Source organism: Phocoena phocoena, chromosome 12 (assembly GCF_963924675.1).
Source record: "Phocoena phocoena chromosome 12, mPhoPho1.1, whole genome shotgun sequence".
In the NCBI taxonomy this organism is placed as follows: domain Eukaryota; kingdom Metazoa; phylum Chordata; class Mammalia; order Artiodactyla; family Phocoenidae; genus Phocoena; species Phocoena phocoena.
Window position 1 is genome coordinate 34381410 of NC_089230.1, and position 107017 is coordinate 34488426.

At 36.6% G+C, this 107017-nt stretch overlaps 1 protein-coding gene and 1 pseudogene across 1 annotated transcript; one reads left to right on the forward strand and one right to left on the reverse strand.

The window, feature by feature from the left end:
• Window positions 1-40280: 40280 nt before the first annotated feature.
• On the forward strand, window positions 40281-51183 carry LOC136131850 (protein LEG1 homolog; annotated as a pseudogene).
• A 5301-nt stretch (window positions 51184-56484) lies between these two features.
• On the reverse strand, window positions 56485-73282 carry LOC136132283 (protein LEG1 homolog). The gene is made up of 6 exons (XM_065889177.1): window positions 72982-73282; window positions 71055-71141; window positions 69418-69602; window positions 68383-68483; window positions 64455-64693; window positions 56485-56675 (listed from the first exon to the last, which is right to left on the reverse strand). Exons 1-6 carry the CDS (start codon window positions 73280-73282, stop codon window positions 56542-56544), a joined length of 1047 nt encoding a protein of 348 aa, XP_065745249.1. The 3' UTR covers window positions 56485-56541.
• Between the last annotated feature and the right edge of the window lie 33735 nt (window positions 73283-107017).

Here is a 107017-nt window from a genome sequence, read left to right on the forward strand (position 1 = left end):
TATACATGAGAAAAAGAAGGCAGGGACTGTTCACACTATTTCTGATGTGTTTTACAAAGAAACATGACACTTCAATTCTCAATGTTGCCATTTTAAATTATAGTGTACTAGATAAATATTAGTTTTACTATTCTTTTTTATTTGCTTGTACATTTATAAATGACAATATGATTATTTAACGTCTAGACAAAATTTTTAAAGGTCATGGAACAATTTTAATTGTTCTCATTGACTATTAAGAGCACTTTGCACAGTTTCAGTTTGCACAGTCATTTTTATGGTCCCTTACTACCATGTAAAGCAAGGAGTGAGGGCTAAATTATAGAAGTATATAGTTGGACATTTTGGCAATAAATGTATTACAGTTTTTAAAATAACTAAGAGAAAATGTTACAACTATATTATATAGTAAGTGATACCAAAATAGGAAATGAATAATTAGTGACTGTTGTCAGGGCATCACACCAGGCTCTCCTGCATGCTGGTGATGATGTATATTTCCCATTATTCTAAGACCATGGGGAGTCATTATCCTTGATGTATTATTACTTTCTAAATGTGTCTCACATCCATCTACTTCTCTCCATCTCTTTCTTGCCTTTACATGGACTCCTTTTTCTAACTGGCATGATCTTCTATCCCACCTCAATCAGGCTAGTGAACTGCAGCGTTCAAACATCTCCTCTGTGAATTCTGCAAGATTCATTCAAGCAGACACTATCATCCCCACTTCTCCTCTACCACTACAGTACATAGCATACAACAACATATGTTCAATGTTGTGAATACTTGTTTGAATATATTTTCACTGAGTTCCTGGTATTCAGGCGGTTTGTGTCATTTGTCTTTGTATTTGCAGTGACACATTGTAGGTATATAATACATGATTTTTAAATGAATAAATTTTTAATGTTGTGTAAATTTAATTTACTGTGCTGCCTTCAACATAGATTGTTATTTTAAGCTTTCTCTAGTATCATGAATGCATAATAGTTAAATGAAAGCATGAAATGAAAGACTTTGTTCAATGATGAATAAAAGAGAGACTTGACCAGTGGGGTATCTTTCAAGACAACATGTGTGACCCTGGAGCCATTTCTCTCCTGGACTTGCAAAACATTTAGAAAACTAAAAAATAAATGCTGATATCATATGTAAAACTTTGAGAGCACTGATTTTGGAGTCAGGTTGACCTGAATTCAAACCTAGATTCGTCACTTACTGGTTGAATGATCACAGAAGTGGAACTTTGTTTCTTTATTTATATAATAAGGTGGAGGGGGGCAGCCAATAACATCTGTCTCCAGAATTACCATGGAGATGAATTACGATGACAGATGCACATGAAGTACTACCCAGTGTCTGGCACTTGCAATGTGCATAAATAAACATTAATCTCTTTCCTCCATTTCTTCCCTCTCTTTTTAGATTGCAATCCTGTTTATGTTTTCAGTATCCATACTATATGTTATATTATCAATTTTTGAAATAATCTTTTTGAGAATTTGAATTATGTTAATAGGAATTGTCTATTTTCTTTTTTTAAATTGAAGTATAGTTGGTTTACAATGTGTTAGTTTCTGGTGTACACCAAAGTGATTCAGATATATATATGTATGTGTGTATATATATATATATATATATATATATATATATATGCTTTTTCAGATTCTTTTCAATTATAGGTTATTACAAGATGTTGAATATAGTTCCCAGTGCTATGCAGCAGGACCTTGTTGTTTATATATTTTATTTATAGTAGTGTGTATCTGTTAATTCCAAGCTCCTAATTTATCCCTCCCCCCATTTCCCCTTTGGTAACCATAAGTTTGTTTTCTATGTCTGTGAGTCTATTTCTGTTTTGTAAATAAGTTCATTCGTATCATTTTTTAGATTCATGTAAGTGATATCATATGATACTTGTCTTTGTCTGACATACTTCACTTAGTATGATAATCTCTAGGTCCATCCATGTTGCTGCAAATGACATTATTTCATTCTCTTTTATGACTGAGTAATATTCCATTGTATATATGTACCACTCTTCTTTATCCATTCATCTGTTGATGGACACTTAGGTTGCTTTCATATCTTGGTTATTGTAAATGGTGCTTCCATGAACATTGGGGTGCATATATCTTTTCGAATTACTGTTTTCTCTGGATATACGCCCAGGAATGGGATTGCTGGATCATGTGGTAACTCTATTTCTAGTTTTTAAGGAACCTCCATACTGTTCTCCATAGTGGCTGCACCAATTTACATCCCCACCAACAGTGTAAGAGGGTTCCCTTTTCTCCACACCCTCTCCAGCATTTATTATTTGTAGACTTTTTGATGATGGCAATTCTGACTGGTGTGAAATGACATGTCATTGTAATTTTGATTTGCATTTCGCAAATAGTTAGTGATGTTGAGCATTTTTCATGTGCCTCTTGGTCATCTGTATGTCTTCTTTGGAGAAATGTTTATTTAGGTCTGCTGCCTGATTTTGATTTTTTTTTTTTTGGATATTGAGCTGCATGACCTGTTTGTATATTTTGGAAATTAAGCCCCTGTCAGCTGCATCATTTGTAAATATTTTCTCCCAAGGAATCATAGATTTTCTGAGAGTTTTTAACCTGTATTCAACTCTTACTTATTTATTTATAGCCTGGCCGTGAAAAATATGAAAACCCCAAGAAGCTTTCTTTTGACCCAAGTAACTATTAGCTATTATTTCTTTACATGTGTATGAGCCCTCACTATCACTGTGTGTATATTCAAGGATTAAAACCTGTTGTTCTTATTGTCTTATTTCAAACTGTTGAGTAAAATAAATAATGGTTCAAAATCCATGCCAGTTCTATCAGTTAAAATAATAGTTATCTATAACAGGAGTTTTTAAATATTAATTTAACTTTTAGGGTTAAAGTTGGTAAAATTAAGTCCTGTCTGCTTTTTATAGCAAAATTTTAGCCCTTCTTATGACAAGTAAAGCAGCTGAACACTGTTTAATGCTCAATGTATTAAATCCTATTGCTCATACACCAAACAGTTGTGAATAATAATATGTGTATTGTATTTTTATATTATATATACATTAGAACTAATGCTTAGATTTCAGATTATATTGTTTTCTTATTTTATTTCTGTTTTTTTATTTTATTTTAACCTAATTCAAAATCCCTACCAAGAATTTTGGCATGTGACTGAATTCTAAGCAACAATGGAAATGAAGAGAAGGGTTGATCATACGGATGACCACTAGATGTTGCTAGTTGTCTAGTTTATAAATCTAAGCAGCCATTTTCTCAAAAGTTTTGCTTCTCCCTTATCTTCACCAATGTTTTCCAAACACAATATCTAATCCCATGCTGACTGTCAGTAAAATCGGAGTTTATCAAAAGCTAAAATTTGTGACATCCAAGTTTTTAAAAAAATGCTTCTAACTCTCCACTCAATCTTTTTTTCTTTATATTCTAAAAGGTAAGAGATAGTTATACCTTCCAAACTAGAATTTAGCTATAATATCTAAAAAGTTATTCTTAATATAATTAAAAATGCATAAGCTGCCTCCTTCCATGCCCATATTAATTTAGATATTTTTACTGTAACGACTACAAATGATTCAGTTATGGTAGAATTTGGTCCAACAAGGCACACTTATTCTGGAGCTAGACTGAAAGAGTAACTGTCAAATTTTCAATTATGGACTGTTTCTTTTGCGATATAACCTAGGAGTTGGGGAAGGGCTGGAGCAGAACACTAGGATTCGGGGAAAGAATTTTCGGTTTTGTCTGAAAACTGCAGAACTGGATAGGCAAAATTCTGGTAAGGCAGTTTTAATTATTGTTTCCATTAGTTGGGCAGGTTTTCACGTTTAATGTTTTTTGTTGTTGTTGTAGTTTTGTTTTTATTTTTTTTTCTGTTCAAGAGCACTGAAGGAAGCAAAAGTAGTGAGACCCGGGAAAGGAACAGAGAGACTTCACATTGCCTCCAGGTCAGTCAAAGGGCACGTTGCAAAGGATCTCTTATCTGAGGACCCCATGGAGAGGGCAGGCCAACAGTGGGAGAGCCATAAAGGTGCCCAGCAAATGTTGCAAAAACATTGGATGATATCTAGAAGTCACACTTCGTTTTTTGATCATGCATTGTAATGACACATCTATGATTGAACTTCTAATTCTTTTCCTATCCGTGCCATACAATGTAAGATATATCAAAGAATTTGTAGAACCTGTAGAATAAGGTGCTTTGTGGAGAAAACTTAAATCAGGCAACACTGTCCTATAAGTTAGCAAAGTCACTATGAAGGGCTGTTAATCTCCAGTAATAAGAATCCACTGTGAAAAATCCTTTCGAAAAAGATTTCTTATCAAGATTGTAGGAATGAGGGCTACACTCCACAAAGGAAACCCAGCTTTTTGCAAATTTTGCTTCATAATATTCAAATCTTTAAAAAAAAATTGTAGAAGTAAATGCAGACTTATTGAGTTTTCTTTGAGTCTCACCTTCCCTAATTGTCAAGGAGACGATTCGATAGTATCTGCCACTGAACCAAGTGCAGGCAAACTTCTTATCAGGCAAGAATGTAGGGATACACTATTTCCAACACACATCGATCTCACTCTGGATAGTTGATGGCTTTAGATTATGTCACTTATTAACACCCAGTTTTGATAGCACACACATTTCTGGTGTTATATGTTAACAGGCAGCTTTATGTTTTGTTTATATACTGAATGTTAGGGGGTGATCTTCTAGTTAACCTTGTTTCACTCTTGTGCATTGCCTCATTTGTCATATCATACTGCTAGTTGTTTTTATTCAAGGGTGCTGTGATCATGTATAGTTCTGTGATCTAAATATTCAGATATGAAAGTATTTACTCCCCATTACATAGCTGGTTCACTTCATTGTATAGCAGAAACTAAAACAACATTGTAAAGCAACTATACCCCAATTAAAGAAAAAAAAAGAGTTATAAGCAGAAATTGGTAATAAGTGAACTTTTAGAAAATGTCCTTGTAATTTTTTGCTTTGGGAGGGAGGGTACATGACTGCTTTTTCACACAGTATTTTCTGCCTATTTTAATTTATAAACACAATATAATATTTTCTGGGTTTTGCTTCCTCAACAATTGTTATATTAATAAATTTAAAAATTTAATGATATATCTGGAGGAAAAATATGAGACCGAAAATGTGTTTTTACATCAAGAAGAAATGATGATTTGAAGTAATAAGAATCTAACGTTACTCATCATTTAAAATGTTGTCAGTAACTGTCAGGGACAAGCTATACGCAGCCCATCAGTTCTTCAATAGGCCAAAAAAATTACTGGAAGATGCCTGTGAATGCTAGCCTAAGGGGGAGGATCTTATTAATATTTAGGCAACAGTAAAATCACTCTAACTGAAAATCAATTTTATTTATGCATGTAATTTTACAGTCTTATAAATGAGGGAGGAACACCATTTGTGGTTATTATATATATGTAAAGCCTTTTATGCTTAAAACACAGGAAAAAGCTTACGTAGTATTAGATATGCATCTGGAATGATCTGAAATGCTTTCAAAGTGTATCATATTCATAATGGCTAGAATCAGATTTGGGGTATATGCTTATGTGTTTTCCTGTTAGAATGTTAACAATTGTGAGAACTGAGGAAAAAATACAACATTTAATCTAATAGCATCTTTAAAAACCTGGTTTTATAAAAGTGTAGTAAACCTATGTTTTCCATAATCAAACTTAGACCATGTCTGCTTTCTACAATAAGCCTTACTTTTGGCCAACAAATGTTCAGTTTTAAGCACAAAATTGTTCCTGATCAACTCTGTAAAGACCATTTCCACAATTATATCCATACAAAGAGTTAGTTTTGGTAGATTTGAAATTTCAGTTAACTAAACCCCTCCTTCTCCATCCTTCAAGATGTTGTGACTATATCTTTAATTTTGTTTGTAAAGAAAGGAATAGATGAGTACCTGTCAATACTTTGTTGAAGAGAATTGATAAAGATACATCATACTACAGTAACATTACTACTACAATAATAACTTACATTTTCATTATAAGAATCTCAATTCTTAGAAAAATGTAAAGTCCAACGCACCAAATACTTTACCTATTTTTAAATACAAAAAATTGTCCTTTTATACCCCAAAATAGTTAAAATGCATTTTGATTTTTCACTGCTGTTAGGAAAGATGAATGGCAGCTAATTTTTGTTATAATTTTGTTATATACATATAATTTTGTTTTGTTATACACACTAAAATTTAGCTGATCCCTTGATCAAAATTGCCCATTGGTCTGAGAATATCTCTTTATGTCAGAATCAACTGAAACAAGGAAGGGTAATTCAAATAGATAAGAATTCATAATTGTAAAAGCAATGACAGCCATTACTATAATTTATACTTTTCTATGTAAAACTGAGGATTTTTTGAAGGATGGTGCTTTGTTTAGTTAAATTTAATCTATCAACATGGTAAAACAGTTTCTTCATATTTTATGCTTAATTTTGTATGATAAAATTACTGTCAATAATTTGTGAATAATTGAACTTGATATTCACAAAATTTAATTTTTAAAATATCCACTTAAAGATAGCCCAGTTTAGAACATCCATTATTTGGGGTAAGTTGGGTATTATGTTTCTATTGATTTTCATAGGTATTTCAGAATATTTTTTACTATAGATACACATAGCTGACTTTATCATTTCTGAGTGTATTTCCATGACTAAAGATAGGGACCTAAGGATCTGAAATAGTTCATAAAAATCAAGCTAATCTGAAAATTGGTCTTCATTCTAGATATGGGCTAACTAATAATTTTCTCCTCATTCCATATAATTCTTTATCTAAGAGGTTCCATATACCTTGTGTTTCAAAGCACCTTTCTGGCAGTTCTGCAGAGTCCTGTTATCTTGTGCAGTTTCACAGACCACTTTTAAGGAAAACTAGGAAATATCCTAAAGGAAAACTTGATTTGTGGTGTTGTTAAGTCCTAAGATATAAAGACCACAGGGTGGTGATATGACATAGGAATAAGCTATATGGCAGTTTGGTTTTTAGAAAGTGTTGTATTTGTTTGTTTTCTTTTGTTTTTTAACAGTTTTCTCAGTTGAACAGAGTCTTTGTAATAGGATTTTAGTTGGGTATTTTATTATTCAAATGAATCTAAGAATACATCAACTGTCAGCTGATAAGCACAAGCTATCTCCAGATTCATGGAGAAGGAAGAGCTCAGAAAGGCCATCCACAAATTAAGAACTTCTGAGCTTACTTCGACTTGCATATGCATAGATCTATTTCAAATTAGCATAAGATTTTGAGAACTGAGCTAATAAGTACATCGAATTTCCCAGATCCCAGACTGACCGCTAAATAGGGCACATATCCAGTAGTGCTGTGGCATTTCAAGGCTTCAAAAACCGAGCTGACATTGAAACCATAGCCTACAAAAGATGGGTAGAAATTCACAGTGTGAAATTTACTGGGTAGATTATCTGCTAAAATAAAAATGTCACCATTCTCCAGGAGATTTAAACAATGCCAGAGTCTCGTAATGAAACAGTCAAGATGTCCAGGACACAATCCAAAATTACTTGGCTTATGAAGAGAGATGAAAATGTCAATTTTCATGGAAAAAGACAATTTACAGAAGCTTAGGATGAGATGATGTACATGTTGGAGTTGTTTGACAGAAACTTTAAAGCAGCTATCATAAAATTGCTCAAACATGTAATCATGAACATTCTTGAAACAAATGGAAAATTTTTTTAAGTACTAAAGCAATAGAAGATATGTATAAATAGAAATTTTAACACAGAAATATATAATAATAAAAATAAAATACATGGTAGATGAACTCAGTAGCTGAATGGAATTGAGAGAAGAAAGGTAGAGCAATGGAAATTAACCATATGAATAATAGAAAAGAGATTGAAAATTCTGTATATCTCTTCCAGAAAATAGAAGAGAGGTAAACACTTTCCAACCCATTTTATAAGTTTATTATTACCCCGATAGTAAAACAAACACAGAGACCAATATTTCTCATGAATTTTGATAGAAAAATCATCAATAAAATATTGACAAATCAAGTTCAGCAATATATAAAATGAGTAATGCACCTCTACAAAGCGGAGTTTATCCTAATCATACAAAACTGATTTAAAAATCAGTGGATGTAGTCTGCATTTTTAACAATATAAAAAATAAAATCTGTAAGATTATATCAATGCAAAATAAGCACTTGACAAAATACAAATTCTATTCATGGTTAAAAACTCTGAGAAAACTAGGAAGAGCTTGGAATTTCCTCAATCTGACTAAAAGACATTACAGAAGCCCTACAGTTAATGTCATACTTAATGATGAAAGATTGAAAGATTTCCTCCTATGACTGGGGACAAGGTAAGGAAGTTCACTCTCACCACTCCCATTCAAAATTGTACAGAATGCTTAGTGCAATAGAGCAAGAAAAAGAAACAAAAGGCATACTTTTCAGAAAAAGAAATGAAATATTTCTCTTCACAGACAACATGCTTGTCTACATAGAAAATTTCAGAGAATCTACAAACAAATCTAAGAATTAAGTCAGCTTAGTAAGATTGCAGTATACAAGTTTACAAATCAAAATTAATCTTATGTCTATATATTAGCAAAGTACAATTGGAAACAAAAATTAGAAAAAAATTAATATGACTGAAAATATTTTATCCCAGATAAAATATTAAGATACAATTCTAACAAACATGTATAGGTCTTCATACTGAAAATTTTAAATTCTAACCAAAAAAAAATCAAAAGATTAGAAACCATAGAGTCATGCTGTGTTTATTGTTGAAAGACTCATTTTTGTAAGCACTTAAATTCTCCCCAACTTATATAAAAATTTAACACAATGCAATTGAAATCTCAGCAGGATTTTTAATATGTAGACAAGTTGATTCACAAATTTACATGGAATAGCAAAGAGAATGTCAAGGGAAGTTGAATAACTAAACAATTTTGTAAAAGAAGAATATATGTAAAGGAATAACATTACCTAGTTTTAAGACTTAGTATTACAAAGTTACAGTTATTAGGACAGTGTGATATAGGTGAAAGGGTAGACAGTGGATGGAACAGAGATTCCAGAAACAGACCCACTGACTCTAGAATAGACCCAATAAAGCCAGCTGACTTTTGACAAAAGAGCCAAAGAAATACTGTGGTCAAAGGATAGTCTTTTAAACAAATGTGTTGGGAAAATTGAACATCTGTATGTTAAAAATCAAACCTTGACATGACAATTTATATAAATATTAACTCAAAGAAAACCATAGACTTAAAAGTAAAATGTAAAATTATAAAACTTTCAAAAGAAAAAATGTAGGAGAAAATCTTTGTAACCTGGAGGTAGACAACAATATTAGACTTGACACCAAAATCATAATTCATAAAAGAAAATAATAATAAATTGGATCTCATCAAAATTAAAAAGGTTTACCTTCCAAAAGATGGAATTAAGAAAATGAAAAGGAAGACTAGGAAGAAATGTTGGCAAATCATGTATCTAAAATGTACTTGTACCCATCATATATAATAAACTCTCTAAGCTCAACATTTAGAAAACAAACAACCCAATTGAAAATGGGTAAAGAACTTGAGACAGTTCCATCCAAAGAGGGATATAAGGATGGGAAATAAGCACATAAAAAGATATTCAATACAATTTTCCATTAAGAAAATGAAAATAAAAACTATGGTAAATACCACTATACACTTATTAGGATGGCTAAATTACTGACAATATCAAGTGTGGATGAGGATGTAGAGGAACTGGAATTCTGTGGTGAGGATACCAAATAACATAGCTACTGCTATGGGTTGAATTGTGTCTTAACCCTCAGTACCTCTGAAGTTGACCTTATTTGAAATAGGGTTATTGCAAATGTAATTAGTTAAAATGATGTCTTACTGGACTAGGGTGAGCCCTTAACCCAATATGGCTGGTATCGGTATAAGAAGAAGAAATTTGGACACAGTTATGCGCACATGGAGAACATCAAGTGAACATGAGAGATGAGGTGATGCATCTATAAGCCAAGGAACACAAAAGATTGCCAGCAAACCTCCAGAAGCTAGGAGAGAGAGGCACAAAACAGATTTTTCTTCACAGCTTCAGAAGGAACCAACCCTATTGACACCTTGATTGTGAACTTCCAGCCTTCAGAATTGTGAGACAATTATTTCTGTTGTTTAAGCCACCCAGTTGGTGCCACTTTGTTACAACAGCCCTAGTAAACTGAAACAGCCACTCTAAAAAACACCTGGACAATTTCTTATAAAATTACACAGATACTTGCCATTGATATTACAATCCCACTCCTGGGCATCTACCCTAGAGAAATGAAAATGAAATGTATGTTTACACATACGTTATGATTGTTTATAACAATCATGCAATGGTTGATTATTTATAACAATTCAATCTATAATTGCCAAAACCTGGAAAGAACCCAAATATCTTTCAGTGGGTGAGTGGATAAACAAACTGGCACATCCATACAATGGAATACTACTCAGCAAGAAAATAATAAAACACAAGCAGAACAAAAAAACTCAACAACAACAAAACTCCTCAAAGAATTTAGTGAACTACAAAGCCTGAGTGAAAGAGCCAGTATCAAAATATCATGCTGTATGATACTGTCTGTTGGATTTTCTCAGAAAAATAAAACTATAGTCATGAAGTACAGATCTGTGGTTGCCAGAGATAGAGATGGGGGATGTGGTCATTATAAAGGGATATCATGAAAGAGTCCTGGGATTGATGAAACTCTTTTGTGTCTTGACTATAGTTCATGTTTATATTACTCTATACAAGTCTCAAAATTTATAGAACTGTGTACCAAAAGGAAAAAAAGTCAATTTTACTGTATTGTAATTTGAAGATAAAATAGTCTGAGCTGATCTGTATGATTTACAGTAGCATTTAAAAAGGACACATCAAGTCCTCTTGGATTAAAAGAAAAATAGCATAGTGGTGTTGAAGCAAATAAACAATCTATAATAAGAAATAGAAGAGAGTTTTATGTGAGCCAAACTGAGCACCACAACCTCGGAAATACAGATTCAAGAAGCACCTAAATTGTGCTCCAAGGGACCACAAAATGGGGAGGCTTATAAAGGCAAAAATGCAAAGTTACATAAATTGTTAAGAATTAGGATTAGAAGTAAGGGTACTTGTTAAGCAAGGATTGGTTGGGGTCCAAAATTGTTACATAAATGCAACGGGAGACTTTGGGACCATAAGGTTGCAGCTGGCAGCTGCTAGCAGATGTTGTTTTGAAAACAGCTGGTGGTGTCCATGAGTTTGACAGAGTTCAGGAAATTTAAGTTCTCAGTGATGCAAGAACATGTCTGAAACCATATCCACAATGGCAAGCTGCCTCCATTTTGAAGGCCTGGACCACTCTTACTCCATTTTGATTTTTAAATGCATTCTTTTCTTTAATGGCTAAAGCAGATGTACAATGCATGTTTGACAGGCCATACAACAGGCTGCCTATCTAACATAAAGTTCAAGCCAAATCATGTGTAAGCCAGAATGACTTCCCCATACCTCAATACATGAAAATTTCTTCCATCAGTGTTATGGACTTGATTTAAAATGAAAGAGGATGTAATCACCAGAACATGTTGGTTGAAAATGCATACAATTTGTATTCATAGACCCCTCATAGATTAAATTATTTTTTAAAAAGTATATTTCCCAGTTATTAGTATAAAATAAAAAGCTTATTTTTTCTCTTAGCTAAATTTTTTAAAGTGTGTTTTTTCTTTATTTTTTAATAAATATAGTGATATTAATATCTTGGATCAAACTGTAAAGAACATGATTTAATCGATTAAAAGACCATGTGGTGAAAAATAAGAGTAAAATGATCAGAATACAACTTATGTGAATCTGCATAAAATTGATGTGGGAGAGAATTTTGAAATCAAGGATGTATATTCAGATTTCACAAACTGAAAAATGGGTAAGTGCATGGCAAAAGTCACTATTTCATTTGCATCAACATGAATAGACTTTGGAGGGCATTATGCTAGGTGAAATAAGTCAGACAACGAAAGACAAATACTGTATAATATCACTTATATGTGGAATCTAAAAAATACAGCAAACTAGTGAATAAAATAAAAAAGAAGCAGACTAACAGACATGGAGAACAAACTGGTGGTTACCAGTGGGGATAGGGAAGGGGAAGGGGCAATATAGAGGTAGGGGATTAAAAACAGGGTCATTACAGAATTATATGAAATAATGTGTGTGAAATTTTTGAAAATTGTAAAACACTATAGAACTTGAAGTATCTTTAATTCAATTTTTTAAAAAGTTAAAAAAACTAAAGTGAAAGAAATTTGCTTTTAAAAGTCACTATTTCAAAAGTCAAAAAGAAAGAGAAAAAATTAAAAATTCTTTGTCACATAGAAAATGAAGTTTGTATAGAAAATGCAAAGTGACATTATAACTTGAGGAGAAAATGAAAATTGGCAAAAACAGTCAAATCACAGCAAATGAGATAAAATATGTCAATAAACACATGAAAATTTATTCAACCTCACTTGTAGTCAGGGAAATGTAAATTATAAGTAAACAAGCAATGGGGTGACATTTTTTCACCAATCAGATATCCCAAATTGTTAAATAATACAAACAGTAAATTCATAGATGATGATACCCAAATTTTAGTACATATAAATAAGTACATATATGAAAACATGTCCAACCACACCAATGTAAAATGCAAATTTAAGAAACCCAATGAAATACCATTAATTTACTCACCAGAAAAAATAAAGTTAAAAGAAATAACTAGTTGGGGAAAAAATTATGCATTACACTCATCTATTCAGGTAATATGTAGATAATATTAAGAAACAAACATAAACTATTTTAGCTAGGAATGCTGAAGTGAAGCTCATTCTAAAATATCCAAAGCTAGAGCTGTAAGACAAAGGATATTTATTACAGACCTGTGGTGCCAAAAAGCGGATACAACATTATTAATTGTTCATTACAGTCACAAAAATATTTTTAAAATATGTATTTCATGGCCTATTTCCCTGCAATATATGCATACACACACACACACACACACACACACACACACACACACACACCATATGTATTTTCATTTGAGAAGCAGGTCACTAATACCTTTATAGATTTACTAAAGTTGAACCTTTTTTAAGTAGTCTTCTACAGAATTCAAAGTTAAAGTAGACTGAAAACAAGAGGGAAACTTGGTTTGAATTATACATTATAAAGATCACTGTGGGTGCTCATAGTGAGGTAATATTACTACTTCTTTTCAACCCAACCTTGGCTAGAACAAATAAATAAGGTACATCTACATGAGCCATGACGCTGTCCTGTCAAGTATGAATTAACGGAGGTGGCTGTTTATGAGATGGGCAATAAATAGACAAATATTTCTTATCCTTGTGCTAAAAAACTCATCAAATGTGTACCTCTTGTTGACAAATGTTCTTGGGTTACCCTTGCAATAACTTTTGTTGTAAGTAGTATTTTTATTTTCTCTGAAAGCTGTTTAATCATACTGGTAACAACTCTTGGAAGTAGTAATTAGAAACACCTAATTATACTGCACTGCTAGCTCTTCTTCCATCATCGCTTATGGCTTCAAGGGGTTTCCTATTTCAGATTGGTAGATCAAGAAAAATGGGCTGAGTTAATTGACCTTTCTGCAAGATATGATGATAACAGTCAAAAGTGGACTTCTGCAGCAACTCAATACATGCAGGGCTATTATAGGCTTAGACACTTCAGGATTAAAGTCTTGGTTCATTCCACAAGGACAAGAATTTTGATTAGGTTTAGAAGAGGTAAGTCACAATTTTCCCCCAACCAGTTCCAATAATGGCTACTATTGAGGATAGGTTTATTTTCTTCCTTGTTTGATTATTTATATATTTGTATCTTTTAAGTGACTTCTTTTCCATTCCCTATACTTTAATATAAATTTGACCCTAAAATTTTACTGTTGGGTTACAGAATGTCCAAGGGAAATTTGATTGAACCTAGAAGGGAAGGGAAATGATCATGATGGATACAGAGAGTAAATGACAAAACTTGTGTTCCCCACTTTCTGGATAGAGGAAGAACCTGTATTCATTTGTAGGAAGGATGGTGCCGTCACGTTTGATGGAACATGAGGTTGATTTTATTGTTGGCATTTGAAAATTAAATAAGGCTAGAAGGATGTTTACATATGCTGAGTTAACAGAAGTGTGGACTGTGACAATTTGCCTATTGTTAGTTCATCATAATCTTTAATCCGTTGGACTGACGGGGAAGACATTTCCTTGATTTACGTGTGAAGGAAAGTTCTGGATACAATTGCAGGATTTGTAAGGTGGAAGAGAAGAAGAAGCAGCCCTAGTTCTTCTCTGACAGACGTGGGCAGATATCCGGGCAGGTTGCAGATGAGGTCTGCATCAGACTCTGGGAATTATCCTATGAAAAATCTGCTTCAAAAAAAAATAAATTAAATTAATAAAAAAAAGAAGTATCTGAGAGTACTAAAAATATAGAAAAATACTCTATATTTCAGTCTCCTTATCTGCTGGATTCAGTGGCAGCTTTCCTTGAGCTTTGTTCCTCCAGCCCTGACAATAATTCTGCAATCAACTAATTTTTAGTGTTAATATTTCTGCCTGCAACATCTAGAGTGATTACTGTTTTGCTGACCAATTTATGATTGACAGACACACGTTCCAGATTATATTCTGCCACAAGCATGCAGCCCACATTTTTAGAGAACAGTACTCACTTGTATATGTATGTATAACTTTATGTTATATAAAAATATATATTTATGCTATTTAAAGTGTTAATTGTTTTTATTCAGCACAGTTTTCGTCTCAGTTAAATGTTGAGATAATCAGTTTTAAATCATAAATCTTAACTTTAATGTCAGTTATGTTTGTGTTTTAACAAAATCCCCTGTTAGAAACAAATAGTGATCAAATTAATACTATTTTATGATAAGATAATAAATAGATGTTAAGTGAAGTGTTATTCAAAATTATTCTTATACAGAATGATTTCAATATAAGTATGAAAGAAATAAGACAGAACAATTGGTATTGTTGTGTAACTCTGGTGTAAGACAGCCCTCATAGTTTTTCAAGTGTTGGGGCACAGTACACAGTATGTAAGATTTGCAATAAAAATAAGGTTTCTTATATCTTGCTGCTCTTCATCCCTCCAGTCTAGCACTCATCCACATGATACAAGATGACTTTCACTCATCCAACATTTACATTTACATTCCAGTTGACAGGAATGAAGGAGTGGTCCCTAAAATTCCACGTTTGGAAATTCTACACGTGACTCTGCTCATGTCCCACTCCACATGTCACAGGGCCATATCTACCTGAAAGGGATGCTGGAAAATGTAATCTTTGTTCAAGGTGTGTGTATGGAGGGGAAAACGACGCAGTGGGTATTATGTGTAAAACTTTATTGAGTTATATTGCTGTGAGATAATGGGGAAGTGAACATGGAGGACAGCTAGAGGTCTTTGCCACCGACTGTACTCCTATCCACTCAAATATTTGTGTCTATCCTTTCCCCACCAGTCTAACACTCTTGCCATTTCCCTCTCCAAGGAAGTCAACATCAAAATCCTTCTAAAACCTGGTTAACCCGTGTTCACAATTTTTGAGTGCTGTGTGGTCCTGCCAATATGATCCAGGTGAACTCCTCATAGTAGAATTGATGATAAATTTAAAAAAATTTTTTTCTGTTCCTACTATGTAATACAACATATACAATAGAAAAAGCATAACTAATTTAAAACTTTCCTTCTGAAAATGAAAGCATGGAAAGGTCCCAAATTACCTGAGTTTTGGTCACTTTCTATTATAAATTCAAGGCAGAGAGTGCTTCCTATAGCAGAGTTGTAGTGTCTTATACCTCTTCTTACAGGTTGGCTACATTCAGTTTAAATTCCTGTCTCTCTTAGGAATTTGAATCGAAAAAAATACCAAAATTCTGAATATTTCAGTCATGTCTTCTAATGGTGCAACTTTTCTTTGAACAAGGTTTTTAGTCTATTGTATACCTGGCAATAGTTTATACAAATATTTTGCCAGTGCAGAGCACAGATCACTAGGTTTCCAGCCTGAAACACCTCAATCTTTCTCACCTTCCCACAAATGCTTACACAAAGTAAAAGCCACAAATTTTGGACTCTCCTTCCTTCCTTATTTTTCCTTTTTTTTTTTAAGAATCATATCAAGCATGACCCTCCTTTAACATTAAATACTTGATGATACCTACTTTATAAATAGAAATTGAAAATCACAGAAAATATAAACTACCTACATACAAATTTAAAAACAACAGGATGCTCCAATTGAAACACGAAAGAGAAATGGAAGTAAATGAGTATTAATGAAATACGTGTTTTAATATATAAATGGTCAACTGCACTATTCCTATAAGTGGAATAATCTAAATAAGGCAGCTACAAGTGTAGACTCACTTGTATGTTTTTAAAGCAGGAAAGAAAAATGAATGGTTTTCCCATTAATGATGTCATTCTCCAACATGATAAACTATTAATCACCTAACAAAATATCACAGCAGTCTTCCCTGGAGTTACCTCATAGTGATATTTCTAGAAATTCAGTGAATATTAAAAATGCAAAAATATTCTGATTAGAAATAAAATGGAATTAATATCTAGGCTCAGATAATTATAAACAGATTTCTCAACCACATAAGTTGTCAACAGGACATAGATATATGACTTTTTTTGTTTGTGGTTAACATTCCTCTAATTTGTCTGGAAGACTTTCACATTGGTCTCCCCCACCCCTCAACACACACACACTAAATGTTATTAGTGCCCTGTCCTAGGGAAGATTAGCATCTAAGTGAGGAATGAAGTCCTTTCAAAACTATGTGGCTCTAATGTGAGTACTGCCTGACTCTCCTTTCCTGCTGTGTTTTTCCTCTGTGTTCCCATAGTACTCTGTGCTGATGATAGCATTCATTGTATAAGCCATGTTCACTTATCAACTTATCAGTATTTCTACACAGAATGAGCTCCAGGTAGCAGGAACGTCTTTTTCAATTTTACAGTCCTAGTGTCTAGCACAATGCCTAGCTCTTAATAGCACTCAGAAAGTGTCAGCTGACTTATTGGAAAACATAATGAATAAGAAGAATTTACAACATACTGTGTTAGAAGTGAAGTTGGTCAAGTCCTCATGTGGGTGTTCCTCAACTAACTCATCCTGTCCAGGTTCTGGTGTTCATCTTTGTAGACACAGAAAGTTAATTTTGTTTCTGTGCACCACATTGGCAGAACTCCAGCAGTTCACTTAACGTTAACCAAGTCAAAGAGAAATTCATTTAAAAGAAGGAAGAGTTTTCGTTAAATAGATAACATGGCTGTATACATGAAGCTATTCAGTTTTTCAAACACCATTTTTTGAAGAGGCTGTCTTTTCCCCATTGTGTAATCTTGCCTCTTTTATCATAGATTAAGTGACATATGAGTGTGGGTTTATTTGTGGGTTCTCTAGTTTGTTACATTGATCTTGGTATCAGTTTTTGGGTCAGTACCATACAGTTTTGATGATTGTAGCTTTGTGGTATAGTTTGAAAACAGGGAGCACCTTTGTTCTTCTTTCTCAAGGTTGCTTTGTCTATCTGGGGTCTTTTTTGGTTCCATACAAATTTTAGGATTATTTATTGTAGTTCTGTGAAAAATGCCTTGGGTATTTTAATAGGGACTGCATTGAATCTGTAGATTGCTTAGGGTAGTATAGTCGTTTTGACAATATGGATTCTTCCAATCTCAGAACACCATATATCTTTCCATCTGTTTGTGTCATCTTCAATTTCATCAGCATCTTATAGTTTTCAGAGCACAGGTCTTGTTGCCTCCTTAGGTAGGCTTATGCCTAGGTATTTTATTCTTTTTGATGTGATGGTAAATGGGATTGTTTCCTTAATTTCTCTCTCTTATCTTTTGTTGTTAGAGTATAGAAATGCAACATGAAAGATGATGTTTTTTGCAACACTTTGTGTAGGAAAAACTGTTATATGGTATTATTGAATATCATAAAGAGCAGCATAAATCTTGGCATATATTAAAGAATGCTGACAATCTAGGAAGTTGTACTGTGTATATCTGATATCATTTATTTACCTGCAAGATATATATATAATATATATATAGCATCTATGTTTTATATATATATATCTCACATACATATACAAGAAAGAACTACAAACTGATATATATATGTGTATATATATATATATACTAAAATATTTATATATTAAAAGATTCCTCTGGGCGAGCATAGTAGAGTAATACTACAATAACTTTTAATTCAATCCTTGTTGAAACAATAAGGCCATCTGAATGAGGCCCACTACTGTAGTATTGAGAATGAATTAGTGGAGATGGCTATTTATGAGGTGAGAATATCTGGGAAAATCTTTCCTATGAAATTGAATGTGGACATCTTCTTGACCAATATACCTGGGTTTCCCTAGTGATAACTCTAATTTGTATTTTTTTTTTCCTCTAAAGTCATTTAGTCATAGTGGAAACCACCATGGGAAAGAAGAAGTTCGAACCACCTATTCCTGCTGCATGACTACTTCTCCTCCAGCCCATACCCCTGACCTCATGGAGAGTCTCCCATTTCAGACTGATGTAGAAAGAGGGGAAAACATCTTTCTACATTGACTGAATACCTGATAGTTTTGCATGTTGTGCTGACAAAAAACAGAAACAGACCTCTGTAATCCTCAGGTGCGGGCCTGATGGAAAATAGGGGTGGAAAATATTCCAGTGGGAAGAACTTTAAATAATGCATCTGCTTCTTCACTTTGCTTGGAGGGAGAGATGGCCAGAGCACTAGTTCCTTGTCAGTGGTCAGACACTTAAAAAGGGCAGTGGTGGTGAAGGTGGCTTGGGGGAAATCATGCAAAGATTTCAACAATTTAAGTTTCCTCTAAACAAAGCTAATTTGAATATTACTCCGGTTGAAAGATCAAACAGCAAAAAGCAGACATTTCTAAGCCCCCAACAGGGTAATACTCCCTCAGAGTATCACCAGCCTTCCTGGTAGCAAGTGATTTGTAGTACTTTCCTTCCAACATGGAAGGTGCAGGAGTTACTACTGATTGAAATAGAACCATATTCTGTAAGTGCATTTGCTTTCCCCAATTAAAATCTTCTGCCATACCAACTTTGTAGACTTGCTGAATGCCCTAATTATTGTTATAACTTTTCACATTGCATTGTTTCTGATCAAGGTGTTCGTTTCACCAGTACATATCCAGGGGATTCACTGTCTTTACTACACACCCATCACTGGAAGTAACAGACATGATATAAGAGTGAAAGAACTTATATCCCATTTAAACCTTATCTCATACAGTTAGGGTGATATCCGAGGAGGTTCGGTATATAACATGAACCAATTTTAATACGTGGTGACTTTTCTCCCATCAGAATTCTCAACTTGTGAACCAAGCAATGGAGAATGAAAGTGACTCACTTTTAAATTAACCACTTAACTTTCCCTCTAATGGGCCACACACACATTCTCCTGTTCTCATGCCTTCAATTTTGTGCTCTACTGATTTAAATGTCTTCGGTCTTTTAAAACTATATTGAACCAGAAGAAGTATTGCTACCCAGTCATTTTGGGCTCCTATATTTTTTAATCACCAAAAAAAACCAGATTTTGTATTTCTTAGGTGACTGATGTTCATTATCCAAGGGAATTAGGATTGCTGGTATACACAGGGAATGAGGAGAAATCAGTCTGTTTTCCAGGTTACTGTCTAGTTAACTTTTTAGTACTTCTATAACTAGTGATAAAAATTAATAGGAGAGTTCTGAAAACCAAACTGAGCAGGACTACTATATTTCAGAGACTTCAAGAATACAGGTTTGAGTTATTCCACAAGCTAAACAACCAAGACCAGAACTTTGAATGATTATGGAAAAATCAAATTTTAACTTTCCCATGACCACTTGTAATAATGGCTACTATAGAAACCAGGCATCTTTTTTTCTTTCTTGATTATTTATATATTTATATATTTTAACTGGCTTCTTCCCTATTCCCTCTCGTATTATTTTGTGCAAGTTTGATCTAAAATACTAGTGGTTGTGTTATAGAATGTCGAAGGAGGAGTTTGATTGAACTAGAAGGGGAAGGATCATTAATCAGAAATGGGTACAGAGATTGAATGACAAAACTTGGGTTCCCTACCTTCTGGAGAGAGGAAGAACCTATATTCTTTTGTAAGAAGGTTGGCGCCGTCATGTTTGATGGAACATGATGTTTTTATGGGAATTTGAAAGGATAGGATTATGCTTACATATGCTGAGTTGACAAATGTATGGACTGTACAAGTATGTTCCCTGTTGTTAGTTCATCATCATCTTTAATCCCTTCGACTGAAAGGGGAAGACATTTCCTTGATTCATGTGTGAAGGAAGTTCTGGATACAGTTACCTCATGAAGAGGTACTCGTGCAGGATTTGTAAGGTGGAAGAGAAGAAGCAGCAGCCTTCATTCTACTCTTACAGATGTGGGCAGATATTCGGGCAGGTTGCTGATGAGATCTGCATCAGACTCTGGGAATTCTCCGATGAAAAACTTATTTCAATATCAAAAGTTACCTTAGGTCATAGGGGGCATTTTTATATTTGCATCCTCCTGATCATTGGACCTTAAGGTTGTGCTTCCTGGACCCTGAATAATGGCCCCCAAAGATGTCCACACCCTAATCCATGAAACCTGTGAATATATTACCTCGTATGCCATAAAAATTAAGATTGCAGATGGAAGTAAGGGGACAGATCTCCAGATGGGGATATTATTCTGAATTATCCCAGTGGGTCCAATCTAACCACATGAGGTTTTAAAATCAGAGAACCTTTCCTGGCTGGGTTAGAGAGAGATGTGAGGACAGAGGAAGGATCAGAGGGATGCACAATGAAAAGAACTCCACCTGCCATTGCTGGATTTAAAAATGCTGGACACAACTATTAAAGAAATTATATTGAAATAGTTAGATATTTGCACTTGTATGACAAATCACACGACTGTGAAAACTACTAATGAAACCTGATAAGTGAGTATTTTCCTAAAAACTGAAATATCATGGGAAGCATTGCCTTTGGTGACATCATTTTCCAAAATGATAAAAATACACAATTCTGAACAAAAGTATACACATTTTTCCTTTGAAATGTGTGGTCATTATACTTTTGGAAAATTAAGCACATTTTTAAAGTACAAAAATATTTTATATATATAGACAATTACTCTTTAAACTCAGGAAACATGAAAAGGAAATCAAAAGAAATATAAAATAAATAAATGTATTTTAATATGTCAGTGCTGAAGCACAATCACACCACTTGCTTTAAATAAAATCATCTTAATATGACAGCTATAAATGCAGACCCATATACCCATATATATGTTTGTACTAGAAGTAAAAATGCCATCAATGGCTTTTCTATCAGCGACTTCTTTTTTCCAACATTATAAAAACTCATCACTCAACACCATACTGTAACAACCTTCTCTTGAATTACCTCATAGTGGCACTTGTAGAAAACAAAATGAATATTTAATGTACAACAGATCATTTCTATTTAATGGAATTAAGATCTAGGCCCATCCACTCTGGAAAACAGTATGGAAGTTTCCCAGAAAACTAAAACTAGAATTACTATATGATCTAACAATCCCACTTCTGGACATATATCCAGACAAAGCTGTAATTCAAAATGATATATACACCCCTATGTTCATAGCAGCACTATTCACAATAGCCAAGATATGGAAACAACTTAAATGTCCATTGTCAGAGCAATGGATAAAGAAGATGTGGTACATATATATACAATGGAGTACTACTCAGCCATAAAAAAGAACAAAATGATGCCATTTGCAGCAACATGGGTGCAACTAGAGTTTATCATACTAAGTGAAGTAAGTCAGAAAGAGAAAGACAAATACCATATGATATCACTTATATGTAGAATCTAAAATATGACACAGATGAACCTACCTATGAAACAGAAATAGAATCATAGACATAGAGAACAGACTAGTGGTTGCCAAGAAGGACGCGTTTGGTGGAGGGATGGAGTGGGAGTTTGGGGTTAGCAGATGTAAGCTTTTATATATATAATGGATAAAAAACAAGGTCCTACTGTATAGCACAGAGAACCATATCCAATATCTTATGATAAGCCATAATAAAAAAGAATATGTAAAAAAATGGTATATATATGTATAACTGAATCACTTTGCTGTACAGCAGTAATTAACACAACATTGTAAATCAATTATACTTCAATTTTTTAAAAAAAAGAGCTAGGCTCAGAATTGCCTATTTTCAGCTACCTGAGTACTTAGCTGAGTATGGATGTAGGATAATTTTTGTGTGTGTGTGATTTCCCTCTGTGTGTCTGGAAGTCTTTCACCCTTCCCTCCATACTAAATGACATTAGCATCCCACCCTAGGGAAGAGAAGCACCCTCAGCAAGGACCCCTTCCTTTCAAGCCTATGTAGATATAAATTGGGAATTACTATTGACTTCCCTCTCCTACTAAGATGCTTTTACTCTGTATTATCAGAAGACTCCGAACTCACATGTATGTAAGCACTTATAACATGAGCCTTGTTCATTTATCTACTTTCCTAAACTGGACAAAGTTCCACCATAGTAGGAACTATGCCTTTTTCAATTTTTTGTTCCCAGTCACGTACACCGTACCTAGCTCATATTAAACACTCAATAAATTTTTGCTTAATTACTGGAAATTGAACAGATGGAAACATTTAAAAACCAATGGATGGAAGTGATCTTGGCTGGTTCCTCAGGCAAAGACTCCTTAATCCTTGCCCAGGATTTGCTGTTCCTGTTTATGGACACAAAGTTTACTCTGTTTTTATGCCCAGCATTGATTGAACTTAGGCACTTGGTTCACATTAATCAAACCAAACAAAACAAAACTTTATTTTAAACACAGGATTGATTTATATATTTACAACAGATAAGCCAGCATGGCTGTGTATTCATGCTCTTTAGGCATGACCTTTTGTCCCTGCAGTGAACTCTCCAGAGGAAGTCAAACTCCTTCACGGACAGAGAACCTGGACAAATAAATGGCTTGAACCCACAGGTTTGTATGATTAAACTAGGGTATTCTGATGCATTCTCATTTCCTTAATGATCAGTTAATAAGAAGACTATGACATTTCCCTCTGGCCTTTTTAGAACAGGAGACATACTGATTTCTTTTTTCAAAATTATTCTAAATACAGCTTCTTCTGTTAACACAATTCTTCAAAGTGTCATAAGCTTTCTTTTTATTTCTGGCATGTCTTAATTAATTATATATTGTACACTTTTTGAGGTGGTAGGACTTTCCAAAATTTTAGGGTGACCTCCCCAAATAGAGATCTGATGTATATAAGTTATTTATCATTGGAGGGGGACCTTCAAGATGGTGAGGAGTAAGATGAGGAGATCACCTTCCTCCCCATAAATACATCAGTAATACATCTACACGTGGAACAACTCCTACAGAGCACCTACTGAACGCTGGCAGAAGACCTCAGACTTCCCAAAAGGCAAGAAACTCCCCACGTACCTGGGGAGGGCAAAAGAAAATAGAATAAACAGAGAAGAAAGAATAGGGACGGGACCTGCACCTCTGGGAGGGAGCTGTGAAGGAGGAAATGTTTCCACACACTAGGAAGCCCCTTCACTGGGGGAGATGGGGGTGGGCAGGGGGGACGCTTCAGAGCCACGGAGGAGAGCACAGCAACAGGGGGGCAGAGGGCAAAGCAGACAGATTCCCGCATAGAGGATCGGTGCCGACCAGCGCTCACCAACCCGAGAGGCTTGTCTGCTCGCCCGCCGGGGCGGGCGGGGCTGAGAGCTGAGGCTCGGGCTTCGGAGGTCAGATCCCAGGGAGAGGACTGGGTTTGGCTGCATGAACACAGCCTGAAGGGGGCTAGTGAACCACAGCTAGCCGGGAGGGGGTCCGGGAGAAAGTCTGGAACTGCCTAAGGGGCAAGAGACCGTTGTTTCGGGTGTGCAAGGAGAGGGGATTCAGAGCATCGCCTAAATGAGCTCCAGAGACGCGCGTGAGCTGCAGCTATCAGCGCGGACACCAGCGACAGGCATGAAACACTAAGGCTGCTGTTGCAGTCACCAGGAAGCCTGTGTGCAAGCACAGGTCACTATCCACACCTCCCCTCCCAGGAGCCTCTGCAGCCCGCCACTGCCGGGGTCCCGTGATCGAGGGACAACTTCCCCGGGAGAACACAATGAGCACCTCAGGCTGTTGCAACGCCACCGCAGGAGGGCCCCACATTCCAATTATAACTACCATAGCCCTCCCTTCCCCTGGCCTGAATGAGCAAGAGCTCCCTAATCAGCCGCTGCTTTAACCCAATCCTGTCTGGGAGGAAAGAGATGCTGACGGCGACCTTTATACAGAGGTGGGGCCAAAAGCAAAGCTGAACCCCATAAATGCCCCATGCTACCAATCCTCAGGGCAAGAAACAGAATCTAACCATCACTCCAGGGACCACTGTCCTCATTTTATTTGCTATTCTTTCCCTTCTACCCAAAGGTAACTACTGTTGTAACACCATAGATTATTTTGCTTGTTTTTAAGCTTTGTATGAATGGAATAACACAGTAACTGGTTTTGGCTTCTTCCATTCAAATTTTAATTGCTCGAATCATCCATGTTGTTGTTGTGTGCAGCAACAGTTTTGTCTTTTTCATATAATAATTGCAGATTAGTATATAACAGCTTAATTAACCATTCTACTGTAAAAGGACTAGTGTGTTATTTCTGATACTTGACTATCACAAATACTTGTCGCAACATTCTCATTCTTGTCTTTCAGCAAGCATCTGTCAAGTTTCCGATGAAGAGATTTTCTGGGTCAAAGTGGATATACACAAAATAATTTGTATTTTTACAGAAATTAATATTCACTCCAGCAGTGTCGATAGGTTCCTTTGCATCAAATTCTTTCTTATACTTGGTAATGGTCACTTTTCATGCTTCTATCCATTCTTTTGAGTAGTATCTCTTACAAATACTAGATTACCAAATGAGGTGGCAAATTTTTCGATATTAGCAAAATATATGGGTGTCCTCTTTTTTGAAGTTCCTACTTAAGGTTTTTATTGAAATGCCTAACTTTCATTTATTGATCTGTAGGAAACTATATCTTTTCAATATTAACCCTTTGTCAGTTATATATCTTGAATGTATCTTTTCTTAGTTTATGCTTGTCAGTTCTCTCCTTTAATGAAGTCTTCTTAATGTAGAAAATTTTTAGTGTAGATCAATTTCTCAATTTTTTTCCCTTTACTATTTAATCCTTTTTTTCTGGTTTTTAAAACAAATTCTACCCCATGATCTTCAAATGCTAGGCATTTTCGTGTATGCTTGTGTGTGTATAGACTCCTATTTAGTTAGTCATTAACTGCAATTTTTCTTCCCTCAGCTTCACAATTTTATCAAAGACTCTTCTCATCGTGTCAATATTAGAGCAATAGCTTTCAAAATCATCTATTACCTTGAGTGGAAAACTGTCCTCATATATCATACTTACCATATATTTTCCCTTCTTATTACTGAACTTGGGCTGCCATAACAAAATACCATAGATTGGGTGGCTTAAATCACAGGGATTCATTTTATCACAATTCTGGAGAGAGAGAGAGAGACAGAAAGAGAGAGAGAGAGAGAGAGAGAGAGAGGGAGGGAGTGCTCTGGTCCCTCTTCTTCTTTTTTTTTTTTTGTTTTTGTTTTTTTGTGGTATGTGGGCCTCTCACTGTTGTAGCCTCTCCCATTGCGGAGCACAGGCTCCGGACGCGCAGGCTCAGCGGCCATGGCTCACGGGCCCAGCCGCTCCGCTGCATGTGAGATCTTCCCGGACCGGGGCACGAACCCGTGTCCCCTGCTTCAGCAGGCGGACTCTCAACCATCGCGCCACGAGGGAAGCCCCCTCTTCCTCTTTAATATGAACTTCAATATGTAAATTTTCAGTCCATAATACTGAATTTTTTTCTTGGATTTTGATCTCACAATTTTTCAAAATTGCTGTCCACTCTCTGATGTCATAGAACATGTTTTTAATATTTCATTCAGTTTTTATAGTTGTTCTCTGCAAGAAAGAATTGAGGCTGCCATTTAAGTCTTTAAATTAGATGAACTCAAAAGAAACCTTGATCATATGTTTGTTTCCTTGGCCTTAGGCCCTGTTGTGTTCAAGAAGGTGATCTGGTTACTATGTCAAATTCCTATTCCATTTCTAATTTACTATGATTTTAAAAAATTAGGTAAGCAGGGCTTCCCTGGTGGCGCAGTGGTTGAGAGTCCGCCTGCCGATGCGGGGGACACGGTTCGTGCCCCGGTCCAGGAAGATCCCACATGCCGCGGAGCGGCTGGGCCCGTGAGCCATGGCTGCTAAGCCTGCGCGTCCGGAGCCTGTGCTCCGCAATGGGAAAGGCCACAACAGTGAGAGGCCCGCGTACCGAAAAAAAAAAAAAAAAAAAAAAAAAAAATTAGGTAAGCATATACAGGCAATAAACATCAGAGTCAAATATGTATGTTGTTGAAGAATTCTCAGAAATTGTTATTAGGTAACCTTCTGTTCATTATGCTGGCTCATAGTACCCAGTCCTGAACTGTGTTTGTGGAAAACAGCTCATGCTAGATGTTAGTGGCATAGAAATTAGGTATAGGAGAAATACAATGAGAAATCACAAAGAATAAATCTGGTAGAGGTAAGAGAGGGGTTGGTTAGTATGCTACAATTTTAAAAAATTTTAATTCAAAGTTTTGCCTTCTCTGTTGCTATGTAAGAGATTCTTTAGCCAGGCACAATGTAGAAGATATTGTGAGGATTAGTTATGTTATACTGAAATTGTAGATTCTGGTGAGTCAACTGTTTAGTAAATTGCATAAAAACCCTAAGGAACGTGGGAGAAAACACACATTTGGACTTTAATTTGTATTTAAAATGAAATATTTTGTAACTCATGCTGCTAATTTTGTGTCCCTCCTTTAGATCATTCTATTCTTCTGAAACTGAAAGAGACGTCTCCGTGGACTTTCTACTTGGCATAGAATTTTGTGAGGCAGCGTTATATTGCCCATACTTTGAAAGTTCAACAGAATTCCTAGTGGGTTTCCCATATAGGTCACTCACAGATCAAGATCGTAATGTTCTCACAAGTAACTTCAGCATACGGGAAAAAGCACTTCTGAAATGCTTCTGTGACATTATAATCTTTTTTAGAAAATTGAACTTAACAGTACAAACTAGTGAGGAAATATAGTTGGAGCAAGAAGACATATGACCAGCAGACAATTTTTAGTAATTAACGTAATTTGATACAGTCTACAGATTAGAAGAAAAGTAAATGAAATTGGTCAAATAATAAGTATATGTTTTCCCTTTCCTTGTGGTTGACATCAAAGTGTATTCACTAGTTCTTTTATTTTTCCATAAAATGGTATGTATATGTTCTGTTCCACTGAACTAATGCTACTCTTATAATCAGTTCTTTTATTCCTTAAGTCTTTACAGAAAAATTGGAAACCAATTTACAGGTATGGTTGGCTCCATAAATGTGTTGCACTGAAATACATATCCAAAGATAGGCATCTATATATGGCTTTCCCCAGTGTAAATTGAGAAATCCTAAAAAATCAAACTGTATATAAAAGACATAAAACAGATAAGAAATATCAGGAAAGTGAAATAAATGGGGATAGTGGTGGGTTGTGGATATTTTTAACATGAATATTTAAAATTTTATACTATATAAATATCACATAATAATAACATTTTTTGTTCACTTAACCAGCCAGTCTTAAAAATTCTGCTTATGTTCAGTAAGGGAATTTGGACTGTATTCTTGAGGGAGAAGACCAAAATCCACTGGAGTCCTTGCTTTCATCTTCAAGAGCCCATTCTGTGGAACCACTACTAAGAAATAGAGTCATGGCCCCAGAAAACTCTAAAAGGGATCTAAACAGTGTACTAGGTGAAAGAACACAAAGGCCTCATTGCCCTTTAGGCTGAAATTCACAAACCTATTCTATCTACTTCCTCACTTCTAACTAATTGACCAATAAAGCTCAACAGGGACTATACAAAAAAATCAAATGGCAACATAAAGATACAAGAATTCCCATTTATAAATAATGGCATCATTTCAAAATTCACCTAGTATTACTTTAAATATTTTGTACTAACCTACGCAGCATTCCTTGCCATTCCTTAACACTTTTCTGGCAAGCATTTAGTGTTCCAAAAATGGGAGCTCACTTGTTAAAGAGGCTCCATCAGCAGCTTTAAGCGTATACTTAACAAGGGTTAGAGGTCCCGTGTATAAGTCAATCTAATTTGTTTCTGAAAATTTCTCTCTTTCTTAGTTAGATTTTTGGACTTCGGCAACATTTATGGACTTGTAATTACTAAAGTTCTGTAGATCATGTGATTCATGTTTAAAGCAGTTAGAAAAGTTATCACTTTCTTTCCATATCTCTCTGTTAACCATCAAGATTTTATATCATCTGCTTAATCTCTATCTAGAATATCCTTTATGCACAAAAGTCTTCTTTTAAGTAGGCTTCAGAATATCCACTTTGTCTGCCATACTGTTTTTCTTAACGTTGACAGTGTCTAAAGGAAAAAAATTACCCTCCTGACTGTCCCTATAGGAGTTGTTGGTTTCAAGTCTAGCAAGAAAGATTTATGGGGTGGGGCCTTTTGCTCTTGAATAATTCAGAGCTAGCGTTTTAAGATAAAAATGCTACCGATAGTACCCAAACACTAAAAACTTGCCTCTTTTATGAATATTGTTATACCAAAATCTGTCACCACAGTCCCTGAGAATAAAGTACTTGGAAACTCTATTCCAGATGTTCAAATCTTATAGGTTTCAGAAATTCTGCTTCTGTCTATTACAAAGATACTCCGACTGGACTGCCACTTGCATAAACAACTGAAAACTAGGTTAAAGTATATAAAATTTATTTCCAGACATGGGAAAGTAATCAGAAGAGGGCAGTAATGATTTAGAGAAAAGGAAACAAATATAATGAGCCCTATAATAGCCATGGTTTTCTGCCATTTGGTAAGTTCAGGAAGAAAAACCCCAAAGACTCCAGAGTTTCTGTTGACTTGAGGAGAAAAAGATTGGACTTTAGGGAAGTTGAAGCTATCAGAATTTGCAAGTATAATGCCAGGAAAAAGGGGAAGCATGCATAGAAAGAACTCCAGAAATTTGCACAGCGTTCTCCTCCAATCTTTAAGTTAAATAGCAATCTGCGTGTGTATAGAATGAAACTCTAAAAGGCCAAAGAAAAAACAATTACTGGGGGTCCTTAAGCCTTCGAATTCCCCAAGTTCATAGAAGGACAGCATTCACTCAAGTTTCCTCCAACCATACGGAAGAGATCTTGTTGAATAAGAAGAACATTCATTAGACACCCCATAAATGTGTTTTTAGTAGTAAGGATAACTAGTCCCAAGTAAAGGTGACTCTAGAATTGTTCCCAGAAAAACTGTGTTTTTTTTAATTGAAAATAGTTGACATACAATATTAGGTTAGTCTCAGGTGGATTACATAGTGATTTGACATTTGTATACATTATGAAATGATCACCACAATAAGTCTAGTAAACATCTGTTCTCATACAAATTTACTACGATATTATTGACCATATTTTTATGCTGTATGTTATATCCTCATGGCATATTTATTTTATAACTGGAAGTTTGTACCTCTAATCCCCTTCACCTATTTTGCCCACCCCACCCCCAGCAATCATCTGTTCCCTGTATCTATGAGTCTGTGGAAAACAGTATAGAGCCTTCTCAAAAAATTAAAAGTAGAACTGACATGTGATCCAGCAATTTCACTTCTGGGTATTTACCCAAAGAAAACAAAAACAATTCAAAAAGATATATGCACTTCAGTGTTTATTTCAGCATTATTTATGATAGCCAAGATATGGAAGCAACCTTAGGGTCCATTGACAGATAAATACACAAAAAAGAAAGACACACACACACACAGAAATATTAGTCATAAAAAAGAATGAAATCTTGCCGTTTGCAACAAAATGGATGGACTAGAGGGCATCCTGTTAAGCTTAACGAGTCAGAGAAAGACAAATACTGTATGATCTCACTTTTATATGGATCCTAAAAACAAAACAAATGAACAAACAAAACAAAATGAAAACACACTCATAGATACAGAGAGCAAATTGGTATCTGCCAGAGAGGAGAGTGTAGGGGATTGTGTGAAATAGATAAACGGGATTAAGAGGTTCAAACTTCCCGTTATGAAATAAATAAGTCACAGGGATGTAATACACCGCATAAGGGATATGGCCAATAATATTGTAAAAACTTTGTATGGAAACAGATCGTTACTAGAGTTACCATGGTGACCATTTCATAATGTATTTAAATGGTGAATCACTGTGTTGTACAGCTGAAACTAACATAATATTGTACATCAACTATGTTTCATCAAAAATAAAAAGAAAGAAATTTGAAAGGAATATCAAAACTCTATCTGTAAAATTCACAAATATTTGGAAATTAAACAATAAAAGAACAAATAATTCATGAATAAAAGAAGATATGACAAAGAACATTTTTTTAATTTACTAAATGAATATAAAAAGTTGACAGTCCAAAATTAGTGGAATGCTGCTAAAGCAGTGCTTCAAAGGAAATTTATACTTTTTAATAGTTATATTGGAAAAAGAAATAGGGTCAAAAGCACTAATCATTTTCAACGTTAAGAATCAAGAAAAATAAACTCAAAGTACAATGAGAGGAAGAAAATAATGAGTGGAAATCAAGGAAATAGAAAATAGAAAAGAAGAATAAAGATCAACAAAGCCAGTATCAAGTTTTTTTTTGTTTTGTTTTGTTTTTTTTTTTTTTTTTGCAGTACATGGGCCTCTCACTGCTGTGGCCTCTCCCGTTGCGGAGCACAGGCTCCGGACGCGCAGGCTCAGAGGCCGTGGCCCACGGGCCCAGCCGCTCCGCGGCACGTGGGATCTTCCCGGACCGGGGCACGAACCCGTGTCCCCTGCATCGGCAGGCGGACTCTCAACCACTGCGCCACCAGGGAAGCCCAAGTTTTTTTAAAATATGAGTAAAATTGATCTAGCTAGACAGATAAACAAAGAAGACATAAATTATCAATATCAAAATTTTATGAAGGAACATCACTACGTACCCTATAGATGTTAAAAAGATAATAAGGAAATATTAGGAGCAAAATGATGCTAATAAATTTGACAACCTAAATAAAATAGATTCATGAAAGGATACCATTTACCAAAACTGATTGAGCAGACGTAGAAAAATGAATAACACTATTATTTATTAAAAATTTTGAATGCTTGATGTAATAACTTCCCCAAACAGGATAGATGGCTTTACTGGTTGCCTTCGTCCTTCCAGGCTGCTATAACAAAAATGCCATAGACTTACTGACTTAAACAAGCATTTACTTCTCAGTTTTGGAGGCTGGGAAGTCCAACCTTAGGGTGCTGAGAGATTCAGTGTCTAGTGAGAATCAGCTACCTGGTTCATAGAAGGCCATCTTCTCTCTGTGTCCACACATGGCAAAAGGAGGAAGAAGGGACAAGAGGGCTCCCTGGGGTCTCTTTTATAAGGACACTAATCTTATTCATGATGATTCCACTCTCATGACCTAAACATCTCACAAGGCCCTCTCTTCCTATTATCATCAAACTGGGGGTTAAGATTTCAACATATGAATTTGGGGACGGTGGGACACAAACTTTCAGTCCATAGCATTTCACCCCTGGCCTCCCAAATTTATGTCCTTCTTACATGAAAATCGTATTCATTCCATTCCAACAGCCCCAAAAGTCTTAACTCATTTCAACATCCTTCTAAAGTCTAAGTCCAAAGTCTCATTTAAATCCAATATGGATGGGACTCAAGGTACAATTCATCCTGAGGCAACTTCTTCTCTAGCTATGAACCTATGAAACCAAAGAAATGATGTATCTTCTAAGACAGAACAGGCATAAAATAGGCATTTCTATTCCAAAAGGGAGAAATAGGAAAAAGAAGTGGTAACTTGTCCCAAGTAAGTCCAAAGCCTAAAACCTAAAAGGGCAAACAACATGAAATCTTAATGCTTTTTGATTTGATTCTTTGCCCTCTGAACTCTCTGGAGGGTCAACATTACCCCAACAGCTCAGGCAGGGGTCCCTGCTTATTGATCACTTATTGAAAATAAATTTTTTTGATTTATAGGGCAGAGCTAATGATGGAAGTTAATCTTGTAGGCATTTTTTTATCTGCGTAAGTAACAGCATAAAACTGGGGAGCCCGCAAACTGAAACCACTGCCTTTGAGAACAGTGTATTTGCATACATTTTTTCAGAATACATCTGTTAATCTGAATTTAAATTGTACATTAGTGCTGGAGAAAAAGACAATTAGGATGCAGTGTCTGAAGATTTCTTGCCCTCCAAAAATAAATTCTGTCTCTGTCTGCTTCTTACTTATACCCTTAAAATCATTAATTAAGTTTGGGGTTAGGAAAGATTTACAATTCATGTGAATCTGCTTTGACAGTTATATTCTTTGTGTTAACACATGCATAATAAGAGAAATGCAAATTAAATACATACTGGCACACCATTTCTCTACTCTGAAATTAGCAAAGTGAGAAAACATGAAATCTGTAGTAGCAGTAGCAGGGCAAAGCAGCACAAGACTCACAGAAGAATCTGGCCATATATAACAAAGCAACATTTATCCTCACTTTAAAAAAACCTTTTTATTTGGCTATGATTATAGATTCATAGGAAAGTGCAAAAAAATGTACAGGGAGGTCTCAGGCACCCATCACCTAAACTCCCTCAATGTTAAGATTTTACATGATCAAAACCAGGATATTAATATTGTTTCAATCCATACAGCTTGTTCAGATTTCATCAGTTACAGCCGTACCCATTTGTGTACCTGCATGTGTGTGTATCTCTGCAAATTTATCACATGTGTAGCTTTGTGCAATTACTACCACAATTAATATACTTAACTGTACCATCATCACAAGACTCCATCCTTCTACCTCTTTACATCTTCACTCACCCTATCCCTTCTCCTTCCCAAACCCTTGGCAATGACCAACCCTTTCTTCATGACTATACTTATGTTATTTCACAAATATTATCAATATATAAATGGAACCATGTAATATGTTTTCTTTGAGACTGGCTTTTTTACTCAGAATAATTTTCTTGAGACTCACTCAAGTTGCTTGTTCATCAGTAGTTTGTTCCTTTTTATTGCTGAATAGTATTCTTTGACATAGATGTACCGTTTGTTTATACATCTATCCACTAATGCTACTTGGGTTTCTGGCTGTTACAAATAAAGCTGCAATAAATATCTGTGTACAAATTTTCTGTATGAAAATAAGTTACCATTTCCCTGGGATGTATACCTAAGAGGTTAATTGCTGAGTCATATGGTAAATCCATTTTTAGTATTAAAAGGAACGGTCAAACTATTTTCCAGAGTGGTTTTGCCATTTTACATTCCCGTCAGCAACATATGAATGATCCAATTCTAACATCTTAACTAGCATTTGTGTTATCACCACTTTTTATTTTAGCCATTTTGATAGGCATGTAACGATATCTTATTGTGTTTTTAATTTCAATTTCCTCAATAGCTAATGATGTTAAACATTTTTTCATGTGCTTATTTGACATCCATATCTCTTCTTACCTAAAATGTCCTTTTATGCGTTTTGCCCATTTTTTAAAATTAAAAAAAATATTTTTGAAGTAGAGTTGATTTACAATGTTGTGTTAATTACTGCTGTACAGCAATGTGATTCAGTTATACATGGTATATACATTCTTTTTTTATATATATTCTTTTCTACTATCCTTTATCATAGGATATTGAATATAGTTCCCTGTGCTATACAGTAGGACCTTGTTGTTTATCCATTCTACATATAAAAGATTACATCTACTCACCCCAACCCCCTCCCCTTTGGCAACCACCAGTCTGTTCTCTATGTCCAGTGATTCTGTTTCTGTTTCATAGATAAGCTCATTTGTGTCATACTTTAGATTCCACGACATCATATGGTATTTGTCTTTCTCTTTCTGACTTACTCCACTTAATATGATAATCTCTAGTTGCAACCATGTTGCTGCAAATGGCATTATTTTGTTCTTTTTTATGGCTGAGTAGTATTCCATTTCATGTATGTGCCACATCTTTTTTATCCATTCATCTGTTGATGGACATTTAGGTTGTTTCCATGTCTTGGCTATTGTAAATAGTGCTTCTTTTGACCATTTTTAACTGGATGTTTTTGTTGTTTTGAGAATTCTTTATATAGTCTAGATATAATTCCTTTTTAGATATGTGGTTTGCAGATATTTTCTCTCAGTCTGTAGCTCATCTTGTCTTCGTAATAGAATCTTTCACAGAGAAAAATTTGAAAATTTTATGTTCAATTTTTCAATTTTCCTTTTAAGACTTATTCATTCTCTCAACAGAATCTTTCAGAGGACAATTGTGGGGTTTTTGCTGAGTCCAATTTATCGAATTTCCTTTTATGAATTTTCACTTTTAAGTGCTTTTGAATTCAAGTCTAAGAACTTCTGCTTAGTCCCAGATCCCAAGCATTTTATCCTATGTTTTTCTAGAAGCTTTATAGTTTTATGTTTTACATTTATGTCCCTGATATACTTTTGAGTAGATTTTTTGTGGAAGGTGTGTAGACTAAATCGAGATTTATTTATTTGTCTGTGGATGTCCAGTTTTTCCAGAACCATTTATTCAAAAACTATACCTCCTTTATTACATTGCTTTTGTAACTTTGTCAAAAAATGTGCGTAATTTGTGTAGATTTATTTCTAGTCTCCCTATTCTGTCCCATTGATTTATGTGTCTATTCTATCAGCAGTACCACACTGTCATGATTCCTGTGGCTATGTAGGAAGCCAAGAAGAATGATTCTTCCCACTTTATTCTTCTAGTTCAAAATAGCTTTTAGCTATTATAAGGTCTTTCCCTTTCTGTAAAAATTTTAGAGTAAGATTGCTTATATCTATTTTAAAAACAACTACATTTTGATATGTTGGTAACAATTATATTAAACTTACAGATAAATTTAGGAAAAACTGACATCTTTACTATATTGAGTTTTCCAAACCACAAACATGATACATCTCCACAAGCATTTAGGTTTTCTTTGATTTCTTTCATCATGTAGATTTTTTTACATGTTTTCTTAGATTCAAACCTAAGTATTTCATTTTCTTTGGAGTGATTGTAAATGGTACTTAAAAAAAATTGGCTTCCACTTATTAATATATAGAAATGCTATTGATTTTTGTTTGTTAATCTTGTATCCTGGGTAATTCTCTTGTTGTCCTTCTGTTATTAATTTCTAGCTTGATTTCACTGTGGTCAAAAACCATACTCTCTATGATTTCAATTCTTTTAAGTTTGTTAAGGTTTATTTTATGTTCAGGATGTGTTCTATCTTTGTGACTCTTCCACAGGCACTTGAAAACAATCTGTATGTTGCTGCTATTGGGTAGAATTACTATAAATGCCTATTAGATCCTAAAGCATTTATATGTTGGCTGTTTTAAAATCTTTGGCAGATAATTCCAACATCTGATTTGCCTTGGTATTGACATTGATTGTAATTTCTCATGAAAATAGTGGTTTTTCTGGTTCTTAGCATATCTGGTGATTTCTACTGTGTCTTAGACATTTTGGTTATTATGTTAGAAGATTCTAAGGCCTATATAAATCTTCCATTTTAACAGGGAATAGCCCTGTTTAGGTTAAGCATATGAATCTTGTCTACTCTTGTAGTCTTTAATCTTAATGACATTTTTCTCAGCTCTTACAATGATATTCTGGTCTGGTGGTTATTCTGGTGCTGTTGGGCCCCCACTCAATCTCTGCTGGTGCTATCTGTAAGGTAGAGGTCACTTCCCTGAGGCACCTGTAGGTGACCATCTAGGTAGGGCCAGAAACTGCAGGTGTGGAGGCCATAGAGACACAGGGCTTCATGCTACTGCCCTTTTGGAGGGTAGGACTGTACTTTCATGCCTTGGCTGTGGAGCGGAAATTGAAATGGAATGGAATTTCCTCCTGCCACTTTGGCCAAAAAAATCGAAATGACCACTCATAGGATATTGGTTGAAAAAATATTGAACATCAGCACAGAGCAATGCTAAGTAGTTAGCAAAAAAAATTAAATAAAAAAGATCTCTATGAGGACATATAGAGTAATTTCCCAGAGAAAATAACTAAGTGAAAAAAATCAGGAAACCAAAGAATAAACATAATATTCTACATTGTGTAGAAGTATGGAATAAATAAGAGATAGATACAATAATATGGAGATAGATAAATAGACAGATAAATATAGATGTAATATAGATATATTCATTTAAAAAACACACAGAGAAAGGATAAACCAGAAACTACTTAATTGGTTACCCATGATGTGTGAGCAAAAATGGGTTGGGAAGGGGTAGGGAAAGAAATAAAAATTTGCATATATATTTTCTCAAAGTTTTGATATTTAAAATGTTAATAATCTATGTTAAAAATAAAATTAAATGAAGACAGGTTAAAAACAAAAAACTGAATCCTAACATATACAAATTAACCTAATAACATATCAAAACGATAACACATACTCAGGCTTCACACATACAAATATTGCCTTTGATTACACCGCTAGAATTTTACACCAAGAGAAGCAGGTTAATTACAGTTTTTATATTATCTTTATTCAATTTTACATCAGAGATGATAACTAAAGTGCAAGAATCCTAATTTTGTGGCTGCAATCTGTGATGTAGTAAACCACCTCATGTCCTGGAAGATTATAAATGATGTCCTTAAGTAATTTTTCGGCTACTTCTGTTTCAGTGTCAGCACACATTTAGATCACTGTGTCATCCCTTTATACAAAGCACCAAGTTTATTTTCTCAGGTAAATTTGAAGACAGTTCAACAGATTAAATGATAGAAGACACATTGGATTTAGCAAAGAAAATGTGGGTGAAAATATTTAATGCATGTTTACTAATAGTTAACCAAGAAAAAATATTGTCAAATAAACTTTCAGTGGATTTCACTTCCAGGTTATATTAAATTTTTGCATAAATTAGAAGTGGTTAACAGTTGATAGCCAAACTTTCTTGGTTAACAGTACCTGACAGGGGTCTCTTCAGTGAGGCTGAAGAGAGTTCTTCTAGAAGTGTCTTTTCCAAATAGACAAAATTTCCTGATAGCAAAGTGTAACTCTTAATGCCTTCATCTCCCAAGAGCACACTGAGAAGATTGCTCTACCGAAGCATTGTTAATTTTTTTTTTTTTTTCGGTACGCGGGCCTCTCACTGTTGTGGCCTCTCCCGTTGCGGAGCACAGGCTCCGGACGCGCAGGCTCAGCGGCCATGGCTCACGGGCCCAGCCGCTCCGCGGCACGTGGGATCTTCCCGGACCGGGGCACGAACCCGTGTCCCCTGCATTGGCAGGCGGACTCTCAACCACTGCGCCACCAGGGAAGCCCCATCGTTATTTTTAATAGAAACAATTACGCCTTTGCAATATATGTTTCCCTTTTCATCAGCTACGGGCCAAAAGAAACAGGAATCAAGTGCGTTGGGTATCCCACGACCATCTCAAAAGTTGAGAGTTTGTGAGTTCCAAAAGGATCTCACAGCAATGCTTTTGGCCAAGGTATTTGGAGGGCATCTACAAATTTCGCCAATTGAGTCTTAATAATGCATAAGTGGAGACTTCCCTGGTGGCGTAGTGGTTAAGAATCCACCTGCCAATGCAGGGGACACGGGTTCGAGCCCTGGTCCACGAAGATCCCACATGCCTCCGAACAACTAAGCCCACACACCACAACTACTGAGCCTGCGTGCCTAGAGCCCGTGCTCCACAACAGGAGAAGCCACCGCAATGAGAAACCCACAAACCGCAATGAAGAGCCCCCAGCTCGCCACAACTAGAGAAAGCCCACACACAGCAACAAAGACCCAATGTGGCGAAAAATAAATAAATTTTAAAAATAATAATAATAATGCATTAGTGCATTCAACTAAACCAGAGGGTTAAAGATGATAAGTGCAGTGAAATAGTTATAAAACTGGCCAAACAGCACAAACTTAAAGTACTTGGCCAGTAAAACGAGTTCTTCAATCACTATGAAGTTTTAGAGGAGTTCCCCAGGTAGGGATAATCTTTTCCAAAAGGACTTTTACCACGGAAGAGGCAGTACGCTGTTTACAAGGGAGGGATTCAGTCTGATGTGAAAATATACAGATTGTAACTAAAACATTTTTACCCATGAGACAAAGGAAGTTATATGAAATCCATTTTCTAGACTTTGGTCCGTTAGGCAGTTTAAAATGTCTAGGAGCAGTACAAGCAGGCTCCTCTGTGTTGTACTTCAGATAAGTGGGACAAGTAAGACAGGCACTTTTTGTGGCCTTATTAATGTTTCTTCCCCAATATTGATTCATGAAGGCTATCATTTTGATAGTGGTGAAGGGTGGGAATTTTAGAGTCTCCAGTGGGACTGGGTTGTTGTTTGGTCAACCCAGAGCTTTCTTTTTTTTTACCAAACCAACAACTGTTAAATTTACAATCTTGTTTTTCCTTTCCTGAGGCCAACTGTTGGGCTTCTCTAGCCAGTTTTTCTAAGTTACCATTTGGGGGCCTTTGGAACATGACAGAGGTTTGGCTGCTAATGCTATCTTTAAGGGCAGTATTCCTTGTGGAAATATTGGCAGGGTGATTTTACTTAGCTAACAGAATCAAGTTTAGAATGCCCTGGAATCTTAATAATAGCTAAAGTTGCAGGTAAAAGTATTGCCTTCAATAATTACTGAATATAGGGGCCATTTTAAATTTTCTTTCCACAGAATGTAATTCCTCAAAGCCCCATCACTGAGAATCAGAAGGACACTGGAAAGCATAATTAGAAGACTGAAGGCTCATAAAACACTTAAATTTATAATAATCTCTTTCCAATATCCTGGCTTATTGCAATAATAAATGAAACTGGGAGGATTTTGTTTCATTTAAGAGCCTTCATTTCCTGGAGTTGAAGATTAAGAATTTCGGCAGTCTTCCTTTGAGGTGATTCATCTGGAGTATGAGACAGTTGGTTTGCCAGATTAACTGACTCTAGAGTAGACCTAGTTTCCTATTCCATCCTGGTCCTTTTTACTATAAGGGGAAGGTCCCAGTTCAACTCATGAATAAACATAGAGTTAAAAACTACCTAGGTGGAATCAACAGCTAAAGGAAGGCCAGAATTTTCTTTAAAATCAACCTGAAGTTGGTTGTAATTGTCATAAACATGTTCATCAGATTTTTGTGTGCAAGCCTGAATTTTGTTCCAATCAACAGGCTTTGGAAAAACCCTAGAAATCGCTTGATGAAGTCACCTAGAGATAGCTTGAGCCTGATCATATAGTAAGTTAGTGGGCTGATCTCCCAGATGTCATTCTAGAGATCTTTCAGGATTTCCCTATTAGCAGGTTTTATGCAATGCTGAGCCTGGCCTTCACCAGCAAGCATATAAGTCAGAGAAACCAGTTTGGTAAGTTTGAATGACAATATTAAATTCCTTATCAAATCTGTGAGGATCTTCAGTTATTTGTGGAAAATCTTTGACAATGACTTGCAGTTCAAATTTAGTGCAGGGAATATAAGAAATTAAGGGTTTGCTCTCTGGATTCTCCGAAGGCTTAATTTTAAAGGGACAGAGGGGCTTCCGGGAAGATGGCGGAAGAGTAAGACGCGGAGATCACCTTCCTCCCCACAGATGCACCAGAAATACATCTACACATGGAACAACTCCTACAGAACACCTACTGAACGCTGGCAGAAGACCTCCTCAGATCTCCCAAAAGGCAAGAAACCCCCCCACGTACCTGGGTAGGGCAAAAGAAAAAAGAATAAACAGAGACAAAAGGATAGGGACGGGATTTGCACCAGTGGGAGGGAGCTGTGAGGGAGGAAACGTTTCCACACACTGGGAAGCCCCTTCGCAGGCGGAGACTGCGGATGGCGGAGGGGGAAAGCCTCGGAGCCGGGGAGGAGAGCACAGTAACAGGGGTGCGGGGGGCAAAGCGGAGAGATTCCCGCACAGAGGATCGGTGCCGACCGGCACTCAGCAGCCACTCAGGGTGGGGCTGCGAGCTGAGGCTCGGGCTTCGGTCGGAGCGCAGGGAGAGGACTGGGGTTGGCGGTGTGAACACAGCCTGCAGGGGGTTAGTGCGTCACAGCTGGCTGGGAGGGAGTCCGGGGAAAAGTCTAGACCTGCCGAAGAGGCAAGAGACTTTTTCTTCCCTCTTTGTTTCCTGGTGCGCGAGGAGAGGCGATTAAGAGCGCTGCTTAAAGGAGCTCCAGAGGCGGGCGCGAGCGGCGGCTAAAAGCGCGGACCGCAGAGACAGGCATGAGACACTAAGGCTGCTGCTGCCGCCACCAAGAAGCCTGTGTGCGAGCACAGGTCACTATCCACACCCCCCATCCGGGGAGCCTGTGCAGCCCGCCAGTGCCAGGGGCCCGGGATCCAGGGACAACTTCCCCGGGAGAACGCACGGCGCGCCTCAGGCGCCTCATGCCGGCCTCTGGCGCCGCAGACCCGCCCCGCACACCGTGCCCCTCCCTCCCCCACCCCACCCCCCCCCCCCGGCCTGAGTGAGCCAGAGCCCACGAATCAGCGGCTCCTTTAACCCCGTCCTGTCTGAGCGAAGAACAGACGCCCTCCGTCGACCTACACGCAGAGGCGGGGCCAAATCCAAAGCTGAGCCCCGGGAGCTGTGAGAATAAAGAGAAAGGGAAATCTCTCCCAGCAGCCTCAGAAGCCGCGGATTAAAGCTCCACAATCAACTTGATGTACCCTGCATCTGTGGAATACATGAATAGCCAACGAATCATCCCAAATTAAGGAGGTGGACTTTGAGAGCAAGATTTATGATTTTTTCCCTTTTCCTTTGTTTCTGTGTAGATGAAAGGCTCTTGGTGCTGCAGCCAGGAGTCAGTGCTGTGCCTCTGAGGTGGGAGAGCCAACTTCAGGACAACGGTCCACAAGAGACCTCCCAGCTCCACATAATATCAAATGGCGAAAATCTCCCAGAGATCTCCATCTCAACACCAGCACCCAGCTTCACTCAACGACCAGCAAGTTACAGTGCTGGACACCCTATGCCAAACAACTAGCAAGACAGGAACACAACCCCACCCAATAGCAGAGAGGCTGCCTAAAATCATAATAAGTCCACAGACCCCCCAGAACACACCACTAGACATGGACCTGCCCACCAGAAAGACAAGATCCAGCCTCATCCACCAGAACACAGGCACTAGTCCCCTCCACCAGGAAGGCTACACAATCCACTGAACCAACCTTAGCCACTGGGGACAGACACCAAAAACAACGGGAACTATGAACCTGCAGCCTGCAAAAAGGAGAGGCCAAACACAGTAAGATAAACAAAATGAGAAGACAGAAAAACACACAGATGAAGGAGCAAGATAAAAACCCACCAGACCTAACAAATGAAGAGGAAATAGGCAGTCTACCTGAAAAAGAATTCAGAATAATGATAGTAAAGATGATCCAAAATCTTGGAAACAGAATGGACAAAATGCAAGAAACATTTAACAAGGACCTAGAAGAACTAAAGATGAAACAAACAATGATGAACAACACAATAAATGAAATTAAAAATACTCTAGATGGGATCAATAGCAGAATAACTGAGGCAGAAGAACAGATAAGTGACCTGGAAGATAAAATAGTGGAAATAACTACTGCAGAGCAGAATAAAGAAAAAAGAATGAAAAGAACTGAGGACAATCTCAGAGACCTCTGGGAAAACATTAAACACACCAACATTCGAATTATAGGGGTTCCAGAAGAAGAGGAGAAAAAGAAAGGGACTGAGAAAATATTTGAAGAGATTATAGTTGAAAACTTCCCTAATATGGGAACGGAAATAGTTAATCAAGTCCAGGAAGCACAGAGAGTCCCATACAGGATAAATACAAGGAGAAATACGCCAAGACACATATTAATCAAACTGTCAAAAATTAAATGCAAAGAAAACATATTAAAAGCAGCAAGGGAAAAACAACAAATAACACACAAGGGAATCCCCATAAGGATAACAGCTGATCTTTCAGCAGAAACTCTGCAAGCCAGAAGGGAGTGGCAGGACATATTTAAACTGATGAAGGAGAAAAACCTGCAACAAAGATTACTCTACCCAGCAAGGATCTCATTCAGATTTGATGGAGAAATTAAAACCTTTACAGACAAGCAAAAGCTGAGAGAGTTCAGCACTACCAAACCAGCTCTACAACAACTGCTAAAGGAACTTCTCTAGGCAAGGAACACAAGAGAAGGAAAATACCTACAATAACGAACCCAAAACAATTAAGAAAATGGTAATAGGAACATACATATCGATAATTACCTTAAATGTAAATGGACTAAATGCTCCCACCAAAAGACACAGATTGGCTGAATGGATACAAAAACAAGACCCATATATTTGCTGTCTACAAGAGACCCACTTCAGACCTAGAGACACATGCAGACTGAAAGAAGGGGATGGAAAAAGATATTTCATGCAAATAGAAACCAAAAGAAAGCTGGAGTAGCAATTCTCATATCAGACAAAATAGACTTTAAAGACTATTAGAAGAGACAAAGAAGGACACTACATAATGATCAAGGGATCGATCCAAGAAGAAGATATAACAATCGTAAATATTTATGCACCCAACATAGGAGCACCTCAATACATAAGGCAAATACAGGCATAAAAGGGGAAATCGACAGCAACACATTCATAGTAGGGGACTTTAACACCCCACTTTCACCAATGGACAGATCATCCAAAATGAAAATAAATAAGGAAACACAAGCTTTAAATGATACTTTAAACAAGATGGACTTAATCGATATTTTTAGGACATTCCATCCAAAAACAACAGAATACACATTTTTCTCTAGTGCTTATGGAACACTGTCCAGGACAGATCATATCTTGGGTCACAAATCAAGCCTTGGTAAATTTAAGAATATCGAAATTGTATCAAGTATCTTTTCTGACCACAACAGTATGAGACTAGATATCAATTACAGGAAAAGATCTGTAAAAAATACAAACACATGGAGGCTAAACAATAGACTACTTAATAACGAAGTATTTAATAATACTTTAATAACTGAAGAAATCAAAGAGGAAATTTTAAAATACCTAGAAATAAATGACAATGGAGACACGATGACCCAAAATCTATGGGATGCAGCAAAAGCAGTTCTGAGGGAAGTTTATATCAATACAATCCTACCTTAAGAAACAGGAAACATCTCGAATAAACAACCTAACCTTGCACCTAAAGCAATTAGAGAAAGAAGAACCAAAAAACCCCAAAGTTAGCAGAAGGAAAGAAATCATAAAAATCAGATCAGAAATAAATGAAAAAGAAATCAAGGAAATGATAGCAAAGATCAATAAAACTAAAAGCTGGTTCTTTGAGAAGATAAAATTGATAAACCATTAGCCAGACTCATCAAGAAAAAAAGGGAGAAGACTCAAATCAATAGAGTTAGAAATGAAAAAGGAGAAGTAACAACTGACACTGCAGAGATGCAAAGGATCATGAGGGATTACTACAAGCAACTCTATGCGAATAAAATGGACAACGTGGAAGAAATGGACAAATTCTTAGAAATGCCCAACCTGACAAGACTGAATCAGGAAGAAGTAGAAAATATGAGCAGACCAATCACAAGCACTGAAATTGAAACTGTGATTAAAAATCTTCCAACAAACAAAAGCCCTGGACCAGATGGCTTCACAGGCGAATTCTATCAAACATTTAGAGAAGAGCTAACACCTATCCTTCTCACACTCTTCCAAAATATAGCAGAGGGAGGAACACTCCCAAATTCATTCTACGAGGCCACATCACCCTGATACCAAAACCAGACAAGGATGTCACAAAGAAAGAAAACTACAGGCCAATATCCCTGATGAACATAGATGTAAAAACTAAGTGTTCATCATCGGATGAATGGATAAAGAAGATGTGGCACATATATACAATGGAATATTTCTCAGCCATAAAAAGAAATGAAATTGAGCTATTTGTAATGAGGTGGATAGACCTAGAGTCTGTCATGCAGAGTGAAGTAAGTCAGAAAGAGAGAGACAAATACCGTATGCTAACACATATATATGGAATTTGAGAAAAAATTGTCATGAAGAACCTAGGGGTAAGACAGGAATAAAGACACAGACCTACTAGAGAATGGACTTGAGGATATGGGGAGGGGCAAGGGTAAGCTGTGACAAAGCGAGAGAGAGGCATGGACATATATACACTACCAAACGTAGGGTAGATAGCTAGTGGGAAGCAGCTGCATAGCACAGGGAGATCAACTGGGTGCTTTGTGATCGCCTGGAAGGGTGGGATAGGGAGGGTGGGAGGGAGGGAGACGCAAGAGGGAAGAGATATTGGAACATATATATATATATAACTGATTCATTTAGTTGTAAAGCAGAAACTAACACACCATTGTAAAGCAATTATACTCCAATAAAGATGTTAAAAAAAATAAAATAAAAAATAAATAAAGGGACAGATTCTGACAAGTTCAGAGGAAAAGGGAATGGGGAGAATTTCAGAGAAGGGGGAAGTTGGGTGAGAGTGTTATCATGGGGGAATTGAGGGTCTAGAGGAGTTGTGGGTGGTGTAGAAGGAAGGGGGATGATGGCATCAGAGGTGGAGTCTGGACAGGGAGAGCTGGGGAAAGAGACAGGTGGTGCTGAAGGAGGAACCAAGGGAGAAGAACATGAGGCTTTGGGAGACATTTTATCTTTTTTTAATTGTTTGTCTCAGTTCATCTTAAAATCTTAATTTGCAGAGATACAATTTTAGACTCCCAATAATATTGGGAAGCCTCAAAATACCAATTGAAATAAGCATTTCACTCAGTTCTGGAAATTTTTAAGCTATTGTAGTCCAATTGCTTTTAAGAAAATTGTTTGGAGATTTCAAAAATTCCCCATAATGGCCATTGATATATTTTTTTCTTTTTTTTTTTTTTGTGGTACGCGGGCCTCTCACTGTTGTGGCCTCTCCCGTTGCGGAGCACAGGCTCCGGACGCGCAGGCTCAGCGGCCATGGCTCACGGGCCCAGCCGCTCCGCGGCATGTGGGATCCTCCCGGACCGGGGCACGAACCCGTGTCCCCTACATCGGCAGGCGGACTCTCAACCACTGCGCCACCAGGGAAGCTCCGGCCATTGATATTTTTAATTGTTGTTTGGCCAGATTGATCCATTTAGTTGCAAATGTGCACGAGGAAGGACCACTGTTTTTAAATATAAAATTGGCTGGAGTCCGGGGGAAGGGCGGAGGGCACTCTTAAAATTCTTAGGTAACTGGTATCCCATTTCTCAGATGTTTTTCTTTAGAGTGAAAGTGAGGTAGGAGGTAGATGGGCCCCAGGGCTGAGCAGCTGGGGTTTGTCAAGTGGAGTAAATCGGAGCTTTGTTTTCCCTGACACTCCAAGGACAAAATTAGTGGCAGGAGCTGAGCCCTGCTGGAGTAAAGAGATAAGACGACCACATCTATCACTCCTGAGGTCAAGGAAACCTCCCCAGCTGCACATGTACAGGAAGGCTCCTTGGGGGGTTCAGAAACGGAGGGAGCACCATCCCATAGTAGGTGTTTTAAAGCCTCCCATAAGCCTCCGCTGGAATCCATCTTGGCAAAAAGATGTGTGCAAATATTGGATAGGGCCCTAAGGTAGGTCAGATATGAGAAAAGAAATGAGATAATTGGCCAGAGGAGAGCAAAGACTCAGAAGAACTGCCCCTATATAAATGATTTGACTTTCTCTTTACTGTACTTCTCATTAAGGAGGACACCCACACCATTCCTCTCCAGGTGTGTATTCCTGTTTTGTTTCTGTCTAAATAAACTCTTTCTCTGTGTGCTCTCCCACATGTTGTGCTGTGTCTTTATTAATAAACTTTGTACCTGTTTTTGCGGTTTTTGCCTCCTTGAAATATTCTTGCTTTCAAATGGGGGCAAGAGCCAGGGCAACTTTGCTTCTAGCCTCTAGCCCCTGGTGGTCTAGCAGATAGGATTCCTGGTTTTCATCCAGGCTACTCAGGTTCAATTCCTGGGCAGGGAACTAAGATCTTGTTTCAAGACCAGTAACTGCTGTCTCTCTGAGATCAAAGAACAATTTTCAAGCAGCTTGAAGAGCTTACAGCTCAAACAACTTGCAAGCCTAATACCAGCCAATGTTAAAAAAACAGCTTGGTCCCAGAGAAGCCAGGCTAAAAGTCTTTTCAGCCAATTTCCAGAAAATAACCCCTTCCAAAGGAATAAGTCAAAGGCTAAAAAACCAGCACGATTTCAGTGAAGCAAGGGATTCTTTCCCCTGTCCCAAAAGGATGGGTCTAAGGCATTTCAGCCTGCTTCAGTTGAAACAGTCTAATCTCAAAATCAGACCAAAATGCCAAACAGGTACTTTCATATAGAACAAGGACTTACCCAGAAAGACGAAACTTAAAATAGATCCCAAATAAAGCCTACAGAGCATCAAATGCAAAGAGATCTAGAAGAAAGACATACCTTCAAACTCCAGGGTCACTGAGAAAGCAGTGAGTGATAATGGGGTCAGTTGTGTGTACCACACCTGTTTGCTCACAAGCCCAGAGCCTTTGAGGATCTTCTCTGGTCCCTGCATGGACCGCCAAGGTGTTGACCAAATAAACAAATAAATAGACAGCCAAATATTTCTCTAGGGAATATGGGTTTTTCAGGATCAGCAGAGAATTGCAGTTCAGAACTGCAACCATGCAAAACAACATGCAAGTGCCCGCATGGCAAGGGAAGGAGCACACTTTTATAGAAGAAAAAGGAAGTTGGGAGGGCTATAGGAAGCAAAGAATCCATGGCTTTTCATTGGCTGAATCCTTGTGAGGAAAGAAAAGGAGTTTTTCTTCTTCCTTCTTCACGGTTGGGATCTGCTAACATTGCAAGGTGTGAGAGCTCTCCATTCTGGTCTCCCAAATTTTAATTTAATTTAATTTGGGTTTCTGGTTTTTTTTTTAATAAATAAATTTATTTATTTATTTTGGGCTGTGTTGAGTATTTGTTGCTGCGCACGGGCTTTTCTCTAGTCGCAGTGAGCAGGGGCTACTCTTCGTTGCGGTGTGTGGGCTTCTCATTGCAGTGGCTTCTCTTGCTGTGGAACACGGGCTCTAGGCACGCGGGCTTCTGTAGTTGTGGCTTGCGGGCTCTAGAGTGCAGGCTCAGCAGTTGTGGCGCTTGGGCTTAGTTGCTCAGTGGCATGTGGGATCTTCCTGGACCAGGGCTCGAACCCATGTCCCCTGCATTGGCAGGCAGATTCTCAACCACTGCGTCACCAGGGAAGCCCTGGGTTTCTGTTTATTAATTTTTTTACAACAGTGATGGGAAGGCTGACACAATTCTTTAAAAGAAAAATATTTTGTGCATTTCTGTAAACCTAATGTATCTAGTATATCTACAGCTTAAAAATGAGCCTTGTAAACCCAGCCCTTGATCCTTTCTCTTTAGCTGATCCCACCCAAAGGGCAGACTGTGGCCATGAATCTGGGGATCATCTATGTATCTCTGTGGACAGTTGGTGGGCTGGTGAGTTTAAGGTAACAATCAAAACTCAAATTGATGACCTTTCCTCAAAGAATCAATTCAGTCTAGAATCCCAATTATAGAAACAAAAATAGAAATGAGAACTACTGCTTTTACAAAAAAAAAAAAGGAAAAATCTCTTTGACCCAAATATTGTGAATGTTTTGACATGAGGTTTTAGACACTATTTTAAAAATTAGTAGTTAATTTATCCAATTATGAAAATATCAATTAGAGAAAACTAGTAACCTCAAAACTTGCTTTAAATACATAGGACAAAAGTAGGAATTTGTAATACATTAATAACTTTTTGTTTATACAGACCTTAATTATTATCTCTCTGCAATACCCTTCCTTGCTATGGTTGATTCTGGCATAATGGGAATATCATCAGACAATGTCACCTTTCTGTCACCATCCAAGGATTAGATGAATTTTTGTTATAATGTTTCTAGCTGTTATTCATCCTTTCCAGATACAATGAAAAAATGGAATAAATTTTACCAGGTTTTGGCGGGGTTTTTTTTTAGGGTTTTAAGTAATACTCTTCGAGAGTAGTCAAGTAAATTTTGAATAATATTTAATGTAAGATTTTTTTATGCATCGAACAGTATGTTCCTAAGGAATAAAGTTCTAGTATCTAAATCTTTATTAGGATGACAACAATATCCATACGAGTAGATTACTGCACGACATCATGTCTCATTAGCACCCACATTAATATGAAGACTGCCCTATCCATTCTTTTCACACCAAATAAATTATATTCAAAACCTGTAGAAATTATGTCTTCATAGTGCATGTTCATCACATTTTCAGGTCAAGTGAGCAGGAAACTCTATAAATACTACTAGGGAATAGATTGCGGTGAATTTGATCAGCTTATTTCAACTCACTTTATAAACCATCACCTGCGCTGACTAAAATGATAATCTGACAATCAAAATCAAATGTTGATGTCCAAAGTGAAGTGTCACGGGTGAGAGAGTAAATGACCAAAGATCAGGTTTCCCTTTAGAGAACTTGTTCATTATACTGCATATGATTAGGTGAAAATACTCTTATACCTCCTCCCATTTCTGACTTTTAAAACTTTGTGGAAAGTTCATTGCACGGCAAGAGAAAAACAAATAAATGAAATACTACAGTATAAAATTCTGAGCATTTCAAAACCATATGGTTTATTTCTTTCAAATGGATTCAGTAATACTAGTAATTATTATAGCTAATATTAAGCTCTTTGGGGAGAATTAAGCATTAAGTTTTTTATACTTTAACTCTTAAATGTTCTCCCCTCATTTAGAATATTGAAAAATTATATTTATAAATAGAATTGATTTTCAGAAAGAGAGATTGTTATAATTGCATAAATATTAATAACATTTTCCTTCTTGGATAACAGGTAAAGTCGTATTCTAGAAACTTTGATGACCTCTTGAAGTACTTATGGGTTGCACATGTCTCATCCCTGAAGGTTGTTCATAAAAAATTTCACAGTAGGTAAGAATGGATCTAAAGTTATTTTTTTAATCTTACACTATCTTTCTATCTTATACTATCTTTTTCACTGAAATCTTTTTCAATTTACCTATATGTCAACCATCGGGAAGTATTATGATAAAGATAAGACTGATAAGAAAACATTTTACTGCATAAAACTTGAAAGTATTTTATAAGTAGGTATATTTCCAGACCAGGTGATACAGATAATACAGATATAACATTATTCATTACAAATTAAAAATGAAAATTTCTTTGTCAATAAGAAGAGAAAATGGAATATAAATTGAAAACAGTATGGAGAGTCCTCAAAATATTAAAAATAGAACTACCATATGATCCAGCAATTTCACTTCTGGGTATTTTTCTGAAAAAAAAAATGAAAACACTAATTTGAAAAAAATATATGCACCCCTCATGTTCATTGCAGCATTATTTACACTAGCCAAGACATGGAAACAACTTAAGTGTCCACCGACAGATGAATGGATAAAGAAAATGTGGTATATATACACGGTGGGATATTATTCAGCCATAAAGAAGAAGGAAATTTTGCCATTTGCAACAACATGGATGGACTTTGAGGGCATTACTCTAAGTGAAATAAGTCAGACAGAGAAAGACAAATACTGTGTGACTTCACTTATATGTAGAATCATAAAAACAAAACAAAACACAAACAAAACCCCCAAAAAACAAAAACCAAGCTCATAGACACAAAGAACAGATTGGTGGTTGCCAGAGGTGGGAGGTAGGTGAAATGTGGGAAAGGGGTCAAAATGTACAAATTTCTAGTTATAAAATAAATGTCATGAAGACATAATGTACAGCATGGTGACTATAGTTAATGGTATTGTATTGCATATATGAAAATTTCTAAGAGAGTAGATATTAAAAGTTCTCATCACAAGAAAAAAGTTTGTAACTGTGTAGGGTGACTAATGTTAACTAGACTTGTGGTGATCATCTTGCAATATACACAAATATCAAATCATTATGTTGTACAACTAAAAAAAAGAGAAAAATTGTCTGTCTAATATATATCATTAGGAAAAAATATCAAACTACCTGAAAATCAGGAAAAATTCTCTATAGGTTGTTTCATTTTTCAGTGGTTACCTGAAATGAGAATCATGTGTTCTTAAAGAGATATCCAAATCCAGCAGAAATTGAAATTGCTAATCCTCTTTGATTTATATCTTTACATTTTGAAACAATGAGAGTTGGTCACATTCCAGAGTTTATGCAAGTAGAGCATGTTTTATGAAAAAGGCAAAACATTTGACTAAAAGTACATATTTTCTGGGATGATAATTTCTAGATTTAAATTCTAAGAACATCTCTTCAAAGTTTCAAATCTAGGGGCTAAATCAATACCATGTTTTTACAGTCTGTAATCTAAAAAGTAGAATAATGTAGTTTTGAAGAAATTAGCTGTTTTGTAAGTTCAGTTGGCAAAGTTCTGAGTAGACTAATTCTAAATGCATACTCCCCCTCACTTGTCTATTAGGTTATAACATTACTCTAAACAAGAAGCAGAGTTTAAAAGCAGCAGGGCTTTGTTTGTGGATTATTTAGCTCCACCCCTCTTCCCTTCAGCTTTGATTAGAACATATGGACTCCAGAAGGGCCTGCCAACACAAATGCTTGTTAGTGGGAATAAAGCCCCCTTCACCAGTGACTTTACAGGCTTTCAGAACACAGTCCTGCTTGGTGTAAATTTTCTCCACAAAGTGTATAAGTATACAGGGAAGTGACACAAAGACTTTATTTTTTTGTAAATTCTATACGTTGTGTTGATTTCATAGGTAATGAAATATCATTAGAATCATAATTATGAATCACTACAACAGATCGTCTAAAGAAAGAAATGTTGACTTCCTGTACGTATCTGTTTCAAAGTTTTCACAATAACCTTTGTAGGCTTTTTTTTTTTTTAATTTATTCTTGGCTGTGTTGGGTCTTCGTTGCTGCTTGCAGGCTTTCTCTAGTTGTGGCGAGAAGGGGCTACTCTTCGTTGCAGTGCACAGGCTTCTCAGTGCGTTGGCTTCTCGTTGTGTAGCATGGGCTCTAGGCGCATGGGCTTCAGTAGTTACAGCACGCAGGCTCAGTAGTTGCAGCGCACGTGCTCTAGGGCATACGGACTTCAGTAGTTGTGGCACATGGGCTCAGTAGTTGTGGTGCAGAGGCTTAGTTGCTCCATGGCATGTGGGATCTTCCTGGACCAGGGATCGAACCTGGGTCCCCTGCATTGGCAGGCAGATTCTTAACCACTGAGCCACCAGGGAAGTCCTCTTTGTGGGCTTATGATGGGTTTCATTTAATGGGACATTTTATAGGCCCTCCCTTACTTAGCATGTCCTCTTTTCTGGGGTCTTCGCACAAAAACAGCAGATCAGTACCACCACATTTTAGTTTGACAAGGAGGTAAGAGAAACCTCTATTTATTTCTTGGATAAGTTTTGCTATTTTATTTTATTTTACTTTGTTTTAAAATGAAAAATATAATAATGATACTTGCCATGACTAACAGAACCATGAAATAATTTTATGTGAACTTTCTTCAGCCAGTTCTACAGATTATAGACATAAAGAAAAAAAAGAGAAGACATATGGGAACATATGTATATGTATAACTGATTCACTTTGTTATAAAGCAGAAACTAACACACCATTGTAAAGCAATTATACCCCAATAAAGATGTTTAAAAAAAAAAAAAAGAAAAAAAAAATTAGATCCCCTAAATTTCTGGTTTTGGAGGAGGTATATTTCTCCAAAATTTCCAAACCCTAGGCTTACTAATAGTGGAAAACAGAAGAAATCACATAATGGTAAATTTGAAAATTACTGTATCATTCAATTTCCCAGATACTATTTACCATTTACCCTTGTTCTATTGAGGAAAAAAATATATATATATATTTATATATTTATATATATATATATATATATATATAATTTCTATTCCCTAAAGTCAAATTCAGAAATAAGATATGAGTCAAAATAAAAATGAATGCATTGTAAATTTAAAATTGTGTATGCCTTACTTAGGGTAACACGATATTTGAATAAATAAACTTTGAATTATAATGGCAAAACTCAATAGGATTCTATTTCTCTCTCGCATAATGATTCAGGATGTTTACTCAATTGAAAGGAGGCTTTCTTCCATGGTAATTCAGGGACTTAGGATCCTTCAATCTGTGGCTCCGTCAATCTTTACAGCTTCACCATTGTATGCTCAGTACAAAAATCAAAAGAATTAGAGAGCTTAAAGAGAGACCCCGTTTTAAAGGCCTAGGACTAGAAGAGATAAGCATAACTATCTCACATAACTTTGGCAAAAATACAGCCCCACTGGATGGAGGATGGGAGGGACTTGGGAAAGTTCATTCTTGTCTGAGCCCCACTGATAGGGGAATCACAAAATCTGTTGAATTGCCAGTCATCTTTGCCACATTGTCAGATACAGAAAGTAAAATCTAGGCCAAGATGATTTAACAAACTTGAACTTCCCAGTATGTAAAGAATGAGGGATTAGATGAATGGTTAGAGTTTATTTCATTTAAAAATTATAAAATTTCTAAATTTTTGTAAGCTCTACTTTTACTAAAATTAGCTTTGGATTTAGTAAGGAGTTTTGAATTCACTGTAGGCTACAATAAAAAAGAAAAAGATGCAGAAAAGAAACAGTAAATTGGAACATAGTTAAACGAGTTACCTAGCTTCCTCACTTCCTCTAGTTAATTGCATGCTCCCACTGATGCTCAGAATTCAGAAACCGTGCTGAAAACCTTGGCAGATATTTTTAGTTAATTCAAGTATAGACAAAATAATAATAAATAGAATATCATTAATCAAAATATTTTTACAGTTGAACATGTCTGGTTCATAGTTAACATATATTAAACTTTTTAACGTAATATTCAACTACATTTTTGATATAAAAAAATTTAAGATTTTTCTTTACACTAGCAACTGCACTAAATTTTCTTGTATTTTAGCCTTTATGCCATGATATTTTTGTGACTTCAAGTCTTCATTACTTTGGCATTTAAAAAAAATTATTTATTTATCTTCAAACTTGGGAAAAGTCATGCAAGGGAAAGTATAGTCTGCAGATTATACCACTTGCTTGTGTGGCTGCCCTGCCTCACTCTTAGTGTGGAAAAATAGGGGGAAAAGAGTGATTCCTGACTCCTGAGACTTTGATGTGTAAGTTCTAACCAATCCCAGTCAAGGACCTCCTGTAGAAGAATTAAGGGTAGAGCAAGAGTCCAGGGATGTTAATGGAAATAATTGCTCATAAAATAAAGTAATGGGAAATAAATATGATTTTCCCAACAGAGAACTAGTAGAAGAAAAAAGGGCAGTAGCTCAAGCTCAAGTCTTCTGTATCCTCTTTCTTGTTCATTAACTGATCAATCCATTCTGACATATTTGGTCCACCCAAAATTCACAACCGTTACTACTTTATTTCCTAATAACATTTCATTTTATGACTATTATTTTCCTTATTTTTAAAATATATTCAACATGTCTGTTATTTAAAATTCAAACACTACAGAAAGTTATTAAATGCAAATAAAACTTACCTTCTCCATCATCATCACTTAACCTCCATACCATTATTTCTTGCCTGATATGTATACTTACATATATTTAAGTTTTGAGCCCACTTCTACAAAAAGAAGTATATGAACTAGTGAATATAAATAAACGAATAAATTATTTGATAAAAACTCTGTATTTGCATAAAAGAGATTATATGAATGGAACTGTTCTATGCTATATATTTTTAACTAATCATGTATATTTTAGATATTAGCAAGTTAACAAATATTAAGAGACATCATTCTCTTTAAATAATACATAACTTTCCACTGAATGGATTTAAATTCTTTCCAATTTTAAGCAATGCAAAGTGACATTTGATGTCTACTTTCATTAATTTAATTTGTTGGAATGGTGACAGATTAAATTGCTGGGAATGAATGTATGATCAGGTATTGCCAAATGGCAGTGAAAGAGTGTGGTATAGATTATGTTCTTATCAAAATAAAGACATACACACAAAAAAACCCCACACAAACTGTTTATTAAGATTCACAATTCTGCATAAACACCAAAAATGAGTACTAGCAAACTTTAAAATTTGCAATAGTCTAATATGCAAAAAATATCACTTCACTTTTTATGGGTCTTATTCTTTTAATCACTGCTGTATCCACTATTCTCTTCAGTTACTTACATATCTTATAAATTTGAATATGAAGACATAACATAATTTTAAAGAGCAAAATATGTTTTATTTTAAAATGTATATGAAAACATGCTAATTTTATACTAATTGAAATTAATTTTGTTAAATTGAATTTTGTTTTAAATAATTTCATCTTTTGGGATCAAAGTTAAAATTTTACCTACAACTTTTAAATGTCTTTAAATTTTCTAGGAAAACTGTCTCTCGTTATATGGAAAAATTTAATGAAGTTACAAGAAAACTGTTTCTAGAGATTTTGGAATTCATTCTTCATTGTTTTAACTAAATACTCCTGGAAATGTATAATAAAATAAAAATCCACAATGATAAATTTTCAAGGAACAGTGTTCTCCAATAATAACTAAAATGTTAACTGTCCGGTATAGATTCAGTTAAATAACTGGCAAATGCTGGTAAGTTAATAAAGGTAATAAAATGCTGATTGGACTTTTGGGATATTATTCTACTTAAATTAATTTCATGAAATTTAGAGGAACAGATTTTCATGAACAGTAGTCAAGAGACAGAATATTTTAAATGAAAATCTGAATAGTGAATTTGAATTTCTAAAATGCTTAAAAATGAACTATTGGTTTAGAATGTATTACCTGATTTAGCAATGTTCTCTCTGAAAAAATTTTAAAATTATGTTCAGAATTTTTTAGTTCATATTTTATGGGATACTTCATTTTTATGGAATATTTCAGGGTCACAGAGGGCAACATTTCTCTCCTTTAAGAAGAGATAGGGCTTCCCTGGTGGTGCAGTGGTTGAGAGTCCTCCTGCCGATGCAGGGGACACGAGTTCGTGCCCCGGTCCGGGAAGATCCTACATGCCGCGGAGCGGCTAGGCCCGTGAGCCATGGCCGCTGGGCCTGCGTGTCGGGAGCCTGTGCTCCGCAACGGGAGAGGCCACAACAGTGAGAGGCCTGCGTACCACAAAAAAAAAAAAAAAAAAAAAAAATGAGGAAGAAGGTGGTCTTTTTCCCCTCCCCACTTTTCCTTTGATTATATAAGTGTAGCCCACTAAGTTCTCAGGGCACAGCACCCTTTCGCTAGCCTGCCTGAAAGCCTCAGAAGTGTCCTATTCTAATAAAGCACTTCTTATTTATCACTTTGCCTCTCACCGAATTCTTTCTTCGCTGAGCCATAAAGAACTGGAGCCCCCCAAAACTGACCTACTTTGTTCCTTTACTCTGCCCCTATCACTGGGAAAACCGTTATATGAAAGCTTCATGTGGCTCTACAAGTCACCACCTCCTAGCCAGTGGATACTGTCTCCTACAAGAGCAACCTTGAGAAATTTGATCCTTAAGCATTCATTATCAATTGTGGATCAAAGGAGGGGAAACTTACCTAATTGCTGTACACTTGTTGTCAGTGAAAACACACAAAAAAACCCCTAACAAACTAATTATATATTCTATTTGCCAGGTCAGTTTTATGAGTTTTAAAACTTTAATTGAATGTCAGTACTTCATTTTAAAATGTTCTGGACTTTGGTTATAAATCAGCAAGACATATTGCTCTAAATTTCATGAAATCGGGTTACATAGGATAACAACAGAAGAGCCATACAAGTTTATTGTCTGTTTATTAATTTCTTAGTGATTTGTGATAGCTTAATACAATTTTCTTTAGATCCTAAACATTTTAAGTGTTAATGAATTCAAAAATCAAGAATTATTAATTGAGCAAAATAATCATTGCATTAAGTTGAATTTAAAGTTAGGAATGCATGGACAAAATCCTAACAAATGAGCATAAGTCATAAACACCAAAAACAAGAAAACTGTATGATTATGACAGCGTTAAATTTTGAAATTACTGTTGTCCAATTTGTTAGAATTGTTCATTTTAATTCATTAATCATTTCCAGAAACGTTGGATTAAAGATTGCAAGGATTGCTTCAGAAATCTCTAGTGCTAGCTTCTTTGCAGCCTGTGTCTTCATTAAAATTTTCCATATAATCAAAGATAGTGAATCTGGGAAAAATATAAAATAATTACATGTAAATTTAAATGTATACGCATTTGCTAAAATGTTTATTTTTTTAAAAATTCTATGTATTTTGGATACAAATATGTATGTACATTACATGATAATTATACACATAAAGTTTTTTAATTTAAAATTAATTGACCAGATCTTCATACAAAAATCAGTAAGAAATATAAGCAATTAACCAGAAAACTGGGGAAAGCACACAAACACAGTCAAAGAATTGTAAATTCATATGAGTGAAGTAGCACTTTCTACATTACACACAAATTATAGAAATTGCTATATGATAGTAGGTTGGAGAAAATAAGAACCTTAATTCATAGTTTTATAACAAAAATGTAAACTCCTGGAAATTTTTTTGAATACCATTTGGCAATATATGACCCATCAACTTGAATACAGTTCCTTTCTACACATTTATTGGTAAAATAATAAATTATGGCAAGAAATGTATACATAAAATGCCATCGTTACATTATTGCTACCAGCTTATAATGGAAAATAATGTCCACAGTTATGGCATATTCATTAAATGAAACACTGCATATCATTTAAACAGAGGGGGTTGGATCAATATGTCCTGATACAGAAAAGGCTCCATGAAGATTTTTTAGTAAAAAGTATAGTGCAGAGCAGTGAGTATAATTTCATTTGTACAGACAACATAGGTTTTATTTATTCATTTATTTGCACTGTTTTAAGTATTTTTTAAAATTCAATAAATTTGCACCAAGGGCTGATTTTTTAAAATTAGGTGGAAGACCAAGAGATACAAGTGAAGAAAGATGGTAAAGAAGACTTTGATTTCATTTGATGTGTCACTTAGACTTTTTAAGTTTGAATATATTACATATACTTAAAAATAAATCAGTAAAATGTACAGCAATTAAAGTGCATTTTAAATAAAGAGAAAATAAGAGTTTTAAAAACAATTTTTGAAAAGAAGAAATATTTTAGGTTAGATCTGTTACTGTACAAGAGGTAACAGTTTGGCAGTATCCAGAATACTTGGTCCCAGGTATACTTCTTTTTCTGCCTAAGCTCTTTGGGGATAGGAGGATAATGCTTAATTTCCATTAAGAGCTATTTTCATGAACATCCTTTGCTCCTTTCCATGGAGATGAAGCATGTTACCTGATTAGTGGGTATGAGCCTTCAGTTCATGCTTTTCAATTGGCTAGAGCTAATCTACTAAAGTCCTAAGATCCAGGAATAGCTTTTTTTCTCTTTTTCCTATCTAGACTAGTGAGGAAGTGATACTAGGATACTGACCTATTCTGCAAACTTTCCTTTGGGTGCCCTTTCCCAGGTCTAGAGTAAGGGTATGTAGTAGGGAGAACATTGTTGCTGCATGCCTAAATCATATTCTTCAATTGTTATCCAGCATTAAAGCTAAGGTTCCATTCGCTCATTCCTTTGCTTGGATCAACTGGTTTTGATTTTGCACAGGGGCAAAAAAAATGTGATCTATTGATACTGCACAATTACCAGTACTCATTCCTTGAGGGATTTAACTTATATACATAACACTAGTCATTACTTATATTGGAGGCTGCAAAAGCTAATGTCCACAGAGACTAGGAAGGTAACATAAATGTTTGCGATTAGATAAATATAGAAAATCAGTAGTGGGAGTTGTGCACTGTGCAGCTGTGCACCCAAGGATTGCTGTGTCCATGGGACGCTGTTCACTGGGGCCAGATGTTTGAAGACCTGGCCATGTGAAAACCCATGGAGGGAATTCAGGGATCCTGGAATTTCACGTTAAGATAAATCTGGGGTGGAAATAAAGAGGGAGAATAATAAAGAGAAAATAAAAAAGAAAATTAATAGTGATGGTAGCTATAAAAACTATTTCAAGGAGAGGCAGTTCCTACTCAACTTCAGGAACTTGGTGACATGCAGAAATATGGGCCCACCATACCCTGCATTATAATGTTTTTAGGAGAGTCTCAGAAATTTAGATTCTTTTCATGAAATTTATCATTATTTTCACAAATAATTCGATATTTTAAATATTTATATTTGTAGACCGAACGAAAATGCCTTGATCCATTATTGGGCCAGTGGTTTGCAAACTCTAATAATCGCCAAAATACTATTCAATCCTAGATGTTTCCTTATTGATTTTCTCCCTGGATGACCTATCTATTGATATGTTGAAGTCCCCTAGTATTATTTTTTTGCTATTTATTTCTCCCTTCAGATCTGTTAATACGTGCTTTATATATTTAGGTCCTCCTATGTTGGGTGCATAAATATTTACAAAAGTTGTATCCTCCTGTGGAATTGAACCTTTATTATTATATACTGATCCTCTTTGTCTCTTCTTACAATGTTTGTCTTAAAGTCTATTTTTTCTGATATAAGTATAGCTACCTGAGCTTTCTTTTGGTTTCCATTTGCATGGGATATCTTTTTCCAACCCTTCACTTTCAGTCTGAGTTTCCTTAAAGCTGAGGTGAGTCTCTTGTAGGCAGCATGCAGTTGGGCTGCCTTTTATCCACTCAGCCATTCTATGTCTTTTGATTGGAGAATTTAGTCCCTTGACAGTTAAAGTAATTATTGATAGGTATGGACTTATTGCCATTTTGTTCGTTGTTTCTGGTTGTTTTATAATTCCTTTGTGCTTTTCTTCATTTCTTGCTCTCTTTCTATGTGACTGATGATTTTCTGTAGGATATGCTTAGATTCCTTTCTCTTTACCTTTTTTTGTATCTACTATAGAGTTTTGCTTTGTGGTTACCATGAGACTTAACATAAAATATGTTATATTTATAACAGTCTACTTTAAGCCTACAACTTAAGTTTGAAGACATTCTAAAGTTCTGCATTTTTACTCTCACGCCCCACCCCCAAGTTTTATATTCTCAGTGTCACAATTGACATCTCTTGTCTTATGTACCCATTAACAAGTAATTGTAGTTATAGTTACTTTTACTCTTTAGTCTTTTAATCTTCATACTAGATTCATAAATGATTAACCCACCAACATTACAACATTAGATTATTCTGAATTTAACTGTATTTTACCTTTATCAATGAGACATATTTCATATGTTTTCCTGTTACTAATTAGCACCCTTTTGTTTCAGCTTTAAAAAGTCCCTTTAACATTTCTTATAAGGCTGCTTCATGGTGTTGAACTCCAGCTTTTGCTTTTCTTCAAAAAGCTGCCTTCAATTCTGACAAACAGCTTTGCCAGGTAGAGCACTCTTGTTTGGCAGGGTTTTCTTTCAAGCGCTTTGAATATATTGTGCCACTCCCTCTGACCTGCAAAGCTCCTGCTGAAAAACCTGCTGACAGTCTTATGGATGTTCCCTTCTACATAATAAGTTGTTTTTCTTCTGTTATTTTTAAGAGTCTCTCCTTGTCTTTAACTTTTGATAATTTAATTATAATGTGTCTTGGTGTGGGTCTCCTTAGGTTCATTTTATTTGGAACTTAAGCTATCTTTACTCTGTTTAATGTTTTTTGGTTTTTGGTTTTTCTGTTTTGGTCACACTGGGATCTTAGTTCTCCGACCAGGGGTCGAATCCATGCCCCCAGCAGTTCAGTGGAAGTGCAGAGTCCTAACCACTGGACCACCAGGGAATTCCATGCTTCTTTAGTTGGATGAATTTCACGGCCTTGTCTTTCAGTTCGTTGATCCTTTCTTCCACTTCAACAGTCTGTTGCTGAGCCCCTCTATTGAATTTTTTAGTTCAGCTATTGTATTCTTCAGCTCTGCGATTTCTATCTGGTATCTTCTCTGCATCAAATTTTTTTACTTTTACTTTTTTACTTTACAATGTTCATGCATTGTTCTCCTGACCCCAGTGAGCATTTCATGACCAATATTTTGAACTCTTTATCAGGTAATCACTTATCTCTGTTTCATTAGGGTTTTCTTCTGAGGTGTTATCTTGTTCTTTCATTTGGAACATATTCCTTTTTTCTTCACATTTCTTGACTTTCTGTGTTGATTTCTATGCATTGTATAAAACAGCCATCCCTCCCTGTCTTGAAGGAGTGGCCTTGTATAGGACATGAAATTTATCATTTAACCCTGACCCAGTTCTTGGTTGTTTCTCAATCTTTGTGATTGTCTAAGCAATTTTTTTTTTGTTCTTAGTGTCTTCCAGTAATTGAGGGTGGGCCAAGACCTGTCAGTGTCCCAAAGGGGAGGATCTCAGGTAGCACCTACATGTAGGCTGATTGTAAGCTGGATCCTCAGGCAATAGCTTTTGTTTGTTACAGTCCTGTGGAACCCATGAACTTCAACTCTGCTGGAGACTGCAGCCAGGCACTCAAGGGGTATCCCCTGCATGGCAGCTGTAAAAAAGTGGGGCACCAAATGTGTGCACAATTTCCTTTCCAGGATATATCAGCAATCTGGAGTGAGACAGAGGAAGAGTGTGAAGGTGGCACCCAATGGGATTCCAGTCTCTGGAGAATGTTGTAGCCAGCCCCTTGATGTGCATTAAATTACAAGACTGCGGTTCAGTCTGCAGCTATTAAGATAAGCAAATAGGCCTCTTTCATGGAAAGGCTGGGCCCATTTCAGTCTGCTGCCTCTGCTTTGGGCTCTGAGGGGCTTGCCACAGTGAGTTTGCACAAGCCCTTTGAGAAGCATCTCTCATTTACTTTAGCCTCCTGGGTCTCATGGATGCAATCCCTGTTGCCTTTCAAAGCTAGATGTTTTGGCGGCCCGTCTCTCAGGTGGAAGCCTTAAAAGCTGAGATGGCAGATCCAAGCCCTTCACTACTCAGGGAGAATCTGGGAGTTGTAAGATCCCTCCGAGGCATGTGTCACTGTGCCGGGGTGGGGGTGGGGGGTTTATAGCACAGATCCTCCTTCCTGTTTCAATGTGGGACTTTTTTTCTCATTCGCCTGATGTGTAGGAGTCACTCAGCTAGTTTATGGATTCTTTCCAGAAGGAATTGTTTTGTATGTAGCCCTAGATTAGGTGTGTCTATTGAAAGAGGTAAGCTCAGGAGCCTCCTATGTTGCTATCTGAATTGAAGCTTTTGAGATGCCCAAGCTCATTTTCTCCCACTTCTTCATGCATCACACTTCAGCAAACAGTTGTCCCCATTCAAAGAAAGGAGGATGAGGCAATGACCTTCTTGGTCAGGATGGGGGCAGTGAAGGGGTCATCTGGCCTCAGCCTTGAAACGTAAAGTTTGATAAGTTTTTAAAGCACTTTGAATTTCATTACCTTGAATCTAGCTTCTGACAGTTTTGAACCTTCACTCAGTCTTCATTGTTTATTTTCGATATCACCCATGAAAAAAACAAAAAACCTATGCAGGCTTTCTTTTCTTACTACTTATTTATTACTTAATATTATTTCTCAGCTTTAATATGAGTTCTCTAGTGTTAGAATATGTGTAGTCAAGGATTAAAAGCTGTTGCCACTGAAGATGGAGAGGTTGTTGAGAATTTTACATAATTAGAAAAAAAAAACTCCTCCATGCCAATTCTTATCGTCAGTGAAAATGTTAAAGAGCTAACTTGAGGCCTGAAAAGTTTGATTTTACTTATTTATTCAAATGAATTTAACTCAGGTTCCTTGTGAAGAACATCATAAAATACTTCTGGAGACTAAAAAGTGTTAAATGATACTTTGAAAGTATTTTTGTGAATGTAAATATGTATTTCTATTGAATTAATTTAAAATGTTCATTTTTAAATGTCACTATTTGTATTTTAATTATGCTTTGCTTTTAATATGTTTTCCCTATCCTCTGCTTATTTGGAAATTCCAAGGCCTCTGGCACTGTTACTGAAGTCTGAGTGTCAGTGGGAATGTGGAGAGTGGTTGGCCATGAGAATAATGGATAGATAATAGTAAATGCCTTATTAACAGTAAATGCCTTATTAATAGTAAAGGCCTTATTAAATGCCTTATTAACTAAACAATTAGGCTATCAAGGTTTATTTTTTTAAAATCAGTAGTTTTCAATATTTAATCACCAATTTTTTTCTTGTGAGAGTAACTCAAAACCACATATTAAATCCAAAGCTAAATTTCAATAAAATTGAATCTTGTAATAAAATATTGTAGTATGGGCCTTCCAAGCTTTCAAGGACTTTCAAATCTTGACTCAGTTCTTTACCCTTTACATCTTAACAGGTAAGAGCCAGCTTATACCATCCAGGCCTAGAATGCAATTATACGATGTAATAATTTGGCAGAGATGGCTAGGCGACTCCTAAAATTCATGCGTCTCCTTTCATGGTGTAGATTTGTCACACAAGAGTGGTTCCTGGGCAACAATTTAATTCCTTAGCCCCCTTTGTGTCCAGATATGGGACAATGTGACTATTTCATACCAATAGAGTGTGAGATGAAGTGAGAGAAATATCCAGGCTTTCTCCAACACTATAGTGTCTTTCTGCTGGTGAAATGTGAATAATGTAGAGGCCAGGGGCTGGAATAACCACAGATGTAAGGACGTTCAGTCTGCTACTCATTGTGTGAAGGAAAGCTGCCATGGACTGAGAACACTGCCCTGGAACCATTACTGGAGCAAGAAAAGACTTCAGTTGTATGAAGCCCGTAAGACATTTGGGTTTTTTACTCTACTTAATGCAAATAAGAGTTCAAAAACTTATAGTTTAATGTTTACTTTGCTTTTATGTCTTTTAAGTCTTTCAGATTCATTTTTTTGTTTTTAAAATACTAATATTTTAATTATGTTTTAAGTTTGGTTCACTGCATAAGAGCATGTCTGGAAAATTAGGATGATGTAGTGAGTCAAACTTGCAATTAAAGATTTCTTCTGGTTTTCACTCTGCTAGGAAACCCTACAATTGAGGGGCTGAAGCAGAATACTTCTGCCATGACTAGTAAGGCTGGATGGAGGGAACTCACATAAGTCAGTTTGCTAGTTTTCTCATTAATCACGGCAGGTTTTCTTTTTTCTTTTTTTCTAAATCTGAGAGTGATATTAAGGATTTTCTTTAAAAAAAATACTATAACAACAAAAAATATATATATCTGTGTTTGTAGATGAATAAAGTACACGAAGTAGTCTGGTAGCTTCATGGGTAAATAATGACCTGTATGGTCAGGCCCCATAAGATGGCTGCTCTCTTGCTGTCTGTATATGATTTACTCCACCCGGCACTGCCTTACCCTTAATTTATGTGCATGATTGCCTCCCCCTCCTAAGCTGAAACTTTAATCAGTAGCTACCTTCGTTATCAGCTCAACCCTCAGCTAATGATTGTTCTAGTTCTCGGACCAGAATGGCTCCAGTATGTTGGGTACTCAGCAGGAAACAGTGGCCCATGCAAGTTTCTAACCCAAAGAGCTGAGGGGAGGCATATTCCAACAATCCCCCTGGAAACCAAGGAGCCCTTCTGATGTCACGTCCCTTATAACTGATAGCCTCCTCCTCCCCTGTGTAGCGAAGGTTGTTACTGTGTCCTGCCGGCTATTGGCTGTACCACCGTGGGGTGTCGCTCCAGGCCCTTTGCCTCTGACTTCGTAAGATTTCCTGTCCGGTAAATGGCTGAAGTCTCTGTAGCTGACATGGCTGGGCTGTTGCAAGGATTGCAGGACTGTGGGGTGCAGTCTAACAGGACCCATAAGAAAGGACAAGCCATGAATGCAAGGACCAAAATGTGTGTAACGGGTACCCTTAAGAAACCATGACTTTCTTTCAGAGTATGTGCTCTAACAACATATATCTCTGATAATCATTATTTCTTCCTTTATCTATTCAACACAATATTGATTTTCTTTAAGGTATTTTTTATAAGGCCTTTACCTGTAGCGTTATCCACTTGGTGAAGAAGATTTAGACCAAGCAGGACTGTGTTCTGAAAGTCAGTAAAGTCACTGATGAAGGGGGCTTTATCCCCATCAACAAGCACTCGTGGTGGCAGGCCCTTCTGGAACCCAGATACTTGAATAAAGGTTGTAGGAAAGCTGGCTGCAGCTAAATAGTCCAAAGCCACACACCAATCTCTTCCAAAATCTGCTTCTGGTTTAGAATAATATTCTAACCTAAAAGACAAGTGGAAACATCTACAATTATAATTACTCCACTCAGAATTTCAGCCTCGTCATTTTCTAGGAAAGATCACCTTCTGCCAACAAACTAAGAATCTAGTTTTTGGTTTTAGAATGTGATGGCTTGAGTGCCTGCCTTTGAAGATATAACTAATTAAAAATTTAAATTTGGAAAGGACCATCCGATCAGTTGTTTATATTTTATTTTGAATTTTTTATCTCTATTAACCAGATACCTTATACCTTGGGAATCATATAACCAGGTGTTAGACTATGACTAGCTAGTAGAAATGTGCAGATAAAAATCAAAGTTTCCAAGGTAAAATCTCTGCTAGACTCAGACAGCCTTAGTAAAACTGTTGATTTCCTAGTGTCAGGAGACCCCCTAAAACACTGAGCACCCTAGAGAGACAGATGTCTGATTTTCTGGTCTAATTTTCTGAATACATGGGTTTTATTCTAGTGGAGGAAATCTTCCAGGAAACCAAACTCTCACCTATTTGGGGAACAAGTTATTACAGTGGAAAGGTTAGGGTGTAGTAATTAGTTTTATAACTATATAGTTCATGGCTCCTGTCCCCACCCACTGCTGAACAACTTGCAGGTTTTGAACGAAGTTGTTCCCCCTGAAACACTGTCTACTCCCTGCTTTGCTCACCAGCTACATTCTCTTTTAAGTCTCATCATAGGTGTCACCTCCTTCACAAAGTTTGCCATCCCACCTGAGGTGGAATCAACTATTTCCTACTCCACTATATTCCCAAAGCACTATACTACTCATATATTTAAAAGTTTGTTTTCTCGTTAGATTATATTCAGTTTTCTAGTAATTAGGTTATATTCTAATTTTTCTGTTTCCAAAGTACATATGTAGGGTCTATTAAACAGAAAACTTTTGCATCGTGTTTGTCAATGTTAAGCAAATCGTAACATAACCCAGAGAAGAAACCTTGCTGTGTTTCATTCACATGCACACAGGCTCCTCCCTGCCTCTAACACCCAGAAGTGGAAGACTGCATACAGTGGACTCTTAATGAGAGAAGAGTTTGGCTTGGATTCACAGTTGACTATTTTTAGTCACATCACAGCTGATTATGAAGTAAGGATTAAAGGAAATGTGAATTCATAAGGATTTTGACCAATAGCCACATGTCCCTAGTAACAATGGGTTAAACAAATTGCAGGGGAGTCAGCAACACTAGGAAAGGGGGAAAGGGATGTGGGCACCAGATCAAGACACAGAGGCCATAGGAGCACAAGTGAAATTCAAAGGAAGCCTTTCACATTATTCTATTGAATGTGCTATTGAACAATTGAACCAATTAGTCAGTTAAAATATGTCCAAGCAAAAAGAAAAATACACCTTAAAAGGCTCATCTTAATTTAAAATATATTTTAAAACATAAAATATATACATGTACCAGCCAATCTGCGGATCCAGGACCACAGTTTTATTTAAGTATATGTAGGCTACACAGGGTTCAGTATTGTCTCATGTAAAGAAACAACTAGTATTTATTTTTACCTAAAGAAAGTAACTCATGAGGTTTTAAGGAAGCTCCCAGGCTGTACAGATTGTAAACATGGCCTCAATTCTTCAATACTCTCTATGTCCCTGTTTTTTGGCTTGTCATTTTCCAGTGCCCCTTCCCCAGATACACACTACCATGTATAAAATAGATAAATAAGGATTTACTGTATAGCACAGGGGCCTATATTCAATATCTTATAATAAACTATAATGGAAAAGAATAAAAAATAATATAGATACATATGTATGTATATGTACATATACATGTATATAAATATATATATTTATATACATATATTATAAAACCACATTACCTTGCTGTATACCTAAAACTAACACAATATTGTCAATCAACTATACTTCAATTAAAAATTAAATATTAGCCCACTTGACACAGCATAAGCTTAAAATGCATTTTCACACTTGGTTCCTCTCTCTTGCTATTCTGTCATCACAGTGAAGAACACCCAGGCTTGCCTGATGGAGAACGAGAGACAAGTGGAGCAGAGCTGAGCTTTCCCACTCACCCCTGTGGGGCCAGTAAAAATCAGCCAACATGACATGAGCCCAGGAAAGGTCCGCAGAGCTGCCCAGCTAAGCCTCAGGCACGTGAGCAATCAACACTTACTGTCATATGACGCTGAGGGTTAATGGCTGTTGACTGTGCCTCACATTCGTGTGAGAAAAACTGGATGCAATACAGGGCCTCCCATCTAATTAATTGCAGAGTCAGGACTGAAACCCTAGCAACTTGGCTTTAAAGTTCATGTTCTTTACAACTGCCCTCTACTGCCTCTTGTGATGATGATAGTTAAGCGTGATGCATAGATAGATTTAATCCCCAAAATTACCCTGTGTAGTATGTACTGTTATTATTACAAGTTCCAAGTTGAGAAAACTGAGCTTATCCCTGTTTGGATTGCCCAATTTAATACCTAGTTGTTGAAACCAATAGGTAAAGAAGGACATATGCTGTGAATCTGCTAATCAGGTGATTTATTTACCTTACTGGATGATGGAGTTCATGAGACAGACAACAACCAGTGGAATATGAGGTACCCAACATTCTTGCCTGGATTTACAAATTTGCTTGTATAATGCCAATGAGCCCTGATCTTGGTTGTTGTTGTTGTTCCTGTTTTATACTATACCCAGATTTCTAGCCCATACTTCACTCTTGGGGACTGACTCCACCCCCTAAGTAGTGTCTGTAATCATTGATTTTATGCACCAACTTGACTGGGCCACAGGGTGCCTAGATATTTGGTCAAACATTATTTTGGGTATTTCTGTGAGGGTGGTTTTGGAAGATATTACCATATAAATCTGTAGACGGAGTAAAGCAACTTGCCCTCTATAATGTGGATAGGCTTCCTCCAATCAGTTGAAAGCCTGACTAGAACAAAAATTAATCTTTCAGTGAGTAAGAAAGAATTCTCTTGGCTGATGGCCTTCAAACTGAGACATAGGCTCTTCCCGGTTCTATAGCAGCTGCAGCCTTTTTACTTGAACTGGACATTGGCTTTGCAAATTATAGATTTGCCACCCTCCATAGTCATAGGAGCCAGTTCCTTACAAAAAATCTATATCTATCTATCATCTATCTATAAATCTATCATCTCCTATTGGATCTGTCTCTGTGGAAAACACTAACTAATACAGTGCTATTCACATCTTAACACAAATCATTCTTACACTCTCAAATCTAGGTGTATAATACTTCTAAGTGTACCTGTGGAGTGGCTTGATAATCTTCTAGGCTATTTAGTATGCAAACCCTGACGCTACTGAATTTTCTTCCCCAAGTATGTAGCTACCATATTATGTGCCTATGATTTAAAAAAACAGTGATAATTTCTTTTCTTTTATTTTTCAATAGAGAGAAATTGGTTGTATGTTTTTTTGGTTGGTTCGTTGGTTAGCTGGTGGTTGGTTGGTACAAGATTTTTTTTCTCAAATTTTTGCCCCTTCTTCATAAAACAATTTTTAAGCCTGATCATACTAAAATAATCACACATCATCATTAAAATCCCCAATGATTAAATATAACATTTAATAGGAAGATTTATATTAGAAAACGAATAAAAAGGCATAAATAAGACGAAAAATTATTTGCCGTATTAAGTAGAAATAACTTGGGATCCATTCTTACCTATGTTCAAAAATTTTGTAAGCATCTTTCAAGGATGAGAGATGTGCATCCCACAAGTACTTCAACAAGTCATCAAAGCTACTAGAAGGTGACTGCAAATGCTATAGTAAAGAGAAGAAATGTATTCATATTTGAGCAACTATAACAATTCTCTACAATTTAATTTTGTTCACATTTACAATTTAGCAATATTCTACATGACAGGAAAATTTTGTTTCTATGGATTAATTTGTGTAAGCCATTAGTGACTAACACTCTGTAAAGACTATAATAATTATCTATTAGTAGTAGTAATATTGAGTGCATCTATAAGAGATGAACTGCATGTGTTTTCCCGAAAGTCAGCATTTTATATTGACCTAGAGAACTTTACTTTTTGATTAGCAGTTGTTTTTCTGCTACCATAGTTGAAATTACCACAAAAGTTTAACATTAAGAAAAGGAGGAAGTTACCAGAATATTTAATTTAATCACATCTTTAAAAATGAACTAATAACCTATAGAACTAGTAAATCTATCTTTTAGCATTGATTTTGGTTCATGACTGTGTTTAACCAATGTATTTTATTTTGGTCACTGAATATTTGGTTTTGATTGCCACGTAATTGTTTAGATATACCTATTTGTGACCGCTTATCAAATCACTTGAAATAAGTTAATTGACTATTCTAAAACCAACTCCATAATCATATTTCTCCCAAGTGTTATTGCTCAGTTGACTTGAAGGTTCAATTTACCAGAATAATCCTTTCATTCAGTGAGATATCCTATGTGCTCTCACATTTATGTATGGCTTATTTAGGGTGAGAAGAGTGGATAGATTTTCTGTTAATGCTGCATTGGTTCAGAGGGTGTAAATGACATGTAATGCCCTGCTGTAATGTAATGACATTAATATAGCTGGCATAAAATTTTACATTTTTATAGCATATAATGCACACAAAAACCTAAACAGAAAGCATTATACAAAAAAAAAGAGAAGAAATTACCTTACCACCTCCTAAGAGAATAAATTATAAAACTTAATAAAGGCACCTTGTAAAGGACATTCCACTTCTTCATCGTCTTAGGAAAGGATGACTGACAACTAGAAATATTAAGACAAAACTTTGTCTGGTCCTTGGGTGGTGGCAAAAGCAGGACTTGATCTGATGGTATCCCCATTATGCCAGAATCAACCGCAGCAAGGAAGGGTAGTGCACACAGAAAGTAATTTATATCTGTAATTGCAAAGTACTTGTTATTACCACAAGCACTAATAAATGTGATAGAGGATATTTTAAAGTAATCTGTAAACCATTAAGCAAAAACTCACAGATCCAGGAACATGAAAAAAAGTCACTGCAAAATATTGAAAATCTCCCTAAGGATCCTATACATAACTTTAACATGTTTCTGTTAATAACCCTACAATTAGAAAAGAATATGGGTTAAAATCGTTGACTACAATATTTTAAAACAAAAAGTAATTTCCATGAATTTGGTACCATTCATTTTTCAAAGCATTATGTAAAAATGAAAGAAAGATATCTACTTGTGCAAAGAATGATACAACACCTCTAGCTGGGGTTTTACCATGAAATGTGATTTTTTTCTAAATTATCTTAATATGGTTATAGTATTGATATTTTGTATTTTATTTAGCCAAGTTTAATGTGCAACCATGACGTCACAAAGTCTTTGTCTTACGTTAGGTCTTTAAAGCAAAAATGTTGGGTAAGTGTTGGCAATAGATCTTTGGATAATTAAATTAACACTGAATTAAGATTTTTTAAATTTCTCTCTAAATGGAACCTATTCCAGCAAATTTAGACATCATGATATAGTTGACTGTAAAGCTTGTTGTACTGATTCCCACTGGTGATGCAGAACATTTTTCATCATAGACATGTATTTTGAATGCAGTCCTACGCCCCAGGGTAGCAGGCTTATACTCCAAACTATGGAGTCCATGTGAGACAAAAGAAGCCTGAATTCTAGATCTGTAGTCATGACTATTTGTGAGTCTTTGAAAAGACTCCATTGGTATCCTATGAGAAAAATAGGTAAAGGTGTATATGATGTGTGTCACTGCAAGAAAGTGAAATTTAATGTGACCTTGTTTCTAATTATTGGGAAATATCTCTAAGAAAGTGAGTGTAAATTAATTTCACTACTAAAATACAAAATAAAGCTGAAGAATTAGAAACTACCTTCTAATTATTTTAGTATTAAATATCCGACAGAGGCCTTAGATTACTGATTGATAGAACAATTTGTGGTAGATTAATCTCTGAAATTTTTATGAGTTTCAAAGTTAAACATTTTATCTGAGCAAAATGAGAAGAAAGCATTATTTTCTTGTCCTCTCCTTTCTCATCCTTCCTCGTCCTTGGAGACCCTCTGGCTAGTGGGACCTCCCATCTAACTGCCAATGCTGGTCGTTCAAAGGCCATCGTCCTTTGCTCTTCCTCAATTCAGTCCCCATGTGAAATATGTCCTAAGGAATCATTATTAAAATTGTGGCCATAAATCCTAGAATGTGACCTAAAGGCCACAAGGTACGTGATGAAGTAAACTCCTTTTTACAGAGGAATAGTGCTGTTTTTGTTTTGTCTCTGTCCCTCAGATTTTAGGTTGCATATTTTCTTTGCGGGAAGGTTATTACCTATTTTTCTATTAAATGAACATACCAGCCCACCAGCTGTCCACAGAGATGCACAAACGATCTCCATATTCATAGCCACAGTCTGTCCTTCGGCTGGGATCAACTAATCTGCCTAGAAGAGAGAGGATGCACGGATTATTTATTATGCACATTTTGAAGCTGGTAATAATTGTTTCTTACCTAGGCACAGTTTGTTTGCAAAGATGCACAAACATTTCTCTTTTGATAACTTGTGTTTATCTTCCTATCACTCTTTACCCTTCATTTCCCATCTCAGAACCAATTTCTATTCCTTGATCTAACATCACCGCAGTATTCCACTTTCGGATGATCTGTTTTGAATATTAGTTGCTTTTGTAATTATTCTCCTTTTCCTAACGTAATCCTTCTCAAAGCAATGATTGATAAGGAACTTGTTAATGCTGTTAACCTGCATGAATGTCACAAGTGTGAGTTTTCCTAATTGATTATTCCTCAGACTGAACACGCACGTGAGCGTGCACGCACACCTGCACTCAGTCACCTATACCTATGCCATGCTGTTTCCAGACTCTGTTCTGTAGCTTGATTTTCCGTATTATTAAATCAGAATAGAATTTCTGGTGGTGGACCTAGGCACTGATATTTTTAAAAACTAGGTATTTGTTTTCAACGTGCAGCTACACGCGAGAACCTCTGCTTTTGTTCATTCTTTTATTCCCTAGTAGATTTTGTTTCTTTTTCCACAGTGAAATTCTGTCCACATTTCAAATCTCAGTTCAAATGCATTTTTTTCTTCTGATTACTCCAGCTGACTCCAGTGTCCCTTGTTTTGCACTTTAATTTTTAACAAAGAGTTGTTATTTATTGTTCTCTGTTTAATTTCTAATACCTATCCTGTTTCAGTTGTGTTGTAAGGTCTTTGACGGCAGGGAAACTGTCTGCAATACGTACTTACCTGCACCCCACAGCTGCTTTTAGAAAATGCTGGAGACATATAAGCCCATCGTTGGATGAGTTTAATCAGGCTTGATCATAATATGTGAATGTAATGAAAGAATAAGAAAAGCATTCAGCCTCCATCTACCGCTGGCCCCCAAGGCCCCGGAGTCTGGCATGCCTCCCATGGTGGACTACATGCTAATAATTTCTCCTGGATCTCTATCTTTTGGACTCTGAGGAAAGCCAGATGAATAGGAGTTAGTTTGAGTCTCAAGACATCACCTGACAAAGGTGCATGAATTGCCAACTTCGGTAGCTCCTGTATGTGACTCCTCCTCAGATCTTAGATAAACCTTAATCTTCTCTCTATATTTTTTCCATCGGAACAGAACAAATTTCCTTATTGGTGGTGTTATCAGTATGGAGTGAAGGAAGCACTCACTCTGTTTCATGAGCTTCTCCGTCAGCCAAAATATCTTATCATTTGTGAGTCTTTGGCCCACATGTATCTTCTAACTAAACACTAGAATGTATTTTATTTTTGAAAAGAATCAATCTTTTGCAGAGAAACATCCTCATGAACAAGGTGCCACTCCTGTTCTCTCCATCTCCATATATAGGTTATCATAGTTAGAACTTTACGAAATTCAAACTAATTTGACATCACCTTCTGCTTTTAGTCCATATCTCCTTGACTGTTTTGTTCATCCCAGTGCTTAGAATAGAGTCTGGCATCTAGTAGGACTTCAATAAATATTTGTAGAATGCCCAATAGGTTGGATATGAAGTCTTTTTGTGTCTGGCAACTATGCCATATGCCCCATTGCAGTTTCTAGTCGAATCAGGCAACACAGAAAGATTGATGGAGGAGAAGGAGAAGCAGTAGAAAAATAATGGTTATGAGGGGAAAAGAGGAAAAAGAAAAGAATCAACTTTCAAAGACATGCTTTGGTGTATACAGAGTTCCACTTCCCAATTACAACATGGTTAGATTGGAAGATCATTAGAATAAAAACAAGGGTCATTCTTACCTGTAGTATATTGCCAGCCATGCTGTAAAGGCAATCCCCATAAAAAATTTTGTTCATTATCTGGTGCAAATTTTTCAAAATAACTGGCTGTTTTGTTCACGAGGATTTTATACATCCCCATTCTCTTAGAGTATAACCAGGGATCAATAACATACTTTCCATTCTCCACCCTGTAGTCACTGAACTGACCAGGACTCTCATTCCACAGGGGGGGATACAGATCTGAGAGACTGAAAGCTCCTGCTAAAGAAACAGAAATGCAACCAACTAGTGCACAGGCCCAAGGAGGAAGGAAAGCCATCACTCCAGAGCTGGGGGTGGAGATTGTGGGAGAGCTTTTATTGGGAAGTGGAGGAAGGAGTCATGGTATTTGCTTATATCCTAGCATATCAAATCTCTGTTCTTTTTCCCAGAGATCACAGTCCTTCCCTGGGAAAGTCTTACCAGTGAAAACAGGTTGCTTCCCCAGGTAAAGAGAACAAACTAGACGATACCAGAAGGGAGAGGGAAGGGAAGGGGGGCAGTTGGAGGTAGGGAATTAAGAGATACAAACTACTATGTATAAAATAAATAATCAACAAGATCATATTATACACCACAATATACATAAATATAGCCATTATTTTGTAATAAATTTAAATTGAGTATAATCTATAAAAATGTTGAATCACTATGTTGTATACCTGAAACTAATATAACATTGTACCAACTATACTTCAATTTAAAAAAAGGAAATGAAAAAAATCGGGGGCTTCCCTTGTTTAATAGCATCATCAATATATTATTCACATGACAGTTGAAAAAAGCTGTTGAAAATTTTAATGTTGAATGAGTCAATATTTTAAACACTTTTAGGAAACTGCTACTATATTTACATTGTCCTTTAATGCCTATGAAGTTAAGCACACTCCTACACATCTGTCTTGACCTTATTCATCTGGAAATATAAAGACATGGAATTTACTTATCTTTGCAGAAAAGAGTTTACATAGCAAACCTGAGATTGCTATTATAAGAAAAACCTGCTGGCAAGGTTGACCTTGGCTGGCATTTGTGTACTTGGCTCTCAAAGTTCCCAATCTACAGCTAAGTGACAAGCTGATTAACTCTACCTAGACTGTGCAAACAATAAGGTATGTGTGAAACACCTGCTTCCTAGTAGAGTCTGGAATTTTCATATGTGACCAGCCCCTTAGTAAACCAGAGGATGCCTATGTGACTAGCCCCCCATAAACATCTTGGGCACTGAGCTTTTAATGGGCATCCCTGGGTGGAAACATCACACATATGTTGCTGCACGTTTGTTGCTGTGGGGAAAGTGTGCCCTGTGTGACTTCTCACGGGAGGGAGAGAGCATATCTGGAAACCTACACATGCATTCCTCTAGACTCTGCCTGTGTCTTTTCCCTTAGGGTTCAGCTGCATATCCTACTACATCACTGTAGAGAATCTTATCTATGAGTATAACTACATGCTGAGTCCTGTGAGTACTTCTAGAGAATGTTTGATTATAGGTCCCTGATGGAAAACCTTCAGATGCCCATTAGTTTATCTCTCACCAAAGACTAAGAAAAAACATTTATACATTTAGTTAGTATATTTATTGAATATGAAAACTACTAGCTCCCATACTGAATCACATGTCTCTAGATTCCAGAGGGAAAGACAAAGTCGAACCGATTCTAATTTCAGGTGTAATTTTCAACTAATATAAAAAAAAATTCCTGGTGACTACAATTTCATTATAAAGGAATGGAATCCTCTAAAAGGGCTGAGTTTTCTCCATGCAAAAGCTATTCAACTAGTGTTTGCGGGGGGGGGGGGGGGGGGGGGGTAAAGTATGTGAAATTGATATATTGGCTAACATATAAAATAGTTGAATTTTGGAGCTCCTGCATCAGAGCCTAAAGAATAGCTTAGGTTAGGATGGCCTATAATATTATAGATAAAGCTACAGACACCTTCCAGGAGTTCCCAAGCCTAAATTATGATTTAAAAATATATCAAATATGATATTAGAGTACTTCCTTCTCAAAAGAAAGCTTTAATATATTGCACAGTAAATATGAATGTTGATATACTAGAATTTATGAAAAATATATGAAAGATCCACTTAATAGAAGTTTCTGTTGCAAGGGAGAAGCTTGAAGTGTGCCTGTGTATCCAACAGACCAAGCCAGTTTGTGGGCAAAAATTCCTAGTTAATTTCCAATTTTCCTCTTCCTTAGAATTTTAGTTAGGAACATGGACAACCAGAATTAAGACTACATTTCCAGTATCCCTGGCCCAAGCAACCACGTTACTAATTGCTGGCCACTGGAACATAAATGGAAATGGTGCCCACATGTCCCTTACAAGAAGAGGACATGCCACTTCCTTATCCCTTCATCTGTGTTGTGGTTTGGATTGTGAAAGTGATGGCTAAAATTCCATCTCGACGCTTAAGGACAATGATACTATCTTGGGAATGGTAGAATGCAAAGCTAGATGCCAGAGAACTATGGAGCCATGCTTTCATCCTTCTTCTGTTCCCCACCCTTGGTCGAAGAGTAAAAAGATTTAGAGTTTTTTGTATGCAAATCACATGGCTTTATGCTCACAAATGAAGAGTCCTAGTAATCAATAAAATTTTTTGAACTGTCAGAAACAGAAGGTATAGTCAAGGTTTCTAAAATAAACTATCCCTACTCCAATAAAAATTAATTTTAAAAAACAAATAAAATAAAATAAGGTATCCCTAAATATTTAACTGGTTTATACTTAAGAGCATGTAAAATACTTTTATAGTTAATATTTTAATTACAGGTGATATATTTATAAAGTGTAATAGAATAGCAGATAGGCTATATTTTTCCTGATTAAATATTCCTTGGTTATACTTTTTGTCTGAAATGGATTATTATTAACTCCTTTGTAAAATTATCTTTATGCCCTCTACTATGGAATGAAATATAAAGGGAAAAAAGCAAAAACCAAAACCAAAAAAAAAAAAAAAAAAAACACCAAAACTGCATCTTCATTGGAACAAGGACATGGATATACTTGAAAATTATACACTAGAAACATATTTAAAACAAAGATGTACCCTGAACTCCTTGACCTGGTATGCAGGTTAAACATTAACTTCTTGTGAGATCTAGAGCCACAAGAGGAGAATATCACTAGACACCCTGTTTGAAACCCCAGAAGAGAAGAAAGTGCGAGATAAATCACATCTACACATGATTTTGATTACCTAACTCAATCATCCCAAGTTCTATTCTCACAAATCTTCCATGATTCAGCAACTTGCTTTGCATGCAATAGATACACTTTCAGTGGACTTAATTTCATTTGCCTTTAAGAAATGAGATGTATTCTGAATATATTCTGAATAGGCCAATGTAAAAAGAGTTCAGTTACTCTGAAGAGTACAGTACGAAAAGTTTCTTTTTTTCCTCTGGATACTTTCAGGAGTTTTCTTTGTTTTCAGCTGTTTGCATATAATATGCTAATTATTTTTTTAATTTATGCATCCTGTTTAGTGTTTTCTGTACCTCATGGGTTTGTAGTTTTATGTGTGTCATTAATTTTGGAAAATTCTGAGTCATTAATATTTCAAATATTTCTTCTGCCCATTCTCTTTTTTCTTTTCTATTTTTCCCTATCTTTTATTCATTTATGTTTTGGTAATTTCTATTCACCTATTTTCAAGTTCACCAATTTTTTTTTGCCTCAGCAAGGTATATTAATGAGATGTTGATATACCTTTCATAGACATTCCTCATCTCTGTTAAATTTCCATTTCTTATTTCTTAAGGTTTCTATCCCTTTGCTGAAATTAGCTGTATGATCTTGTATGTTGACCACCTCTTCCATTAGGGACTTTAACATATCAATCTTCGATATCTGAGTCTGGTGCTAATTTCTTTCCAGCTTGGAAGTACATTCATTTCTTTGACTTCATATGCTTCAAAAAAATTTTTGAACATGGCAACGTACCAAAGAGGAATAATAAATATTAATTTATTTTTGTACAAAGGCTACATTGAATTCGGAGCTATTGGAACTTAGGTCATCTAGGTGGAAAAGTGCTGTTCACCCTGCTCTCGTTCTAGTTTTAGGCCTTCTGCCATGTGTTCCCCTTTCCCCATGTTTACACAGTTTATATCTTACCTTCTCCCAGTGTTCTCAGAGTGACAGTTTGTTGACATATTATTCCCACACACAGAGATTAGGGCTTTTGTTCCATGAAATACTAAGAGAGAAGGGGCCAAAAGGAGTTTTTTGTCCCTTCTCCAGAAGCAGCTACTCCCCCTCTCTGTTTGCACATGGAGGAACCTTTCTCAAGACTCTCTGTGGTCTTCCTTGTAAGAAATAATATTGTTTTTTGCTGAAGTGCATGGGATGTGAAAGGAGAGAGGAATCTGAAAGGTGACTCCCAGATATTTGGCTTGGCCTGAGACACATACGGGTAGAATCCCCAAGGCCACTGTATATCCATCCAGTCTTAGGTGAGAGGTTTAACTCTTTCCAGACTCACCCTTGGAATGGAAGACTTGAACTTGTTTTTTTCCAGCTTCAGTGTGTTCTTGCCTTGAGATTACCTAAACCACAATAACTCAGAATTCAATGCAACTCATCTTTGTACAAAGGTAGATTAATATTTATTATTCCTTTTTGATATGTTGCCAGTTCTAAGTTGCCAGGTCATTGAGTTGATTTATTTATGTACAGTGATGCTTTGACTGTCCTTTCTTTATTATCCAAACAAAAATTTTTCCCAAGGCCTTCACATCCGTTGTTGGTCACAATCAACAGCTAGAGACATGTCATTCTGTCAGAAAAATGAGATTTTGGGGGGATAGCTGTAGCAAATATTCTCAAGCACAAATAGTTTCCTTCAAAATACTTGAACCTAGGCTCACCTTTCTTTTGCTACACTGAATCCTCTTTGAACTTTTTCCATTGTGTCTTCTGCTCCATTTTATTTTATTTATTTATTTTTTAATATCTTTATTGGAGTATAATTGCTTTACATTGTTGTATTAGTTTCTGCTGTATAACAAAGTGAACCAGCTATGGGTATACATATATCCCCATATCCCCTCCCTCTTGCATCTCCCTCCCACCCTCCCTATCCCACCCTTCTAGGTGGTCACAAAGCACCAAGCTGATCTCCCTGTGCTATGCAGCTGCTTCCCACTAGCTATCTATTTTACATTTGGTAGTTGCTCCATTTTAAATAATTGACAAGTATAATCCTCACCCCCTTCATAGACATTCCCTCCATTTCCATTGCTTTGTCTTTACTGACACTTGTCTTTCCTTCGACACTTGTCTCCTATGGAGAATAGTTCCTGGGCATCCTTATTCACTTACAGCTCGTAACTACCATGCAGACTCACCAAGATGGAAACTACCCCACTGAACACCATACTGACACGTTCCTATAACATCATCATTTCATTTACTTTCACTTCCATTTCTCCATTCTTTTGGTGATTGCTGTGGATTTTTAACAATAATTCTTCCTTGTTTAAATGTTCTATTTAAAACCTTACCTGTTGTGTTTCTCCTTATTTTCTATCATTCATTATGTCAAAATGAATTCTCAGAATTAGACACTCCAGTAGAAACAGGAATATTTTCCTTGATAGTTTTGACACTCACCCTCTTGTGATAAAGTAGGTCCATAATCCTATATGGATAATATCACTGTGTTAGATATAATGGCCACAAAATCTGTGCAGTTCCACCCATGAAGGGATAGAGTGTATTTCTCCACTTCAACCGAGATGATTGGTGATTTGCTTTGCCCATAGAATGCAGTGAAAGTGATGCTGAGCAACTTGCCAGCCTAGACGTTAAGATGCCTTGCTGTTTCTGCTCTTGCCCTTTTAGTAATTTTTTTTTTTTCGCGGCACGCGGGCCTCTCACTGCTGTGGCCCATCCCGCCGCGGAGCCAGGCTCCGGACGCGCAGGCTCAGCGGCCGTGGCTCACGCGCCCAGCCGCTCCGCGGCACGTGGGATCTTCCCGGACCGGGGCACGAACCCGTGTCCCCCACATCGGCAGGTGGACTCTCAACCACTGCGCCACCAGGGAAGCCCTTGCCCTTTTAGAAAGCACACACCATGTGAACAAGCTCCATCTAGCTTGCTGAAGAGGTACATGGTGGAGAATCAGATGACAGGAAGCCAATCACCAAACTTGAGGTTGTTCTATATCATACAGCTTCAATCCAGCTCCGAGATTACTAAAAAATCACATTAGTGAGCCAAGGCAAGAGCAACAGAAAATCTGCCAGCAGAGCCTAACCCAAATTGCTGACCCACAGACGGTGAGTTCATGCATGAATGTTGTTATATAAGCTGCTAAGTTTGGGGGTGATTTGTAGCATAGCAATAGACAACTGATACAAATACACTAGTAATTTAGAATGCAAAAGTTTTTCAGGTTTTAGAAAGGTAAGTAAGTTTGAGAATATAAAAAATCATGATACATTCTAAATACTTGCAGAGAGAAACATAATAATCAAATGACTTAGATATTCCACCAGTAACTGCAAAAACACAATGGAGTAGAATTTTCAAAGCATTGAAGGAAAAAAACCTTAGATCCGAGGATTTTATATCCTGTCAAACTGTCATTTACGTTTCAGGACATAAGAAAATATATGCATTAAATAACCTCAAGTAGAGTCTGAGCCAAATCCCATAATCAAACACATTAAAGTTTATTCACTGCAACCTGAGGCCTTAGATTTCAGAAGACTGAATGAGTTTTGAATGAAGTATTCTAAACGAGAGAAAGAAGTCTACGAGATCTTGCAAGAGATCTATGAAGTTTATGCAGTCAAATGAATAAAGCTAAACACCTTGATAAAATTTCTTTTCGTCTTAGAAAAATACCAAATGTAAAGTACATGTATTGTAAAATCGAGGGTAGTCATCAGTTAGATCCATTCAACTATGACTTGCTTAATAGATAATGAACTGTAACTTGCTTTCACTGATCAAGCTCACTCTTATTGTTTTTACAAAAACTTAGATGTCCTCCAAGCATCACACAACCTAAACAATAAGATGTTTATCTGAGCTGTTTTTCAGGAACTTGGAATCAGCTGTGTCCAGTTTGAGCTTGAGTAGGTTAAGACTGGTTGGGACACCAACCTTCCAAACGGGCAATTGTAGTTCATCAACCCTGGTAGTTTGGAAGAGGAAAGGTGAGGATGTGACTTCCAGAAGTTAATTCATCTCCTGTTTTCCTTAGCTACTTCTAAACAGGGGTCTTTTATACTGCCCTGATTTTCTTCCTTTAAAAACAGCAGAAAATGCGGTTGTTTTATTATTTTTTTTTCTCACTGCCTGGCTGCATCCTGTTCCAGGTGAAAGCCACCACCATCTTCACACAGTCACTTCAGGGATTTCTGTAATTTTCTGTTTTTTTTCTTGGTACTTTTCCTATGGGCTAATCTTGGAGGAGGGAATCAGGAATTATTCTAAATCGGCATTTTGATAGAAAGAGGAAACAAAACTGAAATCCAATTGGAACTTTCTCCAGTTTTCCTCCATGTCATTCTATATTACCACTCTTGCTCAATTATGTTTCTTAAATATATTTTTATAATTGGGATTTCTGAATCCAAGGATATGAACATTTTTAAGACTTTTGATACATACTGCCAAATTGCGATGAAAAATTTACAATAATGATATAGTTGCTAATGAGAATCTATTTTCTCAGTCTAGGGCTAACACTGGACTGATAGTATCTACATATTTTTTTCTGATTTGATAAGTCATAGTTTTAATTTTAAGCTTTATCCTTGTGATGATAAATATTTTTATAAATTTATTAGCCATCTGTATTTCTTTATTATTGCATTTTCCCATCACATCTTTTGCCCACTTTTTCTTTGGGTGTATTACCTTTTTCTTATTGAATTAATAGTATTAATTTATGAATTAATTAATATTAATTTCTAATTAATAAATTTAAAAGTAGTAATATTACTTGATAATTTCTCTGCTACTTCAGATTTATCTCTACAACTCTCTAGCAGCAAAATACATATGGCAACATTGAGAATGCCTAATACTTTGAAATGTCCTTCATCTTAAATAGAAACATATTTTTACATGTTTTTTTAATATTTTCACTTTTTAAAACATTTGTTCATGTTCTATGATTTTACCAATTACCCTATTAAGTCTTAATTTATAAAATATATATGAATTGACCCGTTGGAAATATTCTCTGCTTGACTTTGAAATTGAGCATAGATTTTTTTTCTCTTGCTTAAGTTAATTGTAACTTTACCTTACATTATTATGTTCTATCATTTTCTATACACCCTACTGCCCAGGCAACAGTGCCTCATTGTATTTTGCTCTAGCTTTTCCTTGTGTCACAGGAAATGCTTCCATGGCCTGTTGTAGTATTCACAGTTTCATAGCCTGCACTACCTGAAATATCTTGTTGATGTGAGGAACTATTATATGGAGAACAATTTATTCTGCTTGTTTACTGATGCCTCAAGCATGGGGTAGTGGATGGCACATTTTCAGACCAGGACTATTTAAATGTTATGACAAACTTTTCGGATCTTTCACTGATTACACCCAGGCTGCTATGTTACTCTGAGTCTAAGCTTATCCTTTGTGCATCCTCAGACCCCCACTTTCTATCACCTCTGATTATCAGCTGTCCTCTTTCAGCTGTACTGTATTTATTACTTTTAATTTTTTTCTCACTTCTACTATAAGCTGGCACTACACTTAAACTCTCATTTTAAAATATACCACTCTATGTTTGTTTCTTTATTGTATTGATGGTTTCCTTTTTTAAAGTCATCCCACCTGTTCTTCAGCTTCAGTGGGGCTCAGTTTTTATATAAAATCTGCCAAAAAGAGCCATCTTTTTTTCTGATTCAGTAACTTCTCTACAGCCTTTGATTTATTTTCTCATTTTTCCTACTGTCATTACTGCTCAAACTCAGAAGACTATATTGTGGGTCATAAATAATATTGAGAGCACAATGTCATTGATGTCTGGTAGAGGTCTGAATACGTGCATGAGCTTACTTTAGAAGTGATTATTTTTCAGCTTATGCATCAGTAAAAGAGTGTGCTATTTGCTCTGAATTACCCAAGATCTCAAAATAGTTTCAAATTACTCCATCTGTAGAGGGTACTTATTTCAACTAAATCCTGCCCAAGATGACTTTTTCATGCATAAGGCCTAAGTAAGAATGCCTTTATTTTAAAATTATTACAGCTGTGAGACATTTTTTTGGACCTTACTACACCTACCTATGAGTCAGAAAATAAAGTATTTTGTAGCGAAATAAGCTGTTAGCATCTATTTGAAATTAAACCTTTCTTTCTTGAAAGAAGTAGGATGACAAAGGGTCCTCACCTCCCTACTTGCCCAGAGATAGTCATTGGTTCTGCCAGAGTAGCCAGCAGGCCTTCCTTTCCATATCAGTGAATTCCAGGAAGCTGTCTGACCTTTAGGAGTTACGTAATTCCATACTATGGATGATTTATCTTATTGCTGGATGTCTCCTCATCCAGTAATCATTCTTTCTGTTCTCAGTGGGAAGCATGACTGCTGCCTCAGGCTCATCTCTTTGGCCTCGTTCACCACACCATGTTGGGAGGGCCCTTGATGAGGTTTCCTCCAGAACTTGCAGTCAGTTTTCCTGAAGTGTTAGAGAGGGCTCTCCTTCTGAGTTTCTTTGGTTGCCCAGGTCTACTGAATATTTCAATAGATCTTAAAAACATAAAAGTTAGGGAAAACAAGAATTAGGGCATGTGACTTCCTATTGCTATGCTTTTCTTTTCCAAACACACATTGGGGTAAGTAAAAAAAAAGCCTACAGGATTTTTACTTTTTCTACATTGTGTGCTGTTATATCCTAGACAACATGGCAAAAGAGGTGTCCTTTCTACACTACTTAGCAACTCAATGAACAGAGGTGATCAAGGCACTTCGTATATAAAAATGAAGGAGTTCTGCTTAAGCAGAAGCCGTGGGAGAATATCACTCTCATACTGCGAAAAAAAAGTCATGTAATATTCAAAATCGTAAATTTATTTCAGCCCATGGAGAAATGCAATCAAAGGCAAAAAGGTGAGCTGAATTCTAGAGAACATCAAGCCCTTCCAAGAGAGATGAGCCCTAAGAAGTTTTGCTTTTGGCAAAGCACAGAGAAAGAGGTGGCAGCCATAGTATGGGTAAGAGGAAAGCAACTGAAATTCTAACAAATTCTTAAAAGCTGTGTGTGGGCTAATATGACAGTTTAGAATCCCTGGGATCCCAAGACATAATAGGAATACAGGTTTACTCAGCAGCTTTTCTTCCTGAGCTGCATCATATGGCTCATGAAAAAAGATTTGGTACAGGTCAGGAGACCTGCAGGAGTTCCCTCCAGAGATGATTGCTGCTAAGAGACAGGTGCAATATTTAGACCATTCTCTCATATGAAACAAAAAGCTCTCTGATGCTTCAGGAGGACAGAAAACCCTGTTGTTTCCTGGTCCCAGGAAAACGTTACTTGCTGCTGAGGGAGAAATAGAAGTAAAGGACATCTGCTACTGCAAGGAGCAGAAGCCTCCTCATATCCAAGATGCTGTACTGATACCAAGGAAAGGACCACTGCTGCTGGAGAGAGGCAGTAAACTCACTCCCATATGAGACACCCACCAGAATGTAAGTGGTGCAGCCACTATGGAAAACGATATGGAGTTTCTTCAAAATGTTACAATAGACTTACCATATGATCCAGGCAATGGAGGCAAGAATACGCAATGGCAAAAGGCAGTCTCTTCAACAAGTGGTGCTGGGAAAACTGGACACATGTAAAAGAATGAAATTAGAACATTCTCTAGCACCATATACAAAAATAAATCCAAAATGGATTGCAGACCTAAATGCAAGACCAGATACTATTAAACTCCTAGAGGAAAACATAGGCAGAACACTCTTTGACATAAATTGCAGCAGAAATGTTTTAGATCTGTCTCCTAGAGTAATGGAAATAAAAATAAACAAAAGGGACCTAATTAAACTTAAAAGCTTTTGCACAGCAAAGGAAACCATAAACAAAATGAAAAGACAGCCTACAGAATGGGAGAAAATATTTGCAAACAATGCTACCAACAAGGGATTAATTTCCAAAATATACAAACAGCACATACAGCTCAACATCAAAAAAGCAAACAACAAATTTTTTTAAAGATGGGCAGAAGACCTAAATAGACGTTTCTCCAAAGAAGCATACAGATGGCCAACGGGCACATGAAAAGATGCTCAACATTGCTAATTATTAGAGAAATGCAAATCAAAGCTACATTGAGGTATCACCTCATACCAGTCAGAATGGCCATCTTCAAAAAGTCTACAAGTAATAAATGCTGGAAAGGGTGTGGGGAAAAAGGAACCCTCCTACACTCTTGGTGGGAGTGTAAATTGGTACAACCATTATGGAGAACAGTATGGAGGGTCCTTAAAAAGCTAAAAATAGAGTACCATATGGTCCAGCGATCCCACTTCTGGGTATATATCCAGAGAAAACTATAATTCAAAAAGGTACATGCACCTCAATGTTTATGGAAGCATACTTACAATAGTCAAGACATGGAAGCAACCTAAGTGTCCATCAACAGGTGAATGAATAAAGAAGATGTGGTGTATATACACAATGGAATATTACTCAGCCATAAAAAAGAATGGAATAATGACGTTTGCAGCAACATTGATGGACCTAGAGATTATCATACTAAGAGAAGTAAGTCAGACAAAGACAAATATTATATGATGTCACTTATATGTGGAATCTAAAAAAATGATGTAAATGAACTTATTTAAAAAACAGAAATAGACTCACAGACATAGGAAACAAACCTATGGTTACCAAAGGGGAAAGGGAATGGGGAAGGGATAAATTAGGAGTTTGGGATTAATATATACACACTACTATATATAAAATAGATAACCAACAAGGACCTACTGTATAGCACAGGGAACTATACTTACAATATCTTGTAATAACCTATAATGGAAAAGAATCTAAAAAACAATATATATATATATATGTACAACTGAATCACTTTGCTGTACACCTGAAACTAACACAACATTGTAAATCAACTATATTTCAATAAAAAAATATTTTTAAAGTATACCTGCAATAGGAAACCTTTTCCCGTAGGTCAAAATATACATAAATTTAAATTTTGAAAGATGTTATCATATGTTAGGATATATAATATTGATTTACACTATTAATCGTATTAATCTGTACATCCCAGCAATGCTCAGCAATGCTATTATAAATTGCTGTCATTTTTGCCAATATAACTGATAAAATAAAATTTTAATTCTTTTCTTTTTCTTTTTGTAAGATCAAGAAGAACCTTTGCAAGTAATTTTTAACCAGTTCCTCCTTCTTGAATTAATTGCCTCATCACTTTCTTTTCTATTCTTGTGTTGGAATATTTCTTTTTCTTAATGATTTATATAATCTAATTATATAATATGGACTGGATATTAATTTTCTGTAATGTGAGGCATATATTCCAACTCTGATTATGTTGGCTTAAATAAATACAAAGATTATTAATTTTTCTGGTACAATTATGTCTTTATTGGATCTAATATATGAGTTGAGTGTATAAAGAGTTTCTTTAAGAATTAAGATGGTCAGAAAATAATACAATAATTGCTATTTTTAACATAGTAAAAAAGAATTACAAGAATCAACCCCAGCTATGACAATTCAATTTCCTTGAACACATATGTTTATATGTTTGTAATCCTAAGATTTTGCTGAAGTAATGTTAGCCTTTGATGGTCAGCTGTCTATAAAAATATAACTTTATGTCTGTAAAACTGTAACCTAAAAACAATAACATTATGTTAGCATTATTGTAAAACTATGATAAAATCCAGAAGATAGTATGAACCCAGTCTAAGGTTCTAAGTATTTATCAAATTTTAGGATATTACTTGAACTATTTTTACATTTTATCCCATTTACTTTTACATTGTTTAAATACCTATAGTTCTGTTATATATCAATTTGTGTTATAAATTCTTATATAGTAACATTGTAAGCATGGCCATTAACTTGATTCAAAGTTAAAGTCCTTTTATTTGTATGATAAATTATAGCAGAAAAGCTTTTTCTTAAGGAATCGACATTTTAAAATTGGGAATAATATTTTCTCTAGAAATCCTTCAATTGCCCTTTTTTTCAAAATGATTTTATCAATGCCTTAGTCATTATGTATCAATCAGCACAGAAATTAAAATTACAATACATATTGCTCTTAGGAACTGGGATCTCCTTCAAGGGATTGCTGACTCTCAAACTCAGGGAACCCCTGTTTAACAGAATCAAGAGGAGAGTAGCAAAATATAACAAAGGTAATATACAGGGAATGACACAGGGCAACAGAGTTTTGGTCGATGTTTTGGCTAATGATGGTCTATATGGTGAAGGAGATAGGGAGAAGATACAAAGAGCAAATAGACAAGGCACTAATGATGTATTCCAAATCCTGGTGACAAACACTTCTCTTTGTAGAAATTTAATGGACAAACAGACCATAAACCAACGATGGGTGTTCCATCAACAAGCTCTAAAGTCACAACATAGTGACATTATGTGCCACTCACAGAAGATTGCTGGCCAGCACACAAACCAAAAATCAGTAAGAGCATTAAATACTGTGCTGTCATAGTTACTCACCACTGTGTTCCCCAGGAACATAGACTCAAGAGATCCGATCACGAGCGCTTCAGGCCCTGTGTTGATCTAAACCAGTGGTTCTCAACTGGGGGCGATTTTGCCAACTGGGGGACATTTGGCACTGTCTGGAAACATTTTTGGTTGTCATACCTGGAAGAGAGCATGCTACTGACATCTAGTGGGCAGAGGCCAGACATGCTGCTACGAATCGCACAACGCACATGCCAGCCGCTTCAATAATTATGTGGCCAGAAATGTAAATGAATGCCAAGGTTGAGAAACCCTGATCTAGGTGAAGGAAAGCCAACAGGTTCACTGGTAACTCCAGGCCTTGTTCCCAAGCAGGATCAATAAGAAGAGGTTGGTCCTACGGTTCAAACGTGCTAACCACCATACAGAATCTGATGTTAGGAAACACGCATAGATCGTGTATCATTTCTCTTAGGGAAATTTATCATTTGGGTTTGATTAATAAAATCCTCTTGAAGGAAGGATGATCTCTATTTTAACTTTTAACTACCATGTGGCGATAAATTATAAGGTCTGTAGAAGAGAAAAATAAAACACACGTATGGGCTAGGATTTAATTTCCTAGCAATTTTGAGTTAACAATTACCATACCTGCCTCATTCTCCCTCTCAGGAGCCAGTGGACCATGATAGTAAGTAATAAATAAGTAGGGGTGGCACCTTGAGATGAGTGAGAGTTTTAAACTTTAGAACAGGAAGAAACATGAAAAATCATATAATCCAAAACACGCATTTTATGTCCTAAGGAACTGAGGTCCAGTCCAGAGACATTGATTTGTCCCAAATCACGTATTGCATCAGGAATAGAAACAGGCCTACAACCCAGCTATTAACGATTCTTCCATCTGGCACATTTATTTGCAAGAGGTGTGCCCTACATTTCGAAGGTTGTAGCAATGGACCAGTCAAGAGAGTGAGCTGGAGATGATTCTGGCCACATGGAAGAACAAACAGTTCTTGGGAACAGGGGAGCGTTTCCACAGGGTTGCCATACCAATGAGACAGCTTGCCAGCAAGGGGCACACAGCCACCTTCTTGAAAAAAATTTCAATCCTCCTAAGAAGTTACCAAGAAGATAAATCTTACCATCCACAGTTTGTGTTATTGAAGACAACTTGTTTCGGGACTTTGTAGAATTTTGAGATGTTAACTTACTTCAATTTGACAGCTATAGAAGAGGGAGATGACATTTTTTTTAAGGACACCTTAGTTATGGATCAGCTTCAGTATGATTGAAAGCATGGGAATTATTGTAAATATCCAGGCTGAGGGCAGAGAGTTGTCAAACCAAGTATTCAGTCCCTGAAAAAAATAACACAAGCCCTTGGTCCTATGGTATCTTTAATAGAGTCACAATAATGAGTTAATATGAGATTACATCTTAGAGAAAATGAAGACAACTACGGCTAGATTTAGAATTAGTTTGACAGATCAGCCAGCGAACTGGATTATAGATGTCAGAGATCTAGTTGAGTTAAATAAAGAAACAGAAGAGATTCCAAGCATGGAGTGCGGACAGAGAGAACAGGTTTGATTTGGGACCAAAGTGCTGTTTTCCACTGAAGAAATAAAATGAGGATGTAAATTGTCTGAAGATGTCTGGGTATGAGAATGAAGGTGAGGTACAGTGGCATAGACTGGAGGCGGCACTAACACTCATTCTGAATTGTGAACTAAGTTTAAAAGCATACAAACAACTGAGAAAAAGAGCTTTGGTGTTAAGTGTTATCCCTTTGTTGCAAGAAACTAATTTTTTAAATTAAGCATCACAGAAGTTTTTTTTTAATTGAAGTATAGGTGATTTACAATGTTGTGTTAATTTCTGCTGTACAGCTAAGTGGTTCAGTTACACATATATACGCTTTATCATATTTCTTTCCATTGTGGTTTATCCCAGGATATTGAATATAGTTCCCTGTGCTATACAGTAGGACCTTGTTTTCTAACCATTCTCTATATAATAGTTTGCATCTGTTAATCCTAAACTTCCAGTCTTTCCCTCCCCCACCCCCCTCCCCCTTGACAACCACAATTCTGTTCTCTATGTCTGTGAGTCCATTTTCGTTTTATAGATAGGTTAATTTGTGTTGTAGTTTACATTCCACACATAAGTGATATCGTATGGTATTTGTCTTTCTCCTTCTGACTTACTTCCCTTAGTATGATAATCTCTAGGTCCATGAATGTTGCTGCAAATGGCATTCTTTCATTCTTTTTTTATGGCTGAGTTATCTTCCATTGTGTGTGTGTGTATATATATATATATATATATATATACAGAAGTTTATTATGTCCCTGTCATACACAGGGGCAAATTTCCATACACCAAAACAAAAATTCAAGCATACGCTCTATAGATAAGAAGATTTGTCTTCCTCCTTTCTCAGCCTCCCCTGGTTCCCATGGACTGTAACAGAACACCATCCTGCCAAAAAGTGTGATTCAAACAATGACGACATTTCACTGTGAAAGACGCAATAAAACCTACCACTGCAAAAAACATCGATCAACTGATCAGAGTAGTAAGTCTTTTGAAAAATCAGGCATTGATATGCTCAAACCTATAGTGGCCCCACTGGAAAAATACTTGTTATTCAGAGAGAATAATAAGAGAATAGTTTTTATCCCCCTGATTAGTGCACAGTGTTGATCTAAAATTCAGCCTTATTTCCTATGAAGGTTATTTGCCAATATAAAAAAGGGAAATATTTCATAGAATAATTTAAATAAAAAACATTTTTTCAACACAAGTGCTTAGTTTTCACTTCTTTTGGAAAGAGACACCTATTTATATTCATATTTTCACTTTGGAACCACAGTTCTTAATGCAGTGTTAACTAAGTTAATCAAGATAACACTTTTTATTTTATTTTATTTTATTTATTTATTTTTTGCACTACACGGGCTTCTCACTGTTGTGGCCTCTCCCGTTGCGGAGCACAGGCTCCGGACGCACAGGCTCAGCGGCCATGGCTCACGGGCCCAGCCACTCCGCGGCATGTGGGATCTTCCTGGACCGGGGCACGAACCCGTGTCCCCTGCATCGGCAAGCGGACTCTCAACCACTGCGCCACCAGGGAAGCCCAGGATAACACTTTTTAGAGAGCTACCACCACTGGTGTATGGTTGGAGCTGAGTTTTAATATATTATTTCCATCCATCTTTAATACTTAAAGGAAGATTCACTTACATTTTGACACTTAATAATTGAAAATAGTAGATTTTATTTTTGAAAGAGCCATTTACCATTTCAAGTTTGTTGGCTGAACTGATTTATTTACATTATACCCATTGACATTGTAAAGAAATATATTTTTTTTAATTAAGAGCAATCAGAGAAACATAACTTCCAGCAATTTCTGGAAGACATGATTACGGTGAGATTGAACTTGGTAAAGACAAACCACCCAGCAGTTCTCTAGCTTACCTGGAGAGTCGATGGACAGTTTTCAGAAAGATCTGAAAACACAATCAGGAAGGAAGGAGGAAGGGAGAAAGAAAGGAAGGACAGAAAAGAAGGAAGAAGGAAATAAAAGAAGGAACAAGGCGGGAGAGGGGATCCTTTTGCTCGCACCTAGGTTCATGCCTCTTCTCTTCATCCTGCCCTGGTACAGGTTGTCACGTGCTCCGTTTCATCCATTTCTAAGGACCTGGAGTAATGAGTGGAGCAGTGGGAAGCATTTAAGAACCAAGAAGGGCCCCTTCCTTGCATGTCTCCTTAGGGTTATTTTGCTGAATTTATCTCTCCCCCTTCCCTTACTTTACATTGCATTTCCAAAAGGTGACTTTGTATCCAAGATTTGCCTCATACTTTGTCCTGGAAAGAAGGGTAGGTATAGGAACCATGGTCGCCAACTGTTGCAAAAGCCCCGATCTCAGGCTCAGGGAGTGAGAATAACAGTCTAGTAGAGTGCTGGTCTCCCTATTGCACACCCCCTTGGTGAGGAAAAGTCTCCCACCCCTTGGTAAATGGTACGCTTAGAAAGGCACCCAGGTGCCTAATATGAGGGAAGAGGGGAAATGAGTAGTGAGGTGGGATAGAAAATTGTGGGCCTGCAGGAATCATGGCGGATGTAGGCAAAAGAATATTTGCAAGTTCTCCTGGGGGTTTTGGACCTGTGAGTTTCCAGCAGGAAACTGAGGACTGAGGAAAATGTGGGAAATATTTGTAGAGAACATAGCAATTTGGAGTTGATTCTCCTTCAAGGCCCACAGAAGGAAGGGGAAGGATTTCATGAATATCAGGGCCCTCATTGGAAGGGACCCATTTTGAGAATCAGCTCGTTTGGGATGGTCCTACCTGGAGGGGCTAAAAAGACCACATGGAACCAGAGACTTGGTCACAAAATCGATTAAGGCACACCTTCTTTGGAGCCCCATTCCCCCTCTTTGAATTATCCTTCAGAGGCTCCAGGGAAGAGACTTCTTTTTTCATCTGGTTTCCATCATAAACCAACTCAGCTAAAGCCTGGAGTCCTGTCAGCATTAGTGATGGACCCAACGAAACTCTCCTTTTAAAGATTGACCTTAGGGGCTTCCCTGGTGGCGCAGTGGTTGAGAGTCTGCCTGCTAATGCAGGGGACACGGGTTCGAGCCCTGGTCTGGGAAGATCCCACATGCCGTGGAGCAACTAGGCCTGTGAGCCACAACTACTGAGCCTGCGCATCTGGAGCCTGTGCCCCGCAACAAGAGAGGCCGCTATAGTGAGAGGCCCGCGCACCGTGATGAAAAGGGGCCCCCACTTGCTATAACTAGAGAAAGCCCTCTCACAGAAACGAAGACCCAACACAGCAAAATTAATTAATTAATAAACTCCTACCCCCCAACATCTTCTTTAAAAAAAAAAAAAAAAGATTGACCTTAGGAAGAGTCATGGAGGCAGTTGTGCTTCTAAATCCTTAGGTCAGGTTAGAGGCAGGGCCAGGCACAGCTGACCCAGGCAAGGACAAGTCCGCTGCACTAGGCCTTGGAGAAGGATCTCCGACAGTGTGCTCCGAAGATGCGCAGACACTCCCTAGCCCTTAAACACACCTGCCTGGATCCCATTCTAGCCACACCTGAGCTGACTTGTCTCTTAGTGTCACCGAATAATTTGCAAAACTGTTCCTGGTCACTGCCAAGAACAGGCTAAGTTATGTCTTATCATGGAGAATTGGTGATTAATAGCGTTTGCTTCGTTTTAATGTGCAAGGCTGTGGACCATGCCTAGAGGATGGCCAGGAATCCTGCATCCTGCTTGGATACAGAAGTGCTCTCCAGTACACTTTTTCAGTCTGGAGAACATGACCGAATGCCGATCCCCAAGGTTCTGAGCCCTGAGTGTGTATACCAGTGTTGATTCCGGAGGAATCCCAGGCAATTCCTGTCACCTCCAAATTTCTCTACAAGGAAGGAATGAGGTAGAGGGGGAGATACTGCAGGACATGCTACTTTCTATAGCCTTGTAAAATATTTTTTAAATTGTGGTTACCATGATACTTAAAATAACTACTAGGAATCCAGATGGTTTCAATAAATATTCCAGATATACTTAATAAAATATATTATCCCCGGGCTTCCCTGGTGGCGCAGTGGTTGAGAGTCCGCCTGCCAATGCAGGGGACACGGGTTCGTGCCCCGGTCCGGGAAGGTCCCACATGCCGCGGAGCGGCTGGGCCCGTGAGCCATGGCCACTGAGCCTGCGCGTCTGGAGCCTGTGCTCCGCAACGGGAGAGGCCACAATAGTGAGAGGCCCGCGTACAGGAAAAAAAAAAAAAAAAAAAATTACCCACTCATTAATTCCAAATAAAATATAGTAATGACTACAGATATATATTTTATTATTTTAAGACTCCGTTAAAAAGGAAAGACAACTTTGCTTCTACATAAAAGAGATCTATATGCAAAACGTATCTAGTTTCATATCTTACTCCTCAATTCCTAGCATTTGCCCGAACCTTAGTATACCAGGGCCCTGGAAACTGCTCCCATGATGGCAGTAGATACAGAAATTGAAAATTAGACTAATTAACAAGCTGGATTGGCAGCTCTTTTTTTTACCTAAGGGAAGGATGGAATGATGTTTCCACACATCATGAAATCTAGTTGCCTCAAGGGAAGAAAATATCACGTTCAAGTTACCTCTTACTCATGATTTTTTCTTTTCCCTTTGTGGATCATATCATAATTTGAATGACCTCATCAAATAACTGGAGGATTATAAATATTAGCCTGATTCCAGTCTTATAGAGCATGGTATGGTGAATCCTCTAAAGATATATAAAATCTCTTATTACACATCTAGTGCTCCAGGAACAAATTTATTGATCACATGTACTATTGTTGCAGCAAAAATAGAAATGAAGTTTTCCATCCCCTGAGAACAAGGAAAATAAAGGGAACAGTGAACAGGCTAGAGAAGAAACATAACCTGGCCTGAAAGAGTTCATCACTCCTTGTTTTACTTTAACTGTCACTAATTTGTAGTAACTAGATTTGTACTTTACAAAGCTAACCTTACTATGTAAATTATTCCGTAAATTACACTATGTAATTTACATTCGGCACCTATCACCCCTAACTCTGTGTGAGTTACATCCCGTGTCTCTCACTCCGAAACCTTATTATGTCCCGGCACTTACATTCTATATGACCCTCCTACAAATCACCCCCTATAGCTTTTGCATTGCAGAAACAAGGTCACGGCCGATAAACCAGAGGCAAACGGATGCAATTACCAGACTGCAGGACCCCAATTACCGGGTGGCCTGACGCCAGCGATGACTGTTTTGAAATAATGTAAAGGAAAGGCAGAATGCAAGACCTTCACTGCTTTGATCATTATCATATACCCCACCCGGACTGCAATCCCCACATATAAAATCTTCCCTGACTTCCAAGGTGGGAGGGCACAGTTCTTGGGGTGCTAGCCTGCTGTGTCTTCCCTTCTGCCTAGCAGAAAAATAAAGCCATCTCTCTCTTCCTCCAAAATCCCTGTCTCCGTATTTCTGTTTGGCCTTGGTGCACAGGAAAGCTGGTATTTCGGCAACACTATGAAATATCATTGCTGCAATAGAAATGTGAGTTTATACTAAAAAGTTATCAAATGATGTTGAATTAAATATAACCTTAAAAATATTCAGTCAAGTGGTCAGTATTTTTGTGTAAGGAAATCACTTTTCCCTTACCTAAAAATTGTGCTGTACTATGTAGAAATGATAAATGCTAGGATCCTGCTGTTGTAAATCACACATTTGGTTGCACCAGAGTGGATACATGGATTGAGAACCAGGCTGACTGGCCAGCTCAGCACCCTACAGCTCCTTCTCTCCTATCCTAGCAGCAAACTGCAGAGCAGGGCCAGTGCTGGCGAGCAGCCTCTAGGATAAGCAGGCACATCTCCGGAAAGGCCTCTAGCACTTACTTTTTAACTTCATTCGTGGTAGCAACTGTTTGTTTCCCAGAAAAAAGACTATCTGTTTTACTAGACTGTTGGTTGCCAGCCTTGAAATCTGACTCATTTTAGACTGCATTTGATAACAAATGACTATTTTCTGCAAGAGAATTCATTCTAATTTTTTTTCAATTCAAAGTTACTGTTAACATCAGTATTACAATGCACTGTTTTATGACTAGGCCCATAAAGTATGTAAATTTGTGAACGTAAATATATTTCTAATTTATTATTCCTTTTTAAAGATGACAGTAAACAAAACTTCCTCAGTTATTACAGTGAAATGTGAATAATGAAATTCTCTGGATAACCACTAGATGGTGCTATATAACCTATTAAAACCACCTTGTTTTCACCGTCCTCTGTTTTAGGCTCCTTCCAGATGGCTTTTTAATGATTGTAAGTCCAATTTTAACTGATATTTATTTAACGACTTCTATAGATAGTGATCAAATGGCATTGTACTAGTTGAATGACCTTGGACAAGTCAGTTATCCTCCCTGTGCCTCAGTTTCCTCATCCATGGAATGGGCAGAAGAGTCTTTCCTCGGGCAGGACCCCACGTCATGGCCTCTTGGTCGTGGCAGAATACACCAAGGGTGAGCCTATGACCTAAAAAGAGTGATTCCTTCCCTGGGTTTTTTTCAAACTAGAATTAGGAAAGGCCAGCCAGTGCCTCTTTGGAAGTTTGATTTGGGTTATCATCACTTTAGCCAGAGGAATTCTTACTAATCCAGGTGGTCACTCATTCTGTTCATTCAAAAGTATAGCGAGCAGTTTAAGTCCTTACCCCATAATCTGTTCAAGTCTAACTCCCATCGTATTTAAGAATACCAAAAGAGAAAAAGTGCAAAGACGGCAAAAGGCAAACTAAGGAGAATAAGTTCCAAGCTTGTGACCCATTAGATATGAGTAGAACCTTGAAAGGAAGTGCCTCCCCAGAAATACCAAGCACTTTGCAAATGGATGTTACCTATTACAATCATCACTTCAGTCCTAAAAGTCTGGATGGCTCAGCTTTCCCAAATATTCTGCTACTGGGAAGATCAATCGTTTTGGAGGGTAGGTAAGTGGCATAACTTTATTCTGTTAGCTTATAGTGGTCCTGATTCTACTCTTAAAAACTAATGGAATAAATATATATTTCGCAGTACTTACATTCTCAGAAATTCAAGACTAAAGGAAATAGTAGAAGATACTAGGGTTCTGGTGCAGAACCTCAAAGCAATAAACCAATGTAGATCTCTCTCTCTCTTTCTCTTTCTCTCTTTCCTCTCCCTCTCCCTTTTTCTCCAGCTCTCTCTGTCTCAGCAGAAGAATGTAGTATCTTGCGATCTATTAATGTCTTTGAAAGCAGAATCTTAAGATGGGGACACTGCTGGGGGACAGGATCAGAAAGAACCTGGGGACTCATCTATTGTTTCATGCCTTTTTCAGACCCAGCAGGAACATACCCTAAATTAACTTGGAGCAGTACAGAATCGCTCCTCTGTTGATTAGTATGCGGGTCAAATACAGATGTCTGATGTATGGAGGAGCAATATAAAACATAAAAAGTAAAAACACGCTTTTAAAAAAGTGTTTTATGACTTTAAAAAGTTTGTTTTCATTCATCCTCTACATCATTGCAATAAAGAACACTGTGGGTTCAAAACGATTTAAAAAAAAAATCTCAATAAACCATCACTCTTCCTCCATAACAGCAGTGTCATTCTTCCAAACCTTCCCACCTTCTTTCTTGTTGAAAGTGGCCCAACAGTTTCCAGCTCTTGAAGATCGCAGTATTATTAAGAATATCTGTGAAATGCCACTTCCCTCCACCCACTGTAGTTATTTCAACCAGTTCACTTCTTGTCCCTTTTGAATTCATTACTTTTGCTCCAGTTGTATAACCATTCCTAAACCACATTCCAGCGATCTCAGATTGAATTACAGTAATCTCTTCCTTACTCTCTTTGTCTTGCTGAGATTTATTCTCTCTCTGACTGCAAGTAATCTTTAATCTTTTCTTCTAGTATCCATAGTATATCTCTGTTTCTTTGTATATCAAAGCAAAACTCTGTTTTGACATTTGAAACCTCTATGAATTCTTATTTACTTCTGTATTTATTTATTTATTCATTCATTTGTTTAAATAAATAAAAACATTTTTGAGTTCTTACTAATGTCCAGTGTTTTGGGTCCTAGAGATAGAGCGGTGAAAAAACCCAAAGCTCTACCATCTTGTAGCTCCCGTTTTAGACAGGAAAAATCAATTACTATAGAGTATGTTAAATGCAGATAAGTGCTATGAAGGGGGAAAAAAAGCACGGTAAGGAAGATAGAGATTGTTGAATGGGCACAAGTTTGTACAAAGAAATTACGATATTGGGACAGTCGGAGAAGGTGATATTTGAAAAAAGACCAGAGGAGGTGTGGAGGTGAGGCAAGTGACTATTTTAGAGAAGAACATTCTTAATGGAAGGGAAACAATGCTTCAAAAATCCCGAGTCATGCGTGTGCATGTAGTGTTTGAGGAAAAAGCAAGGAGTCCAGTGTGAAAGGGGAGAGTGGGACAGGACCAGGGCAGAGAGAGTGAGGGAGCCAGACCCCCTGGCCTCCGTGTGCCATACGTGTACCGTAGGTTTTGCCCTGGGAGAGATGGCAAGTCGTTTTAAGGTTTGAGCAGAAGAGCAACATGTTCTGACATGCAGTTGAAAATATCACTCTGGTCACCCTGTGGACATTACTTACATAGGAAAGAGAGCAAGTGTAGAAGCAGGGAGATGCTTTTAGGGAAGTGATCATTTTCCTTTGGACTGTGGTGGTAGCAGTGAGAGTAGTGAGAAATGAGTCTATATGGAAATTATTTTGTATTTACAGCTGATGAGACTACCTGATTGCTTAAGGGGTTGTGTAGGGAAGAAGAAAGGAGTCAAGAAGTTTGAATTAAATAACTGGAAAGGTGGAGTTATTACTGATGTTGGAAAACTGCTGAAGATACCTGAGTAGTCATTAACACAAAGATTCTACATCTTTCACTTTGGCCTCCTTCCTTGCCTTAGTCTATATGTTTCATTTCCTTTGCTTAGATTCCTCTTCCCTTTCGCAACATTCCCATTCAATTGAGAATATTTATGAAGCACTCATAATTGGCAAAACCCTGGTCTAAAAGCTGGGAAGGGTATAAAATACGTAAGATGTGGCTTCACACATCCCAATCTATATGAGAGGAATATTACATGCATTTGTGATAATACAGCAATATCATTCAAATATGCACATTTTTATGGATAAATAAACTTCTGTGAGCAAAGAACAGTGAATAGGTACATATGCAGTAGGGATGTAACTATGAGCAAGACATGGCCCCCGTCCTCAAGAAGCTTATAACATATGCTGAAAGTTCAGTGAAAGTTCAATGAAAAATATGGAAAGAATGAAACAGAATCAAGGCAGAAATAGATCACTGTCAGCCAGGGGAATTCAGTAAATGGGTCAAACCTGCAGTTCTCTTAAGGCCAGCTTGAGTTTTATCCTTCCATGAGGTTTTCCCTAACTAAATGTCTCTCCAACAAGTTTCCTGAACACCTACGTAAAATCAGCACTCATCTGATTTTCACTTAGGTTTATATTTTCTTAGAAGTATCCATAAGTTATACTCTAGAATGTAAACATGAAAGCAGGAACTTCATCTTATTTAGTTTCCTTTGAAGTTTGTGAACACTAAATATTGTAAAATATTACAAAATATACCTGAATATTATAAAATGTCTTATATTGCTTTAAAATGCTTTTGGAAAAGGAGTGTGGAAGGGTAGGAGAGTCTTCCCAAAAGTCCAGAACACTTCCACCTTTTGAATATATATATATATATATATACATATATATATATATATATATATATGTATATATATATATATCATCCCAAACAGGAATCCACTAAATGTTGAAAGACTTAGTACAATGCTTGTTCCCTAATTTTAGTTCTTAGACTTTAAATCAAGCAACTGCACTATTTCCACATATTCCGTACAATTGCTATCAATCATGAGATGTGTGATTTAAAGGTTCCTTTCATCAGGCATTGCATGTTACTTTAACTTCCTCTGAAATATTTCTGATTTAAAGCACTATTACTTTGTGATAAAGATTAAAAGAAATAATGTATGGAAACACTATAGAGTTTGAAGCATTCTGTAAAGGTAGCATATTTTTCTAAACTACTAAAACCTGCTATTACGCTAGTTCTGTCCATCTTTGGCAAGATGCTTTTGGTCAAAATGGGGAGTTTCATCTAGAATGGTTGACACTAGTTTGTTGCGTTGATGATTTTTTTTACACTTCAGAGGTGTATACTTTTATGTGGGATGTGTGTGTGTGTGTGTGTGTGTGTGTGTGTGTGTGTTCTTTAAACAAAATTTTCTTCAGGTTGTCTCAGACCATCAATGACCTTCATAGTATGAAGTTTTTTCCTTTTAAAAGTGCTGAGATTGACAAAACATAGTGAAAGAAATCACTGAATAATACTGATCTTTTCACTTTGTCAGGTACTCTGTAGTTGGTTAAGCAAGATTTGAGATTATCTTAATAATGTAAACAGGCATATCATTTTTTCTTAGACTTCTTTATGCAAAAGAAAAACAAAAAGTCAAAAAAAAAGACAGCAAAGAAAAAATCATTCACGTGAAGAAAATTTGTTCACACGCACATCCACTAGCTCAAAATCCATAAAATTTACTGACTTTTAGTGGGTAGATTCAGGGAATATTTATTCGTTTGTGTAACGATTTTACATTCTTCATTTCTAAAGGCAATTCAAAAGGTTTTCATATTCTTCATTTCTACAAAACATTTAAAATAGTGAATGAAAAACGAAATTTACAACATCATTCAGCTACATGGCAGAGACAAAAATCAACTAATTATCGTTTTCATACATAGCAACAAATAATTGGAAAATATAGTTGAGAAATATGCTGTTTACAATTGAAACAGATACTTTGAAATACCTGAAAATAAGGCCAGTACATAAGTGCAAGACTATAACAACGACAAAAAAGAAACATTATTAAGGACCACTTAAAATAATCAAAATCAACAGGTAGATTATGTTCCTAGCAAAAATACTCTAATATTATAAAGACATGAATTTTCCCAAGTAAATGTATAAAGCTAGATAATCACAGCAGGATTTCCATAAAACTTGATAAGCTAATTCTAAAGTTCACATGAGAGAGAAAATGGAAATAAGGAAACAAGAAAAGATTTAAACGAATATGAGGGGACAAGCCCTACCAGAAAGCAACATGGTTTATGAATTTATTATAATTAAAGTAGCATATATCAGCATAGGAATAGATCAATGAACAGACTGGGTATGCAGAAAAGACAACATTATCATCGGAATATAGAATATTATAAAAATAGTATGATAATTAACAGCATGCATTCTGGAGCTAGCATGGCTGGTTTCAAGTCTGAGTCTGACACTAAACTGTGACTTGGGAAAATTATTTAATCTCACTGAACCTTGATATCCTAATGTATAAAATGGGGGTAGTATCAGTACCTATGTATTTTTAGGATTAAATTTATAAATCATATAAAACACTTGAAAGGTTGGACTACCTTCATTAGCAATCAAAAGATGTTATTTATAACATTCATCATCACAGTAAGACAACAACAACAACTAGTACGATTATCAGTGGAGAAAGGATAACTGATTATTTGTTTACTTAAACCAGAGTTAAATTACTATATCACATCATTCACAAAAATAATTTCCAGATTTATTTGAAACAACTAATTTTTTAAAATTTTTAAATGATATCTGAATTAAAGCTATGCATAAAATATAATTATAATTTTATAATGGGAAGACCTTTCTAAGCTAGATATAAAGACTAACAGCTATAAATATAATGATTGAAAACTGTATCCACATATTAATTAAAAATTTTGTACAAAACACCATAAAGGCAAAAGGCAAAAGACATTCTGGAGACAATATTTACAAATAGAATATAGAAAAAGTTGTACTAAGATTTCCCAGTGAAGTATAGAGTAACTTAGGATGGCTACTATACTCATATTAGGGAAATTTAATTATTGATGAAGGAGGATTTAGGGTAAGAAGATAAAAAATTATTAAAGCACTGCTATATGAAATTTGACAGTTCTGAGCTATTAAACTAGTAGAATTAGGGGAAATTTAGTAACAAACTTAAATGTTTATAACATTGACATAATAACTACTAGACTTGTTTAAAATCTCCACTAAGATTAAGACTGAATATGGAATGGGATTGAAATCAGATGCCTGATAATATTTTGGCTATAATGACATTAAATTGAATTATCAAGGGTTGATATTCATGAGCAGTTATAGAAGTAATGCAACAGAAGTTTGGCTATGCAATACCCAACTGCAAACTTCCACAACAGCAAAAGCAAGAGTGAATAAAACATCTGTGGTAGAGTAGCAATTTCTGCCATTCACAAGTAGCAATCTTAATCCATTATATGAATTAAACCATAGGTTTTTGGTCCTAATGTTAAATTAAAATATGTGTACATTTAGTCCAAGAGATTGTAGAACAGACTTTATTGAGAGGGCTGAAATTAGGCTAAACCCAAAGTATTATATGGTGTGGGTAGCCTGCTTAGAGATAAAAAGATAAATCATGGTGTTTACAACCCAGAGAGTCTATGATTCTTAAATTATTATCTAAAATGTAATCCAGATAACAAATGTGGTGGGTGGCTGCATACCTATGTCAGTAAAGGTCAAGACAATGGCACATATCCAAGCTAAATTACTCTCCAAAAACAGAGGATGGATCTGAAAATATCAGCTTTTCTCCGTCACTAGAAATTTACCAACCAATCCAATCTCTATACTAACCAGCCTCAATGTGCCCAGCTCTCTGCTGAAGACAATGAGGGAAACAAGAGTATAATTTTAAGATATTTACTATCTGAGTGGACAATTATAAAATAATCCAAGATTAACCAAGCGTTTCTAACAGCGTCACACTGTTTATTAGTTCTGTGGAAATTCAAGAATAGCAGAATTTGGTGTAATATAATTATATTCCTAAAGTATTAATTGACAATAATAGCTAACATTTATTGATAGCTTACAGTGCCAGGCACATAGGAATTATCACTGATCATTAGCTATAATTAGTGCATGTTTCATGCAGTGCGATATGAATTACTTTCACCATTGTATTAATTATCACATAAATTAGGTCTATTAAAATAAATTCAATAATATATGTTACATTTATAAATAGGTGAATGAATGAGTTAGTGTGAAAAAAACTGAGGTTCAGAAATTTTAAATAACTTGCCTAAATTCATATGAAAGAAGGATTTGAAACTTAAACTAAACCTTAAAACATGGGTAACTTTTGGACAGAAAAGGAAGACAGACATACCAAGTACGGAAAATGACAAGAGGAAAAGTACACAAGCAAAACAAGACCACATACTTGTAGGGAAAAGAGACAATAAGTCTAAGAAGACAGAGAATATGTATCAGGGAATACCTTTTGGCATAGGATGGGGACAGTGCAGCCCCTGAAAGTCTAGGAAGAAGAGTTTGAACATGACACAGTGACTGTAAGAGTGACATGAGGAAATTTTTGTTTAATAAAGGTGTAAACTGGCAGCATTGGACAGCGTGGATTTAGCAGAAAGAATCTATCTAGGGCTTCCCTGGTGGCGCAGAGGTTGAGAGTCCGCCTGCCGATACAGGGGACACGGGTTCGTACCCCGGTCCGGGAAGATCCCACATTCCGCGGAAAAGCTGGGCCCGTGAGCCGTGGCCGCAGAGCCTGCGCGTCCGGAGCCTGTGCTCTGCAACAGGAGAGGCCACAACAGTGAGAGGCCCGCGTACCGGGAAAAAAAAAAAAAAAAAGAATCTATCTAATATAGAAAGTATTCGCAGTAGTTTAGGATGTGGGTTTTGATAGTGATTGCACAGGAAGTTTAATAAAAAAGATAAGCCTAGGAAATATTTTGAAAGAAAAAAATGGATGTAGAAGCAAAGGAAAAATATTCAGCAATGAAGAACCCAGTGTTTAGTGGGAAAGTATATAAAATGATGATTTCACTAAAAGAAAAAAAGATATAGAATACAGTTTTTCTCAACTAAAAGAAAAATAGAATAGAAATCGATGCTACTTAGGGGAAAGAGGAAAAATTCACATGACATTTGAGGTGATAGTATTATTTCCACATGTAGAGAGCCTGTGCATATGTGAAAAGATCAGACTAGGATACCGGTGAAAAATCAGGCTTAGAGATTAAGATTTTTAAGTTATGGTATGAAAAACGTGGGGAAAATATGAAAAAGGAGACAATGGAAGAGGACCTAAGTTCAAGTTCTGATTGTGAAACTGAACTTGAGTAAGTCACTTAACATCACTGAAACTCAGTTACTCCAGGTTTTGAATGGAGAAAATAGTATTTACTTCACAGTATTTTGAGCATACAAAGTGAAATGCCCTTGCAAACTGTAAAGCTATGTAGGTAAAGAGCTGTTATATAAAGTCATGAGAATCAAAAGGTAGATATTTTAAGCTATGTATTTCTTAAGGGCTTCGAAGTTAGGACCTTAGCCTCCCCTTGATCAAAGATCCACATTACTGTGCTACAGAGTGGATGATTTATTATTACACACATTAAAAGGTCAGTTGGCCAGTCTGCTTCTGAAACACAGTAAAAATAATACCTAAGCCTTTCTAAATTCTGACAAAATCTTTGAATAATCATCTTTGGTGCTTGCTTAATTGGAGAAATATAATTTTAACTAGAAAATAAAATAAATCAGATAAATTTCCAATTCAAAAGTTCTTCTTATGGCATATTTACATGAGTAAAGAAGCATCCTAAATATTGCTCATACTTAATCTTTATTATTAAAAAGTTTAAAACCTTGAAATTGCATAATACTATATTATAAAATGACACACTTAAGCACATGATAACGTGCTTAAGAATGATGATAATGAATTCTTGATTTTTATTAGACTTAAAGTTACTAATTGCTTTGAAATAAATAATACTGCCTTAGGAAAAATTGAAACATAGATGCCGGAACAGGGTACAAGTTCTTAAAGAAGCAGGACCAGGTAGGTTTTCTGTCCACAGACTATGTTTATAATATTATATGATTTGTAAAGATTAACCTGAAAATATTTTTATCCATTTTGGTTAAATAGATCTTAGTATTTCTTAAGGAAATCGCAACTCAAATTTGAGTACATAATGACAATTTATTAGTTAGCATAAATTCCAAGTAAATTGTGATTACATTTTACTTTGCCTTTTTCTCTGTATTTTTGGTATGCTAGTCAAAGTCTGAGCTATTCATTATAGAGTCACAGACATCACATTTCCACCTTCAAAAAGTATTTAAAGGATTATATGGAAATTATCCCAATTCCCATCAATATGCTTAAGCCTTCCCAGACAGGAACTATTTCTTATCTTTGCATACCCAGGACCTTGGACAGTGCCAGGCATAAACTAGGCATTTATCTATTTGGGAGCAGATGAGTACGTGAATGATTTTGTCCTGCTGCTATATTTGTCTTATATATTGCTGGAGATACTAATCACCAGGGCTTGAACATCTTTTTATTTTGCTGTAATGATATTGTCTGAATGCCAAACACTCCTAAATTGTGTTATTTCATTTTTAATGCAAGATATTACACTTGGAAAATAAAATCTGTTACACTAAAATTCATATTAATATAAAAAATTATTCAAGATATTGACCTCATTTTACATACAAAACCACAATATTAATGTAAGAGAAATTTAAAATAAATAAAATACCCTTTCTAAAACAGTGTTTATTTTCATTCTTGTCTTCAAGTTCACCAAGGAATTCTTAAAGGTAAGAAGAACTTCATACTTTCCTCCACACCACTCCCCCTCCCATCACCACCAAAAAATAAAAATAAACAAAACTAGAAGGGAAAAGAGAATTTTCCGGTCATTTAAAAATACTATTACTGTGAAGTATTATGGATTCTTGTACATCGTAAAGGCACATATTCTGAATTCCCTTTTCCCCCTGAATTTCCTTTAAATGCCTATCTTATAATAAATACATTAGATGATTCCTGTTACCCGCATGCACTACTATAAAGATTATGGATCCTGGTAATTGTTCCTTGTATTCACAGTGGAAACTGGAACTTAATAAAGGAGAGAAGAAAATGTACCGAAGGCAAACCCATCTGTAAAGGATCGCTGTAAACCGGTATTTATTCGGTTTGTACCAAATTAGTCGTGGCATGACAAGAACCCTTTGTCTGTGGGACCGTTGGTCTGGCAACCATTATCTACCCGTGGAAAAGACGTCTGAAGACTCCGCCTTGGCTGGGGGTGGGGAAGGCGCACCGCGTGGAGAGCTCGACTGAGAATTAAAGGGAGCGAACAAAGAGAACTCCCAGCAGCCGCCCGCCAGCGCCTTGCCGCTGCATCAGGAGACGTCAGTCAAGCCCGGAAGGCTGTTGGAATCCGCCTCCCTGCGAAAAGCTCAAGTAAATAATTGATGGCAATTGACGCGGTCCAGGACAAAGCTTTGAGGAAAGCCAGTGCATCCGATTTCGAGCGGTTTGGGAATCTTCCGCCGAGTAAGGGGTATGCGAGTGCAGCGAGGACTGTGAGCTTGGCTACCGGTCTTCCATCGCGGGCGTGGCTCTGGCCTTTTTGTCTTCTTGCCGCCCGCCCCTCCGCCTCCGCACTCCGCCTTCTTCTCTTCCCTTTTGCAAGTAGCCTCTCTTTGGTTACTTCTACGCAGTCCTCCCTTGCAATCCCGCCCCCTCCCCTGCCCAGTCCGGTGAGGCCAGCTCACGAATATCAGTGCACTTCCCGGGGAGCGTCTGGCACGGCTTGGTACCTTGCGTGTTCGCCTGCTCAGAGCCGCAGCTCCAGCCCAGCCGCGGGCCGCCAAGGAGTAATCCGCTCTTCCGGCCGTTGAGTCTCCACGTTAACGCCATTGTTTGGAGAAACAGAGTGGGTGTGGAACTGGGGCGAGCCGGTCCAAAGTCAAAAGTGCTCAGCCAGATAGTCGCATATATAAAACTACGAAGTTAAACTCTCCTCGTCTCCGAAAAGACACAGTAAGAACCCTGAGGTCCCCGGAAGATCAGAAGGAAAGCGCTGTTGATTTGCTCCAGCCTCAAAACATCGCCTCTGCCAAGAAGTGAGCAGTTCTGGATTTTCTAAAGGGATGGGGAGGGTGAGTGGGCAGGTAAAACTTGAGATTAAAATTGTTGGTTTAGGCCGTGCTGGGGTTGCTGGGTTGGCGAATTTCATAGGAGAAGCCTCAAAGAGACACAGCATCCTGGTACTTTGTGAGAACCACGTGACAGCAGCCAGGTACCTTTGATTGTGGGAGCCGAGTTCCTGGAACTCGAGCTTTCTCCTGCGATAGAGCTGTATGGGGGCCGAATTAAACGTTCTCTGGTGGCTCTCAGCTTCAGAGTGGTTTTGCCTAATTCAAAACAAAAATAAGTTTGCATTGGCAATATGACTTATTTGGGTGATCCCGGTTAGTGTGACCTGCTAGTGAACTAGACCAGATATTCTAGGAGCATGTTGCTCTGGGAGAACATGTAGAAAATAAGTTGATGGATGACTCCTCCCTCTCCCTCCCCATGTCTTCTTTGTTCACTGTTATTTTCCAAATTGAGTTGGAAGGAGATCCCAGAAAGAGAAAGGGAGGTGGAGGAGCCTTCCAGTAATATTTCTTTATAAAATGAGGGATTACTACACATTGACTAAGCTATGATACTTAGACAATAACAGGACTAATGCTAGTAAAGTAACTAGCAAGTATCTCCTCCCCTAATAGGAGGATTTTTTTTAAAGCAGAACTTTCTGCCTAGTCATGCCCTTTTCAGTCATGCCCTTTAGAGAGAAATTATATTTCTAAGGAAAACGCACCTAACTGACTAGCTGACTAAGCAGCTGGATCACTAGGGAGAAAAAACCAGGAGGCAGTGGGTTTTGAGTTGCTATTTTCCAGATTTTAAAAGCCAGTGATGGATTTATCTTGGAAAAAATACAAAACAGAAGTTGATCTTACCACCGTGAGTGAGGATGCACCAGCCTTCTTGGGTGCAGGGTCATTCTGTCTTAGCATTTGGCTTCATGGAAAGGACTGGGCACTTTAAAAGTACACCTTTGCCTGTTATGTACCATCTGAGAAGGTGCTTAATAGTGAAAATACTTTGTTTAGCAATTACACTTAAAACTAAAGCAATTCACAAGGACATTGAAATTTAGATAAGTGTAGAAAAAGTTATCACCTGTAATTTAAGAAATTGTGCAGAGCCACCAATAAATTTTTCCAAATGATTTTTAATTTATTTCTCAAAACTAAAAAATAAATAAATTAAAAGAAAAAGAAAAATCCCTTCAGCGCTGCTAATGACTAAACCACATAGATGATTTTTAATGCCATATTTTCTTGAAACTGAAGTTGGCTTAAAGTCATTCATTATTTATATTTTCTTTTAGTTCTAGTCTAAAGGAAATTGGGTGTATTTCTCTCACAAAATGCAACATTAAGGGCTAGAGCTGTTTGAGAAAAGTATCATTTATCCGTAACAAGTGTTCTCTAAGAAAAACCCTTTCATAACCCTTTTCATCTAATTGACACTTGGGAATATCAATTAAAACTTTCTCCATGAAATTAGGCTTTGAAACGAAGATTTGATAGTGAGGAAACCAAAGCTGAAAAATCAGGGTATTGACAGTTCTAACCTTTGGACTTCTTTTCCTTCTGAAGTTTCTTGACCTTATCTTCTTAAACAAACAAA

Bases quoted from the DNA above. Each gene is read 5' to 3' on its own strand.
- LOC136132283 (XM_065889177.1), bottom strand. From the start codon at position 73,282: ATGGCTTTCCTTCCTCCTTGGGCCTGTGCACTAGTTGGTTGCATTTCT. The intron at 68,484-69,417 runs GTGCCTTTATTA...TCTTTACTATAG, and splicing joins AGTGGAATGTCCTTTACAAG to CATTTGCAGTCACCTTCTAG. The intron at 64,694-68,382 runs GTAAGAATGGAT...CTTGTCTTTTAG, and splicing joins TACAAAATTTTTGAACATAG to GTTAGAATATTATTCTAAAC.